This window comes from Bicyclus anynana, chromosome 25 (assembly GCF_947172395.1).
Source record: "Bicyclus anynana chromosome 25, ilBicAnyn1.1, whole genome shotgun sequence".
In the NCBI taxonomy this organism is placed as follows: Eukaryota; Metazoa; Arthropoda; class Insecta; order Lepidoptera; family Nymphalidae; genus Bicyclus; species Bicyclus anynana.
Window position 1 is genome coordinate 500,413 of NC_069107.1, and position 144,179 is coordinate 644,591.

Here is a 144,179-nt window from a genome sequence, read left to right on the forward strand (position 1 = left end):
TTAATGTGTGCGACCGACGTTCAGCGCCGGCCCGAAGTACATTTTAAAATGGAGCGAGATCCAATTATGGCGCCTCTCCTGTTTGCTCCTAATAATATGCAGATACCTACACCAAATGTAAGAATGGAACGCGAAGATTTTGATCATACTCTGGGGTGACCAATTGACTATCATCTGGCGCCTGGGCCGACTGCTCCGTTCGTATGGACGGGCCAGCCCTGCCGACGTTTTACTAGTTTAGGAGCTAAAGCTTTATCCATCTGTATGATTAATAAGCAGTGGCGAACGCTAGTGTCGCGAGTGCACTAAATTCTTGATTTGGTGGTTTTCGGATGTTGTTTTTATGGCTAAGGTAAAACGGATAGGTAACGAACCTACCCACGGATATGAAACAGATATTATAGCGTCAGTTTAGCGTTTTCTATGTTCTGTGTGCCATAGTAACAGGAACCATGAAGTCTGTCTTGGTGGAGCCCAGAATCAAAATATACGAGCGGTAAATCCCGAAAAATCTTTTTGGATCACGTCATGATTCTCAGCCCAGAGTAGCAAAGTTAGTGGTTCTACATCCTGGTGCCTCGGAGAGCAAGTTAAGTCGGTCCCGGTTAATATCATACATCATGATTCTCAACCCATATTCGGCTCACTGCTGAGCTCGAGTCTCCTCTCAGAAAAAGGGGTTAGGCCAATAGTTCAGCAAGCTGACCCAATGCGGATTGGCAGACTTCACACACGAAGAGAATTAATACAATACTCAGGTTTCTTCACAATGTTTTTCTTCACCGTTTGAGACACGTGATATTTAATTTCTTAAAATGCGCACAACTGAAAAGCTGGAGATGCATGCCGCGGACCGGATTTGAACCCACACCCTCCGGAATCGGAGGCAGAGGTCCACTTGGTCATTACGATTCGTTCAATATAGGCTGATAATGATGCAGAGTCGAATTTTCACTCGTGGCCCAGTTACAAATGAAAGTCAGTCAATTTAGCCCAATGACCAAAGGCTTATATAAATCAAAAGGGATATGACGTAATGCAATAATTCGACGACACATTTCCATAATTATTACTTTCAGGCCATTACATTTAATATGAGCATCCAGAATATTCCAAGCACTGGGCCTCTATAAACGAGTATTATGCTAATTTTCCCTCAATCCTCACGCCAAACCAAAATGCACTCTATCCCATACACTTACAGACCAAATTGCGAGTGCGTTGAACAATATAAACAGATCTTAAGGCTCCAAGGGACTTGGTAAGGATTGCCCTTTCGCGTTTTGTCACTCATTTTAATAAATATATTTTGATGGGCGCATTATTTAGCTAAATGGGAATAGATACATCATGCCATTATACATAACTAGCGGACGCCCGAGACTTCGTCCGCGTGGAATTTAGTTTTTCACAAATCCCTTGGGAACCATGGATTTTTCCGGGTTAAAAAGTAGCCTATGTGTTAATCTATGCTATAATATATATGTCAATTCCAAATTTCAGCTAATTCGGTTCAGTAGCCGAGGCGTGAAAGAGTAACAAACATCCATACAAACTTTCGCGTTTATAATATTAGTAGGATATAATAACTTTACCCAATGATAATTTTAACTATAGATCGGTTACGTCTCCACAAAATCACCGCAAAAAGTGATCCGAAGGCTACCGAGCGCATACATGCACAATTTTGTCCCTAATTCCATTATTTATTCATGTATAAATAGTTTTTACACTTCCTGAATACACAACTCGACATTGTAGACGATATTTAGGTATATTTGTTTTTAAATAACGTTCGTGGTTGACCACAACTAACATTGAGTCGACTATAAATTTCCTCTTTTGAGTGCCTCATTTTTCATGCGCTACTGACATATCTAACAGTATTTAATATCATTGTAGGTACCTACCTACTCATCTATACCTACAGTTCGTTTCATGTAGGGCAGTGCGGATGACAGTTCGTTTCACCCTTGAAAGTTTGCCGCGAATCACGATAATAGTACGTATTGTGAACGTCATACAGACGACTGTCACCTTACACATGCTATCTGAAAATCACTTTAGGTACATCTCATCTTACTAATTATATAATAGGTAGATATATAGGTAAATGCGGAAGGTCATCACGAAATCTCGTAAATCGCTTGGCGTACTAATATGAAATTTGGCAGGGAGGTAATTTATAGTAAGAAGATATCCGCTAAGATTAATAAGATTTGACGATAGGGTCAGGATAAAGGAGGTCGAAACTATGTATGAAAGTCTTTCATTTGTTTCTGCTACAAACTTGAAATTTGGCAGGGAGGTAGTTTGTAGGTAATGGTCACTGCGCTAAACCGACGGACAGATGCACGGACGGACGTGCGTGCTGGTGTTTTATCAATTTATGACGTCAAAAAGAGGAGGCAATAAAACTATTTAAGTAGTTACTTAGAAATATTTAATATCACATTAATAAAAAATATGACATCTAGTCGTACTTGGATATACATATTTCTTTTTATTTTTCAGTTTTTAAGTAATTTCCAAAATAAGCGTAGTAATACGAATAACAATTTTGACAAATAACACAAAACATAGTTAATTACATACATAGTATAACAAAACATTGTAACAGCTTATATACTAAAGTCGCTGCTAAAACAACAGCGTCCAATTAAAGCGAACGCCACACTGCGTTGTACACTGGTGGGTACGTACACTGATGGGTACGTACACTGGTGGGTACGTACACTGGTGGGTACGTACACTGATGGGTACGTACACTGATGGGTGCGTACACTGACGGGTACAGAACGCAAACATAGGCAAAGGAGGTAAATACCCCGGGGGGCACACGAAAAGGGGCCGCGACATTCTGTTTATTTAAGTAATTCACAACTCATACAAAAATATGCCTTTCTTCAAAGCCTTCAGTAATCTAATAATAATGACGGGCTCACTTATGTCCAACTAGCGGACGCCCGCGACTTTATTCGCCCTTAGACCTCCTTAGTCCGGCCCTATCGCAAAATCCGTTGTTAGCGTATATTTACTAAGTATAAACTACCTCCCTGCCACATTTCATCTTTGTATATGTTGCGGTTTTCGAGATTTCGTGACCTTTCGCATTTATATATTGAGTGGAGATGTATGGCAGGGAGGTAGTTTACAGCGTCCGAAAATATAATAATGCCCAATAGTGTACGTATCCATATGTGTACAGTTGATACGTTAGTGTGACGTTCGCTTGATTTTCATAAAATCAATAGAATCCATTTAAAATGATGAGTGTAAAGTTCTAAGAAGTTATTATTTTTTTGCCATGTTTTTTAAATATGACCAATATTCCCAACCCTCTAACTAGTCGGAAAAAACTGTATTAGGAGTGGGTACGACAATAGACCAACGGGGCGGGGATGAATCCCACCCCTTTACCGTCGAGCTATGGAGGCTTATAATTTTCACTGAGAATGATGATATAAGATGTCAAATAGACAGATTCAAGGCTAAAGTAACAGTTTTGCTAAATTCAAGACAGTTTTTCAAAATTCAAAATTTTTGTTTGGTGTATATTTCGCTGCATATTCACTGTGGGTATTATTTGGGTTATGACTAAAAGTCATATTCGAATTTCTACACATTTCACTTAACATTTTAAACGTAAACACATAAATATCCTTAAAATAATTTACAGTCTATTACAAGAATTAATTACAATCACAGATTTTTTCCAAAGTCCTAAACACAAATTTAAACAAAGTCTCACAAGGAAATTCAAAATGGCGGTTGGAAACGTGTAGGATGGTCAATCTATTCCGAGAAGTCCGTTTTAGCTTTGGATGTAGTGGTAGCACTCGGGGATAGTGTAGCTTCCCAACAGTGAAATCGTCAAATCGGTTCAGTACTTTCGGAGCCGGATTATATATCGGATATTGAATAGGCTGCAAACAAACAAACAATCAAATTTTTCATCTTCATAATATTAGTTTAGACAAATGTAGTGTGCGCACAACATTACAAGTAATCAGTTAACTTAAAAAGATAATAAATATTTCTGAAAATATGGATCAGTGTGGAATACTGTGCTGTCAAATAACGTCAAAAATACTTTTTGTCTGACAACGGCACGTATCAGGTCTATTACTTTCTATGTCTACGTTACATGCAAACGCACACACACACTTGTCTGTACATTGTTTAGCTTTGAATGTAGTGTTCCCCGAATAGATTGACTATAAAACAAATTCGAGAAATATGAAAATATGGTTTATCCGCCTACACATATAGTCATATTCGTGTATAATAATTAATATTTTTGTAGTATTCCATCCTTACATACTATTTATTTGATATTTCTTAATCTTATTATGATATCATTTTAAGTGGTCTAAGGCCCGTATTAGCGTCCCTCAATAATTGTTCTGGCAACTTGAGATCATGATATTGTGATGTTTATATATATAAGAGTACGTGCTCTCTAGATAAGTAACGTCTATTAATACGGACCTAAGATTAGTGTAAGTTATCGAGTAAAAATATAAGATATTTTTTTAATTTTCACGAATATAATGCGTTTTACTCGCATACGAAGTCTTACTTAAAAACTTACACTTATGATCAAATCTGTTGTAAACAAACAATATTTTCTTCGTTGAAGTGAAATTAAATGTTACGTATATTATATTATTCACGTATCCGTATACGTACGATAACCAACAGCTATTACAATTTCACATGTTAAAGATTTACATTGAGATATGATGAACGTAAGATCCCGAAACCATAGACCTCTTAGAATAAAAGGACGCGCAATCACATCGAAAATTTCACTTAAAACTGGCCACTTTTGCTTTGACAGTTTTAGAATTATTGGTAAAGAAATTTATACTTATAGGCCTTTAAACATAGACCAATATTCGATAAAATCCCAAATTCAGAGCAAATTGAACCTTAAGGATTAATTTTAAGGTTGAATTTGCAAATGCGACTACTTGAATCGAGTGCCAAGAAGTTGTGTTTGGCACTCATTGAGTGGGGATGTTTTTTGGTAGCTGATTGTGCAACCACTTTTTAATATGAGATCGATGCCCGAAACAAAACATTATTATTTTAACTCTTTTAATATCTGACATATTTTATTTCATTTACATTTAAGTGTGCTTTGCCAACGTGTACTGTGACGTCACAAATGTCAAAAGACCCTTTTCTTTTCGTTGCCTGAACTTGTAAACGTAAAAAATTTCGTCACATTTCAAACGGAACAATATTGTTTAATTTCAAATTTTGTTTACAACAGATTTAATAATAATTACTATCGGTAATAAGGCACTATTGATATTGTTAAATAACTAATGCCGGAAACACATTTGCACACACCACGCGGCGCCAAAACATGTCGTTGAGTCAAATCCGGTATTCGTTTTTGTTATAACTATCCTTGTCACTTCGATTAATATTTTTCATAAATTTTCTTTATTTTAATGAAAATTTACCATTGACTGCAACTCACCTGATGTTAAGTGACGATGCTAAGATGTCATAGGTCTTACTTGAAGGTACAAGTGTTAAAAGTTCCTCGATTATAGGTGGTATTAACATTCATTATTTATGATATTGTATCAGTATGGTATAAATAAGAGGGTATTCGATGATTTAAACTCAGCTTTTCTCTAAGCTCAGCTAGGCAGCGTAGACACCGTCACGCTGCCAGTCGAGTTAGTGATTTTGTGCAATAACGGTTTGTGTTGTAATTATTGTTTATCATAAATTGTTTAGTGTGGGGATGGAGAAGATATCGGGCAGGGAAGGTGAGTGTTGATGCATTTTAAAGGGATCCCTTAAACCTACTCTCAAGGTCAATCACTGTCACTGCTACCCGTCGATTCACAGTAGTGACTAGTTACTAACTAGGCCTATGCCTAGCACTAGACAAATCATAAAAATACGTTTTGTCCTCTCCACAAAAATAATCGGACTATACCCGACTAGTTCTGAAAGTTAAATACAAAGATTTAATTTGACTCAACGCGCAAGACGGTGCGTGAGGTGTTAAAAGTGTGTCGGCGTCATTATATGTATTCGATATAGTAAGTTCTGTATTTATACAACCTCTTGCCTCAGTACAGACCTTACCATTGCTTAATATGGTACAGTATGAATCATAAGTTGACACTATACCATAATATAGGCCACGGCAAGTAATGTGAACCGAATTGACAGTAATCTGTGAGTAACGCGTGATTGAAAATTATGTACGCGATTGTAATGGCGTCAACGCGTTGCTATGGTTACTTGTGTCACCTCTTACCGAATTTTGCTAACACACTATAATGTTACTGTACATAGTTCAACTTACACGCCGCTTACTATAGCTTGGCAACTTCGTTCGTATCACTCCCAATGGGTCACGTGTGGGGGGGGGGGGGGGGGTAGTGATGAATGAAAAACCGCACACATCCCCACATGCACTATTTCACCCGCGCAGTCTTTCCCCCCATCGCCCGCATATCATGGGAGTGTCATTAACGATCTTGCCAGACTATATACCGGCTTGTACCGAGCATGTTAGTATTATTAACTTTCCAAAGTAATATATACCATATAAATGATAAAAGATGACTTACAACTATTTTCAGCCTTATGTCGAAAGTAATAACGTTTATTTTTGCTTGGGATATTATTATGTATTAATAAAAAGGTCATAAGAGCATAATGTTATTTAAAATCATTGTTTATTAAACCAATATTTATAGCTCTGTAGGCCTGTGATGACGAGATAGACAAATGTCGACCAATAGCAATAGGTATTTCATCTCCACCGCAATTAATCAGCAATGAGCCTTTTTCTCACACAACGAGTTATCTCGAGACGTAAACTCTCGACTCGTCGCTATTGGTCCTATAGACCTATATATTTTTATTAAAAAGGTATTTATTTATTTTTTTAAAAACTCCAATCACACTTGATAGGTCTACAAAAAGTCACTAACTTGAAAAATACATGACAGTTTAACAAAACCACACGCTTTATTTATATAGAAAGTTACGCTTCGTACCGATAGTGGCGTGCATAAGGTTTTCAAGTAGGGTGAGCATTATACGTAGGTACAAATCGCACGGAATGGAAAATTCCTTCTCCAACACTTGTCCTGATGAGTCCTAAGGATAGGCAGTGTATGTTTGCATCCACTTGCGCCACTGCGTACCGGTACGCTTGGTTGCTTAACGGAACGATGGGTTTAAACAATCCAACAATCATTAGCAAGTAACGAAATAGTGCAATAAGCCAAAAACATTGTTGCTAGAAATAAACTTGTAAATTCTGTATTCACTAGTATTTTACTGTAAATTAAATTGAACTTTAAGATAATATCAATTACAGTCATTTTACTCTGACATTACAATATCTCGATACTTCAAAACTGTATAAAATGGTGTTCTAGGGGTCGCCAAAATAGGTTCACACAACTGAAATAAAAAATGGCTAAAACTGGAATATGTGGGAATAAACCCGACGCGTTTTGACCCTATACGAGGTTTTTAATCATAAGCTTATTGCTAGTAGGCATGTACGATCTCAAAAAGTATTCATTATAGACAAATTAACAAGATTCAACTTCACTTATTGGTGCACCACAGGGTTAAATTTTGGCTCCTTTTCTATTTCTACTTTATATTAATGATTTACCACAATTTTGTAATTTAAAAATTGATATAAAAACAACTTTGACCATATCACGTGTCGCACTAGTATAAAAACCAAATGTTTAGAACTTTTATTACTTAATGTAAAGAAAATAAAAGTTAATAATAATGTGGTTAACATATACAGTATAGGTTCGAAATCAGTTGGACACTATCCGACAACATCCGACTTTAGCCATTTTTCCATTTCAGTATCTACAGACACTCACAAAAGTTCAAATTCTAAAATACTTTCACACAATTTTCAGCCTTATTTCAGTATTACTAACACAAATTATCCCTTGCATCTTTATGAAGGCCAGTCATATCCAAACTGTCATCCGAGTTGTACCGGCCGAGGTTGGGGCCACAGCTGATCGGACCCTGGTCTTCCTTCTGAGCCTTCTGGAGAATTACTTCTAGTTGGTGCTGGATATCTCCCAACAGAGCCCTCTGGGAGGGTTCCGAGGCCCAGCAGGATTCCATGATCTCCCAGCATTCGTCGCTGAAGTGTGGCAGCCTCTCTGGACGAAGACCTGAAATGTATCTATTTAAAGTATTTTGACTTGGGTAACTCTTTAGTAACTGTAATTTTTTCTGCATCCAATCAAGTATCAATAAAGTATAAAACATAATGTTTTTCAAGAATTTTGAAATATTCATTCCTATGGGGTTAAATAAGTGTTGTTTTTTCAAGGTATCATTTATTCACGATAATTGATACATCAATGCCATCATTAAATGTAAACGGTACAAACCCATTACAAAGGGAATAAAGATTGCAGTGATTTTTTGGAAAGTTGCTACTCGATAATAAAAAATGGATGCTAATTAAACAGGCTTCTAAACTTTATTATAATTATTCGCCCCTAAAATCAACATCACCCTCTAAATAACTGAGTCAGTCAGTATCGATGCACATCTGAAAAATACTATTCCATTTTTTAAATACAAATGATTTATTATTTTCGTTATGAGCTACAAAAATGTAACTCCGGTTGGTTGTTTTTTTAACATCTACATTTGTGACTAATATTCAGGAATGTCATTTTTAAACTTCGGTTACGCCTTTAGCACCCTTCATTCAGCTTCACCTACGCGGCCTCCGTTTAGCGAGTTTCTCCATAATTAGTTAAGAAAGTACCTCTTTTTACTTTACTCCAAAGCTGTTCCTTATTCTGGAATGTCTCGAAGGCCGCTGGCAGTTTGATATTGCCTGCACAAAGGTACCTGAAAAAGAGAGAATACACAAAGATTACAATGAAGTGAGTTTGCATAAGAGAGCCGTGATAGCCCAGTGGATACGACTTTCCAATTTCGAAGGGTGTGGGTTCGAATCCGGTCCGGGGCATGCACCTTCATCTTTTCAGTTGTGTGCATTTTAAGAAATTAAATATCACGTGTCTCAAACGGTGAAGGAAAAACATCGTGAGAAAACCTGTATACCAGAGAATTTTCTTAATTCTCTGCGTGGGTGAAGTCTGCCAATCCGCATTGCGCCAGCGTAGCAGACTATTGGCCTAACCTCTCTCATTCTGGGAGGAGACTCGAGCTTAGCAGTGAGCCGAATGTGGGTTGATAATGATGAAGAGCCGAATATTAAAAGAAGCCGAATATGGGTTGAATGAGTTTGCACAAGGATCGGACTGTACCAGGTCGTACGTAACTGGACGTGATAGCTCTCAGGTTTACTGAGTCGAGCGCTTGAGATAGGTCGAGTCACTTTAGTAGTGAGTGAATGAATTGAGTGAATGATTTAACATCCGGCCATTGCATTGTTAGTTACTTGGCTGGGAGGCAACACGAGCGGAGGAGAAGAGCGTTAAGTAGTTTTAAAGGGATCCCTTAACCCTACTACCATCTATCGCATGTCTGGGATTCCGCTTCTGGTTGACTCCCTGCCGTATGATACTCACCAGAACAATATCCCGAAGGCGTAGACGTCGACGGCGGCGTGGTAATGACCGGCGAGCAGCTCGGGCGCCATGTGCACGGGCGTGCCCACCACGGAGCCCGACATGAGCGCCTCGGCGGCGCAGAAGCCCAGGTCCGACAGCGCCGCGCGGCTGTGCTCATCCAGGAGCACATTCTTCAGCTTCACATCCCGATGCACCAGTCCCAGCGAGTGCAGGTAGCGGATACCTGCGACCGATGTGGTGTTCAGCGTTATCGGCATGTTTAATTTGCTCCCTTTACAGCCATGCCTGTCTCCTTATGGGAGATGGGATTTTGTCTCAGACCAATTATGGTATAGACCTGCCTCGCTAGACGTTACCTTTTTGTCAAAGTATATGATCAACGATCTAATGCGATTATAAAAACTGTCTCTATAGAATCGATGTTAAATAGTTCAATCGTGTTCGTCGGTTAAAGAGCTCCGTAAAAATATCTTTTTGTGTAATTGAATTGTGTAAAAAACGTGCAAAAACTTCTAGTTTAGAATAAGATATATGCAAAATCTAAGCTCGTTTTCCTCAGAAAATGACAGACAATTTTGTTCGTGACTATGAGTGCGATACAGGTCCTTCTATAATTTGATCTGAGGATTTTGTACTTAAGACTCACAAAGCTGCTTCAATGCTGGTGATAATATTTGATTTTGTAACTTTTACTATCAGATGTTATTGATAATTACTGGTAACCATTATCGCATCCTTTTACATTTTGAGCGCTTCCCAGAAATGTGCGTGGGACGTATCTGAATGACGTTTCCATATGAGATAGTCCGTAGGCAGCTAAGAGAAGGATTCTGCACCGGTAGGTTTCTCGGATACAGCAGTCCTTGGCTTTAAGAATATTTGCCATAGTATCCGTGCTTAGCTTGATAGTGATTGATGCTTCGAGACAATTCTAAATAATTAAATTTTTTAGCAACCTTCTAAACCTTGGGAATTTAAAGTGAGGGTATAGCGAACTCACACTGATAAGGGCAGTGGTAGACTCCAGCGGGGACCAGCACCGAAGGGACCTACGTACAACGGCCAAACCTTAGTGGCCAAGTGCGGATAAGGCCCAGGAAAAGAAGAAGAAGGGCAGTGGTAATCCATTCCCACTAGGTGGAGCGATGATATCAAGTGGATAACAACAGTCAGCACAAGATCGTGGCGTTTGGAACTCCTTACAAGTCTACGTTCAGTATTGGATGGCCATCAGCTGAGAACGAGGGCAATGACGAAGTGGTAGCAGCTGACCTTCGACGATGTCGCAGGCGATGCGCACGCGCGCGCTGTGGCCGAGGCCGGCGCGCACGGCGGCGTGCAGGTCGCGGCTGTAGCGCTGCGACACGAGCAGCACGCCGGGCGCCGCGCCACCGCCGCCGCGCTGCACCAGCGAGCCCAGCAGCCGCACTATCCGCGGGTGCTCCGGGATACTCCTGGGAAACGTCAGATATGCTGACTTCACACGCTTACCGAAACTTGGCAAAACGTTCATACACCCCAAGTTCTGTGAGCGCTTTAGTGTGATATTCATCATCATTATCTTCATCTAGTAATTTTGCCCAAGTTTTGAATGGGTAGATAGATATTGAGAGGCTATTTTGTCACTTCGAACCGGCGGCGCCTCTTTGGCAAAATTGCGTTTAATGAGCAATTTTTTGACGATATGTCCTTTCCAAGTAATTTTAAGACAAAAATATGTATATAAACTAGAAAACACTTCCTACAATAATTCATGTCATGAATTTTTTCCGTAGAATTAATATTTCAGCGTACGAGCACCGCGAATGGTCATTTAGCAAGTGTTTTCGCTAAACAACTTATTATTAACGCACCAGAACTGCTTTTGCTCGAAAGCAATATTTTTCACAATCAAGTTATTTGTATAACATAATTAACAGAAAACTGAATATATATCCATTGAATTTATATACTTGCAAAAAAATATTAAAAGAATACTTATTAACACAAAATTATGAAGAAGTTGAATCTCTACTGAAGCCAATTACATAATACGAGTACAAGATTAACCTAACACACACACACACACACACATACACACATACACACATACACACACACACATACACACACACACACATACACATGTTTTTATTAGTTTTATTTTTACCCACTATGATTAATTTAAAAATTGTATTACTGCTTGTTATGGAAGAGCGGAGTCTTCTGTCACAGGAGTTTACAACTCTTAAAAGAAGACTCTAGCCTTTTATTTTTTGTTACTGATTAATGTTACTGAAATAAACTATTTTTTTTTTTTTTTTTATTTGGGCCGAATGATTGGGCTACTCTTGCCAGACCAAAAAATATAACCACGATTTTGCTTTATGTCTTCGATTCCGTGGATAGGAAATCGAAACTATGTTAAAGACACTGTAGTGATTTAGAATGAACTAAAAGTATATCCAAGTATTTAAGTATTTGTGCAGGATTAGATTACGAGGCCAACCCAAATTCATATTAACCTAAATATCTGTAAGCGCAACAGGGAGATATGACCTCCCCGAAACTATTTACTGTCGCATAAGTCCTGCGTTGTCGATCCTGTGACTTTTCAAAGTTAACTCAAGGCCACTCATCATCAGGTGTGATTACAGCCAAGGGATAACTTGTCATTGCATAAAAAAAACAACCATGAAGCCCTCAAATCGTTTCCTGAATCGGGTTACATAAATATTAAACTTTTCTGTTCGTAGAAATTATCAGTAGAAGCCCAGTTGGGCAATTAGTGGTTTTGCACTCCTGTTTCTTGGAGATGAGGTAAAGCTATTCACAAAGATAGATAGACCAGGACCCTTAAGCTCATACCTTAAGGGCGAATTAGCCTATTGAGCTTATTACATGATTGTTACGAAGGTACAGCTATTTTTTGACCTCATCGAGCATGTCACTCACCTGATTTGTACCACATAATCAGGTAACATTAATAACGTTCTTAAATAAGATGGAGAGATATCATGATGGTTTTGAATAAGGTTTCCTGGTACTAATAATGGTCCTTTAAAAATAGGCAGATTAAGATAATTAATGAAGTGTGATGCGTTACCTGGTGTAGAAGAACTCCATGGCCAGCTCCCGGTAGTGCCGGTCATCAGCCGGGTACACGGACTTGACGCACGCGGGACTGTGTCCGGCCCACGCGCCCCGGACCGCGTACACCACTCCGTACTGACCGCGCCCTGACCGCAGGAAGGTCATTTAGAGCACGCGTCAGGCAATACTACTGATACAGCCGGGTACACGGACTTGACGCACGCAGGACTGTGTCCGACCCATGCGCCCAGACCTTTAATAGCATCTGCGCTAAGCCGTGAACAGACGAACGGAAAGACAGACGGACATGGCGAAACTATAAGGGTTCCTTGTGGACTACGAACCCCTACACCAGACTACCCTAAAATTTAACACTAACTATCCTAAAAATTTTAGAATTTAAACTATCGTGAGTGTTATTCATATTAATTGATTATGAAACACGGCTAAAATTCACGTGATATTAGGTCACGTGATATTAAGTTTTAATCGGGATCATGGATGGTTGCTGCCCACAGCGTGGAAACCGCTATTTCTTTCATTGTCACATACAACAAACTTGGAACAAGATAGCGTTAGTTCGGTTTGCTTACAAGAAGACGAGTCTAATGAAGATGACATTAATGAACCGTCGGAGAGTGTAACGGCACCTTTACTCCCCACCACTCAACCCCTCTCCGCGCGCGCAATGCGTGCAGCAGCGCGTCGCGCAGCCGCTTCGCAGTTTGGATCGTGCCGCGATGCAAGAACCAGCTCATGACTAAGGGCCCCGTATGGGTTCGAAACTAGTCGGGCATACTCCGACCTAATATCACGTGAGTTTTAGCCGTGTTTCATAATCAATTAATACCCTAAAAATTTAGGTTATGTGGTGTGCACTATAGGATTTTCTAAATTATTTTTTATTTAGTACTCACCGATCTCCCGGCCCAGCTCCGGAGTGCCATACATGAGCAGGTCACACATCGACGTGCTCTCCAGGCACAGCTGGGCGAAGGACGGCGCGTACCTACAGGGATGTCCAATACATTCATCATCATCATAACCAGCCGATGGACGTCCACAGCTGGACATATGCCTCTTGCAAGGACTTCCAAACAACGGCCGCGAGCCGCCAACATCCAGCGGCTCCCTGCTTGATGTCCTCAGTCCACCTAGAGAGGGGTCGACCAACACTGAGCTTTAAGGTGCGAGGTTGCCTAAATGAAATAAACGAATTTTGATTTTGTTGGGATCCCCTATCGGAAAGCGCAGTCGACCATTGGTCGACCTCCTAGTGCTGCTCAATTTGGAAGTGTTTATAAGAGGCACATGTGTAGCAATAGACATATTCTATGGGTTGATTATGGTGATATGGTGATAGTCATGATGATAAGTGATAATGATGATGATAGACATCACAGTAGCAGTAATATAGTCCAACTCACTTCTTCCTGATAGCCAGCTTGATGTCCTCGGTATGGTGCAGCCGGTTGGCCAGCGCCGCCTCCAGCGCCGTGAGGGCCGACTGATACCTCTCGTGAGCCTCTCCCAGCCTCTCCAGAATCTGTACACGAGATGAAAATCATACATTATTAAGAATTGTGTGTAAGTATTTTTAGATAAAATTTTAAGACTACGTTAATCACGTACACATGGACTTTTTATCCTGGAGAAATTTATGGTTTCATTTACTTAAAATACCTTGTCTAACAGGGGTTCCTGTAACATGCTTGAGGTCCTCGGTACTCAGTTCACTTAGTGAGGGGTAGAACACTTCATATTATCTGATGAAATTGTGCTTTTCGGTACGGGGTAGCCATCCCAGCACTTTGGGAACGCAAACGTTTAGTCATATTTATCGTTATTTCGGGTGCCCTGACCGTGTCGACGCGAGTGACAGATAGTACGAAGTGTTTCGTGAGTTAGGTGGAGAGTACAGGCTATATAAACGACTAGCTAATTCTTGTCGTGGTGTTCGATTCACTCACACCTTCTGTCGGATAATCTTACATGGATTATTTTGGGATAGGCGGGGAGAATGATTTCAATGGAGAAGGGGAGTGTTAACTAGTTCAAAAAGACATTTAACCCTACATCCATCGGTTACAAGTCCGGGACTTCGCCCAATAATATTCTCTGCTATTCGAGGGTCTATTGGTAACATTCTTGGTGGGAATTGTTAGACCTGATAGGTTTAATTAAATAATAGTGTTTTGCTCTTTAAATCCGGTTTTGATGTCAACCCATTTTCGACAAGCGCATACCCAGTGGGCTCTAACCGCGTACTGTCTGGGCTCGGAGCCTGTGTCTCGTTGGCCCGTATCTCACCTGCAGAGAGATGAGACGCGCCAGGCGCTGCGGCGTGAGCTCTTGTGCGGCGTGCAAGGCGGCCGAACGGCGCCACGCGGGGCTCAGCACGCAGCACGCGGCCTGCGCCTCGCCGCCCGACAGTCGCAGCCTGCCACACAACACAGTATTATGAGAAGAATAGTGAGACTACGTCATCATGTCAATGAATTATGGCGCTAGAGGCCAGCAAGTTTACATAAACCGCATGCATTCGAGGAGGTTTTTGGTGTAGCGACAATAAGTGTGAAACTTAATCTCTGCCCATTTGGTAGTCAATCTGCCTAGGTATTTTTGTTATCGAGATAGTGTTACCTATTCTTTTAATATGTTAGAATCCTTTTGTTTTTGATTTTGTTTAAAGTTTATTACAAAGTACATGTGTGTGTAAACAATTGATTTGTAATTCATAATTTTTATTTCATTTCCCTTCTGGTTTCTAAAAGTATTTTAATTTATGTGACCAATATAAATAAATAACAAATATATATTTTTGAGCCACCTCAAAAAAAAAGTGGCTCAGTATCGTGATGTTTGGAAGTCCCTACAAAAGGCCTATGTCCTGCAGTGGACGTCCATCGGCTGACATGATGGTGATGATGATGATATATTTTTGGTTGTGTTGTAGGCTTTAGAATGGGTCCGCAGCAGCGTCACCTTGTGTCTCGCTTCTGAGACTCGAACCTTGCCTTAGAGGGTCGTTCCGGAAGTACTTTTAGGTTTGAGTGTATTAGTCCGCCCCCCTGATCGTGGATAAAAAATCCCACGTCCGGTTGACGTCAGATATCGAGGACCACATATCCGTTGCCTGGATAGCATTGTCGGTCGTTATATCGTCTTAAAGGACATTTTTGGGACCCCGTTGCTTAAAGTAGACATTACTACTCCGATAGTATAGTAGATAGTAATTGCAAGTTTCAACCACAAGTTGGTTGGGAAGGCATAGCTTTATTGATGTAGCTTCTACACAGGACACTAGTGTAGGTCATGTTTGGACGGATCATAACTTTGTAAAGCGTTGGGACAATATAAGGAAAACTTTATTAACTTCGTCAACAGTATCCTGGCATTTATGTAAATGTCAGTCTGGTCTCACGTCCAACTCCTGCCTGTTTGCCTGTACGCCACTCACCTGTGGAACAGCCTCCTGAGGGAGTCCATCATTCCTCGCAGCAGGGAGAAGGAGGCGCACGGCGTGAGGTCCACCTGCCGGGCCACGGACAGCAGCTGGCGCATCGCCTCGCTGGCTGGTCTGCCACCCAACTCCTGCCTGCAGGAGGACTCCAGGGACTCGAGGCATCTGAAGATAAGAAGCACCATCATCATTACCAGCCCATTTTATTTTCCCTCTAATCCTGTCCTAGAGGAGAAGGTATTTGGTGCTTAGATCTACTACACTGTTCCAATTGCAAGAGGATTCCAAAGACTGTAAAAAATAATAATCATAAATACCAGCCCATTTCGTTGGCCTATTACCAAAGGGAAGGCCTCCTATCTTCTGGAATGTATAATGAGGATCATAAAACAGAGAATGTGAGATAAAAAAGAAGGCTCAAAGAGAGAACGTGAGCAGAAAGAGACCAGGAACTGTACGGGAAGCTAATTTAGTTAAAATAAATACCTTTGTAGTGTTCCGAAGTAGGAGTCTTTGAGGCAATCCACGAATTTGACCATCTTCAAACTGATTTTTCGACTCAACTTCGATAAAACTGAAACAAAAGGGAATGTGTTTACTAACTGACTACTAATAAGAATGTTTTAATTAACAAATTGAACTTTGTTGAGGCGTTGAGACTTATTAATTTTAAAAAATGTATTTATGAAATCTCACCCGTCCTCTGCACGTCGAGCGAGGCCTGCTTGCTGGAGACGTTGGCGCTGGTGCACACGCTGCTGTGAGTGGTCACCGACGCGCTGCGCCACGCGGCGGACAGGCTGTACAGCTCCATCTCGTTCTCTATGGGGATGGGCGTGGCGAGCGACGCCGGCGACGACGGCTTGGACTGCTTGTAACGACATGAATTTATTAATATTTAATACGAACTGCCTCACTGGCTCAGACTAATTAGATAAAGACCTGCCTCGCGAGACATTATTTTTCTGTCAAAGTATATGATCAACGATCTTATGCGATTATATACACTGTCTCTATAGAATCGATGTTTCATAGTTTACAATCGTGTCCGGTTAAAAACCTCCGTAAAAAAACCTTTTTGTGTAGTTAAATGGTGTAAAAAACGAACAAAAACTGCTAGTTTAGTATAGATATGTATGAAATCTAAGCTCGTTTTCCTTAGAAAATGGCAGAAAATTTTGTTCGTGAATTTGGGTGCGATACTAGTCCTTATGTATTTAGTCTAAGCTCACTGGTCTCTTGGTTAGCTGTCTCAGCTACGGACAATGTAGTCTGTAAAATCCCGGGTCAGACCAACAAAATACGTATGAAAAATCTTGCAGCCTGTGGAGTTGGGGTAGTTGTCGGTGTTAGTACACACCCCTACCTCAGAGAATACGTAAAGCCGTCGGTCCTGCGTTTGATTTTTCACCGGTCGTGTCGATCTGCCGTCCTATTAGACTATGAGAGCGAGGGAAAAGAGAGAGCGTGAGAGATGCGTACATGGTTAATCCCACCACGAGATTGGTCGCCGCGAAAACTACAATCATCAATATACTTGGACCTTGTTCACGAGATTACCGCCATGTGAAATGTTGCGTCAACTGTTAATATTCCGATAGTTGTTTCAGTCAATGGTCTTATAGCGAAAAGCTTCGACCAACACCTTAAGAAGCTTTCGCTTAACTGTTGGATCAAGAGTCGGATACAGAAGGCAGTGATACTTGAGACGGCGCGTATTATGAGAAGGTTCCTCACTCTGCAGTTTATTTATGAATAGAAATTTTATTTTGAATTTAATTGACATTATTAAATGATAAAACAAAGCATAAACAGTCTTTTGTCTAGAGTTTGGCTAATGAAAGTAGAGACTGAAATCGCCTGCCAAATTTCAAAAAAATCGGAATAAATTCTTAAAATTATAGTGTAATTATTGGAATAACTGAGTTTTATATATACATTTTAAGTGGTAATGTATTCAGAAACAAAAAAATAATTTAAACAAATCATAAAACGCATGTTTATTGAATGATTTTATAAATTTGGCGGGCGAATTCAGTCTCTACTTTCATTAGCCAAACTCTAGTAATTTTACTGTTTTGTCTAGTAAGCTACTACTCAATTCTTATACCGTCAACAAAAAAAAAAAGTAACATTCAATAAAACTCACTCTCATTCTCCCATAAACGTCGCTCATACACAAACTCTCGTCATTAGAGTGTATGACTTCGAAGTCGTCAAAGTTAAAGCTCTCGTACGACACGGCTTCCTCCACGTCCGACAATCCGTCCGACTCCTCGTCCAGTTCGGGGCTGTCGCGTTCCGTTCCGTTCGTCCCGTCCGTTCCGTCCGTCCGTCCATTGAGCTGGAGGGATATGGACGGACTGCTTCTGGTTGAGTAGAATATTGAGTTGGATATCGCGTAGCGTTTGTCTTGATGGCACGGGAGATCTGAGGATGTTCGAAAATTTTGAAAAATTCATCATCAGCCTATCCATTGCAATGAGAATCTTCTCTCTTTGGAATAGAAGACATGAAGACCTTAGACTGAACATACTGCTTTTGTGTGGGTTGATGGGTATAAGTTAAGATAACAGATATTTATAAATGTGATTGGGACCGACAGATTTTTGGATCACCCAATTCAATCAGACCCTAATAATAATGGAAAGGAGTACTACTCCAAATATGCCAGAAAAGTCAAAGCCAATAAGTAAGTTTTATAATCTGGAAAATGCGTTGATAATACTCCCATGATCTGCGGGCGACAGGGGGAAAGACTTCGCGGATGAAATCGTGCGTGCGTTATTATGGTGATAAGTAAAGGTGAAAATTTTAAATTGAAGTGACGAGGATTATAATAGCGCCTGGGTCCCAAAAGAGCCCACATCAAACTCACATAGGCTTATTAGATTGTAGAGCGAGATCTCTTTGAAAGAGAGGTTATGAGGACTTTTGACCCATCATACTATTTCAAATTGCTTTTTTTCTGATTGTGAAAGTGGCATAGGCTCCTTAATGGGACCTCAGCGGCGTCACTGAAGGGTTTGGGCGAGCGCAGAAGCATCGTCTGATGAGACCCGAAGACAAGCAGATTAGATGTGCGGAACGACTCTCTAAGGGCGTCTCCTTTGAGAATCGGACCTCGGCTCAGAGGGCCGTTCGGACCTTTGGCCTGAGTGTCTAAAAGCCCACGTCTGGGTGACGTCAGATATCGGAGACCTCGTGTTCGCCGGCGAAGACGCCGTGAAGCTTGTGTTTGTTGCCTGGGAAGCATTGTCAGTCGTTAAGTTATTGTCAGGGTCGTTAAGGACGAATCGGCGTTGGAATTGGGTTGTGGGCTGATGGGTGTGAGTTAGGGTGAATATGTTTGAATTTGTAACGATCACTGTCAGCTGTTTATGACTCTAACTAGAACGACGGCTTTGAGGCTCTCCAACTCCTTCCTCTACTTACCTAAGAGAAGGTAGTTTTAAAATTCATTTAAATTTTAGATAAAGGCATTACCTCCAAGGCATTACTCCCAAGATCAAATCAGTTAGTCAAAAACCGCAGAACTCCACGCTTAGAAATTCCTAGTCTATTGACTAATATATACTTTTTTTAACTACTTACCATCAACACTCCAATCCATGTTATTGATCTCCGACCTCATTTCTTGTAACACTTCTTGCATTATTTGCAATAACTCTTGCTTTTTGTCGCCTTCCGAGAATTTCTCATTTATTGTCTGCGAAACAAAAGCAATTTTACGTTTTTATTTATCTATACTAATATTATAAAGAGATAAGATTTGATTGTTTGTTTATTTGCATTGAGTAGACTCCGAAACTAGAACAGATTTGAAAAATTCTTTCACTGTAGGGAAGCTACACTATCCTTGAATGCAATAAGGAAATATTTTATCTCCGTATTCCTACGGGAACGGAAACTATACGGGTGAAACCACGTGGCGTCTGTTAGTTTTTAATAGAGCTTAAATAGAAGAAAATTAATATTATAGTAGTGTGGTGGGTCTAAGTTCTAAGGAGAGCATATATGGCTCGGACTTTTATAGGGAGGGAAGCGTGGACGCTGCAGGTTCTCACTCTACCGTGAATATCCTTAGACAATTAAAAATGGGACCTGGAAAAAACTGGACCTGACCTGCTACACGTTAATCCTCTTTCATAGTATAAGATCAAAGATCTAACGTGTTTATAAAAACTGTTTATAGAATATACTGTTAGTAACAAATCGATTTTCATTGTTGTGATCGTTTGTGTCGTGTAAAGAGCTCCTTAAAAATGCTGGTTGCGTAAACTGTGTTGTTATGAGCGTAAATGTGTTTGTTAAAGTTGTCGTAGTGTGTGTATTAAAATGCGATTTAAATGTATAATTGTGTGTACTGTACGGACACAAAATATTGGTGAAAATGTTTTCGATGTGCGAGTTAAAACACCAACCCAAAAAAAAAACCACAAACAATTTTTTTATAAAATTCGTGTGCAATACAACTCCAAGCGAATTACTCTATGTGTATAACCCACCCACCTCGTACAGTTGCTGCTCCTGCGTGGCCACGTACTGTATCTTGGTGGGCACCACCTGCAGCTCGCGCGCCATGTCGAACGACGCCAGGATGAACTGCTGGAGGAGCTTCACGTGAATCTGGAATCAATATACGAAAGATACAATGGCTGGATGGTTGCACCCGCTTAATTTCGTTGGTGTCATCATCATCATATCAGCCGATGAAGTCCACTGCAGGACATAGGCCTTTTGTAGGGACTTCCGAACATCACGGTACTGAGCCGCCTGCATCCAGCGAATCCCTGCGACTCGCTTGATCTTGTTAGACCACCTGGTGGGGGTCGACCAACACTGCGTTTTGTAGTTGTTGCTCTTCGACCTACGTGCCCCGCCCATTACCACTTCAGCTTCGCGACTTCGGTACTTCTGCCAATCCCCACATTCGTTCACGCAGAGATACTACGAGAATAATGTTTGAGCGAGTACGAGAGCTACCTACATATTTGTAGTCATTTCTAAAAAAAACATTAAAGCGCGCTGTAGAAATTACTGGCACCTATGGTTTATTGGCGTGGCTGACAACGGTCATCAATCACATGGCAGAGTGCTCGATATGACCATATAAGGGCTCAAAACGAATTCGCGTGGCGACCGAAGCGACGCGTCATTTGAAGACAATCGTGTAGTAGTATATACCGAAATTCGCGGGATTCGAAGACAGACGTTCGTGTAGCTAGCTAGCTAGTAACAAACGCACTTCTTGAAGGTAACGCCTTGTATTTAACGCTTGTGAAAATTCTATTATTCTTTTTTAACTACTATCGCAGTATTGTGATACTCACTCAACGCTGAACTGATATTTTTTGGTGGAATCCTATAGTGAGATCATATAGTGCTAAACTTCATTCAGAAGCCAGCCACGACGCCTGCAGAAAGCCGAAAAGCAAGGTAAGCCTTAGACTAGTTATCTGTTCTACTCGTGTATCGTTTTGCAGAAATGACAACTAGATAGGTTGCCGCAGCTTATTATAGCTTGTCAACTTTGTTCGTAGCACTCCCGATGGTCCACGCGGGCCGGAGGACGTGTAACGATGAATATAAAACGCACGACTGATGCACGTCACATCCCGGCACGCACGATTTTCCCCCCATCGCCCGCATATCATGGGAGTGTCATCAACAAATTTGCCAGACTAAACAAGTTTCAAACGCAGAAAATCCCCCTCCCACCAAAAGTGGGTCACTATTTACAAGTGTCCCAACAAATAGCTCGCTCCATCACCCGCTGTGTGACTCTCAGCCTTCTTACTACAAGAAGGTGAGTAACAGCTCACCTCACTCAATCTCTTGCTCTGTTCCAGCAGGTAAGTCTGCGAGTACTCCGCCGCGAACTTCAGCACGTTGTTGAGCAGACTGCCGCGCGTCCTCTGAGTCCTGTCACTCTCTAACTCCTTTTTTCTCTTCCCGTGCTCCGCTTCACTCTTGTCCGCGTTCTTCAATATCTCCACGTCGTCGACGATCGACCATTGGCTTTTGACGTGGTGTTTTTGGGGTGGATTCGCTGGAATTCAAATTAACGTAATTTTTAATCTGTAAAAAAACAATGTTCATCTGCTCGGAAAGATTTCTTTGTTAGAATAAGCGAGAAATTGTCTATTTTATATAGTATAAAAAAAAACTGAGAAAAAAAAAACTTTATAAAAGTAATGATTTCATTGTTAAAGTACAATTATCAAGATTTTTTTAGATTCAAGTAAATCACCGGGTGGTTAGGGTAGGCCTGGGCATTCTCTTTTCAATTACTTAAGGTCTTTAATGTACCGGATCACTACGGAGCACGTCTAACACTTTTGTTGGCTATGTAGTTAGTCTGTACGCCGTAGAAGTAGGTGCGAGAGGATTACCAGCAAAATCTCTAGAATCTCTAGAAGCGCAGCTAGTTCTATATAAGAACGAGTATCCAAAGCTGCTCTAACAAATTTGGCTAGGTAGGGAGAACAACACGAGCAGAGAACGGGTAGTGTTGATCGATCGTCAAGGAATTCCTTAACCCTACATCCTGTAGTTACAAGTTCGGGACTCTGCTCGGAGTTTTTTTCTCACTGCCACGCGATGGACCCGGCACCCGCACGGTGAATCCATGGAATGCTAAGATATTCGGCTTATATTCATCATCATTTTGGTCTTGGTTAGTTGCCGGGGTGTATACTTACATATAAGCTCCCACTGGTCGAGCAGCTCGTTCATGAACGCGATCTGTTCCTCCTGCAGTCTTCTGTTGGCTTTGCTCTGTTGTGGAGATTGCTCCCTGTGTCTGGAAATATATATATTCACTAGCTAACGCCGCGCGATTTCACTCGCGTGGTTCCCGTTCCCGTAGGAATACGGGGATAATACAGTCTACAGCCTTCCTCGATAAATGGGCTATCTAACACTCAAAGAATTTTTCAAATCGGACCAGTAGTTCCTGATATTAGCGTGTTCAAGCAAACAAACAAACTCTTCACCTATATAATATTAGTATAGATAATCAAACATTTTCATACAAACTGCGTCTATAGAATCGATGTTTCATTATGTTCAAATTACACGTGAGTATTACGATTTTAAAATACTTGTGTGTAGTGTAATCACTCAGGATATATATTAATTGGAGTTAAATGCTTTCGATGTGTGAGTTTACCTCGTCCCCCTCAAAAATACAGACGATTTTGTTGGTGAATTTGAGTGTGATATAGACTATAGAAGGTAGTTGGTCTGAGCTACCTCAAAAATTCAAAATTCATTTATTTCAAGTAGGCTTAGTTTACAAGAACAGATCAGACCTTATAAATACATCTTTAGGACGGGAATTCTTTGCATACCTGTACACTTCATCCTTGAATATGCCCTGGTCAGATTCCGGCAACTCCTCGGTGTTGTACAGCGCTGACTCCGTGGACTCCGTGGCCTCGCTCAGAGGGTTCCTTCTCTTCTCTTCTGCTCTGCTGTTCGAGAAGAGACAGAAGAACACCTGAGCGTTCGAGTCTAGCTCTTTGATTTGATGGAGATCGAGGAAGTTCTGTAAAATGAAAGTTTTCAATCATTTATTTCAATAATCGATTATACCATACCTACTAACATTATCTATACATGCAAATGCAAGTTTGTTTGTTACCTTTTCACGGATTATACTAAACCGATTTGAATGATATTTGGTGTTGAGATAAATTGGATCTTGAAGTAGAACATAGGCTACTTTTTATCCCGAAAAAGTTTTTGGGTTTCAATTTTCATATATTTAAACCTTCCACACGTATCACTTAAATTGGTCAATATTGCGTGAAAATTATTTCAGTAGTCTTTGAGTTTATCACGAACAGGCAGACAGACGCGGAGAAAGACTTTGTTGACGATATCATCTATACATTATGTATAGAATAGATATGAAAATGAGTTTGCTTGTTTGTTCCGCTTTTACGCCTAACCTAAACCACTAAACCGATTGGAAAAATCTTTCACCGATTCAAAGCTACATAATTAAACATTACTATTATAAGAGCCGCGATAGCCTAGTGGATATGACCTCTGACTCCGATTCCGGAGGGTCTGGGTCCGAGGCATGCATCTCCAACTTTTCAGTTGTATGCATTTTAAGAAATTAAATATCACGTGTCTCAAACGTTGAAGGAAAAACATTGTGAAGAAACCTGAAAATTTGAACTTAATTCTCTGCGTGTGTGAAATCTGCCGATCCGCATTGGGCCAGCGTGGTGACCTATTGGCCTGACCCCTCACATTCTGAGAGGAGACTCGAGCTCAGCAGTGAGCCGGATATGGGTCGATGATGATGATGATTCCCACGGAACCGGGAACTATGCGGGTGAAACTGTAAAGCGGACGCTAGTATATAGAACAAATTGCTATTACCTCAACACTGAATACCGAATTACTGTCCTTCCAATCCTCAATAACATCCCTAGACCTTTCATCTTTCTTCTTATCCTTAGAATTGAAGGTCGACCAGAAATCCCCCCCTCTGGAAACACTCATTTTAGACACATTTTCATTGAAAATATTCCTCCCGAATCTGTCCAAAGCGTATAAATAAATAGGTGCATAGTTTTTCAAAATGGTCTCCCTTTTATGGTACAAGTCCTTGTGGAGTTGCTTCAGACTGGTGTAGCTGGTGTGTCCAGGGTCCGAACCGATGTCTGGTGGTACGATTATACGGAGACCATCCTTTAGGAGCGAAGAGTTCAGTTCTAACTCAAGAGTTGTTCCCAAGTCTGTGTGGGGTTGACGTAGAATATCCTGTAAGGCAACGATTTTTTGATAGAGATATGGAGATTATATACTAGCGTGTCAAAACTGAGGCGAACAAAAGCTGCCAATTGACCGCATTTCATTGAGTCGCATAGTAAACAACTTAAGTTATTGAAATAAATAATATCTAAATGTCGAGTTGTATATTCAGGAAGTATAAAACATTATATATAAATATATATTTAATTAAACGCAAATTTGTGCATGTGTGCGCTCAGTGGAGTAGCTAAAATGTCGTTGTTCTAAGGGCCTACAAATTGTTTTAAGAGAGACGAATATCTTAGAATTTAGAGTCCATCGCGTGGCAGAGAGTACTTCGAGCAGAACCTTGGACTTGTGACCAATGGGTGTAGGGTTAAGGGATTCCTTGATAATCGATTAACCCTCCCTTTCTTAGCTCGTGTTGTTCTCCCTGCCTAGCCAAATTTGGTAAGATCCCACTAGAGCAGCTTTGGATACCCATTCCAATATATAACTTGCTGCAGTTCTCGAGAGGCCAAGGTTTTTAAACAAGTTACAGAGAGATTTTGCTGATTATCCTCCGCACCTACTTCTACGGCGTACAGACAACTACATTGTCTTTTTTAGTTACTTAATTTGTTAGTTGATAATACTTATTCACTTGTACAGTGTGATACTATATTCTACTGCTGGTACGCCGTAGAATTTAATCCCTCCAATCTAGATGATTCAGTGTACAGAATCGTCTTTTCGCCGTGGGAAATGATAAGTATTATACCCTGAACGTATGAGCCTTTATTTACAAAGGTTGGGCTACAAAATACTGACATTTCATTATAACATTTTTTTTTATTTTTTTTTTTTTATTCTTTTTAAGTTAGCCCTTGACTACAATCTCACCTGAAGGTAAGTGATGATGCAGTCTAAGATGGTAGCGGGCTAACTTGTTAGGAGGAGGATGAAAATCCACGCCCCTTTCGGTTTCTACACGGCATCGTACCGAAACGCTAAATCGCTTGGCGGTACGTCTTTGCCGGTAGGGTGGTAACTAGCCACGGCCGAAGCCTCCCACCAGCCAGACCTGGACAAATTAAGAAAATCTCAATCTGCCCAGCCGGGGATCAAACCCAGGACCTCCGTCTTGTAAATCCACCGCGCATACCACTGCGCCACGGAGGCCGTCAAAATTAATGCTTCTCACTTTAAAACCTGAATAGTTATCAGAAACTGATAGCTATTAGACAGAAAAAAGTTGATTAGCAGTGAAAGTTTAGGAACTTACGTGTAGAGGCAAGGTGTCCCAAGGCTTCTGATTACATTCCAGCTCTTCGAGCAGCTCGAACTCCGAGTTGCCAACCGATAGGTGCACTTGCGTGGACGCGCCATATTGGATCCGAAGCTGAAATAAAAAGAAAATTGCTATAACTTAATTAAATAAGATTTTCAGTTCAGCATTTTGAGTTTAACTAAGAAAAATAAGCTCATTAAATTAGCTACTTACGTAATTTGCAAATTAGTACTTAATACGGGTGCAGCATACGTAAAATAGATGTCGTATACTTAAATGGTGCAGCTTACTGTGCCATTTAGAAGCAAAACCATGTTACACATAGAGCTTGTATACAACATGGTGCCGGCTACAATGGTAATAGTGGTTAAGTGTCCATATTTAAAATACGTAGGACGTTTGACTTGGGCAGAAAGTTGGTGAAAAGTGTAATCGGACGAGCCTTTTAAGATGTCTGCTTCCATCTACAGGCGTAGTCAGTGTTTATTATTTAAATCTTTGGTATTTACCGGCAAAGACGTACCGCCAAGCAATTTAGCGTTCCGGTACGATGTCATGTAGAAACCAAAATGGGTGAGGATTTTCATCCTACGCCTAACGAGTTAGCCCGCTTCTATCTTAGATTGCATCATCAGTTGAGATTGTAGTCAAAGGATAACTTGTAAAGAATAAAAAAAACTACCAATAGATGGCGTTGTTAAAGAACTTTGAAACAATCCCTTTTGAAACTGCATGCAGTTATGCCTAAGGCTCATAGATGGTGCTTTGTTTTTTTTTTTTAGAAAAGTTTTACTTCAGTTGTATGGTCTAAAGTACACTCATGCTTTAGTTTTTTCTCAGTATTGGAATGAATACGTTTAGGAACGTTACCCATTTGGATCCTCTAGGCAAGGTCTCCGGCAAGAGTTTCCTCCCCAGCAGACAGTTGAGCAGGCGCGCGCGGGCTGCCGGCGACGAGCCGAGGACGACCAGCGCAGTGGGCCGCGCGCACTCGGCGCTGATCTCCTGCACCACCGACTGCACCTCGGGGTCTGGGAACGACACATTTCAAACATCACGTGATTTTATTATCTTCAACTTACTCCGAGGTGTTTTTACGTGTTTTGACAGTTTGACACTGTTATGACAGTTTATTTTTACATTTTGATCAGACTTTGCAGTTCTGGATTCTAGCCATTTTGATGCTAAAGTGAATTTGTGATTAAAATGAAATAAAAACGTTTTAGATGGCTCGAATCCAAGGTCGAAATAAGGTTTTTAAAAAATAAGTAAACAATGTCTGCTACGAGGAAATAACGTAATGGATTTAATTATTTTTTTGCCAGATTTTTATTCCGGAGTTTAATAGCAAAAATGGTTTATTAAAAACAATTATTTAAAAATTGGATATTTTTAGTACATTTATATGTTCCGCAAAATTCTGAGTTAAGACTGGGTCAGGATCTGGCATTCTCCTCCATTCCTCCTAAAAATTATTGTGCAATGACATAAGTTACAAACGTTTTGCGTCAACGTTTCTAATTAGAACGACTAAGATGTGGAATGCCCTTCCGGCGTCTGTGTTTCCTGACACCTACAATTTGTGCATCTTCAAGGCAAGAGTGAATAGGCAAGCGCGCTACATCTCAGACCTCATCATTGCTTTCCATCAGGCATGATTGTAGTCAAGCGCAAGTCTATCCAAGATTAAAAAAATAAAATTGAACACTACCAAACGGCAGGATGTCCTGCACGTCCTGCAGCGCGCGCGCCGTGTCGCGCAGCAGTGCGCGAAGCGTCCGCGCGCGGTGCGCCCCGCGCCGCCATGCGCCGCCCGCCATGCGCGCCCATGCGATACCTGCCGATACAATAAACTACAATCGTCATTAACAACCCATAACAATGTTTGGCATCCCGCGATGTATCAGCAATAAGTACATGTACCACGAAAATGAGTTTGCTTGTTTGTTCCGTTTTTACGCCTAACCTAAACCACTAAACCGATTGGAAAAATTCTTTCACTGATTCAAAGCTACATAATTAAGCATTATTATTATAAGAGCCGCGATAGCCTAGTGGATATGACCTCTGACTCCAATTCCTTAGGGTCTGGGTTCGAATCTCGTCCGGGGCATGCATCTCCAACTTTTCAGTTGAAATATGAAATGAAAAGAAATGAAAAGAAATTAAATATCACGTGTCTCAAACTTTGAAGGAAAAACATTGTGAGGGAACCTGAAAATTTTAACTTAATTCTCTGCGTGTGTGAAATCTATCACTATCTGAAGCAATAAGTACATGTACCACGACATTGACACAAAAACTGTACGTGAAGAAATATCCCAGTGCAGCCTGAGGTATCAGGAGAGACTGACAGTTCACACAAATGAGCTTGCGCGACTCTGAGTCGCGAGGGTGGACTCCGTTTTGCTCGGCTACAAAGACACAGCATTCCCGACCTGTGGAACAGATTTCCATAACAAGCCAAAGGGGGAGCTGCTGACAGGGAATCTGCAGCAAAATAGCTCTCGAAGAAATCCTTGAATGATATGATGATATCAGATACATGAATGGCTTATTGCCTATGAGCATGTCGCAGAAATTACATATAAAAAAAAAGAAAAAAATTAACAACCCATAATAAACACTTCACTGTTGAGCACGTGTCTCCACTCACAATGAGAGGGGTTAGGCTACACTGAGAAAAAAATCCTGGTGCGCCATACTTATATTACGTAGCAAACCTTACACTATTACCTTTATAGCCGGCACTATGTTGAATACAAGCTCCATAAGTAACATGGTGTTGCTTCTAAATAGCACAGTAAGCTGGATCATTACTAAGTTTAAGACATCTATTGTACGTATGCTGCACCTGTAGTAAGTAGTAATGTGCAAGCTTCATACGTAAGTAGATCGTTTAAGTAGCTTATTTTTCTTAGTGTAAAATTCCACCACGTTGGCCTACTGCGGATTAGCAGACTTCACACACGTAGACAATTAAGAAAATTCTCAATTTTCCCCACGATGGCATGTCCTTATAACCGGATCCATGGACATGCGACTTTATTAACTATGGATAACTAGCAGCACGGATTACCTAAGGTAATCCGGATTACCTTAGGTAATCCGTGACTGGCAGACACCAAGCAATTTCTCCTACGTAATTCCCGTAGGAAAAGCGGGAATAAAATGTAGCGCCACTCACTAATAACGTGGCTTCCGGTTTATCATACAAGTACCTCACACGTCCGTATAGCTCAGCTGTTTGTATACCTCACGACAAGCAAATGTAAACCGTCATCTGAACATAGAATATCTATGTATTACGAATATATCAAACGTGATACCTTGCCAAATATATATCACATACATTCGGCAAGATATCATAGACATCATCATTTTATATGCTCGGTAGCTTTCAATAGATAACGTTGATGTCATCTCAGAGCCGAGTGAATAATGCCCCTGCGACAATACAATACATTGCGCAATAGGGAAATACCTACCAACCTACCGCACTGTACTATTTGTCAGCCAACTCACAGAACGTATGAACCAGAAACTGGACTATACATGCCTTAGTTATCCTACTAAGGCAGGTATAGTCCAGTTTCTGGTTTCAGTACTAATATTGTAAACGCCAAAGTTTAAATATCTTTGTTTGGGTGTTTGTTATTCTTTAACTTTTACTTAAGCGATTTTGCTAGATTTATTGATTTTGCACATAGGCTACTTTTTATCCCGAAAAAGTCCATGAATTTGTGTATTGATGATTTTGATGGCATGAATGTTTGTTACTCTTTCACGCCTCGGCTGCTGAACCGAATCACCTGAAATTTATAGTAGAGACGAAGACGCGGACGCAGTCGCGGGCGTCCGCTAGTATGCATATATGCATAGGTATTTAAGATAGGGCAGCGTTTGGGAAACTCCGCGACATCTTTGCGTCCAACATTCCTCAGTGTCTGAAGACGAAAGCCTCCGAACAGTGTGTGTTGCCAGTGATGATCTACGGATCCGAGACTTGGTCGATAACTATGGGCCTTATTAGAAGGCTCAAAGTCACTCAGCGGGCGATGGAGCGAGCTATGCTAGATGATCAGATCAGAAATGAGGAGATCCGCAGACGAACCAAAGTCACTGACACAGCTCAACGAGTCGCGAAAGCTTCATGTGTTTTGTTGGTCGAAGCTTTTCGCTATAAGAACATTGACTGAAACGAAACTCGGAACAATAACGACTGACTCAAATTCTCCGTATTCCGCAGGAGATTTCTTACTTAAAAAGACAAAATCGTTTTACCCGTGAAAAGTTTTCCATTTTTCCCAAAGAATTCCCATTACCCCAGACTCAAAGATCGTAGATGGACAAAAACAGTGACATCATGGAAAGGTCCAGCGTGCAATCGCTACAGAGGTAGACCGTACTCTAGATGGGACGATGATATTAAAAAAAATACAGGCCCACAATGGCTACAAATTGCTAAAGACCGGGAAAAATAGAATTCTTCGGAGGAGGATCTTTTACCTGAGAGGGGTTCCAGCATAAATATAGATTTTTTAATTAAATATTCCCTATAATAGTTACATACTAATTTGTTACAGGTAATTTCGCAGAATTAAATTTAAAATGGAAATAAAAGGCCTTTCTTTTTTTTAATGTCCCTCAATGGATGCTAAATGGCTGATGATGATGGTGATGATGGCCTAGGTATATCTGGACGTAGCAAGCTCTCGCTTTAGATAGTTATATGAGTATCGAAACTGCATATAAGTAGCACGCACGGTGAAGGCCTGTAGACGGAGCATTGCAACAACGTTGGCCGGTGATAACCCCAGGACAATCTCGACGATAATTGTTTATATTTACGACCTTGTTTACTATCCTTGCTGTGGTCAGTGGTCACCGCATTTCCGAAAGGCGATATCTTTAGTTTCATGTTACTTTACAATGTACAAATGAAACTAGTAGACGCCGCGCGGTTTTACCCGCGTAGTTCCCGTTATCGTGCTAATATGGATAAAAAATATACTCGATGTTTCTCTCTGATAATGTAGCTTTCTATTGGTGAAAGATATTTCGAAATTAGTTTACTAGCTTCGGAGCCTATTTGTACAAAACGTTATTTGAATAATATTAGTTTAATAATTTGAATAATGATAGATAGAGAAATAAAATCGAGAGTAAAAGGGGATTGTTATAGTAACTAACTAGCTAGGGATTTAATCCTCAAATTTCTTCATAGTAAAGTGAACTTTAACAGTCCACTTTAAAGAAAATTGAGGTTCAAATCTCAATCCATGTTTAAAGCCCATTAACGCCCGAAATTAATAATCAATCCTAATCCGTTTTTTCCTGTCTAAGATCGATATTTCAATCCATTTCTTATATAAAGCATACCAATAAGCGATCCTCGAATCGAGTTTGAAATCTTAAAAATCAATCTATCATTGGGAGGACGGATCACAGATTAGAGATGGCCTCTGTATGAAAATGTAAATTTTTGCGTGTCAATAACCTATCCGACCATTTTGACATATCCATAGATCGGTGTAAACAAAACGAACTTCTGTACTCAAACTACAAAAACGTCAGTTCAAGTTGTCAAAAATGTTCCGTTCCATTTTCGGTAGTGCGTTCTTCGTGTAGTGTGTATTTGATAATAAAATGAATTTTTTACGTGTTTTGAAATGTAAAGTCATATTTAGCTTAAAACATATTTCAAGTAGGTATTCCGTTTTTAATTTAAAGATTTGTTACATTTATAAAACGTTGAATAAAAAGTATTATTGAATTAAGCACTGTGCTAAGAACGGAACGACAAGGAGGGAAAAGATCGCTTGCGATCCGTCAGAAAAACATATTTAGATTGCAGAGTTTTAATATTGGCACGAAGATTAGAGATCAATCGGGCGATTGGCAACAATCTAAGATTTATTTGAATCTTAGATTGGAGATAAATTATTAATTTCGGGCGTATATAGCTTTGTGTTATGGTTTGACGTTTTAGATAGAGAAGATTTACGAAACGGGAGTATAAAAAAATCTTAACACTTGACTCATCTCATGTATGTGTAAGTGAAGTCTTTGTTATATTTGCACTGTTTGTTTGTGCAACTAAATATAGCACTGCACTTTATCACTATGTGAATACTGGACTCGAAAGTTAAGAGACATTTTAATTGAATAATTATCTTTATAATGAGGGACATTGTTTTTCACACATCTATGTACCCATACGTATAGTATTAACTAGTAGTCCCCGCGCGGTTTCACTTGCGTAGTTCTCATTTTCAGTGGGAATACGGGGGTAAAATATAGACCATGTTATTCGCTGATAACTGTCTCTATAGAATCGATGTTTTGTAGTTGTAATCGTATTCGCCGGTTAAAGAGCTCCGTAAAAATTTTTTTTTTTGTGTAGTTGTGTAGTTGATGTAAAAAACGGGCAAAAACGTCTAGTTTAGTATTAAGATAATACCAAATCTAAGCTCATTTTCTTCAGAACATGATAGATAATTTTGTTGGGTTGGGTGCAATATGTACTTATAAACTTAATTAGTCTGGGGAAAAAAATAGATCATTGAATATACTTACATAATACATAAATAAATATGTTCATTATTGACAAAAATGCAGATCAAACACGATGGTAGAAAATTACAAATATAATTGAGCCTATACATTTTACCATAACTGGCATATGAACTTACATAGATAGATAGATATTACACATTACATAAATAGATCTAGCTAACATACATCCTGTATAGTAACATACGTCCTGTGCCAATTCCACCCACTTTCACACAGGACATGCATTTATTATCTGCGGAACTATCACTAACATCATACATACCTTTAACTACTATATGGCGTCTACAATACAAATGGATATTCTATATTCAGAAGACAGGCTTTGTGCAAGCTAAAGGACTGACAGTGCAATAGAAAGGAAAAAATGTAAATTAGTTCAATACAAGTAGGCTTAGTTATCAGCAGCAAAGGATGGAATTTTGACGAAGGTAAGCCGTCCCAAAGAAAAGGAAATTCATACCGCTTGATACAAACTCCGGTTTCTCATATCATCATCATCATCATCATATCAGCCGATGGACGTCCAGTGCAGGACATAGGCCTTTTGTAGGGACTTTCAATATTTAGTTTTTTCTGCTGTATATTTAGTTTTTTCTTTTAATCTAGCTATGCAGAGAGAGTGATAAGGACAAAGAAGGTTAGTTAACATGTAATGAAGCCTAGAACTTACACCCGGGTCACATATGCCAACTAGGAGTTTTCAATCCAGAAGTTTTACTTATCAACTTTTCTGTCACCACATTCAGACTTCACAATTCATAATAAATCATCTTCTATAAATAAAATTTTGTTTGAGGTTCTGCAGACTAATTCACTAACTTTGACTCAGTTAGTTGACATAATATGAAACAGAGATTCTGTGGAACAAATGTCATTTGGTGCCTATTGACAACCTTTTGTGGATGTCATACAGTATTTGATGTTTATTCTAATAGATTGTTAATAAAAAAACAAATTAGTGAATAGGCAAACTGGTTATTTTAGTGTAGAATTTGCTGTCTTAAAGTCTTAAAGGGAACCATTTACCCGCTGAGTGTCAAATTATCAAACATATAGAGTTTAAATACGACATTCAGCCTCCTCCAGATCCCCTAAGGGCGCCCCCAATATATGAATTCCACTGTTACATACAGACAGACCAAAAAATTGTGATACTTATAACACCATTCGCGTGTTGGGGGTTAATAAGATTAACCCTAATTGGCTTATGTCAGCCACTAACTAATTAAAACTACTTTGTAAGTAAGTGCTAAATTTAATTAGTTAATTATGGCAAGTAAAGTTTACTGTGTAATAAAATATGAAACGTAAACAGTTCCTTGAACCTTATAATAACTGCTGCAGTTATCACTGTTTAATGCTATTTCCACTTGAATGTAATTTGTTTCAAAGTGATCCATACCAATATTACCTAGCGGATGCCCGCAAGTTTGTCCGTGTGACAGTCGATGTTAACTTTCAACTACCCTACCCTAACCCTACCTATTAAGGCTGCACACAAGACGGAAGCTTAAAAATAGAGTTACTTCTCCAGTTTTCCCTACATTTCCTTTCACTGTTCTGCTTCTATTGGTCATACTGTGATGAAAACGATTGTCATGGAAAACCTTATCTCTACATCCAGTAGTCACAAGTCCAGGACTCGGCTCAGAGTTTTTCTCTCTATCACGCGATGGACCCGGCACCTGCACAGTGAATCCATGGAATGCCAAGATATTTGTCTCTAGCCACGGCCTCCTACAATACAATGGTTAATCCTCCCACCCGCCAAAAATTGTCAGTCAACAATATATTCTATTTCGATGTGCTTTTCACATCATAACACACTACCCTGACAACTTGTCAGACAACCTCAAGTAATACAAAAATGACATTGCATATCAATTGTCCTGTTTCATTATCATAGTCCATGTATAGTTTGCCCACTTTTTTGTTAGAGAATGCATCTTTGATTCTAGTTGACAGATTGACAAATTGATGACTGTTAAACAGGTAGACAAACACAAAGGCAAATAAATAATTGATAAGAGCAATGATATTTATACTATAGATATGTTATGCATACAAAATCACTGCAAAAAGTGATCCAAATTTAGCTACTCCACTGAGTGCCCACATGCAGTATTTTGTGTTTACTTACATGTTATATATATTGTAATAATTGATGGTATTAATGATCATTATTGGACGACTAGCTATACCGGTTAATAAGATGCTTGCTTGTATTGTTGATCGCTAAAGAAACTAAATTGGTTATCGAGCACAACTAATTTAGTTTCTATAACAGATACATTACTTAATATTAATAGATAAAGTAATATTTTGTAACAGGAAAACTATACGTACTTGCAATTCTATTTTAAATTACAATACAAACTTTTAACAAACAGTAACAAAATCGAAACTATAGAAATCGCTAACTAAAGAAATTACAATAAAAATATGTACATTTCTGCAACATCGACGGTATGTAAACAAAAAAAATTACGAAACAAGGACACGGCCTGATACCCACGAAAACGATGTTTCACGAACGAATTAATTACAGGAACACCTTGATTACGACTCCGTACACTCAAGAGCAATATAAAACTGTGTAAACAGTAAATAATTGTATTACTTACTTGACTTTTAGATCTTAAATCGCATCCGTGTCTCGGAAACTGCAGATATTTTCACTTTTAACCGGTTCTTACTTCTGTAACACTTATTTCTTTAAGGTTTACGCGACACAGTTACTGGATTTTGCTAATTAAAAATACAAGAGCTTATTATTTTCATCGTTTTTACGAATACAAAAATAATTAACCCCACACAACTACACCAACTATTTGCATTTTGCATTTGTGTTGACTTAAACTTTATTACAAAACGTAAACGTCAAAGAAAAGATGACATTTTGAACCAAACTTCATTGTAGACGTTGACAAATATAAAAGTTGCTAGTGTAAAAAACTTAAATTTCCCTTTCAACTTTAAAAATAAGCAATGTAACATTATTCTGTTACATTGCTTATTTTTAAACCAACTCTGCCAACTCTTATAAAATTGTAATTCTGCACATTTAACGAAACTTTACATTAATAGAAAGTCGTAAAGTCAGCTTTTTATTTTATTGCTCATAGAAATTTGATTCTTAAGAGCAATAAATAGAAACAGTTCAGTTACTCTTTGTTTAAATAATAATCATGATAGTATCATTTTTGCTTGTAGGTATATTCAGTTACTCTTCATAAATTGTTATATTTTACTTTAGGTAATAAATCGTAATAGCTTATTGAAATGAAACAATTAATATATTTTTATAGGTAAATCAAATAATCATTGTTTTTTTCTTGGTGGTATCTTAATTCCTTATAAATAATATTGCAATATTTAGGGGTAATACACGAGACTGGCAATTATATTAATAAAAAGTCGTAAGCACAGATTCACAATTATTGTGAATCTGTGCTTACGACTTAACTTAACATGCAATAATTAAACGCTTTATACTTAACTGTTTAGCGATTAATTATTGCATGTTGCATAGATAACACAAACTCTGCAAGTTTTCCGGACTCACTGTTAACTTAATATATTTAATGATTTCCGATTTGATTTTCAATTATTATTGACAAAGATTATTTAGAAATGATTATTTAAAAATATTTATGAAGAAAACAAAACACTGAATGTAATTTATAAAAAGTAGGTATTTTTACCGACCTATTTATTCTTATTTGATATAGGAAGGTACCTATCAAATTCTCTAATTCTCCAGCCTGGAGCTGGAAAGTTGGTGGTGGTAAATACCCCTGCCTTTGAGAACACGAGTAACGATTATTATTGTCCGTTATTAGTGACTTTATGACGTAAGTTAGTATAAGTGTTCATTCTTTGGGTTACTGTTAACGGATCAAGGCGCCTTTGGAACCATCGTGACTTTAATTTTAAGTTTTTCAATTAAATTATTACCATTATCAATTCAATTTTGAAAATATATGTCTTTCGACTTATTGGAGGTATCAAATTTATAGGCTTGTACAGAGAATCTCTCTACAAAGTGCCTATATTTGAGAAACTTGTTTTCATAGCAGAAAAGGTAATTCAGGACTCGAACCCCAGACTCAATAGGACTCACTACATCTACGATTGCACAATATAGATTATGTACCTGTAAAGCCTCATTTTTCCAGTGGTTACGTTCATTGGTTGGTGGCCCTTGTAACATGGTAAATGATGTCCTGGGTAGGAAAAAATACTGAGTGCCAATGATATTAAATACTGTTAGATGTGTTACTGAGAACATATGATGTGGTCAACAACGAAACTATAAGTTTATCGTCTACAATGTCGAGTTGTGTGTTCAGGAAGTGTAAAAACCGTAATAAATTCATAAACATACCTACGTAATGGAAATTAAAACAAAATTTTGTAACCTAATATTCGGATCACTTTTTTTTGGTGATTTTGTAGGGACGTAACCGATCTATAGTATAAAATTATCATTATACGGGAACGGGAACTACGCGAGTGACTCCGCGGGGTCTGCTAGTAGGAAAACAGTCTGAGCTCTGTTGTAGACTGTTTAAAATAAACTGATGATGGTGAAGATTGATGATGAAGACTTAAGTATATTGATCAAACCCAATCCTATTGCACCTTGCGTCTTTGTTATTAAAGTTTTATAGGGTTTATAAAGGATTATATCATCCTACTTATATTATAATCGCGAAAGTTTGTATGTTTGGACGTTTGTATGTTTAGATTTTACTCTGGATTAACACATACTTTTTATACCGAAAAATCCATGGATTTCCGAGAAATGCGAAATCCTGATGATTTTGATGGTAAAAATGTTTATTACTCTTTCACGCCTCGGCTACATAACCGAATCATGTGAAATTTGAAGTAGAGATAGATTGTAGTCTGGATTAACACATAGGCTACTTTTTATCCCGGAAAAATCCATGGTTCCCAAGGGATTTGTTAAAAACTAAATTCCACGCGGACGAAGTTACTTTATATACGGAAAACACGCGTGTGAAGCTGCGAAGCGTGAGCTCGTACGATTATATTAAATAGCTAGATGAGAACTATCAACCATAATACACATTAACAATATTGAACGATTTCGGATGATTTTATTACTCATTATTTTGTTCAGTATCCATTTATATAAATTATGGAAGGTAGTTAAACAAAGATAACACATTTCGAAGGTCCGCACACACTTTCCGCGCCTACCGCCATCTGTAATCAACAAAACAAACATAAGACCGCGTTTAGATAAGAACCCGCCGACGAAATGAGATTGATGACCTAGTTACCTCGCCTATTAAAAATAGCGTTCTACAATAGCTCAATCACTATTTTTAGTGCGTATCAGTGAAGATCCGAGTGTACAACCTTATCTCAACCAAACGAAGGTGCCATGAGCTGAAGGACTCAGTGTAACAGAAGCTACCGACGGCGCAACCGCCAGTCACAAAATCGATATTCGGAAACAGTGCACGCTGGTATCTCGCGAGGATTAGTGCTTTCGGTTGTCTATTGTTACATTTTTAGTATAGTAAACAAGGGATCATGTTATAAGTTAAAGTTATTGTTAAATTATTCAATAATTATGGAGGTGAAACGTTACATACGGAACGATTCGGCGAGCTGCGCCCATATGGTCGAAGAAAGCACCGCGAACAATAGAAAGATATCTGACCCCCACGAGAAACTCAAGGCTTTGTTGAACTCTCCTGAGGATGATACAGATGACACCCTGCCTCCGTCTGATGCTCCGAAGTTCGGGACAGTCATCCACAACAGAATCTTCGTCGGTGGCTTTTCGTTGACGACAACTGATGAGGATTTGTGGAAGTTCTTCTCCGGGTTCGCAACAGTGACAGCTGCTAGAGTGATCTACGACAGAGCTGGTGTCTCCAAGTGCTATGGGTTCGTCACCTTCGCCAGTCCCCGGGTCGCCAGATTGATAGTGAAACAGGTCAGAAATCGTAATTTTTGGTTAAAATTATATCCTTTGTTCGCGGTTTTAACTTTTTGCTATAGATTTTTAACAATTTTAAGCATAAATAAATTAGTTTTTGTGAGAAAATGTTACCAGAACATGCATAGCGATCCTTTGTCTTTCATATTTTTGACTATTGACGGAAAACGTGGGGACAAAGGATGTTTTTGACGCTCAATGCATTAAGCCTATATGAATACCTAAGTTTACTAAAATTGTTAGATATTAAATAAGTAAATAAGGTCATTGAAAACTAAAAGACATAATATTATGTAGATAGTTCGTTAAATACCTAATTAGTGGATATATAAGATGCCAATGCCCCACGTCCCGTTAGTTTAGTTAGATTAGTTCCCGTTCACGAGAGAATATGGCGATAAAATATAGCCTATAGTACTCACAAATAACGTGGCTTTCTAGTGGTAAAAGAATTATCAAAATCGGTCCAGCAGATCCAGAGATTACCCCTACAATACCACAATCGATTGCCAAACGATGTTAAATTCGTTATACCATCAAATATCATGAAATGATAAAATGTACAATATTATTTATTGCTAGCGATTTCACGCGCGTAGTTTCCGTTCCTGTGGGAATACGGAGATAAAATATAAACTCGCTGATAATGTAGCATTCCAGTGGTAAAAAAATATATTAAAAACAAACAAACTCACTTTAAAATTAACGCAAAGTCGGAAACGACATTATTTAACAAGCCTAGGTATCACATTCATCATTATCAACCCATATTCGGCTCTCTGCTGAGCTCGAGTCTCCTCTCAGATTGAGAGGGGTTAGGCCAATAGTCCACCACGCTGGCCCAATTGGCAGACTTCACACACGCAGAGAATTAAGAAAATTCTCTGGTGTGCAGGTTTCCTCACGATGTTTTCCTTCACCGTTTAAGACACGTGATATTTAATTTCTTAAAAGGCACACAACTGAAAAGTTGGAGGTGCACGCCCCGGGCCGGATTCGAACCCACACCCTCCGGAATCGGAGGCAGAGGTATTATCCACTGGGCTATCACACTGTGTCTTAAAATGAATATTTTCGGAGTGAATAATATTTTTTTTTGTAAATAGATTTAAAATGTGTCCTTTAAACGCATCTTTATATTATTGACGTATGTATATTTTAAAATGCAACGTTGTCACTTTGTTACCTTAAGGCGTGTGTAACATGGATAGTCGGTATTATTTGAATTACTTTGTACGAAAGCATATTTTTTGTAGTAGTAGTTTAATAAAATATTATTTAGTTATGCGGCTCGGTACCTATAATACTTTATAGTTATAATGGTCTCGTTAATACTTTATAGTTATGGGAAATAATCCCGAGTATCCGGTATATTTATGTATAAGTTATAAGTAATTTTTACATTTATTGAACACACAACTCGAGCTATATGTAGGTACTAGTAGACGCCGCCGGGTTTCACCCGCGTGGTTCTCGCCTTCCTCGATAAATGGGCTATCTAACACTGAAAGAAATTTTCAAATCCAGTGATTTTTGAAATTAGCGCGTTCAAACAAACAAACTCTTCAGCTTTATAATATTAGTATAGATTATTTGTTTAAATAACTTCCATTATTTATCATCATCATCATCATTATTAACCCATATTCGGCTCATTGCTGAGCACAAGTCTCCTCTCGGAATGAGAGGAGTAAGGCCAAATAGTCCATTACGCTGGCACAATGTTAGCGCATTATAAACAACGACTTCGATGTCTGTCGTTGTATATAATGCGTCTAAATCAAATTAAGACAATTAGCTACTTTATCCGCCTCAGTTTCGACGCGCTAGTGACATATCAATAGTGTAGGAAATAGTAGTCTAAGACGGATATGACGTCGCTCGATCTCGTCTTGGCTCGTGCCGACGCTAGGTGACGCGAATTCTTTCCGTAAAGATTAGGGAGTTAGAGAGGGGTAGCGATTGGTTTGCGGGAACGACTTGCGATAAAAGGTGCTTATCGTACGGTCGGCTTTAGTGTGCTCGTGGCATTTGAGCCGTCCACATGTCTGGGAGACTGACTTGAATGGAAAAGGGGAGTGTTTGTTAACAGTCAAAGGCGCCCTACGTAGGCCTAACCCTACACACAACGTTCACAAGTGCGAGACTCCACTCAATGTCATTTGCCATTCTAGGATCTTATTTTGGTAACAGTTCGATTTGTTAATTAAGTAGTCCTGACAAATATTGTGAATCAGAAACTAGTTCTACATTGGTTTTCTTATTTTTTTAATCCACTTATGAAGCCTTCTGCTAAAAATAGTATAAAATTATTCGAATTATATTAATAATATAATATAAAAAAATTCGATATAATATATAATTATAGTATAAAAATATTCGAAACTGTATTGTATTGTAACCTTGCAAGAATTATAATGAATACCTACTGTAATCTCTGTTGCCTTAGGTATCTATACTAATATTATAAAGCTGAAGAGTTTGTTTGTTTGAACGCGCTAATCTCAGGAACTATTGGTACGATTTGAGAAATTCTTTCAGTGTTAGATAGTCATTTATGGAGGAAGGCTATAAGCTATATATTAACCTTTTTCCTACGTGAACGAGAACCACGCGGGTGAAAAAACCGCGCGGCGACAGCTAGTAAGTTTATATGTATACTGTTGATTACAAATAAATAAATAAAAAAATAATAAAAAAATCTTTACTGTAATGTACAAATTGTGGCTGGCATTGAACTTAAACACAACTCGTCTACTTCTCTCAACGGCGCATATCTAATCATTGTCGTTATCAGATAACTTCGCTTCTGTGACAAGATTGTAGCATGCGTTGACATGCTATCACATTACTATCTCGATTTATGATGTAGAAACTAGCAGATACCCCACGGATTTACCCGCAATTGCCGTTCCAGTAGGACGAAGTAACGGCGAATACTTCATCATACCCATATTCGGCTCACTACTGAGCTCGTCACCTCTGAGAATGACAGGGGTTAGACCAATAGTCCACCACGTTGGCCCAATGTGGATTGGCAGACTTCATACACGCAGAGAATTAAGAAAATTCTCTGGCACGCAGGTTTCCTTACGATTTTTTTTTCGTTCACCGTTTGAGACACGTGATATTTAATTTCTTAACTAGCAGCTACTAGCAGACGCCCCGTGGTTGCACCCGCGTAGTTCCTGTTCCCATGGGATCCCAGGGATAAAATATGACACTTACAAATAACATGGCTTTTTGTAGCGACAGGTGGAAACAGCGTGTCATAGCTTGACTTTAATTTAATCTTTTAATCCAATTAAAAACAAGTTTATAGTAATATCATTATTTTTAACGACTATAAGTTTGCTCTGATAAAATAAATGCCTTAATATCTCCATGGTAAACGGACTTTACACCGCGTAAATGGCTGGTGGGAGGCTTCGGCCGTGGCTAGTTACCACCCTACCGACAAAGACGTACCGCCAAGCGTTTTAGCATTTCGGTATAATATCATGTAGAAACCGAAAGGGGTGTGGATTTTCATCCTCCTCCTAACAAGTTAGCTCGCTTCCATCTTAGATTGCATCATCACTTACCATCAGATGAGATTGTAGTCAAGGGCTAACTTGTAAAGAATAAAAAAAATGAATGGATGAAAAATGGTAGAAAAAATAAATATCACAAAAATAAACTTTTAGTGGTAGTTTTGTAGTTAGGGGCTAAAGTAATTTTGTTTTTTAATTCTTGTCTGTTACGAGTACTAGCCAAGTACTAGGCTACTATACTACGGCTACTATAAAACGAAGGAGGTTTTATTCGAAAATAGAATCATTATATAAATAAATAAAAAAACTTTAAATTGGAATGAAATGCAGCGTTCTTGTCTTTGGAATGCGTTCATTTTTTTATTTAATTTTTATTGAGTTGCGAATAGAGCGAGATTTTAAGACATGGGACATCCTTTACGGTGTAATTAATACCTATGCCTTTTTCTCATGTGAAAAAAAAAATTTAAAAAGCGAGAATTTAAAAAATAATTGGCGTGAATAATACACACTTGATTTTTTTCAGAAAATAATTGTAAATTTGTAACCGTAACTTACATATTTTTCAACAATAATTGTTATTGTTGTCTTCATCTAGTGAGAATGGTGATCCTAATTTGGAGATTTTTTGAAATTTTCAATCTGTTACCACCAAAGTCCAGAAGCATTTATTTAAATACTTACCTACGAAAAAATTAATTAGTGAAGTTAACAACAACGAATGGATTCACTTACGAAAGGATTTTTTAAACTATTATCTCCCACGATTACCTCACATACTCATTATTCATCTTCACAGTAGTCGGAAATTATGTTACCGGGTAAAAGAATCTCCCTTAATATCCAAAATTGTAGACTTTGTACATTTAATTTTCAATTAAAATAAATCATTTAATATTGAACTAAACTATTTTATTTCCTCGCAATCGTAGTGAAAAGCAGAGTGTAACACGTGGGGCTAAACCCATTATAAACTCGGTTTCTATTTAGGCGGCCTAAAAATACCTCGTATATGGGTCTTTTTAGCCCCTTGTATAACAATCTACTATATTTTTAGGTAGTGCCACATATAATAATATTAAATTCTAAATATATAGCTTATAGCTAGAGCGATAAAAGAAGAACGCCCTGCAATATGTGGCATAACCTAGAAAAAGGCCCTAACTCAGCATTTTGCTACATACTTCCTGTACAAAAAAAGTATGCAGCACTGATTTTCAGTTAGGACCCAGTTCAGGTGCCGCCACGTATAAAATATTGTTGCATAAAACTATTACAAATTTAAATTAAAACAATAAAAAAACTAAAATTAATAATAGACATAAACATAGCCCTCCTTTTAAGTCGGTTAAAAAGGTAGAGGGTATTTTCACGTTAAAAATGAAATACGCTCAAAATAAGTGGAGTGGTCTTCAGGGCGGGCGGTGCTCAGGGCGGCGCGTCCCAGAAAACATCTTTTTCACGACAATTTCAGCGTTTTGAATTTCCTTCAATGCTCGTAACTAGTGGCATTTACATTTTTTTTTAAAAGAAAAGAAACTGAATATTTCTTTTCTTGAATAATGTTTTCTACTTCATGACTTTTAAGAGTTGCTAATCTAAATCTGCCTTTTTGGGCCAGTGGTTAAACTGTGGCTCCGAATCGAAGTCCTGGGTTAAATATTCATTTTTCTTTTTTTCTAAGGAATTTCAAGTAGAAATTCTCAGTTAGGAAGTTAGTGGCTACATTTACAACCCGGAAGTGGCTATTTACACGTAAACCGTACGATTTCAATAATTATCCGTAATTCGTACGGTTTTCCTACGACTAGTCTCTTCCTTACAACACAACCCGTGCCTCGGAAAGCATGTAAGCCGTATAATTTTCCATGTAGGTACCTAATCATGAATAATAACTATACTGATATTATAAAGCTGAAGTGTTTGTTTGTTTGTTTGTTTGAACGCGCTAATTTCAGGAACTACTGGTTCGATTTAAAAAATTCTTTCAGTGTTAGTTAGTCCATTTAACGAGGAAGGCTATTGGCTATGTATTATTGCATTATTTCTACGGGAACGGGAACCACGCAGTTGAAGCCGCGCGGCTTCTACTAGTATAAAATATCGAGGGCATCAGATACCTTGATATTTGTTCAGATTCTTTACTGTGTTACCTTACTTTGCCAGCAAGGTTTCCTACGTTTCTAACTTGATATCTTCTAAAGTCACTAAGGTCTTTTATTGCTGTATACCTTACTTACTCTATAGTAAGAGCATGGACTGACAAACTTTCGACTATTATAAATTCGCGAAGGTCTGAACTATACAGGCTTTTTTTTTAAATATTTACTTAGTCTGTGATGAAGCTGGGCTTTTATAAAAAACTTACTAAACCGTTCAGGTTATTCAATATCAGGAATTTTAATTGAATGAAGAATTTCATAAAAAAATCTAAAAGCAAGACGGAGTAGTAAATTTTAAAATTTCTCCGATAATTACATAATCTGCACGGTAAAAATTAGAAAATACCTGGAAAATCGTTGCGATGAAAACCAGCGCAGTGCGATATCCGTCGCTTTTCATCCGTGAAAATGTATTTCACGTGAAAATCAACTTTTTCTCCTATATACGGTAGTTTCATGCGATAACGCTCCAAACAAAAATATAAAAAATACAGGTATAATTTATGTCGTTACACCCAATTTAAATAGAATTTGCTTATTGAATACATTGACTAATAATATATAGATGTAAAGTGTGTGCTAGTGTTGGGACTAGACTTGATAGCCTAATGGATATGACCTGAGCCTTCGATTCAGAGGGCGTTGGTTCGAACCCGGTCCGGGGCATCACCTCCAACTTTTCAGTTATGTGCATTCCAAGAAATTAAATATCACGTGTCTCAAATGGTGAAGGAAAACATCGTGAGGAAATCTGTATACCTGAGAATTTTATTAATTCTCTGCGTGTGTAAAGTCTGCCAATCCGCATTGGGCCAGCGTGGTGGATTAAGGTCTAACCCCTCTCATTCTGAGAGGAGACTTGTGCTCAACAGTGACCCGATTATGGGATGTGAATGATAAAAAGTGTGGTGTTGGATCTACGTACCTAATCGATTTTGAAAATTCTTTTATATTTCAAACTCCATAACCCTCTTTGTCGTAATTGCTACATACATGGTAATAGCATAACCTCTCCACTGTGTAGTCGGATTTCTAAGTGCAGCCCACTGTGGAGCCATCTTTAAAAGTCGAGCGTTCCAAGGTCACGCGTGTTTAAAACGCCCGATTACATTAAAATGTACTATAGGAGCTATTTAAATATATTTTTTTGTTGGAATTGTTATTAATCAAGCTAATTTTAATTAATAAATGTAATAATGCAGTAAAAACAAGTAATTTTCAATAAAATTTTGAAATCCGAACGCGCGATAGTTGCCCGACTGTCGCACAAAACCCGCTATAATTTAAATTTTTACCTTTATTTCTAGATTGTCTTTGGTTTTTTACTTTTTCTATACATTATTTTACTCTACCAAAGAATAAAACACTCCTAATGTACAAAGATTAAAAAAAAATATGATTTTGAAATCCTCGTCTGTAGACCGCGCTCCTAGAGCGCGGTTTTAAAAACTGTCAGTACTAATCACAGACGTGTTTTGTACAGGTTATGAGTGATTATATGCCATCCTTGTTCTTTTTACTACATGTGAAATAAGTTAGAGTGTGACAAGAATAGGTTAAAACAACAAAAAAAAGGTCAAAATGATATGAGTATGAAATCAATCTTTAGAAGCTTGATCCACACACAGGTTGTTCAAAATCAATCGAATTTCAAAATAGAAAACGTCATTTCATTACTTTTTCATTTTAAATAATGTATTGTTGTTTTATAAAATATTATTCTAAATGTATTAACTTTATCGTATTATTTTAAGCTTAATAATCAAATTTATTTTCATTACTATAAGAACAAGTTGATTATAATTATTATTAGTTGTGAAATGATTAGCGATTTATACCCTCATTCTCAATTTTTTTGTTGGTAAACAGTACTCCACGAGTATGGCTTTAGTATAGGCCTTAGAGACTGATTGAATGATAGCCTGCGATAGTCGGACAAAGACATATTACATATTATGAAAGCTGACTCGGACTACTTTAGTATTTTAGTCGAGTACGAACGATTTTTGGGCGGTAAATCCAAAAATTGTTCGTACTCGACTAAAATACTAAAGTAGTCCGAATTAGGACTAACAACGTAAAAGAAAAAGTGAGGAAAAATAAATACTGTACATAATGACCGATTTGATGTTAATATTCTAGTTGAAGAGCAGTTGACCGATTTGTCGGAATCGGTTTTGGCGTACAGTCAAACCGGTTTATCGATTCAACGCTTGTACTTCTCAAGTCATCCTATATTTAGATCAATCCCTGTTTTATTCGGAGCTTATATTATCTACCTACCTACATCTTTTTTATCCCCGAAGCTTAAGGGTCGGTTTTACTAATCTATACTAATATTATAAAACTGAAGAGTTTGTTTGTTTAAACGAAATTATCTCAGGAACTACTGGTCCGATTTGAAAAAATATTTCAGTGTTAGATAGCCCATTTACCGAAGTAGGTTATAAGCTATATATTATTCCCGTATTCCTACGTGAACGGGAACCACGCGGGTGAAACCGCGCGGCGTCAGCTAGTTTCGTATAAATGTCGGATAGACTAACCGTAAATGTTGTTGAGCCGTGATAGTCAGTGGATATTATTTTTGCCTTCGATGCAGATGGTGTAGATGCGAATCCGACCAGGTTCTGAACGTCCTACTTATCAGTAACTAGTTGACGCCGCGCGGTTTCACCCGCGTGGCATCCGTTTCCGTTGGAATATGGGGATAATATATAGCCTATAGCCTTCCTCGATAAATGGGCTATGTAACACTTAAAGAATTTTTCAAATCGGACCAGTAGTTCCCGAGATTAGCGCGTTCAAACAAACAAACTCTTCAGCTTTATAATATTAGTATAGATGCGCATTTTAAGAAACTAAATATCACGTGTCTAAAACGGTGAGGTAACCTGCATACCTGAGAATTTTCTTAATTCGCTACTTATGTGGAGTCTGTCAATCTGCATTGGGCCAGCGTGGTGGACTTATAGAGGAGACCACCACGCTATAGAGGGGTTAAGCTAATGATTATCCCCTCTCATTCTGAGAAGACACTCGTGCTCAAGAGTGAGCCGAATATGGTTTGTTAATGATGATGATAACTACTTAAAAACTTTGGTATATGGATTTCTAAACAAATATAACTATTTTCTGAGCAAATTTTTCGATTTTCATCCGCAGAAAACCGCACATCCAGCAATGCAATTTTGAAATTCACTTTTGGCAGGAAAATTCGTATATTTCAGTTGTACCGTGATACCAAATGTGCTCTAGTGTCAAACTTCTGTGTTCAACTTTGGCAGTCTGTGCTAAGTGGTGACAGAGTTAGAACACCACTTTTACGACGGACTATTATTTTTAGAATTGGTACAGTAACAGACGATGAGTCGTGATAGCCCAGTGGATATGACCTCCGATATCCGACCTCATATCGACGAGATATTGCAACTGTCACTCCGCACTTCGAAAGTAAGCTACTTCATGATATTTATCAATGAATAAGTATAGCTAGGTCATAATATAAGGATGCGATATAATATGGGATGATATTTAATATCTATTTACAAAAGAAATATTTTTTAATCTGAAAATATTCATTTCCCGAGCATCCTGTATATGTTAGACTCGTGTGGGGGAAATGAAAATCATTCTCCGAATTCCGATGAATCTCATACCACCACAAGCTGCTATCTTCTTGGGGTCGCAAGGGTCCATTAAGTATTTAGCCATAGTAGGAAGCATGACTAATTTTCATAATCATTATCAGGCAGATGGGTGTCTACAGCTGGAATCTCTTTCCACTTGTAAGGCCTTTTAAACCTCTCGGTCCTGAGCCGCATGGCGTCTCTCTGCTCAATGTCATCAGTCCACTTAGTAGAGGTCAACAATCAACACTGCGCTTTCTGGTGCGGGGTCGCCATTCCAGCACCTTAGGACTTGATAATTGTGGAGATCCGCAAAAGAACCAAACCGATAAAGCTCAACGAAGTTTAAGTGACAATGAACGACGAACATAATTCGAAGAGCCAATGAATAGAATAAACTTTCATCATTTTAAAATCTCAACGTTTTTGTCACTACTTTTAACAGGCCTGCCAGACACTCGACGAGTGGCATGCGAAGTGGCAAGGGAAGGAGACAGAGACGTAGGGTGGCCACGTTATTCGTTCTGCTGCATTTCACGCTCTTCGTCCAGACCACCGCTCACTATTTTGTTGGTTTTAAGCGTTAGCCATACGAGGCGGGCGACAGGTCAAAAGTGTGGCTACGGCATAAGACCAATGAAAATAAAAAAAACCACGCAAACGAAACTGATCCCTAAGAGATAGTATTACAATAATTTTCCAGACGGAAAAACCGACAAATGAAAATACCGTTATCATAGCCTTTGTTGCGGCGAATGATGGCTTTGCGTCAAGCCGTCATAGCAACGTTAATTATTCCTTTTGTATGCTCTGTATGGGATTTACCTTCTTTCATGTTTATTGCAGCTGTCAACTTTACAAATCCCATTTTTAATTTTCAAGTCGTCTTTTGAATGATTAATTTGATTGCCGCCATTGGGGATTTAATGTTTGTTATACGGGTTTAATTGTAGATTAGATTAGGAGGAGAAAAATAGAGATATCTTTTTTAAGAAAGATGTTGTAGTCTTCGGAAGGAGAAGGTCTTCTTGTTTATCTTACTCTGTTTTCTTTTTCTCTTTTTAATAAGTATGTTTTTTATTTGTGTTATTCAAGTTATCTATTATTTGTTTTTCCTATGTACTTATTGCATGCTGTGTTTATTTGTGAATAATCACTACACTTACTGGGCTATCACGGCTCCGAATCCGGAGAGTGTAGTTTCGAATCCGGTTCGGGGCATGCACCTCCAACTTTTCAGTTATACAGTTTTCAGTACATAAGAAATTACTTGTCTCAAACGGTGACGGAAAAACATCAGGAAACCTGCACACCTGAGAATTTTCTTAATTCTCTGCGTGTGTGAAGTCCAATCTGCATTGGATCAGCGTGGTGGACAATTTGGCCTAATCCCTCGCATTCTGAGAGGAGACTCGGCAGCAGTGAGCCAAATATGGGTTGTGAATGAAGACTACACTAACATAGATTTATAATTTAGTTATATATTATTGTTTTATTAGTGTAAGTAATTGTAAATAAAGCGAATAAATAAATAGCGATGGCCGGTTACTATGGGTTAGGAGATCCGCAGACGACCAAAGTCACTCACATAGCTCAGCGAGTCGCGAAGTTGAAGTGGCAATGGGCAGGCCAAATAGTTTGAAGAGTCGATGGACGTTGGGGTTCCAAGGTGTTGGAAGCGCAGTGTTGGTCGACCCCCCACTAGGTGGACGTCCGACGGCTGATAATGATGAAGCAAGAAATAAGCTCTAAAATATGTATATGTCAAATGAATTTACATATAATCAACTGATGACGGTATATAGATAACATTACTTACTGTTTAAATCTGGCAACCCCACAGTTGCAATGTGCAAGCAACCTATAATTTTTCAATTCTTTTCTTATTCTATTAACTAGTGTAGTTTTTTAATTAACCAATGAGGGTAGGAGATTAAATAAATTGAAAAACAGAATTATTATTTTATACTATTTGGCCGTAACTTAATTAGGCATCCTATGATATACATAATGAGGATATATTGTAACAATAGTTAGTAAGTAGTAAGTTCCTCGATTACAGGTGGTATTAATTATTTATGTTATTGTAGAGGGGAGGTATCAGTGTTGGTATAAATAGGAGGGTATTTGATTATCAGTTGTTTGTTAGGCGGCGTAGATACCGTCACGCTGCCAGTCGCGTTAGTGATTTTGTGCAATAATGTTTTGTGTTGTAATTATTGTGTATCATAAATCGTTTAGTGTGGGCATGTAGAACATGTTGGGCAGGGAAGGTGAGTGTTTTTGCAATCAGAAAGGATTCTTTAAACCTACTCCCAATGTCACAAGTCCTGGGACCTGCTCGAGGTGTTTCCTCTACCACTAAATAATGGTACAATCACTGTCGCTGCTCTCTTCACGTCACAATATATTCCTTATGCCGGGTCTCGTCTCGTCTCGTCTATTTGATTGAATATGAAAGGTTACCAAGAGGTCGAAAGTCGAACCTACTCGTCATACATACGACGGCACACGACATTCCTTCCCTGAAACATTACACGCGCGCTCATCGCGAGAGACAAAGGAATTTCGTTATGAAAAAAATGCTTTCAAATTAAATTTCTCGTACATTCGCAATGTTGTTACATATTGTACAAGTGAATGCGTTAGTATAATCGGAGTTTTTAAATTTGTTGCATTTTTATACTAGAGTAGCGGATGCCCGCGACTTCGTCCGCCTTTTGACCTCGTTAATCCGGCCCAATCGCAAAATCCGTTCTTAGCGGATACCTACTATACTATAAACTACCTCCATACCAAATTTGATCCCTGTCGGTTAGTTTCGAGATTTCGTGATAAAATATGTCCTTTTGCATGTACTACTAGATAAGTATTCAATTTTAATGAGAATAATTCAAACTCACTACTCAGTGAATAAATCAACCTTTATTGTATAAGAAGCTCTCGTAATGATTTTATTCTGTTTTAAAGGATTCCGTAGTTCACAAGAAACCCTTATTTTTTTTTATTCTTTACAAGTTAGCCCTTGACTACAATCTCACCTGATGGTAAGTGATTATGCAGTCTAAGGTGGAAGCGGACTAACTTGTCATGAGGAAGATGAAAATCCACACCCCTTTTCGGTTTCTACACGACATCGTACCGAAACGCTAAATCGCTTGGCGGTACGTCTTTGTCGGTAGGGTGGTAACTAGCCACGGCCGAAGCCTCCCACCAGCCAATTATAGTTTCGCCATGTCCGTCTGTCCGTCCGTCCGTCTGTCCGCGAACTCGAAAATTGAATACTAGATCCGTTGTTAATTAAATAGATAAAGTACAAGTAGTTATAGCTCAGTTTGGTAAAACTAGAAAGCTAAAACTTGGCATGCAATCTATTGTCTTTAAAATGGCGTCATAAGATTTTAAACAATCATGTCTATAGAATAGTAATAATTCGAAAAAAAAAACTTTTTTGGGATTCTGTCCCTACATGTAAAGTGAAGAGATTTTTCTCTTTTCTCATATATCCCATAGTGTGTATCACTCACTATTGGTATTTTTGCAATAAAAGGGTATGAAGTGCTCATTTAATCTACGGCACACTACATTGTGGCGTGGCGCGACGCGCGCATGACTGGTTTTTTAGTATTTTATTATTATAAAGGCTATAAAAATACATTATCTGTGAAAATTCTTACTAATACTGTGCATGAGATACCGACTGGTGACAGACAGACGTATGAATAGTGATATGGTCCCGTTTTACATAAGGACGGAACCCTAAAAAGATCCAAAATATGAACGAGAAAAACGAGTTATAATTATTATATTCTACAAACAACAAAACGTAAGAAAACTTGCAGTATCATAAAGACTCATTAAAAAGAAAAGTACATACAAGTCTTCGCTCCACTAGTATTTGTGTAAGCAAATTAAGCTGGAAAAAACTCTTATTGTACTTAATAACAATGGTAGTTAATTCACAAAGAAATATTCGCTAGCTCGGAGCCTTTGATTAAGGCCAAACTTTGACCTTCAACCTTTTGCGAACGGTTACATTTGCGTTGTAATTCTGACTCAGATAGCTGGCTTTTAGGTATATTCATAATAACGTTTTTTAAAAGCCTTATTGATAACTGGGAATGGTAACTAGTTTCAGTCAATGGTCATACAGAGAAAAGCTTCAACCAATATCTTAAGAAGCTTTCACTTAACTGTTGGATCAAGGATCGGATACAGAAGGCAGTGATTCTTGAGACGCCGCGTATTGTGAGGAGGTTCCTCACTCTATAGTCCTGACTAACGGTTGCTTGGGCATTCAAACGTCCCGCAGCGGGAGGGTTAATTTTTATTTTTTACTAACGGGCGCCTGTGTCTTCGTCTGCGTGGAATCCAGTTTTTCACAAATCTCGCGGGAACCCTAAACTTTGTCGGGATGCAAAGTAGCCTATGTGTTAGTCCAGAGTAAAATCTATTTCCATTTAAAATTTCAGCCAAATCGCTCCAGTAGCCGCAGCGCAAAGGTAAAGGAACAAACATACACACCTACACACAAACTTTCACATTTAAAATAGTGTGATTAGTTTTTTGTATTATTAACATTGTTAAAAATTAAAAAAAAGAACAAATATATAAATGAGAGCAACAAACAAACATTTGGCTGGTGGGAGGCTTCGGCCGTGGCTAGCTACCACCCTACCGGCAAAGACGTACCGCCAAGCAATTTAGCGTTCCGGTACGATGTCGTGTAGAAACCGAAAGGAGTGTGGATTTTCATCCTGCTCCTAATAAGTTAGTCCGCTTCCTTCTTAGATTGCATCATCACTTACCATCAGGTGAGATACAAGGGCTAACTTGTAAAAAATAATAAAAAATACACCTATACACACAAACTTTCACTTTTAAAATATTAGTGTGATTAGTGTTTCGTATTATTAACATTGTTAAAAATTAAAAAAAACGACAAATATATAAATGAGAGCAACAAACAAACGAAAAAACATTACTTCTATACTCGTACTATTATAAAGAGGTGAAGTTTGTGGTAATAATTAAATTTCTGGATCTATAAAACAAAATTTGAAAATTCATTCACCACTAGAAAGCCACGTTATTTGTGAGTATTATATCTTCGCATTCGCACGGGAATGGGAACTAAGCGAGCGAAACCGCGGGACGTTGGCTTGTAGTTTGTGTCCACGGTGGCCCATGCGATTCGGCAGACTTCACACACGTGGAATGGGGATGATGACTAGGTTTGAATATATTGATTTTTATGATAAATTCGGGTAAATAAGGTCAATGTTAACTAATTTATACCTAAAAAGCAAAGATTGTCTGGATATTTGCAAAATAAATGAGATTTTAAAATTTCAAAATCTATTAAATTTTTTCTATCGTAATTAGATGAAAATTCATACAGTTTTAGCTTCCTTACATTAAATGTGACACTTTTCAATAGATTAACTATAAACATAAACGTACAAATAACAAAGATATTAGAAATTTTGTTTGAATGCCCATACAAATCTGACGATTTGTATGCCAAGCGAGCCAAAGATCACTATTTCGTGCTATTTTGTATGGAGCGTTTCTCATGGATCTGCGGCACCGCCGCAAATCTGACCCTTTAAATCCCTGTAGCTCCGAAAGTAATGATCGCAGATATCCTGTTAGGTACTTTTACAGAATTGCTTTACTATTAGCATACTCTTAATTTATATACAATTTAAAAAACTGTTATCATCCCTGTTTCCTCACGATGATTTTCCTTCACTGTTTGTGACACGTATATCGTATAATTAATTATTTAAAATGCACCTGAAAAGTTGCATGCCTTGGACCGGATTCGAACCTGCGCCCTCCGAATCAAAGGCAGATGTCATATCCACTGGGCTATCGCGGTTTCATTAAGCAGGTGCTTATTCGTAATATCAAATATTCTGGCGCACGGAACAATTATGATAATCTCTTACGTGGATAAATTGTTGCGGTTCCAGGCATCACCCGCGCTCGAGAATGTAATCTTGTAAATTAATCTGAGAAGTCATTCTTGCGGTAATCATAATTAATTACATAAGTGCCATCATTATTATCTACTAGCTGACGCCGCGACGATTCCGTAGGGATACGGGATAATATAGCCTTTAACCTTCTTCGATAAATGGGCTACCTAACACTGAAAGAATTTTTCAAATCGAACCAGTAGTTTCAAAGAAACAAACAAACAATTTAATTTAAAAAAAATATTGTAAAAAAAAGTACTGTGACGCGTATGTCTATTTATTCGCGATAAACTCGAATTACTATATGTAACGGATTTTCATGCTGTTTCCGCTACATATCGAGTGATTTATACGGAGGATTTTGGTATGAATGATATCTATATTTTGTGTAAATTGATTGAAATATTATGTCGATAGTTGTTAAAGTTAGAAAAAGTCAACCTGCTTTTATTGAAAACATTGCCTGGTCCCTGGGAAATATAATAAAAAACATGTGTTGCTGGAGTATTCCTGTTATCTTGAAAAAAAAAATCGTGATAGCTTAAACCTTACCTAACCTCACCTTACCCTATCAGCCGATAAACGTCCATCGCCAATCTCCAAGCACAACGTTTTTAAGATATTTCAAAACACAAGACGCCATTTTTCTTGAATAATATTAAAGTGACTGATGCGACGCTTCCTGTCGTATTGACGCGAGAATGTATTCGTTTTTGAATTTTGTATTAGGAACGGCTACGACACCGTCGTGTTCCGTGCTATCTGCCTATTATTCTTAATCTGTGTTACAAGCATATTTAAATTATATTTGAAAGGTTAAAACGTGAATGCGGTAGGCACTTCCTACTACAGAGAGTCTGCGCCATAACGCCCACGTGGCACTGAAAACTGAAAATCGACTGAAAACGGCTTTTAAATGCTTTTTTATATCGCAAAGGTCAATTATAGCAGTTATAGCTTTTATACCGATTTAGAGGTCAGCAATATTTAGGGTATTTCAGGTAGGAAGGCTTTTATTTGACCTTTTTGATTTGATTAAAACATAATATGCTAGGAGATTTGTACCTATATATATTCTTTACTTTAGTTAGCCCTTGACTACAACCTCACCTGATGGTAAGTGATGATGCAATCTAAGATGGAAGCGGGCTAACTTGTCAGGAGGAGGATGAAAATGCACACCTCTTTCGGTTTCTACATGACATCCTACCGGAACGCTAATCGCTTGGCGGTACGTCTTTGTCGGTAGGGTGGTAACTAGCCACTCCCGAAGCCTCCCACCAGCCAGACCTGGACCGTTTAAAATAAATCGGCCCAGCCGGGGATCGAACCCAGGACCTCCGTCATATAAATCCACCGCGCATATCGCTGCGCCACGGAGGCCGTCACAATTGTGTATCAGTTCAAAGCCTTGTGCACACCACTGAGTGTAACGTAATCTCAAGTCAACAATCTCATCTCATCTGACACTTAAGAAACATAAACCTTGCTTTATGTAAGTTTTACACTGAGCTATCATTAAACTGGTGTGTGGTTATCATTAAACATTAAAGTTATTATTATATTTTTTGAACCCCGCTCAGGTCTCAAAGCTGGTTATAATACTACCGTGGCATGGCGCAGTGGATAGTTTCCTGCATCCGCGGCCGTGGGTTCGATTACCACTAATTGAAAATATTTGTGTATGGAACATGAGTGTTTTCCAAAGTCTGGGTGTAATTTTAAGAAATGTTAGTGAATTTAATGGTTTTTGAAGTTTTTTGTTTGCTAACATACGTAAGATGAATATAAAAAAGAACAGAAATGCCGTACCGTTTGTGGAGAGACATAGACAAGCCTCTCATAAGGAATTACAAAATATTTTAAGTCGCCTGTATTCAAAGGGATCCTTCGTCATTATAAACCCAGATTCGGCTCACTGTTGAGCAAGAGTCTCAGAATGAGAAGGTTTAAGCTAATAGCCCACCACGTTGGCCCAATGCGGATTTGTGAGAAACATTTTCTTTTACAAGTCTACTAGTAAATAAATAAAAAATCCAAGAAATAATCTTCAAATGTAACACTATACACAATATATTATACCTACTAAATCTAGTCAGATAACAATCTCATCGGATGACTGCGAAGGCTGTTAGTGACAGACGCTGAGTCAGCACGTGCTATACTTTATTGTGTTTATCCATTCCGTTACTACATTACACTACAAGGACATTCGCGTCTGAATCTCTAGTATTTAGGACATCAATCATTTATAGCAAACAGTTTCCTATTACCCAAAACCACTGTTCTATTATATATTCTATACTAAATATTATTATATTGTTGGAAATAGTAGTCTGGGATGGATATGACGTCGCTTGATCTCGTGTTGGCTTGTGCCGACGCTAGGTGGCGTAACTTGTTTCGTAAAGAGTAGGGATTTAGAAAGGGGTAGCGATCAGTTGGCGGAACGACTTGCGATATAAGGCAGTCGTCGGCCGGTCGGCTTCAGTGTGCTCGTCGCGTTCGAGCCGTCCACATTACTCGTTGTGTAATTCTTTAATTGGGATAGGCGGAGAGAGTGACTTGAGTGGAAAAGGGGAGTGTTAGTTAACGCTTCGAAAACTAATAAAATGTATGAAATGATAACAAATGTCATTCCCATACATTTTATAATTTCCGAAGCGTTTGCGATTGTAGAAAGAGAATCGACGTCCCACAGGGCTACAGGCCCAGGTCTCGAACCAAATGCCACATAGCCTAAATCTAAACAGTTTAACTACTAAGCCGCAGAGACAGTAGCAGATAATACTCGAAGGATTTGTTAAACAGGCGATTTCGAGCTTTATCAGCAATGAAAAATACAAAGAGTTGGTAAAATTTTTCCATTTCCATCACGCCGGTCCCTTCCCCTCGTTTGTGTCGACGGAAATCGTTAGCGAAGGCCCTTTAAACTTTTATCAAGTACCCGCAAAGTGTTGTCTGCTTAGTGCGAAAATATAGATTTTCTCCCTTTATCTATAGATATCTATTTAATGCCGAATCTTTGTGATGTGACGGGTAGCAGCGACAGTGTACCGTTAGTTTGTGGTAGAGGAAACACCTCGCGCAGGTCATAGGACTTGTGACGTTGGGAGTAGGTTTAAATCATCCCTTTATAATGTATAAACACTCAACTTCCCTGCCCGACATTATCTCCATGCCCACACTAAACAATGATGACCAATAATTACAACACACAACATAATTAATAATTACGAAAAAACATTATTGCACAAAATCACTAACGTGGCTGGCAGCGTGACGGTGTCCACGCGGCCTAACAAACAACTGAGCTGAAATCTAATTTATACCAACACTGTTAGTTCCCCTCCAAACATAAATAATTAATGTTAATACCACCCACAATTGAGGAACTTGTAACATCTCAGTAAAACCTGCTTTCCGAACCGCTAGTAGTAAGTAACCAGTGTAAGTGGTCGAGTCCCCGAGCCCCTGAAACAGTTCCACCGATTTGAATTGTTTGTTGTATATTTGGTAGGTACGAAACGGATTTTATCTATACTAATATTATAAAGCTGAAGAGTTTGTTTGTTCGATTGAACGCGCTAATCTCAGGAACTACTGGTGCGATTTGAAAAAATCTTTCAGTGTTAGATAGCCCATTTATCGAGGAAGGCTATAGGCTATATATTATCCCCGTATTCTTACGGGAACGGGAACCACGTGGCGAAACCGCGCGGTGTCAGCTAGTTTACTGCTACTTTGAACAAGGTTCTTAGGATATGAAAAATTAATGGAAATAGCGCAGAAAATTGGAAAATTTCAGAAAATTTGTTATCTTATCTTTTTTTACATACTTAGCATAAATTTAATTGTTACAATGAAATATATTTTAATCTTATTAAATTTTTGTATAAATAAAAACCAACTGCTTATTACAATCTTTCAGAACAGCTGGTATATGAAGGATTACCAAACATACAAATTTTCGTTTTCATAATATACGCAGAGGCACAATAATTCGCCCACATTAATATACTATATTAAAGTGGGCGGATAATAATTGTAGTATATTAGTGTTAGTGAAACTGATAAAAAATTAACCAATACTTCATAGTGTAATCCTGGAATCGAATCTAAGACTCGAATTAAGGGCAAACAAGTTAACCATTTGACCAACACGGTGTCTTAATGTGATACACAATAAATATTAGATTTCTGTAACAATAAGGCCCAGAATCGTTTCCACCTGAAAGCTTTCGCGTGTACAATACAATAACATTAAGTGGTTTTCCCAGTACGGCAAATTCACCCTTAACGCACCGATTGTACTGATGGCATACAACTAAATAAATTGATTCAATTAAATTTCTTTGTGTTCAGTCCTTCTGCAGAATGTATTTTAAGGTTTCTTTTTTTCTATTTGTACAGCATTGATCTCTTCATATACTTTGAGGTACTGTCTTACATTATCGAAGCCTTTATGTTGAGTTGATTTACAATTAGAAGGTTTCAGATTCGATGTCCAGCTTTGGTAATACCAGGGCTTTTACTGCTTATCTCTTTATTGTTCCTCTAGTCTAGGCTGCCGGTCAATTCACTAACTTTAACGTAGGTGTGTGGACTTATCTATACTAATATTATAAAGCTGAAGAGTTTGTTTGTTTGTTTGATTGAACGCGCTAATCTCAGGAACTACTGGTCCGATTTAAAAAAATTAAAAAAAGAAAAATTATTTCAGTGTTAGATAGCCCATTCATCGAGGAAGGCTATAGGCTATATATTGTCCCCATATTTCTACGGGAACGGGAACCACGCGGGTGAAACCGCGCGGTGTCAGCTAGTACGAAATATTTAACAAATAGCGATTGTTATTCTTAAGTCTATCTTCGTGTCAACTATTTATATGTATTTATATTAATTGTAGGCTTCGTATCAACTATTTATATTAATTGTTTATGAAACACGGCTAAAAATCACGTGATATTAGGCCCGACTAGTTGTTTGGATCGTGCCGCGTTGCAAGAACCAGCTCATGACTAAGGGCCCCGCATGGGTTCGCGACTAGTCGGGCATACTCCAACCTAATATCAAGGTCATAAAATCTAAAATTGTCATCCGACTAAGCCGCCGACTCGTTCTAGAGCAACGAGCTGGGTCTAAGCATACTCTCTCCTATAATTCAGTAGCAGTTCATTAAAATAAGTAATAGTGATGAAAGTGAACCAGGAACGAAAGTTACCACAAAATGAAATCTTAAGACGTATCTAATAAAGAAGTAAAGTCTAAAAGGTGGTAGGTGGTAACCTCTCAACAAAAAGCCCCGTTATTTGTAAGTATCATATTATGCTAATTATTTAACCCTGTATTTCCACATGAATAGGAAGTACGCGGATGAAACCGCGGGGCACCTGCTAGTGGTTCATAAAGAACAGTAAACTAGTAACAGTAAGAGTAACAAGTAAGAACAGTAAACAGTAAAACAAGCACAAAACGTAGAAAAAGTGTTGGGAGTAGTGAAGATTAGTGAAACAATGGACGATCTCAAAGGCGTGAAAAGGAACGCGACGTACAAAGGAGGCCGAGAGCCACTTACGCGGCTTTCGCGCTTTGTTGTGTGGAGTGGAGCGGAGTGGAGTGGAGCGGAGTAGAGTGGAGTGGAGTGGAGTAGAGTGGAGTGGAGTGGAGCGTAGTAGAGTACGACTGAACACGAATGCCGTGTACAGGCGATTCATTGATGCGTTATTGGTGATAACTTAAATTTTATGTTTGAGACTTAAAATGTTAAAAACGTTTCACTCCAAGACATTGGGGTTAACAGATGGGCTATTCATAGACGATTTTATAATCTGCCCTAAACACAACTAGCAGATGTCTTTCGGTTTCACCCGTGTAGTTCCCGTTTCCCGTTCAATTATAAAATCTACACTTCTGAACTGAAGGGGTTAAGAAACATAATTTTACGGGAACAGAGTCGCGAGTATAATATTTGTACTACTGTCTTCTTTAAATGATGTCAACTTCATGGTTTCGTCTCTTAACAATTATCTTAAAAAACTTTTCGATGTTCACGCGCCTAAAAAAACAAGGTTAACAAAGGATCGTCATGATCCTTGGATTACAAGCACTGTGAAACACATGATGAAGTTGAGGGATGATGCTCACATCAAATGGCGAAACGCGAAAACTGAACAGAACAAAGTAAATTATTTACAGTATAAAGCGCTAGTAACCGAGGCTATAGATAGTGAAAAACGTGCGTATTTTTCGCACGATATAAATAATAAAATTAAGTATCCAAAAGTTTTGTGGGTAACTTTAAGAGTACTGTCCTTCCTAGGAAAGATACAAATTTGCCTGTTCATTTGTGTAACCCAAATGAAATTAGTAACCACTTTATGGATGTACCAGGTGACAATAATGTAGCTATTTCTCAGCTTACATTTTATGAATTTAGCAGGGTAACATCTAGCACATTTTCGCTTCGTGCTACTTCTGAAAATGAGATTTACAAAATTATTAAGAATCTACATTCAAATGCAGAAGGGACCGATGAGATTACATTGGATATGTTGCTTATGACACTTCCACAGAGTCTTGGAGTTATCTCATCAATCATTAATGCCTCAATTGATAATTCGATCTTTCCAGATGCTTGGAAAGTAGCAGTGGTGCGTCCAATTCCCAAATCTATTAATCCTGCTACTGTTAAAGACTTGCGCCCGATTAGTATATTGCCCTGTGCATCCAAAATATTAGAAAAAGTCATATACCTACAACTCTCGGAATATCTTGAAAGTAACAACTTATTACCGGAATTGCAATCAGGTTTCAGAGCTGGTAGGAGCACAGTATCTGCGCTTTTGGATGTTACGGACAACATACTGACAGCCCAAGACAAAAGAAAGTGTACAATGCTGGTATTGTTAGATTTTTCTCGGGCATTTGATTGTATAAATATACCACTGTTACTTTCCAAACTATCGTATTACGGGTTTGATATCAATACAGTAAATTGGTTCGATAGTTATTTAACGAATAGAACTCAGTTTATTGAGATAACGCAGGACAATGGCAAGAAGTGCGTATCTTCCATCACTAAAGTTGACAGAGGTGTTCCACAGGGGTCAATTTTAGGTCCCCTTTTATTCATTTTGTACATAGCAGATATCACCAATAACATTAAAAATTGTCAATTTCACCTATATGCTGATGATTTGCAGGTATACTGTTCTTTCGAACCACATGAGTATCAACTAGCAGTTGAAAGAGTTAATAGCGACCTTCAGAGAATAGCGGATTGGACACAAAAAAACTCGTTGGTACTTAATCCCTGCAAGTCTAAGCTTATAGTATTTGGTTCACCAGCTAAATTACAAAAGATTAATTTTGAATCTGCTAACGTCATTTTAAAGGGAACGAAATTAGAACGGGTATTTGAAGCGCGAAATTTTGGTTTACTGATGGACTCCGAGCTGAGGTTCGAGAAGCATGTAGCTGTGGTGGTGCGTAACTGCTTTTATAGGCTAAAGGTGTTATATAAAATACGACAGTATCTTAGTCAGGAAGTTCGTAGTCATTTAGTTGAAAGCCTCGTACTGTCAAAGTTAAATTACGCTGACGTGGTTTATGGGCCTCGGTTATTAGTCCGAACGAGCAAGCTCATTCAGCGGGTACAAAATGCGTTTGCACGTTACTGTTTTTCAATTCCCCCTAGAACACATGTTTCTCCATTTTTAAACCAACATGGTTCGCTAAAGATGTGTTCCAGGAGAAAGCTACATCTTGCTTCCTTATTATTTGGTCTTTTCAAGGATTGTAGGCCATCATATCTTTTTGAGAAGCTAGTGAGGTATGCGATTGTAAAGAACAGTATAGGTGCGCAAGAAAGCCTCTTATGTTCCCGCGACATTGTTCTGCGGCTTTTAGGGGCAGTTTTAAATATGCCGCCACTCGATGGTGGAACAACATTCCGCCACCTATTCGCGAGTCTCAATCCAAATTTAGCTTCTCTCAGAAGTTGAAGAAGTTCATGTTATATAGGCAAAAAGAGTTAGAGGATTATGCAGTGGAGGCATCAATTATTTAGTGGGACCTTTAGATGCAAATAACATATTTAAGTACAGTCTATTAATTGGTATAAGTATTCATATTTCTATTTATATATATTATATGTATATATATGTCATATTAATAATTGTATGTTGGCATTTATCTTTATGTTATTATCATTTTATTTATACGCTCTTATCAAGGTTTTTTGTTTTTGGTTTTTTATTTTGTGTCTTATTATATGAATTTTTATTTTGAATGTATTTAAAGTATTTTGATTAGATGTTTAGTTTATAATAATAACTGACTGTGACGTCACCCGGGTCTCAGCTGAAAATCAGCGCTGCGCATTGCTTTCCAGCGATGAACGGCTAATGCTGAGCTGTAAACCCTTTCTGTTTGGTGTCACAGACAGTCATGTAATATCTAAGATAGGATGTACTGTTTGTGACACTAAAAAGTGAATAAACTTATTTTCTTTCTTTCTTTCTTTCTTTCTTTCTTCTTTCTTACTACCTAAAAATAATTAATGATTAAACGAACTTACCTGTAAGTGAAGTTCTATCATAATTATGTGAGTCGCTTCATTCGAAGATATAATTTTACCAAGTAGTTTCCCTTAACTTACAACCAACAACGCACGTTACAGAGATTTATTTTCTTTGAGCCGGATGTCAATAAACAAAATATTCACCCATGCTATATCCCCACTATGCGATCCCCACTATGCCACCTGTTTACGTGTTCTTGCAAAACCCATTTTGGGATGGGTGGGAAGGGTGTTATATCTTTGTACTACCTAAAATAACATGCCGTACCTAGCCGCTTCGCCTAAATTAAAATGAATCTTAAAATATAAATGCGAAAGGTCATTCATCACAAAATTTCGAAAACCGCTTTATGGACAAAGCTGAAATTTGGCAGGGAGGTAGTATAAAGTTAGAAGGTATCCGCTAAGAAGGGATCTTGCAATAGGGCCGAATTGCCTTTATCATTCATGCGAAAGTCTCAAGTAGAGTAAAATAAGGTCCGATACATCATAATAATTAAATAATAGTAAAGGGGAATGTCCATTCCCGGCCCAGACCTTTCGTCCCCGCCCCCCATTTTACATAAAACTAAAAAATACTTGATAATTTTTGTTTAATAATTAATAAATTACTTTATCCATAGCGGTTTGCTATAACTTTCCCCAAAAAATAAGTTTCACAACGATATTTGACAATATTATAGTTGTTGTATGACATTTTTGAAGACACGAACATGAACAGTGTTGCCAGCTAAGTGATTTATTTGGTTTAATCAATATTTTAACCGAATAATAATAATCGATCTTTTTCTACAACAAAATCACCTGGAAAAGCAAAAGTTGTAATAGATTATAATGTTTTTGATTATAATATCTGCCTCACTCTTTAAAAACCATTGCATAGTCGACATTATAAAACGTTTCTTGATATCAAAGTACCTATTATATTTTTCGCAATAACCAACCACTAAGAACTCAACTGATTTTTTTAGTTTAATCGATATTTAAATGGATAATAATAATAATCGAGCATAACATTAAGAACATAGGATCACTGCGTCGAAACATTACCAACTACGCCATTTAAATACTATCTATACTAATATTATGAAGCTGGAGAGTTTGTTTGTTTGTTTTTGATTGAAGGCGCTAATCTCAGGCACTACTGGTCCGATTTGAAAAATTCTTTCAGTGTTAGATAACCCATTTATCGAGGAAGGCTATAAGCTATATATTATCTCCGCATACCTACGGGAACGGGAACCACGCGGGTAAACCGCGCGGCGTCAGCTAGTATAATATATAATATGAGTAGTAGCGCAAGCCCGTAACTTCGGCGCGTGCAATGCGGTTTTTTTATACAATTTTTCCATACTCTATATAAGCTAGCTACACGATCGGCCAACGCGCAAGCTACAGCTATACTAAGCTGATATAAATAAGTGGTCAAAGTGGTCTTAATAGTTGATATTCAATCCCTTTCTTCCGATAACTTTTTCCTTTCATCCGATCTAACTAAATCAAATTCTATATATTTCTATGTATGTATAAATAGTATACATATTGTAGATAATATATTATGTTTACATCCGCAATTTTGTCCGGGTGAAAACGCAATATCATGACAAACTACTTGTATAAACCTTCTTCTTGAATCACTTTATTTATTATTGAAAACCAATAAAAACCATTGCGTCGTGTAAAAGATGGTGAAAACAATGACGTGTTATTCTAGTAATAAAATTATTCAATTAGAAATCGATACGAAGTTATTCGATTTTTCGTGTTTCGTATGGCAACATCGATTTGACTTTTGGACAGATAATCTGTTGATGTCAATAATTGTCAATGTCATTCTCATTTTATTAATTAGATAATGTCATTGAATTAATTTACTGATTTTGTCTGTTTTCTGTTTACCTTCAGTATTTTTTGAACCGAATTATAATTTTTCAAACCACAGCTATAATATAAATAAAACTTGCACGAAGTTAAATGCGAAATTCGAATAATGTTGACCCTGAACCGGAAAAATTGCAAGTTTATTTCAGCTCTCAGATGTAAATACAAGAGGACATTTACGCTGCATTAATCAATGTTAATATCAATATTAAAATTATTATAGTTGGCATCAATTGTCAATAAAATGTCACGAAAATACGAATACATTCTGTTTGAATTTTGAAACATGCTCGTAAACAAGTACACAGCAGGTGCAGGCAGCATAAATAATGTTTGATCCATTTTTAATGTGAAAAACGATTATTATTCATAAGAAATAATATGTATAACTTTAATAATTTTTGTCATGTTATTGTGTCAAGTCACAACAGAGTGTAGTTTCCCATATAAGTGTTGAAGTGTCGCTCAGTGTATTTTTATGACTAACCAATATTGCTGTATTAAAAAGTACATTTACTGTGTAATTACTGGCGTAGAAGGCATAACATCTAGTGAGATGTAGGACAGCACATAGGTTTTCTTGCATTGTTGATGGTTTGTTCAAGCAATATTTAGTGCATAGAAGTATTATAGTATATTTATCCTACTTTCCTGATTAATATTAAATGTGAACTGTGAGTTTGTATGTCAGTTTGCTACATTTTCACACCCTAAACCAATTTTAAAACAGTAATAATATGTGCATACTAGAGAATTATCTTAATTCTCTGCGTGTGTGAAGTCTGCCAATCCGCTTTAGGCCAGTGTGGTGGACTATTGGCCTAACCCCTATCATTCTGAGAGGAGACTCGAGCTCAGTAGTGAGCCGAATATGGGTTGATGATGACGACGAATAAATTGTGGAATAATATAACATTATTAAATCCACTAAGTAAACCAATTTTAAAACTCTGATTAAATTATTTGCTGGATTTTCATATTTTATTACTATTTCAGTTATCCAGAGTCATCCCAAGTTTGTCAAAATTGCTGGAAAACGACTGATAAAGCAGCATCTTGCTCAACTGAAGAACGGAAAATAATTATGTAATAGCGACAAACACTCCAAATCAATGTTGTTTTCCTCGCTGTAATACATTTGTAAATTCATTTATTTACAGTGCTTGTAGACTAAGCCTTGGTTTTGCAAACAAGCACTTTTTAAATAATAAGGTTGACTATTTGTCCATCTCCAGACAGACAGACAGACCTCATCACCAGATAGGAAGACAAGTTGTGCTGAGGAGAGTCAGCAAGAAACTCAACAGTCACTCTTTTTTAGAAAAGTAATACAATATTATAATTTACAATTGTTAACATCATTACAATAATTTCTTCTAGTAGAAGCTGATCCAATGGCCTCCAAGTAGTGGTGGGTGTGCACTTCATACATGCATTAAAGTACTGCATATGCTAAGAGTTGTCTTCATTAGTAAATACAGATTTTTCCACTTTGCTTAATTTTATTACTAGTGCATACCCTGATCGACAACCATATGCACGCCACTGCCTGGTTGGTTGGTTGTTTCATTTATTGATTTATTTGTTAAGCTTGTTGGTTACATAAAACAATAAATCTATTCATGTACAGCTTTAATGTTACTTCATCTCCGGTGTACTTTTGAGCAGTGAGAGTGATAAAATAAAATATTTTTTTTTTATGTCTAGCAAACTTTTATTAAAAAAATTATTTAACCAAATCCTTATTTATACATCATATTATCATCTCCATATACTTTTATGGGGGGGCGTAACTGGGTTTCTTGGGCCAACGTTGTATGGGCTGGTGGACATTCCCCTTTGTTGTTTTCAGAGTGGAGGCGTGATGTTTTCGCCGCTCGGTCGCTTGCGGGTGGCTCAGGCTGTCAGGAAACAGGTGAGCGTTTTTTGGGTAATATAGGTTTGCTTGAATAGGCTACTTGCCTCTTTTGTAAACAGTGTTTAAACTGAATTATGGAAGTATTATAAGCTATATTTTATTTTGTCCCGTCAATAATAACCAGCAAAAAATTTAAAATAAATAAAAAATTATCTATGTAAAATTTTTGCCGCCGAAATAGTACATTAGCAAGTGACGTCATTAATAGAGATAACAGCGTGATTGGCGTTTACAGTGATGTGATTATATCACGTCACCGCAAGCGCCAATCACAAAACGATGCCTTGTAGCGAATGACGTTACAGTTTATGATTGGCGTTTGCGGTGACGTGATAAAAATACAATTTTGTTTTATAAAATACTAGCTGACTCCGCGCGGTTTCACCCGCGTGGTTCTCGTTTTCGTAGGAATACGGGGATAATATATAGCTTAAAGCCTTCCTCGACAAATGGGCTATCCAACACTGAAAGAATATTTCAAATCGGACCAGAAGTTCCTGAGATTAGCGCGTTCAATCAAACAAACAAAACAAACTAACTCTTCAGCTTTATAATATTAGTATAGATTACAATTACTGGATTATTTTCTCAAATAAAAATGTGATTAGAGTTTCTAGGAATCTAAACTGCCTCTATGCAAAAAATCTTCTCAGTTTTGTACAGCAGACGAGTAGCCTATTATACAGGGAATATAGTGCGACAGTATCAAATATTAGGAGGAAACGGCAGCCTGTTTTGTAGACTGAAACGTAACAGTGTTCGAAATCTAGCCAAGAAAGATAGCTAGAATACAGTATAGCAAAAGATTCTTAATGGTTCTCCTTCTGGTGACACATAAAAAGAGACGAACATGACAGATTTTAGATGACAGTCTATGAGAAAGGAGAGAAAAAAATAGGCTTGTGCTTTTTTCTTTCAATAGAGAACTTAAGCTAACTTACCCTAATCTATAATAATATTATAAAGCTGAAGAGTTTGTTTGTTTACGGGCTAATCTCAAAAATTCTTTCAGTGTTAGATAGCCCATTTATCGAGGAAGACTCGACTTATAGGCTATATATTTACGAGTATTATCACCGTATTATAAGGGAATAGCAACCACGCGGGTAAAACCGCGCGGCGTCAGCTAGTAACTATATAAATCAGGCCCACGTGGAATGGTGGCAAGAATACTGGCTGCATTTCCGCGCTGGAGAGCCAGGCTGATCCTTTGCGCGAAAAATGAGCCTACCTTTGTCACCAGTCGAGGCTTACACTTGCTTGTCAGGCAATCATGCCTGATGGAAAGCTATGATGAGGTCTAGAATGGAACACGCTTGCCTAGAAAGTGCCTATTCAGTCTTGCCTTGAAGTTGCTTTGATTGTAGGTGGCAGGAAACACAGTGAGTGCAGGGTTCTTAGGATGGACTTGCTTGTTCCCTGGTCCCTGCATTCTCTTGGGAGGGAGGGGGTGTTGCAGTAAAATATTCCTACCTATTGCCTAATTGAGATGTTTACTAAGTTTAGGAATTGATTTTATTTCATTCAACAGACGCCCCGAATCAAGGAATCTAGACAAACATACAGATGGACAATATAATGATTTTTGACGGCCTCTGTGGTGCAGTGGTATGCGCGGTGGATTTAGAAGTGGGTCCTGGGTTCGATCCCCAGCTGGACCGATTGAGGGTTTCATAATTGGTCGAGGTCTGTGTGACCACCAAAGACGAAGACGACAAAGACGTACCGCCAAGCGATTTAGCGTTCCCGGTGCGATGTTGTGTAGAAACCTAAAGGGGTGTGGATTTTCATTCTCCTTCTACCAAGTTAGCCCGATGTTATCTTAGTTTGCAACATCACTTACCATCAGGTGAGATTGTAGTCAAGGGCTAACTTGTAAAGAATAAAAAAAAATCATATAAAGATTCCGTTTTTAATGAATTTTCTGTTTGTAGATAAGCCAAATCCCGATGCTGGCGTCGGAGGCAGCTCCCTTGCAGGCGCCGCTCTGCTACCAGCTGATCTGCCCCCCTCTGGCGCCACCCCTCACCTGCACCCCTTGCGAGCTACCGCCGCCACCGTACGCCGTCTACCCTCTACCTTTTGACAGTGAGTATCATGGGTATAATACTCTGTTACTTGGCAATGTACCCACAATACGCTAGCGCTATTTTCTCTCTGGATGGTAACTCCCCTTTCACATGGCTGTACAGTTTTGCAGGACTGGATTTTTACTGTATCCTGCAAAACTGAACACTGTTTTCACATAGCAGTTCAGAGTAGGATCCAATAAAAAAGCTAAAAGATTAATTATTCCTACGCCTAAAAAACAGTGTCCAATAAAAAAAACCGCACGCAGGAAGCCATTGAAATATATGTGTGATTATACGGGATCCCGCTTTTTACTGGATCACGATCATTTTCTAGTGACAAAACCGAATGGCACAATTCGATCGGATCGGTTTTTTGTAGGTTCCCGCATGCGAGATGCTCGTGTAGCATATAAACACATTCGCCATCAAACGGGATCCTGCTGCAAAAAAATTAACTACCGTGTGAATGGGGCGTGACTGTGAGGCTTATTATTTGGGCCAAATTAGCGCCAGCTTTTGAGTCACCTGACCATTACAAAGGTCACAAGCTCTTGCTTTAGAATCGTCGATTTTTCATGAATAATACCAAAATAAATCAATTATTCATTACCAAGTAGACCAGACAGGTTCATTACATGTAAGTTACATTTTCATATAATTGTATTGACGTGTTTCAAAGTTACTTACCTGTTCGCAACTCGCGTCGCGCAACTGGGGCGCTAGTTTTGAACATTGTCTCATCTCATTGTCACTGAGTACGTCGAGTTACATGTGTTTATACTTGTGATAGTTCTACACAATGTATCAAATGCATGGTTGCTTAGTAGTTTTTATACAACGATTTCTTTCCTCCGGGAATTCTCTGCCGAGCAACAATAAATATACCAACTTGGTGTTATTAACAAAATTTCAAGTAGGCTCAGTTTACAAGCACTTTTGGCACGTCAATTGACTATTTGTAAAGATTCTACCACCGGTTCGGAAGGCAGGTTCTGCTGAGAAGAAACCGGCAAGAAACTCAACAGTTGCTCTTTTTAAAAAAAACATACAATAATATAATTTACAATTGATGACAACATTACAATTTCTTATAGCTTTACTACCTGTGTGAAGGCGGAAGCTGATCCAATGGCCTCCAAAATGTTACAAATGTTTCAAAAGTGTGTGTTTCTAGGCACTGACTACCTCGTTGATGCTGGACCCAATTGTTTAACCTGTGTTGTTTGGAATAGACTATGACCTCGAGATTATCTAATAAAACTATAAATAATATTTTCGTATAAGTAATAAGATATTTTTTTCTCAAGGGAATATTCTTAAAAATACAAATTATAAACTAATACACTCACAGATGATTTACCTCTCTCTCTCTCTCTAGTCCGTCCCTCATGACTGAGGATCGTGACCACCTGGACGAGTCATCTTTTGGTATATAATGCTCCTCCATCGAGTACGGTCGCTGGCCATTTAGACACTGGCACTGTAAAAGGTGCGGGCTCCTGTTTCCTTGAGAAGATCCGATCATCGGGTTGGAGATCTACCTCGTGGCCGTTTGCCTTCCACATTTCCCACCACAATAATTTTTTCCAAGTTGTCGTTACCACGGCGTGTGATATATCTAAAATAACTGCGGATGCGCTGTAGACAGATGTTTGAGAGACGTGTTTTAATTTGAAGCTGTGAAAGAATTGATACATTTGTACGTTTTGGCAGTCCACGGTACACGTAACATTCGGCTCCAACACCACATCTCGAGCGCATCAATTCTTTGTCTTTCTCTGGCGTGAATAGTCCACGTATCTACATCAAGGAAAATCGTAAAAATATGTGCCTGGACCAGGCGTGTTTTGGTTCTGTTGGTGACGCTTCGGTTCTTCCAGATGTTTGTTAATTTCGTCATCGCATCCCTACATAATTTACCTATCTCCTACTAATTTAAAAATAATTTTTGTAATAGGTTCAGTAGATGAAGAATTACCCCCTTCAATCTCAAACATAATATACTTAACACACAAACTTTACCTCTATAAAATATTTAATTCAATTCAATTTATTATATTATAAGTACACTTAACTTAAATTATACATAATGTTTAACAACAGTAACAATATTAAGTTTATTTTTATTATACTATATATATTAGTAGTTTAGTATGTTAGCGTATTGGTTAAACGAGTATGTTTTAGTAAGTTAGTGTTAGTCTTATTTCTATGTATAGGTCTCCTCCAGCCGATACCACTCGCTTCTATTCTTAGCGTCTGTGAGCCAGTTTCTTGATGCTAATTGGACGATATCATCGCACCAGCGGGTCTTTCGTCTGCCTACTTTTCTTTTTCCCGCAGGTCCATGCCACGCGGTAGTTCTTAATATATATATATATATATAAAGTATAGATATTTATATATAATCTAATGATTTCTCATTGATATTACAGCAACGCCTGCAATATACGCTCCACCGACGCAATACGCGCTGCTGCCCGCTCCATACAGCGCCGCATGCTGCGAGCCGGCATGCTGCGCACCCCTCGACAAGCAGCCCCGCGTGCCAGCGCCGCCCCTCCACCCCGCATTCATCTACTAGCCCAGTAACACGGGTCAGTTACTAGCCCAATACCCAGTGATACACTACGCCAGTTACTAGTGTTACAGCGGACCAGATGCTAATGTTACAACGAGCAAGTTACTAGCTGAGTAATAAGTGTTACATTGGGACAGTTGCTAGGTAATGAACATGCAGTTTTACTAGCTGAGTAATAAATATCACATTGGCACAGTCACTATGTAATGGACTAGTGTTATGTAAGGCCAGATACTGGTTAAGTAATTAGTGTTACATTGGAACAGTCACTATCTAACTAACAAATGTTGTCAGTAACTAGCTGAGTAATAAATGTTACATTGACACAGTCACTATTTAATAGACTAGCGTTATGTTTTGCCAGATACTATCTGAGTAATAAGTGTTACATTAGGACAGTCGCTATCTTAATATCAAGCGTTACATCCCGCATTACTAGCTGAATAATGTGTAACATTGAGACAGTCATTAGCTAATCAATAAGTGATAAAGTGCCATAAACGTATCTAAAACGTAGCCAAAACTGAAACTTACGTAACGGTTGCAATTTTGCAAGACATTATACTAAAAGCGCGACAACAGAGAAACCATTTCTAGATAAGTTTAAGGCACTATACGTTCAGCTAGTTACTAACTGAGTTATAAGTGTTACAATAAGATAGTCACTGGCTAATAAACATCAGACCAGTTATTATCTGAGTAATAAGTGTTGCATTGGCACAGACACTAAATTAGCCAGTATTACATTCGGCGAGTTACGAGCTGAATAATAAGTGTTACTTATAGTCACTAGCTAATTAACAAGTGTTACGTTCGGCCAGTTACTAGCTGAGTAATAAGTATTAGATGAGACCAGTTACTAGCAATGTAACCAGTTACTAGCACAGTAATTAATGTCAGGCCAGGTTCAGCTACAGTACTACTTTAACATTGGCTAGTGTGTTCTTTGGAGTTATTAACTGACTCAATATAAATTTAAAACTTACTTTAACTTCAGTTAGACTAAGATACTTTGGTCACAAAAATATTATGTGATTTGTATTTCGTAATTAATTTAAGATTTTTAATTTAAGATAATAATCAACGAATGCGTCGTTAGATAAATTGAGTAAAGAATTTTGTTTGGATAAAATCATTGTCATTCATAATTTATTAATAAAAGAAATGTATTTCTAAAAACTACAGCGATTTCGAAATTGCGAAGTTATTCATTTAATGTTTAATAATTATGATTTGTGTAATTGCATTGAGTGCTGCTTTTTCGACCTTTTAAAGAATATTTGCCATATATTTCCAATATGATTACAAACTGTGTTAGGAGTGGGTACAACAGTACTCCAGCGGGCGGGGATCGAACCCATGACCTCTCGACATGAGTCCGGTCCCCTTACCGTTGAGCTATAAAGCCATTGGAGATATATTTTTAGATTTTTCAGCGAAACCATTCCTTTTGCTCGTGTCTTCCAATCTTTATTGTGCTCAAACACCTTTTTTTTGGTATTTAAATATCACTATTTCTGTAAATATATACCTTATTTATATAAAGAAAGTTTCTGTTCTCGAAAAAATTACAATTAAAAATTATTAAAAAAACCTAATCTTAAGTAAAATTTTGTAAAAATTTATTTTTTTATAAATGGAAAAAATATATATTTTTTGTTAGTTATGGTATTTTTTGTTGTATATTTTATGTGCAATGAAATAATACGAAGGAAATAAATAAAAAAAATATTCTAATAAACCGATTGCAACGTGAGCTACCAAATTAAATTTTGTGATTTCCATGATTTATTTAATTTTCTAAAAGTCATTGATTTGAGTGCAAACAAAAACTCTCTTTATATAAATGAAGTCTTTAATTTTCGTGTATGTGGGACATTCGGCGGTTGATGTGATGGTCGTGGTTCGTATAGTGATGCAAAGAAGTGTTCAAGTGTTAGACTCTTTGGGTGTGTTTTTGACAATTTTGTCTATATCTGGTTGTATCTATATCTTAGATGAGTAAAGATAATTATTATTATAATGGTATACAATAAATTAGCTTCACAGTACATAATCATAAGGAGAATAGATTATGAATTTGCGTGCTATCATTGTTTTAAGTGTATTGGATCTATCGGGATGTGTTGTATTTTTGAGCGATTGATCTATTGAATAGATGTAGGTTTTATTTTGGGAAAGTACATTATTATTTTGCCATTGCAAAATAAATCATTGCTATGGTTTTTTTGTATCTCCTGACAAATGTACTACTTTTTGTCACTACACACAAAAATACACTGAGCATCTTATTCATCAATGGATTTTAATCGAAAAAATATAACACGCCTTGATTAAATTTAACAATTCTTGTATAAAATATATGGAATAAATGGGAATGAGCTATGTATGTCCAACGAAATATATCACAAGATAAATATGTTGCTAGTTATTTAGATTTTAACCCAGTTCACATGTATATAGTATTCCAGTCCAGCGGTTCAAATTTGACTGTTAAATTTTTAGTTTTTGTCTTTTTGCGTCACGGTTGATTTAGGTAGGTATATTTTATTTTCATGTAATTTAATAAAACTCCTTGTTTGAGTTTTTTAAGGTAGGTACTAAAGCGGCACCATGAAAACGATTGGCAGAATTTATGAATACTTGTATAATAATTATATTCTTGATATTTGAAATAGAAACAAGGGATACTTAGAAAAATTCCGTTATGAAAATGAAAAATGATAATTTGTAATTATAATTAAAGACATGGTAGAGTTAATAACTGGGGATGATTTTGTAACAAAGTTAGTAAAGTTTTTTTCGGATCGTAATGTCGTAAAAAACAAGTCAACTCATTGCTTTTTACTATTTTCCACAAAAATATTTCATTATTTATCGTAAAGTTTACAATTATTGCTAGTGGATAGCTGGACTGGAGCAATGTGAACCGGGCATTATTATAATTGATACCTCAAAAAAGACATTAGTGAATATAACTTGTTATCCTTGTAAAGGAGTACTATAACTGTTCATCAACAGTGGTATGGTTATATACACCAAACTTACAGAAACTAGAAGAATTGGTACTTTTACTTAATTTAAACCTTTATTTGGTTCAAACATTTTCAAATATCTCTGAAATATTTCGCCATTATTGAGATCTTTCTTCCCAGTTGTTGAAAATTATTATTTTCAGTTGTTACAATGTAGGAGCTATTATTCCCAATTGTTACAATTTGTGAGCTATTATTACCAGTTGTGACAATTTGAGGACTATTATTCTCAGTTGTGACAATTAAAAAGTTATGCCCTAATTGTCAAAGACCCCAAACATGTAGCAAATTCAATTAATTATTTAACTTATTCCTAAGATGCAGGACCTAAAGATATATTTATTAACCCAACGATTTTGTAGAATCTATATGATTTTGTAGAACAATACAACTGAGAAATGATTTTATTACGATGAAGATAAGATATATAAAATGTTGTCAAGAATGTGATACGGCATGATTGTTAACTCATTTCTCTTCTAGATTATAGATATAAGCTTATCGCACATTGCATTTTGAGGCGCAAGCTAAACGCACATAAATAATTATGAGAACTGTTATAACTGATATCGTTAATATTTATTATTATTTAAAAATTCATTTAAAGTGAAACTTCTTACTGGCGATTTGATAATAACAATTGAATGAGAATCAAGAGTGGAGTGATTTCAAGTGTGAGTCACGTTTAAGTAATTTTTGTTATATGAAAGAACTTTTGAAGAAAATTAATGATTTTTACAGTTAAATTCACTGGTAAAGATTTTTAATAAACTTACAAATACCTTTGTATTTTATTAATTTTAACATAAAGTAGAATATAATAATAATAATTATTATAAACAAGATGAATAGAAGTTTCATTTCTATCACAATGTACGTTGCAGCATGCGCAATTTTTTATTATTAGTTACATCAAATTCTACGATGTATCAAATAATAGTTAATAATCTACATGGAAAACAGCTATGTTTACGATTCAAGACTTTTAACGCCTGCAACTTGAAAACCGCAGGCGACTAGTTTTTATATGTGCGATTAGCATTATTATATTTTATTTTATTCTTATTAAAAAATAAATGTTCGGCACAATTGAAAAAGAGTCATTAAACAATAAAATAGGACCAATAAGCAACGCGATTTACATAGGTTGCCCTGTTCAACAATTTTTAAAATATTTTTGTTAAATATAAAACTCGTTAATCATTTAGAAATCATTAACTTAGAACATAATAATTATAGCAGTATATTTTATATCAGTTTTTGCATAAGATAATATAGTAATATTATTATTATCCTAAATATAATAATTATTAATGTTGTTGTAACTCTTCTGTGTGCTATCAAAGTCTAGCCTGCTAAATATGTATTTAGATATACTAGATTAGCTGCGGGCAAAGTCCACAGGATAGGCAAAGTGTACATTGCCCGGACCTACCCAGATGCACGGAGACTATGAACAAAAAAATAACCATTTTGAAACAATGATTTTCCCTTAATACTTGAAAATAATTGAAACCCACTCTTAAAGTTTAAAATCATGAGTGCAACAACTTTTAACAACAGCTTTGACTAGCTTTTAAATGGCTGTAATGCCAATGAAGTTTCGAATTTAAACAAAATTGTTTGGTTGTATATGGTTATTTGTACGATGTTGGCGGAAACTTAGCGGACTTTGTCTGTAGATATAGTCTATATAAAGCTCTAAACTTTAAAAGACTAAATATTTCCCTATTTCATTAATAAAAAATATAAAATGTAGGTAAAACATAACAAAGTAGTATTTAAAGAATATTATATAAATTTTATCAAATTCCCGTATACCTATTATATTATAAGAGATGTTATTGATTACAAAATAAATAATTTAATCAATACATTAGAAGATAATAACTCTTAATTATATTTAACGTCCTTTCGAGAAATTGATAATAATAATTGTTATAGAATAACTTTTTATTCTAAAACCAATTTATAAATATATTTACTAATTAATGACATTAATTGTGGATTAAATTATATTAAAAAATTGAACATAACACCAGAATGGAGAGAGCTACGGTGAGAAACGATTAGAAAGAGCTAAGATAATACGATAGTTAAAAAAGAAAGTTCAAAACATAGCATATTAAATATTTGATAAATAATAATTTTAAATTCATTTTGTTCACAAATGCCTAACATTTGAATAAAAAAACGCAATAAAACATTGTATTTTATCATCAACGGTGGTTTTTATAATAACGAAAAATTTTATAATAATGATACTCAAAAATATATCCATAAAACTAAAAATGTTTTTATCATCACGTTGATATATATATTTGCAAAATCACTGGAATAAATTCATAAATAATGTCATTAATTATCACTGTTGTGTAATCTGTATTGGTGTCGCAAATTTGTATAGACTTGCTAACTTCGGTGTGATCTATAACAATAATCGTTGTGTAAATTTTCAAATACTATTCTGAATGTGTAAGCTTGATCTCTGTTACTGTATCGTCTGCAGCAGTTGTTTTGTTTGTTTACTGTCTTCTTTTATCGTGTGTCACATTATTTATGACAGAGAGAGAGAGAACAATAAATAGGTCTTTATATAACCTGTATTGTTAAGTTTGAGATGTCCAAGACTTTTACGCACATGCATCGAAAAAAATCGAAAATGCACGGTTTGGTTTTATCTATACGATACACAATATCTAAACCAAAAAAATATATTATATTGCTCCAAAGCTTTATATTTCTCAAGATTTACGAATATAAAAATGAATTTTATTCTGATCATTCAAAACACCTGCTGTAAATAAATATATACAGTGACATGTAACATAACTGATAACGCTGTCAATTTTTTAACTCAGACTTGTAAAACTAATCGTGTTAGATAATAATTTAAGTGCGAATCGCGTATTTTGCTTATTTGCTCAATAAATTACTTTGGAATTCCTAATTAGTTTAAAGTTAAGCTAAATTTACGTTCCTCTTGCGTCAAGTACTTAGTTTAGTTAGTTATGCCAAATACTTAATTAATATTGAAAAAAAATACCTCAAGGGTATACGTCTTTTGAAACTAAATATGGATGATAATTTTAAGTTGCTTTTTATTGATACAAGCAACATTTGTATAAGCTCTAGGTTTAGAAGTTTTAGATTGAATTAATAAGAATTGTATCACTGCTTAAATAAAAATCATTTTAAATTGCTTTATGTTACAAATTTTTTAACTTCTTTTAAATGAATTACAATGTTCATTCTACTTTGGATATTTCTTTTTATATTTATGTTAGATTGTATATTTAATATTTATTTATTTTACATATTCTGATTTTCTATATTTATTTATTCAAGTACTATAAATTTTACAGTTACTAAAAAAAGTTATGGCAAAGAAATATTATCATTATTCTGTGGCCTAGAAACTTTACTGCCTGACATATCGGATAAAATAACAATCACTACGCTAGCTATTTTTCGTAATATGTATCACGCTAGGCATATTTGAAAATAAGTGACGTAATATAGACAATATTACGTTAAACGAATTAGAGAGTAAAATTAAGGACTTAACGTAAAAGATACTATATTATAAAAATGTAATGTGCTTAGCGAATAATGTTATTTTGATTTTAATACACTAAACTTCTTACAGTAATTTTAACTAGAGCCTCCATATTTGAATACTGATATTTTAAACATTATTCTTGAAGTCTGCAACGATTTTTAAATTTCACAATCTCAATTTATTTTAACTTTTATTTCTTTCTTGAGATTTCTATTTCTTATTTCTAAGAAGTAAAAGACAAAAGGTATGAGAATGTAGAAAGTACGAATAAAATAGAAATGATAAGCGAATTAAAGGAATTAGATTGGATAGTAGCCGTCCTTTTCTTTGGAAAAATCAATGAATCTTCAAAGGGTTCTAAGATACGACGCCAGAAATCCGTCGAAATCTGATAACATAATGTACAGGGACTAAGACAATATCGTCGAGTTAGTGAAAATCTTTAGGTTGTTGAAAATAACTGGGCTATGAGAACTTTAATTATTTTCATTGATTTAATAAGTTTTGATGTTATTGCAAACGATTGTAATATAGGGAATGAAACACATTGGTGATTGAATATGTGGATATTACTGAATGGCTGACGAACTATTGGCTGACCAAAAGGTTTGCAATTTCTTTTATTAGCGAAACAATTGTTTAATCCCATTTTGATTTACGATTATTGCAAAACAGAAACCTTTAGAATTTTGCAAGCTTTATCAAAAACTGTCATAATCTGAATATACAATTACCATATAATTTTAAAAATAGATTAAAAATTATCATGACTTTTAACTAATTCTTAACGTGTGAGTGAGTTACCAAAAAAAGACATTTTAAAGGCTTGTTAGATAACCTTCTTTCCAGTAAGTTAGTGACATTTTTGATAACTTTACAAATTTATATTCCGAAACCATCATCTTTATCCTTTTAGAGATTGTATTTGTATCGCGAGTTATTCCGTTGTTGTAGTTGTATCCCCTTTACTCCTAAATGTTGACTACTTTTAAGAAAATCTTGAAGCTCCTAAACTTCTGGTTGTAAGCCCAGATCGAGTGTGAGTGATTGTTGTGAATCAGGATGATGCAGCGTTAGGGTAAATTCTTCTTTATTCTTTAATATGGTACACAGACTTAATTATTACCCAAATTATTGTATCGATTAAGTAAATCTGGTTATTTTACTTGAGTTTTAAACCAATTTTTTATTTCAAGCAACAGTTTTATAGTAAATGTGGAATTCAAAATTTCATTATCGTTGTTGTCTCTGCTATATATGAGAAATATCAGTTATGCTTTTGTAATAAATAATTTGTTATAAAAAAGTATTTCAAGATGCGAAATTTCTGAGATTCTTAAGAACTTGAAAACCCCAAATATATATAATCACATATGTTTTCCTGAATTTTGTTCCTAAAATTTCATTATGAATTTAGCTTGTATTTCATACTTGTAGGAAAATGTTGAAATTTCACATTAGCTAATTGTTGCTTCTTTTTTAATTATTTTCAACTAAGAGCTAACTCCTAGTTAACTAAATTAATTGATAAACTTAATCAATTATCTAAGTTACATACAAATAAATGATCACGTTAATCAATTGACTTAATCAATTTACAAGGGTTTTATGTGGATCAATAAATAACTTTTGATATCTATACGAAAAGTGGTTTGTTGAAGATTAAATATTTTTAGTGGTTTAGTTAAATTATGATCAACAATCAATTGTAAAGATTTATTTTATATACGAAAAACAGTTGTTGTTTAAAATTGACTTAAATCAATACAGTTAAATTGGAACCAATGCCACACGCTTTTCGAATAATTTAATTTTTGTATGAAATTATACCTACGTATTCATAGATCTGCTTAATACAGCACTTTAATAAATAAAAAAAGTAAAAAAACTTAAGCATATAATACATACGTATCTATTTCTACGTTTAAAGTTAAATATATACGTAACGTTTTTCTCCTATTCGTCAGAACTATATGTGTTTTAGATAGATGCTATTAAATACCTATTAAGAAAATATATTCCAAAAGTATTGTCTGTGTGTGAAATATAGTAACTGTAACTACATAATGTCTTTATTTATTGTAATTTAGAATGTAGTATTTTAGTATATGTGGCCTAAGAAGAATACCATATTTATAAAATGGGTCGATTAAAATACGAAATTTCAGAGTTTGAAATTTCAAATAAATTACAGAGAAAAATGTTATATGTCTTAAGAAAACAATAAAAAATAATAATAAAAAGATATCTTTTTCAATTCAAATATATCACAAAATTAGGATCAAAACCACTTGTAAGCTACTAATATAGGTTAAGCTTTCTAAGGAAAGGACGAAACATATAAACGTGTTTTCTTAGCAAGGGACAAAATGTACTCGTAAATTTTCCGTCGCTCATATCATGTATTAATGTTATAGCGATGGTAATTAAGGGAGATAAAAAGTTTACTAGAGGATTAAAGTTATCATGTAGTACTCAAGAAATCAAAAATAATTCATTTGTAATAACTGCATATTACAGTCAAGCTACTAAAATGTAGCATGTTAGTTTTGAAACTTAATCTATATTATCTGTCTATAAATATCCTTTATCCTTTCATTTATTATAAATCTTATATATTTGTTAACAAGCTATAAAATAAATGTATTTATAAATTCATTTTCATTATTACTTTTTTATATTTATGAGTGAATTTATGTTGATCATAATATATCTTGAACAAATTAATTGAGAGTGTCCTAGGTCCTTTTATATATTTTATAATATCTTACTAACACATTATCTTTAAATTATTATTTTTGTATCTAATACTTCTAAGATTTTTATTTCAAAATAAAAAATCATTTATTCATAATAATATAGCCTCTACTAAGTCATTTAAAGTTAATTTTGCTTTTGAGTTAATCTGACTATACCTGTGCTGTTAAATTTCATTTTCTATTTTTTAAAATGTGCCATTTTTTAATTTCAACAGCAGTATCCGTAGTTGATACAATCATGTATTCTTAATGTATTAAATAAAGCCTTGGTTTTATAATTGTATCTTTACTTTAACGTATCTTCTAGCAACACCATGATCATATTCACTGCGCACATTATTAGATATAAATACGAATTAAGCTAATAGATAAAACTTAATTAGTTATTAATAAGCTGGCGTATCATCGAATGTACGTAGATGATTGTTGTCTGTTATTGTACCATATTAATATAATAATTATTGTCTAGTTATATATGTGATATTGTTATTGGAGTCATAGATATTTTAAACGCTAATCTATAGCCTTTTTCAATTAGTAAGTAGCTTTTGACATATTCGTCATGCTTGTATGTATGTGCATTATAAGTAATTTTATTCTTGCAGATTATTTTATTGTTACTGCAATCTGAAATTATTTTTTTTATTTTATCAAAGAATTGTCAATACTTCGTTTATATTATAACTTACTCGTATTTTGATAAACTTTAGCGTTTTCAAAATTACAATTTAACAAATTGAAAAATTATATTCTCTGTTATAATGTTTTTTCTTTTAAATTATGCAATTCTGTGTTCCTTTATCTCTTATTAGATTTGTTGAAATTTTAATCAATTTATTAATATCTATATAAATCTAAATATATTGGTTCCTACATACTTATATTTGTCATGACAAGTTTGTCAAAAGTAACTGATTACTGTTGACTTTTGTGTAATAATGTAATTTTTCTTAAGTGTAAGCGTAAAAGGGAGATTTTAAAGATGTTATGGATATATTGCTGGATGTGGGATATGTATTAGTTGTATGTGTGATAATGGGTATATTACGGCAAACATTTTAGTAATTTTTAAATAAAATTGTGAATTTTTTTTATGTGAATCATTTACGGGTCAGAAAAATGAAGGATATAACTTGAATACAATTAGTTATTAGGTAATTATTAAGTATAGAAGCAGGTATTTATTATGTTGCTAGTCTTCATTTCTTATCTCAAGTTATTTCTTTACTTTTCGTCTCCTCTCAAATTTGCTACAATGGCGGACTTTTTGGGGAAAAGAAGTGAAAATTAAACGAAGACCCCAGTTCCCATTCAAACTCGGGCCCAAAAATTAATCATAAGATACAAAGCTGAAAATTGGTCAGAAATTCGAACATACGAGTAAAAGGAGATTTCATGAGGCCAAAAAGATCAATTTTAGTCAGGGATCCGTAAAATATTTTTTACAACTAATTACTAACAAGTTAGCTCGATGAGAAGATCGACTTATTTATTTACGAAAATTTTTGATTTTGGTATCTGAGTTACCAGGAAATGAAAATTTCTGAGCGTTGGAACGAGATAATGTACCACGCAATTTGTAGGACACCGTGGCTGTTAAATTGTATAACTATTGATTACTCACGAAGAATTAACTTGTTAGTACCTAATAAATTGTAAAAAATGTTCTACGGATCCCTGACTATTTGATCAAATTAGCTAAATTACTTGTTATTCATTCATTTCATTCATGCATTCACGCAACTTGATCAGATCTGTTTGACATCAAATTAATTGCATCTATGTCAAACTGGTAGTTTTTCTAGGGATCAAGCATTATTTTTTGTCAAATTATCAAATCTCTAGTCAAACTATGTTTCAAGAAGAAATTAGTTATTTATATTTGTGCATCATGGCCTTGTTTTTTGTTATTCTGGTCAAACTATAAGTTCAATAATGTAAAACATACTTCCATAAAAATGTTTGCAATCTTATACTCTTATCAATACTCCAATATTATGTGTAGTAATATATTTATGTAGATTACATAAATATATGTCTATCACTTTGTATCGTAGTTAAATAAATTAGAAAACTATTGAATAAAAGCAGAATTTTTAAGTAAGATAATAATTTGTATTAAGCAATAAAAATGAATCAGAAGGCCGGAAAGATTTTTAATCCTATCTACGATACAAAATATAGATGACCTACACAAATGTTTTAATAGTATTTAAATCTATTTATACATAATTATGTAATGAACAGTTTATAGTTAAACGCAACAAAGCAATGTAGTTAGAAATAAACCTTCAAAGCTTTATGTGATCTATAATCAATTGTTTGACAAACTAATTAACAAAATTATTTAAAAACAGTATTTTAATTAGTTTGTCAAACAGTTACTAAAACTTCTGTTTCTTTTGAGCTATTTTTATAGATATTTTTCTGTAATACATCTACAATTTTTATTACATGCAAAAATGAGAAAAAGTGACTTACGCAAGTTTGACATTAAAACTGTTTTCTCTATTCGGATAATTTTATATTTTTAAAACTACAGTTAAACTTTTCAAAATACAAGTTTTATTTTGTTTTTTGAAAAATATTTTTTCACAAAGCGTTTTGTGAGTGACCATAATATTATAAAGTAGAGAATGGCATAGTCACCATTTCTTATTTTAACCGTAAAACTATTTTAATCTATATACTTCCGGTATATCAAAATATCTCACCTAATTATAGAAATAAGTACAATAATTATTGAAGCAATAACGAATAATTTAATTATAAATAAGACGTCTAGTAAATAATAAAAATATAATGTAATAATTATGAGTTGTTTTTTTATTATCATCTGTAACCATTAATCTTTTTTTTAATTCTTTACAAGTTAGCCCTTGACTACAATCTCACCTGATGGTAAGTGATGATGCAATCTAAGATGGAAGCGGGCTAACTTGTTAGGAGGAGGATGAAAAAACCTTTCGGTTTCATCAATCCATCAAGGTAGCGGTTAGTCCAAGCAGCATTACTCTGAATACAAGTCTTGGATTGAGTTATATCTAGTTTTTAAACGTAGTAAGAATAAGGTCCACTTGATGGTAAATGAGATGGTAAACAGAACAATGTAGGCCATGCAAAGAACTACAGCAAGGCTTGTTAGAGAAGCTGAAAATCGCCGTGATGACTCTCGAGATTTTATACATGATTCAATATCTTTCTTTCTTTATTTTAGTTATCTATATTTTTAATATAGATAACTATATTTTTTATTCTTTACAAGTTAGCCCTTGACTACAATCACACCTGATGGTAAGTGATGATGGAGTCTAAGAGGGAAGCGGGCTAACTTGTTAGGAGGAGGATGAAAATCCACACCCCTTTCGGTTTCTACACAACATCGTACTGGAACGCTAAATCGCTTGGCGCTACGTATTTGTCGTTAGGGTGGTAACTAGCCACGGCCGAAGCCAGACCTGGACCAATTAAGAAAACCTCAATCAGCCCAGCCGGGGATCGAAACCAGGACCTCCGTCTTCTAAATCCACCGCGCATACCACTGCGCCACGGAGGCCGTCAAATATATACAACAAGGTAAGGTTAGAGGACTAGGTAGTGCAGATTCTGGTCCATCCACATAAATTTCTGAAAAAATAAATATTGTGGTAATATATATATATCGTCCAAAATTCCTCAGTGCCTGAAGACGAAAGTCTTCGAACAGTGCGTGTTGCCAGTGATGACTTACGGATCTGAAACCTGGTCGCAAACTGTGGCCCTCATAAAAAGGCTTAAAGTCACTCAGCGTGCGATGGAGCGAGCTATGCTTGGGGTTTCTCTGCGTGATCGAATCAAAAATGAGGAGATCCGTAGAAGAACCAAAGTCACTGATATAGCTCAGCGAGTCGCGAAGCTGAAGTGGCAAAGGGCAGGCCACATAGTTCCAAGACCGATGGACGTTGGGGTCACAAGGTGCTGGAATGGCGACCTGAAAGCGTAGTGTCGGTTGACCCCCCACTAGGTGGATTGAGGTCATTAAGCGGGTTGCAGGGAGCCGCTGGATCCTCGCGGCTCGAGACTGTTTTGTTTGGAAATCCATGCAAGAGGCCTATGTCCTGCAGTGGACGTCCATCGGTTGACGATGATGATGATGATGGTCATATTTGCGTAGGTAGGATATAAATCGAACTGCTAGATTTTGAAGTCACTTATTTTATTAAGTTAGTTAAAATTGGATAGCTTGCTATTGCTATTCTGAGTATTTATTCTTACCTAGCGGGCGCCCGCGACTTCGTCCACCCTTAGACCTCTTTAATTCAGCCCTTACAGTAGTATTGCTGTAAAAATGGAGGAAATTCTCCCGTTTTCCCAACAATTTTCTTCACTGCATTGCTTTTATTAATCGTAGCTTGATGAAAAGTATACTATAACCTGCCCAGGAGTATGAAAAACAATTGTACTCAGTTTTGTTAAAATCCGTCAAGTAGTTTTTGTTTCTATAACGAACAGACAGACAGACATGACAGACGGAGAGCATTCATGTCAAAAAGTATCAAATGATGAAATCGGTCTTAAATCGTTCCAAAATAGAAGATAATGATCTTAACGTTAACCTTAGTCACTCTTAAAATTACATCCACTTGCATGTATGTTTAATCATGAAATAGCCAGTATTTCATATAATTAGCATACGTGCATGCAACATAATTGGATGCCACTTATCAGGTGCGAACAGTTGCTTTTACACGCAAACGATTTTCTTAATTAAATTAAACATGCATGTAAATAAACGTTGTTCAACACGACACAAGATTATAATCTTTTAAATAGAAAAGGGTTTGACTGAATTTGGTATGTGTATTTGTCTAAATTTTATTTTTTATTCTTTACAAGTTAGCCCTTGACTACAATCTCACCTGATGGTAAGTGATGATGCAATCTAAGATGGAAGGCTGATTTGTTAAGAGGAGGATGAAAATCCACACCCCTTTTCGGTTTATATACGACATCATACCGGAATGCTAAATCGCTTGGCGGTACGTCTTTGTCGGTAGGGTGGATTCTTTCGTAAAATGGACTCTACCATGGCGTTATAATATCGACCCCGTACTAGAAAACGCAGTGTTGGTTGACCCATCACCAGGTGGACTAACGACATCATCAGCGAGTCGCAGGCATTCGCTAATAAACTACATTTTATTTCCGTATTCCACAAAATGGGAATGAGTGAAACCATGTGGCGTCCTCTAGTAATCAATACAGGTATATAAAATTAAAGTGTTTTGATTTCAAAATAGCTGTGTTATCTTAAGTGCATAAAGCTATCAAGCTTATTTAAGAATTTTCGTCTGTCTGCCTATCTTTCTGTTTGTGTTTATCTGCGTTAATATTTGGAACGGCTGAACTGATTTTAGTAGAACTTTCACAGGAAGATAGAGGAGGTTATGGAGCAAAATAAAGTGTGCTTTTTATTCCAAAAAAATTACAAGGTTCCCGGGATTTGTGGAAAACAAAATTTCACGCGTACAAAGTTGCAGGCATCCATTAATCTATACTAATATTACATACGTACATACATTATCAACCCATATACGGCTCACTACTGAGCTCGAGTCTCCTCTCAGAATGAAAGATGTTAGGCCAATAGTCCACCACGCTGGCCCAATGCGGATTGGCAGACTTCACACATGCAGAGAATTAAGAAATTCTCTGGTGTGCAGGTTTCCTCACGATGTTTTCCTTCACCGTTTGAGACAAGTGATATTTAATTTCTTAAATACTAATATTATAAAGAGGAAATCTTTGTTTGTTTGTTTGTAATGAATAGACTCAAAAACTACTTAACCGATTTTAAAAATTCTTTCACTATTCGAAACTACATTATCCACAAGTAACATACCTAGGTTAAATTTTATTTTGGAAAAGAGTAGGGTTCCGTTAGATATTTGGGGTTTTCGGACACAAGGTGTAAAAATCAACCAGAAAAGTTACCTATTTTGCGTATTCTGCGTATAAATCTGCATATACTATAAAAGATAGAACCATCTATCTTTTATAGTATATGCAGATCTTATAAATATCTACAAACAAGTTCTCGATACACTATACGGTCTATTTATGTCGAGTGAGGCACGACAACCATTTTATTTATATAATCTTGAATTTTTTTGGACATAAGTAGGGGTAGTGTAAAGTTTACATCGACTTTGACGCGGACGAAGTCTCGGGCGTCTGCTAGTGATAAATAAAACTACATGACAACCGAACCAATAGGTGCGAAACTGCTGCAGTATAAAGGCATAAATCACACTGTAGCGAAATACATTACTTTCCGCACTCGGGCGATAAAGTAAAAAGAACGTCAGTTAATGTCATAATAACTGTGCAGAGAAAAAATAATAAAGTTCACAACATGTAGTTTATTGTAGTAATAATGTCGCCATACTTCATCCGGTTAGAGCATCGGAGTTAATTAACTGAGCCGGGCGCTAATGCGTCATGTGCGGGCGATGCATCATAGGCCGAGAGCCCGCGGAGACATTTGCTTAGACATCTATACAAGTTATTTTTCTATATGTATACTAATATTATAAAGAGGAAAAGTTTGTGGTTTTAAAGGGGGTAATCCCTGGATTTACAACACCGATTTTTCCCTTTTCGTTATCAACTCATATTCGGCTTACTGCTGAGCTCGAGTCTCCTCTCAGAATGAGAGGGGTTTTTGCGACAGGGCCGGATTAAGGATATCTAAGAGCGGATAAAGTCACGGATGTCCGTGTTAGTCGAGGTGACTACACCATTGATGAGCATATTGATAAAGATGCTTGGAGGCCGTTGGATCAGTTTCCACCTTCACACAGGTAGTAAAACTATAAGAAATTGTAATGTTGTCAACAATTGTAAATTATAATACTGTTGCCAGTTTTTTCTCAGCAGAACCTGCCTTCCGAACCGGTGGTAGAATCTTTACAAATAGTCAACTGAGCCTACTTGATATAAATGAATTTTGAATTTATGAATTAGTACCTAACCATATAAGAGTCATCAGCAAAAACCTTGCATGAATAGATCATTTTTGTATTAGTAATTTTCCCGTAAAGCTGATTCATAAATATGTAGATTTTTTTAAAAAAGCGCCTGCTCTGGGGAGAAATATATTTTTTTATTACATTCATACTTACAGACGTTATGTTAGCTGTAGAAGAATAAAGCCTACCGTCACAGGCCCAAAAAAAGGTCTCAACAATGCTATTTATACAAACTTATATGTTTAGTCAATAGTCCATATAAAACTGTCAAAGTCGGCACTGTCTCTTGCACCATAAAACGAGCAAAGTAGGTAAACATTATTATTTTCAATTTAAGTCACCGATCTATGCTGAAAATCTAAAGAATCTCATGGTGACAAATATTTGATAGTGTTTTTTTCAATTAGCCAAAATTTAATGAGTAAGAGGTACCAGTGGCGAAGGATGGAATTTAGATACATAGAAAGAAAATATATTTATTACTACACTAGCGGACGCCCGCGACTTCGCGTGGAATTTAGTTTTTCACAAATCCCTCGGGAACCATGGATTTTTCCGGCATAAAAAGTAGCCATTGTGTTAATCAATGCTATATATCTCAATACCAAATTTCAGCTTAAAAATTCGGTTAATTTAATTTAAATTATAGTCGAAGCGTGAAAGAGTAACAAACATTCATATCATCAAAATCATCAGTTTTCGCAAATCTCGGGAAACCATAGATTTTTTCGGGATAGAAGAAGACTATGTTAATCCAGAGTAAAATCTATTTCCATTCAAATTTCAGCCAAATCCCTTCAATGGACGCAGCGTAAAGGAGGAACAAACACACACACACACAAACTTTCGCCTTTGTACGAGTAATATTAGTGTGATTGTTGGTATAATTGCATATTTATTTAGTTGAAGTTAAGTAATGAACAATGCATATAAATAATTTGAATTTGAAAAAACTACATAGAGTTCACAGGTCAATGCCCTCGACTGGCCAACACAACCCTAATTATACCTACATCGCAAAATATATCTCCACGTCACACATATTTCATTCGAAATGGTCATTTCATTTTGCGAACATATAAAATTCCCGTTTAACCACTGAATGTGGAATGGCCCTAAAAAGTTAAATGTGCTTCGCCCTAAGCTAAGTCCGGCTTTTCTTTTAAACACCGAGCGACATCTAGCGGCGGGCACTACCCCCCGCCTCTTCACCCCGCTCGCCCCTCTATCAATCAGTAGTGTAGCGCAAATGTGAAAAATAAAAAAAGGTTCGAGAATAGACTAGAGCTGAACCCGCGGGTCGAGTGTTCCGTATCCTACTTATATTAATTTCCACGTAACAATTAATACAAAATAAATAATTAAACATAAAAAATCGTAACAATATTTAAAAAGAATGTCTGATGTCTATGAGATATTGTAATTTATTTTCGTGATTTTTAGTAATGTACTATTACCTTGTGCAGTACTGCCTCCTGGGTTTTTTTTAAAACCCATACTAAAATTATTGCGGTTATTGCAAATGGGTATTTTTGACCTCGTAGTTTTTGATCTTTAATTTTATTTTTTTCATTGCTTTTCTAGATTCTACAATAAGTCACTGATGTTTCCATGTATTTCAGTCAATGGTTTCAAGTAGTCGTTAAGTCATAATTAACCAAATATTGCATGAAATCCTTATAAATAAAATTCAAGAGTCTGTCTGTGATATCTTCTTTAAGATTTTTGTCTGTCTGTCTGACTATTTGTTCGGACTAATCACTAGAACGCCAAACCGATTTCAAAAGGACTTTCACTGGAAAGTAAAGGTAACATTTTTGCTACGTTTTATCCCGAAAATATCCATGATTCCTGCGGGATTTGTGAAAAACTGAATGAAACGAAGTCACGACCGTCCGCTTGTATATTCTAAGATTGAAACACGAACTTTTTTTAAGCAACACTAATATTAACGGTTTTCAACACTCTCCGAGGATCTCCAAGAGGCTCGCGATAGCGGCGCAGACTGGTCAGAGAGGGACGGAACATTAACTTACCGAAGGAGTGAGAGAGTAATAAGACGATCGTCTAAATTATTGTATTATACATTATAATATTTGGGAAGAATTTTGATAAATGCAAAATGTTTAGATTAATTATTTTCCAATTTCCGCAAAAATCTAACAAATCGTAGTAAAATAACTACCTCATTTTTTACATTTTGACAAAATCTTCTTTACAACCTTCGTATTAGATGGACAATTGTCAAAAATTTTCTTTAAAAAAAAACATCAATTGTATTTCAATTTAAGTTGGTGTAACAATCCTAGGTAGCTTTTCCACGCAATGTGACGGCCAAGTAAATTGTCCTGTCTAGGCATAACCAAACCTATTAAAATAAAGAAGATAAAGTAAAAAGATACCTCAATATCTCAGCAAATATTTTGATAAGAAAACTGATATTTAATCAACAAAACCACTTCTGCAAATTTTCCACATACTACCCTACTATAATCGTATTGTCTCCATTTTCTTAGAGGACGTTCCGACCGAGCCCGCCACACACCCCTCAGACTGCTGCATCTCTATTCCAAAACCAACCTTATCCTCAAGGAGTAGAGTCCAAACCACCGTAAAACAGTCCAGTACTTACGTCTTATCACAATAGAGTCGTCCGAGACCCGACGGCGCGGGTAGTGGAAGAAATCCCACTTAATTTGAGGCTGATATAATTCACCCGGTTTCTTGCTCATTCAAGGTCAAACCGCGACCAGATGACGACGTCTTGACAGCTCCTGCTCGTTTTAGTTTATATCGTTGGATATGATTTGGAGGAATTGAGTCATTAATTGGTTTTCATTTCTCAGACTAAAAGGGTTTAGTCATTTTGAGTGCAAAACAGTGGAACTACATTATGAGTTCATTTTTGAGAATCCATTATCATAAGCATAATAAGCTTAAGTCCACCACGCTGATCCAATGCTGGTAGGCATGCTCAGAGTGATAGAAGTTTAATGTCTATTAAATTAAACATTACATATACATTATTGATATCACACTAATATTATAAAGGCGAAAGTTTGTGTGTAAGTGTGAAAGTGTGTAAGTATATATTGTTCCTCTTTTACGCTGTGGCTACCTACTGAAGCGATTTGGCTGAAATTTGGAATGGAAATAGATTTTACTCTGGATTAACATATAGGCTACTTTTCATCCCGGAAAAAATCATGGTTTCCGCGGGATTTGTGAAAAACTGAAACGCGGACAAAGTCGCGGGCGTCCGCAAGTTACAAATAATTTATTGATGAACTTTCAAGTTTTTGTTATATAAAACGAATTTGAAATTGATGAAAATCGATAGTGTTTCATAATTTTTTACTGACTTCAAAAAAGGAGGAGTTCCTCACTTCGTACTTTTATGATCGTCGATCAGTTTTTAATTCGTTTTGACAGAGATTTTTTTTCATGACGATACTCTCATATTGATTCCATGTAAGATGAAGTGTAAGTATTAATGTCACCTCCAATATTTTACTTAGTAAATTTAATTATATTAATATTTGTACATTTTTAAATCATTCATTATGAAACCAAACTAAATAAGGTTACAATTCATATGGAAACGGGACCGGAGTGCATACTAACACATAACAAAACTCACATCTACTTCTGTGAGCCATGTATAAGTGTATACAAGTCATTATATTCTTCTTATTATTGTTCGTATAACGTAATTTGAGTCGGTTCCAAAAAGTAAATGCATTTTTTTAAATGGCACTTCAATAAACATTGCTTGTTAACTCTAATCCGCCATTTTTATTGCCCTGACACAGTTCAGTTGCACAGTGAAGTATTACCCAGTTGTAGACCCTGTTACGCAATGCAATATTTTGTTTTTTTTTATAACTTCTAGATTTGTCTATGACTGCGGTTTGGCTCGGACATCTAGGTCTGTTGGTGTACGATTCAAAATATTTTTTTTATACTTTACAAGTTAGCCCTTGACTACAATCTCACCTGATGGTAAGTGATGATGCAATCTAAGATGGAACGTGCTAACTTGTTAGGAGGAGGATGAATTCCGGACCTCTTTCGGCTTCTACACGACATTGTACCAGAACGCTAAATCGCTTGGCGGTACATTTTTGTCGGTAGAGTGGTAAGTAGCCACGACCAAAGCCAGCCAGACTTGGACCAATTAATAACATGAATTTTTCCAGCCGGGGATCGAACCCAGGACCTCCGTCTTGTAAGTCCACTGCCACGGAGGCCGTCAAAAGTTTTTATTGTACTTACTTTTAGTGATCATTTAACATATTTTTCTACTCCCATTTCGTAATTTACTCTCGTATTTACGAGGGTTCCATCGTATCATCAACCTGTATCCGTCCACAGCTCTTATACGATCCTCATCCTTTCATCCGATCCTTCTCATCCAACCACTTCCTACCTCCTTAAGGTCTTTCGAGCTAGAAAGCATCCTACACTACGCTGGTATGTTCGACCCCTTAACCGTGCTGTTAGAGTCACTAAAGAAGGTTAGACGGAGCAAACACACAGACAAACGAACACACAGCCGGCCAAGCGGCCGCTCTGCGTCTTGTAGTACAACGTATTAGTTGCTCTCGGGCGCATTCTCCGGAACTTCGCTTGGATTATGCTACAACTATACGTAACGTCATCGACACAATTGTATTTGAAGATTTTCTACTTTTGGTGGTTTTATGGCTGACTAGGGGACGGACTTTAACCGCGTGGAATTCAGTTTTTCACAAATCCCGCGCGAACCATGATGTTTTCCGAGATGAAAAGTAGCCTATGTGTTAGTTCAGAGTAAAATCTAATTCCATTCTAAATTACAGCCAAATCGCTTCAGCAGTAGCGGCGTTGAAGAGTAACAAACATCCAAACAAACATCAATACTCGTACAAGCTTTCGCGTTTATATTATTTGTAGGATTTGGATGTACAAAATTTTTTTTAATAACACTATGTTTTATATTTGTCTTTAGAATTATGCACTAATTTTCATAACGGTAAGTTGAATAAATTGAAGATTTACCGAAACTTATTTACATTACATTTCGGCAACAAAAGTAGCCTTTAATATAATATTATGAAGTCCAATCGTCCAAGTTATCTCTATAATTTTTATGCTATGATTTATCAAAGTTGGTTTATCAATTTAGTTATGGGTAACAGACGGATAAATAGAAAATTAATAGGGATAATACAATCACAGGCAAAGGAAGAACTAATAATAATGCGCCGAAAAAAAACAATTCACAGAAAGCTTGTGTACACGACAGTACGTGTTGGGTCACCAGCAGAGTGAATGCACAAAATATAATGTAACGACTCCCTTCAAATGAATTATGTTTTTCAACCGACATTGCAGGACAAATTCGACTCTGTTTCAATTGAATAAAGTTATATTTTGTATTAAACGTAGCTAAAATTATACAAAGAATGCAGAAAAATTATAGAAGAAATAAATAAATTACGCTACTTGATATTGCAAACTATTTGACGTTTTGCTAGTTTAAATATGCATTAAATAATTATATCATTTAAATATTCGTTTTATAAACAACAATTTATAAACTTCTTTCATTTGATAAAAAAAAACTTATAACTAAACCTCATCATAACTAGATGGGCCTTAGTTGGAAATAGAATCCTGAACTTCTCGATTATAAGACATCCCAAAATGTGCCAATCCCTGAAAAACGAATTTATCGTGTTGTTTGGATATTTTTTTTTATTCCACATTTTGCAAATTTTTCATGTAAAATATTGACACATATCATATCACATTCATCGATATCAGTTTAAGTTAATAGTTTAAGTTGAACAAAATTATATAAGTACAAAGTATATAAGATTAAACATACCTACTCGTACTCGAGCTACGTACGTTTTTGAGTTTCTGGCATAGTGGGATAAAAAGAAATATCTAGTAAATACCAATAAAATAAATACCAACGATTAATTTTGATAATATAGTTCATTCAAAGATTCGTCTATCATTATTACACATGCCGCGAATGTAAGATAAAATCGGATGAAATATTTATACCAGAAATGCAGAAGAAATTACTTGTACTCTAGTATATGTGCCGCAATCATTTTTTATTGATAACTAGAACAGTTGTCCGGCCGTTGTCTGAAGTTTGACTTCATTTAGAGGTCAGTTTTTCTACAAGTCACTCATTGTATTTGCATCACGAGTAGAGGGCTATCTTATATATATCATAGAATAAGATATATCTATGCTATATATAAAAAAACTCAACACTTGGCCACGGGATAATCCACGTGGCGAATTTTCATGTTATTTCTTTACATTAAGGATCACATGAATAAAGTGACATTGATTTTTAGCTACTTATAGTATATAATTATATACATTATGATATAAGTACTTTAAGTTGAAAATGACTGCCGAGGCGATATTGAAAAGCAGAATATGAAGCAGAGGCTTTATTTATCAAAGCGCACGTATGTCATACGACGTTTTAGAACACATTTGAACACACTTTCTGAAAATGAATTTGCATCTTTACCTGTTTTCTATATTATGATGACATTTTGATACGCTTGTCTTTTTTGCGCAGATAGCGAAGTGCGCACACCAGCGGTTTTTTTTAGGCAAATAGACCAAAAACAGCCAGTATTACTCATAAAGTAAAATTAATATTTTTGTGTTTCTGTAAATTTATTATTGTCAAAATTCTAAGTTAATTTTATTCATAAAATGTTGAGCACTTTTCTGACATAAAAATTTGCTGCTAAAAAGTACTTTTTTAAACGGATGATAAAGGTTGTAAAATAAACATCTCGGCACATGTGCGTAATGTGATACATTACGATATTGAAATTGGTGAAATAAAAGATACTTTACGAGCAAATGTGTTATAAAAGTAGGCATAAACATTATAAAACCATCATAAGCTCTCAATAGAGCTTATGATGGTTTTATAAAGTTAAAGAAATAATAATATAATCAGTTAACGGCTACGTCGTAGACCAAGCTACGCAAGCGTAGATACATGGTATTTACATAGATTGCTATGTAATTACCACCTATCTACGCTTTTCGTAGCTTGGTCTACGACGTAGCCGTTAACTGACTATATTATTATTTCTAGCTGTTATTAACATTACTAGCTGTTGTAATTTACGTTTATCATCATTATTAACCCATATTCGGCTCACTGCTGAGAACTCCTCTTAGAATGAGAAGGGTTAGGCCAATAGTCCACTTCGGATTGGCAGACTTCACATACGTAAAGAATTAAGAAGATTCTTAAGTATGCAGGTTTTCTCACGATGTTTTTCTGTCACCGTTTGAGACACGTGATATTTAATTTCTTAAAATGTACACAACTGAAAAGTTGGAGGTGCATGCCCCGGACCGAATTCGAACCCACACCCACCGGAATCGGAGGCAGAGGCTTATAAGATTGAACGAGCTAATCTCAGGACCAACTATTGGTCCGATTTGAAAAATTCTTTAAGTGTTAGATAGCCCATTTATCAAGGAAGGCTATAAACTATCCTTAACTATATTATCCCCGTACTATAACGGAAAAGGGAACCACGCGGGTGAAAACGCGCGGCGTCAGCTAGTTCAATATAAAAAAAAACGATTTTAAAAATATTTATCCAACGGAAAGCTACATTACCAGCGATAAACATACGCAACATTTCATCTCCGTATTTCCAATGGAACAAGAATTGCGGGTGAAACCGGGAGGCTACCGCTAGTACTAAATACAGTCGATTTCTTGGGTGATATAAAATTCATATGATACTGATAATGATGTATCAATAAATATAACAAAAACAGTTACAGTATCAGACGTATAAGCGTTATTCTCTATGTAATGTGTTCTAACAACCAGACGAGAGATAGTAGGGGAGCCCATGAGTCTAAACGTGGATGCACTCGAGCGTCGCAGGGACCTATTAGATTAATTGGCCATGATACCCGAATCAAACAATATTCATTTATTTCAAATAGTAATAATGGATATAACCTCTGCCTTCGATTCGGAGGGCGTAGGTTAGAGTTAGAGTTAGCGTAGGTAGGAGCATGCACCTTCAACATTTCAGTCAAAAGTTTAAAAAATTAAATATCACGTGTCTCAAATGATAAAGGAAAAAGAAATCTACACACCTCGGAATTTTCTTAATTCTCTACGTGTGTCTGCCAATCCGCATTGGGCCAGCGTGGTGGACTATTTGCCTGAGAGGCTTATATTACTTTTATTCTGAGAGGAAACTCGTGCTCAACAATAAGCCGAATATGGGTTGTTAATGTTAATGATTATGAAGTTAATTAATGATAGGAAGAATTAATGAATATATACTATTTCCACTTTAACGGTGGTGATAAAACACTTAACAACACGTAAAGTTCCTCTATGTTTATATCTTGTCGAGTGAATCCAAAAATCCCCTCATCGTCTCTTGTACTATGAAGACACCAACGTCTCGACGAACCAACATAATTTACTTCCTAACTAAACATCTATATTCATAGCTTTGCGACTCCTAAAAAATACAACGTCAAACAGAAAGGCCTACATGAGTTCTTTTGGTTGGTCGAGGTCAAGTTGATAAGCATTTTATACAATTGAAGAAATTGCCCGCCTAACCGCACTGTAGCAGAGTGGTGGGCTTAAACTTCAATAATAGTCGATAGAAGTCTGTGTACCAACGATACACGAATATCGAATTAGAAATGAGGAGATCCGCAGAAAAACCAAAGTCACCGACTTATCTAAACGAGTTGTGAAGCTGAAGTGGCAATGGGCGGGGTACATAGTTCGAAGAGCCGATGGACGTTGGCGTTCCATAGTGCTGAAGTGAAATTTCTCTTCATTCTCATAGGTAACCCGTCCATGTGTTTTTTTAGTCGGAATGTGTTTTTGACCGAGTACGTTAAATTATGTACGTTCGTAAATCTCGTGGATTTTTAAAGGTAACCCGATTGGAATCGGGTTGTTAGGAACCATCGCCCCTGATACATAAATATAATATAATGTAAGCAAACACAAAATTGTTTGTGTGCGCCCAGTAGAATATCTGAGTTCTGAACACTTTTAACTAGTAACTTGCACAGTAACTTATTGGGTGTTGATCCGTAAACTTAGTTATACGTTGATGCCATTACAATAGCGTGCGAACTTTTAAATTCGGCATCCTATTTGTCTAAATGTTATTTAATTTATATTTCAAGAAAATCAAACCACCACAACCAACTTAGCAAGCAAGAAGAATAATGTTTTATGTTTACAATTATTTTTTGAAAAACAATAATATAACTATTTATTTCAATAAAACATAGGAAGCTACAAACAAGTCTCAAGCAACATTTGACAACAGTAAATATAATAGTAAAAGAAAGTAAATGTATTGAAGAGCTGATTCTCTAGTTCTAGGGCCTTTTCACTAATATCTCGGATACATAAATACAAGCAACTAATTAGTATACCTAGCAGATGCCACGTGGTCTCATTCGCGCAGTTCCCGTTCCTGTAGGAATACAGGGATAAAATATAGCTAATGACACTCACAAACAACGTGGCTTTCTAGTGGTAAAATAATTTACAAAATTGGTTAGTTAGATCCAGAAATTACCCATTACAACCTCACCATCTTTACATCTCTTTAATATTAGTTTATTTAGGCATGGGCACTTTTTTATTATTTACATATTCGGCTCACTGTTGAGTACGAGTCTCCTCTCAGAGTTTGAGGAGCTTAGCCCAATGCGGATTGGCAGACTTCACACAACAAGAGAATTAAGAAAATTCTCAGGTATGCAGGTTTTCTCGCAATGTTTTTTCTTCACCGTTTGAAATGTAACATTAAATCATTCATGCTTATTAAATAAGTGAATGGAAACTTAATGAAGATGTCCGTTATTGAAAAAAAGGCAACCGATTAAAGTGTATGCCTCCACAACGTTTATAGCCCAAACTTCGGGGACATTGTATGTCGGGTTCAAGGAACTAGCCAATGAGCAGTCACGCAATTACCGCCTGAATCATGGCCAAAAAAGACTATGCGGCGTCCCGAATGCAGCCCTGTGTTGTATATTCTCCCGATTATCAGGGAGCGCTTTGGATGCAGAAGGGGTGGGGAAAACGGCGCACCCAGTCTGCTCCCGACCGCCGCGCGACTCAGTCATGCCGTGAGCGCACACAAATGACACGCTCGCGACTAAAACACACAGTTCCATTAACCCCGAGTTATTGAGTGCTAATTCTGCAAGGACTCAAGGATTGTTCCCGTTTTTTTGTGTTCAATGTGAGTTGACAACCGCCTGAGACACGTGCCCTACATTCGGGCCGCATCGACTACGGGCATTTTTACACGTCCCAGTATTTCACGATTTGTATCCACAGCTTGTAGACTATTTTTGTAGATTTTCAGCACCTTTTTAGCATTAGCAATACATATTTGTCACTACACGAAACACGCTTGTGGCTGCATGCGATTTGGCAAACGAATTCTGTATGTCCTTAACCATGTGTGTTACAATAATCAATCATTAGATGTAATACTTGTATCAATATATCACTATTGACATTTGAGGTTATTATATGGATACCTAACCTTAAAATCTATAAAGGTTTTAATTCAACGGTATAGAGTCTAAATTCGCGTGCACAGCACATTTATTTTCACTGTGCATGCATTTTTGGACTCTATTTTTAAAACGCGAGGGTCGCTTTTCAAAAGACCGCACGCAAGTAACATTAAACCCGAATGTCTGTAAATTTACTATCTTATTTCTTCATTTTAGTTAGCTCCTCTGCAATGCTTCGCTAGTAGCAATGTTCTATATTTTATATAGATTTACTTTTGGGTCTAGACTTTTCTGAGCTATAACTAGTCTATTCCGACCAGAGATGTACAGTTGGTGCCAATATGTTTTATGTGATGCATGTTCTTTTTTATATCTAAAATTCTTTTAGAAAGCATACCGTCTATTTTGTGTAAATACTACTTGTATTCTATAGTTTTACCCGCGTAGATCCTGAAGGAATGCATAAAGTAGGTAGCGCTATTCCAGACTCTGTCTATGTGATAAATTTCATTGAAATCTGTGCAGTTATTCTTGAGTTACAACACAACATATTGGTGTAACTTCAACAGTAATCGTTGTATCTATTAAGTGTAGATTTGAAGTACCTACCTTTTTCATAAACAATTATCAAAAACACACGACAAACACACGTAAGAAAAATTCTTCTATACCTACGTGTGTTCCTCAACAAATTTCACCTCAATGGCAGAACTAATTTGCATGACACTGTGTGTGTGAACTACTCACTGGATTAATTGTAATATAAATTAAACCCGATAGATGGCGTTGTGACGCGTTGTCATGACATAAAACGGATTTTTGAAAGCTACGATAATAAAACATCTGTAGGGTTCGTTGGTAGTGACACAAAAACCAGAATTATTCCTGTATTAGAATGTATTTTATTTAGAAAGTAGATATTCAAAATTCAAGTATTTTATGTAAAACTAGCTAACGCCGCGCGGTTTCACCCCCATGGTTCCCGTTCCCGTAGGAACATGGGGATAATATATAGCCTATAGCCTTCTTCGATAAATAGGCTATCTAACACTGAAAGAATTTTTCAAATCGGACCAGTAGTTCCTGAGATTAGCGCGTTAAATCAAACAAACAAACTCTTCAGTTCTATAATATAAGTATAGATTAGTTTAGATAATGAGAAAAGAAGCCTATCTGGCGGAAGGTCATGCCTTAACATACCGTACCATAACATGAAATACGAATATAGATACCCAGAGATTTAGTCTTTTAGTACTACATTACATACCGCGTTATATTAGTAATTTCTGACTTTGAGATATATCGCACGAGTCAGAAATTGCTGATTGATCGCACTCTCATATCAAACTTTGTAATTTCACTTAACATTAGAAGAAAAAGTACACTAATTTGCGTTAAAACAAACCCACAACAAGACATACATTCAATTTATGTCCTCGGTCACGTAGACCCAGCTCACCGCATAAAAAAAGATTTAAAAAGCAATTCGTTACCAACCCATATTCTGCTCACTGCTAAGCTCGAGTCTCCTCTCAGAATATGAGGGGTTAGGTCAATAGTCCATTGGCCCAATGCAGATTCTCAGACTTCACACACGACGAGAATTAAGAAAATTCTCTGTTATACAGGTTTCCTCACGATGTTATTCCTTCACCGTTTGAGAAAAGTGATATTGAATTTCTTAAAATGCACACAACTGGAAAGTATTTTCAAAATTCTTAGCTATGTAGCTTGACTACTTAAATAACGATTTTGAAATTAAACAGCAAAGTTGTGTTATAATTATTAGCACTGGCACTTTTGAAACGTTTTACTACCAACAACTGGGACTATTTGTAGAGAACCTATCACCGGTTTAAGCCTTAATAGCTCCACGGTGGGAATTGAACCAAGAAATGTAGAGTTGGATTATGACCCTTCAGTACTGCTATCAACTCCTACAACAAACTTCATTTACGAGTAAGTGGTAAAGAAAAGTTAATTGCTTAAGTTAAAACATGTCTGATATTTATTTTCTGCTGAACCTATTTGAATGGAATTGTTACTGGAAAACAGAGGGAGATTACTAAGTAGCATATAGCAATTTTACATCTTTAAAAAATCCATGATTCCCGCGGATTTGTGAAAACTAAATTTCACGCGAACGAAGTCGTCATTTTGGAATTTTCGTGTAATACGTTCCTTTAAAAAAAGTGCCCAAAGTTCTTTTAAAGTTTTTTCTAAAAAATATAATGCAACGGAAGGGCGGAAACCACGTGGTTCACCTTAAGGTAAATAATAATTGCCGCCACGTGGCTGCGGCTCAAATTAACCTCCCCTATAGGGGTGAGTTTCCTGCCGACTAAACCCCTTACATCTGCTATGAGTTATTACATTTCCAGTTACTTCATATTGAGTTACGGGTTGTAGATTAACTAATTTAATTTTAATTGGGGTTATTTACTTATTTTTTTGCTTTTTTGAAAGTTTTTTTTATTTTACAAACTAGTATTTATTTACAATAACTGTAATAAAAATTAAAAAGAATAAACAAATCTAAGTTTTAAATAAATTAATTAGTTATAACAAATACAAGCCATTTATTTACTTGTACGCATGAAATGCTGTTTTTCACTAATCCCGCGGGAACCATGTATTTTTTGGGATAAAAACTAAAGTAAACGTTACTCCAGAATATCCTCTAAAATCCACTGAAAGTGCCATTAAAATCGGTTCAGCCGTTCTAGAGATTATCCCGGTCAAACAGAAAGACAGATATAATTTTATTTTTGAAATCACAGACGGAAACTTTATTTTTATTTATATGTATTGATATTTTTTTTGTTCATGTACATTTATTTTTTTAATTTTGAATAGTCACGATACTCTTATTAACGCAATACGATGTTGTTAAAAGTTCACATGGTCTCTACTACTTCTATTTCAACCATTATGCCGCAGTCACACAAAGCTCGTTGCTCAGCTGCTCGTGCTGCCGCGATATTGCCTTGTCTGTCCACAAACTGTTCTACTTTATCAAATAATCGCGACGCTCTTACTATTTCTTTGAATCGCGTTCAGAACCGACATATTAGCGGTGAGCAGGGGGAGCGGCATAAAATGCGCCAGGAACATTATACGAGTGCCTATTTTTTTGCTACTTCCCACGCCACTAGAGCAGTGTGTGGCGTGCTTGATGAAAGTTGAGCGCATCTCTCAAAGATATCCCTTGAAGGAGGGCCGCCAATCACAATTTTTTTAATAGTCCTAAATAGTTTATTAGCGTTCTACTTGATTGAAAAAAAAACAAAATTTTTAATTTTTAAATGTTTTTGACACAACGCCTGTCGGCCATGATGGTCTATATTTTAACTGTTTCATGACGTCACTTTAACAAATCCCTTACAAACGGAGCGTTTGACAAAATTATTAGTTAACAATTACTTTGAAGTTAAATACATAGTCACATTGACGACAGCGTTTTTGACGTTTGGAAAATTAAAAAAATACATGATTAAATTAAGTTTTTTAAGAAATCCTTAACTTTTATATTAATTACCTAATATCGATATATTATTTCGGACCTATATTCCATGTAGGTACTATGCGAAATTAATTTGATATGAGCCCTATTGAGAACCTCCTCCGATTTCAGAATTTAATCTACATATACTAATATTATAAAGCTGAAGAATTTGTTTGTTTGATTGAATATGCTAATCTCAGGAACTACTGGTCCGATGAGAAAAAATATTTCAGTGTTAGATAACCCATTTATCGAGGAAGGCTTTTGGCTATATATTATCCCCATATTCCTACGGAAACAGGAACCACGCGGGTAAAACCGCGCGGCTTCAGCTAGTTTCAAATATACCAAAAGATGGCGCTTTTAAATATTTTTTATTTCATAACTGACACTTGTTGTACTCTTACCTGTGAGATCCATCAGTCTTCGACATGTCAATCGTCACTTTAACGATCGACCCGCATGCCTGCAGCGCTGCCGGCATGAGGTCCTATAAAACTCATCGTGTGGTCGCGATTTGCATGATGGCTCGACTTGAAGCGAAAAATGCGACTAAACCGAAAAGTTTTACTAGATGTCATGCTAGCAGCGCTGCAGGCATGTGAGTATATCGGAACGTGGGTGGCTAGCACAAGATAGGGAATGTATATTATAACATTAATAACTCACACCACAAAAAGCCTTGTAGCGCCTCGGTAAGGGCCGGGCTATAACATCGAAAGGTCCTGTGTTTGATGACTGCACGTTATTATTTTGGTTTTACTTATCGTAGCCACTTTTAACACAGTTTTTCGACTAATTGGAGGGAAACGGTATAAAAAAAATAATTAGCATACATAAAATTTTATTCATAAAAAAAAGAAAAATTAAAATCATCATTATTTTGATGTTTATCGAGATTTTTCTTAATTTAGTTTTGGTTTTTCTTAATTATTTTTCTTGAGAATTTCTATTGATATAACAAAACAAAAACAAAACAATTAAGTTACATCTCATATCCTAACTATATATAATATTGTTATCTAGTGGACGCGCACTGTTCGTTGGAATTCAATTTTTCAAATCCCGCGGGAACGTTTTCCAAGATAAAAAGATCTTAAGATCCCGGTAAAATCTAATATCACGGGTTTTTGTGAAAATTGAATTTCAGACTTACGAAGTCCATACCATAATACAATAGACGATTTAAAGTCTAATTTTATTAAAGTAACGTTATTTTATATTAAGAAATGATTTTATAGAAACACCAGCTTATTTCTGAATCACAGAATGTTCCGTAAATATTGTATGACTAAGAAACTCGTACGGCTTAGAAACTAATGTGTTTTTCAGATAGCATGAGCACGGTGACAGTCGCCTGTATGACGTTCACAATACGTACTATTATCGTGATTCGCGGCAAACTTTCAAGAGTGAAACGATCTGTCAACCGCACCATCCTACATGAAACGAACTGTATAGTCAGTGACATTACGGCTGTAAACACGTATTGTTTTTATTTTGTACCGCTTTTATTTATGGCAACAACCATGCGGGTCACTTGATGTAAAGTGATTGTCGCCTATGTACGAAAAACATCAGCTGATTGCCTTTGAAGAATTGATTTATCCGCACCTTAAATAATCCCTTATTTAATAAATATATTTTTATGATTAGTAGTATTAGTATATCCTATATTATTATTTAATAAATAATAATATAGGATATACCGTAGCGGTTTTTTTACGGTTATTGAAATCCCGCTACGGTATATCCTATTAGGTCTATAAATAAATGAGAGACCTAATAGGATATACCGTAGCGGGATTTCAATAATATGAGAAACGCTCTCGGAAGTTTTTAGTTTTGAGATTATTCAAATATCTGATATTCGTTGTTCAAATGGCACCCTACAGGCTCTATGGAAGAATAGCGCGATGTCCTATTGGACAATGACATGCACAAGGTTTTTAAGTAATGGTAGGCATTATAGATACGTTCAAGTTGTACAAAATGGGACAAGTGCAATTTGAACTCGCGTGAAGAGGGTTCCAAACGATGGCGATGTTAATCGTATTGAAATCTGACCTAATTTTGTAATTCAAAATATTTGGGCAAAGTTTGTTAGAATAATATTTATCTACAAAACTAAACATTGGTTTTGTTGAATAGATGTATAACAATATGTACGCACAACATTCAGTGATTTACCATGTCATTTAAAGATAATATAGTTTTTCCTGTAATTTAATGCAATTGTCATCTATTTAAATTAACAACTTGTAAACTATTCATTTTAAAATCATAAAAATATGTTTGATATCCTCTCAAATAGCTCTTGCAGTTGATATGTTAGATGCAGTTATAAATGCAGAAAACAATTCTGCTCCAAAAGTGCTATATTCAGAATTAGTCTATTTACATCACATCTCAGCATTTGAGTCATAGAATTGATATTTGCTTCCTAATTTCAACATAATCAGTCAGTAGATTCGGGGAAAATTTATTATGACAGTTGAACACTCGAGTACCTACCTACCTAATAGCCATAAAGGTTTCGTTTTTATACCCGAACATTCGGAACCCTAAAAATGGAAAATACGCTGTTTCAATGCATATTCGTAATTAATTGAGTCGAGAGAGTAATCATTATGGATTTTTTTCTGTTAAATTTTTGATGTGAAACATCTATAGTAAGCACGATTTCTGGCGTGGCGACGCTATATTTAGTTCCAATCACAATCTATTCTGCACAATCAAATGAAGGTAGACACGGCATGCACACTTCCGTAATATTAAAATAAATTAACGAATACATAAAATCCGTTTACATAAGAAAAAAAAAACATTTTACAGTAACAAGAAAAAGAAACATTTTACAACTACTATTTGAGTATACTATATAATACAAAAAATAAAATGGAATTGGTAAAAACAAAAAGAAAAATTAGTTTAGCAAATCAAGTAAAACTAACTTGCGATATGTCCTTGGTGACTCTATGTGTTTGTGTGTTTTTTTTAGATTGTATTTGTGTAAATGCTGCAACAGTCACTGGTGGACCAATTAAATAAATAAATTCTTTTCTGCATATTACTTTTACAAAATAATTACTGTAATTGTAATCGGCTTTTATTTTTTTTTGTTCCCTTTTATCTTTTCAAATTTCTAGCTCTATCTACTAATGTACAGTTAAACATGTACTAAAAACATCAGCTGCTTGTCTTTGGGGAATAGCTTTATTCGCCCCTTTAAATAGTCCCATATTTAAATCATACCATAGGAAATATCGTAGCGGGATTTTGGTATTATGGGAAACGCTCTCGGAAGGTTTTCATTTAAAGAACATTGAAATATCCGATATTTGTTGTTATCGGCTTAAATTAATTGTAATCTGCTTTTATTTTTTTTTGTTCCCTTTTATCTTTTAAAATGTCTAGCTCTATCTACTGATGTACAGTTAAACAGATCGACAAGCCACAGTTCAGATACGATGACTGTCAAGTTTGGACTCGCCAGACTTAATATTCCGACTAGATCATTTGGCAGTTCACATTAGGAGGGCGATGTGTGCGTGAGGCGCGGGGGTCCGGGGGTCCGGGGGGTCGATCGATGCCGCCGCCCGCCGGTCGCCTTATCATTTGCGTGCGGCGCCCCCTGCCGCCGGAGCTGACACTCGGAGACTTGTTTGAAGGCGTGCTAGTCACATGGCGTTACGTAATGCGCCCGCTTTTTGGGTTATGTCGGTGTGATGAGGGCTTTGATTGTCACTGTGGTTGATGTTGGATTGTACTGACGGCAATTGTTGTGAGCTGACGGCAATTGTTGTAAGCTGACAGCAATTTTTGTGAGCTGACGGCAATTGTGAGCTGGGGAAAATTGTGAAGCTTTTAAGTTCTTTTTACTACTCTTGCTCTACAAGTTTATTATGCTATGTGCGCTGTGCGGGTGACAGTCGCCTGTATGACGTTCAACTTTCAAGAGTAAAATGAACTGTCACCCGCACCATGCTATACCGCACGAACTTTAATATAGCTTATTAGAACGAGCCTATGATAGCTAGACATATCTCATTAAAAAAAAAATATTTACCGTATCTTTTAATTATGACCGATATTCCCAATCCTCTGCAACTAGTCGGGAAAGACTGTAATAGAAGTGGGTACGATAATAGTCCAGAGAGCGGGGATTGAACCACGACCCATCGGTGATAAGTCCGACCGCTCTTATCATTGATATAGGCTCTATATAGGTTTGTTTCTCAGCCCATGGTCCTATCATAGGTTAGTACGGTAGCCAATTATGGCGTTTAAACCATGGTGGTTTCAAAGATCCCTAAGTGTTAGATAGCGCATTTACCGATGAAGGCTATAGGCTATATATTATCTCCGTATTCCTACAGAAACAGGAACCATGCGTGTGACACCGCGCGGCGTCAGCTAGTGAGGAATAATTTAAAAAATTATTTTTTGTCACATTTTATTCGAATTTTAGTCTAAGAAAATGGAATTTCACCGATACAAATAAACTTAAAAAGCGAAACCTTATCTAAATACAAAATCTTATCGAACTCATCCGACCCATTTCCGTGATGTGCGTTGTATAGACTGTACGAGTATATTATACTGATAATCTTTTTTCATAGAAACTACCTCTATTTATAGAAAAACAGAAAAAAACATTCTAAAATTGTGCCACAGACCACAATGATTAAGCACTATTGTAGTAACCGATGCCTCAACCACCTAAGCAAGGCAAGACTAAAACTCAAGTACTAGAAGCGTAAAAACGTACCAACTCAGAACAAATTAAAAAAAATAATCAAATCTAAATATAAGCAGGCGTGATAGCCCAGTGGATATGACCTCTGCCTCCAATTCCAGAGGGTGTGGGTTCGAATCCAGTCCAGGGCATGCACCTCCAACCTTTCAGTTGTGTGCATTTTAAGAAATTAAATATCACGTGTCTAAAACGGTGAAGGAAAAACATCGTGAGGAAACCTGCATACCTGAGAATTTTCTGAATTCTCTGCGTGTGTGAAGTCAGTGGTTTGTGGAAATATGTGGGCCAACGTGGTTAACTATTGGCCTAAACCCTCTCATTCGGAGCGGACACTCGTGCTCAACAGTGAGCCGAATATGGGTTGATAATGATGATGAAATATAAGCATGCAAGGGCGGTTTTATTGCTATAAGAAATCCTCGCATCCAGCAACCCTTGCATTACATTTGAATTTGAACAACTTGTTAAATTATATCAAAGATCAAGTAGTAAAAAAGTGTGCCAATTTCCCTCCCTTTTCACCCCTTCGTAACACCTCCACCTTATTACCTTTAATGATGCCGTGTTTCCGGAGTGAGGCAATTTGGGGGGAAAATCGGAAGTTATTACGATTTCCGCTATTTTGGGAAGAGAGATATAAATGTTTGTTTCGTACTCATTTGTTTAGCTGTAAATGGCAACGTCTTAGAAGCTTTAAATAGTCAATTAAGCTGATGGCTTTAGCTCATCAAAATGATGATTTGAATAGCGGTTTTCGTTGATGCAATATATCTATTGAAAGTGTATTAATTATTTGTTACGCTTCAACTTTAAGCAGGCTCATTCGCTATCTTTGACGTATGCTAGTTGGCATATACGAAATTGAGATTCAATGTAACAAGTGTTAACGGTGCTTTCTAGAGGATATCTTCTAGGTAGATGACATTTTTTCAATTGATTTGTTTTTTATTTTAATCTATACTAATATTATAAAGCTGAAGAGTTTGTTTGTTTGAATGTCCTAATCTCAGGAACTAGTGGTCCGATTTGAAAAAATCTTTAAGTACTAGACAGCCCATTTATCGAGAAAGGCTATAGGCTATATATTATCCCCATATTCCTACGGGAATGGAAACCACGCGGGTGAAACCGTGCGGCGTTTAAAGACCAAAAATGTAAATATGCTAGCACAGCGTTACTCAAACTTTACCATCTCCTAATCCTTATTTAAAGCATTGCCTCCAGAATGCTGCGACCCGGTATTTTTTGTTTTGGCGACGCGGTGCCGAGTCGCAGCCCACCTGATGGGAAACGCTGGGCTAGCAGGTCTATTTCAACATCTAGACCATCTGTTAAAATACAGTATCACATCACAATAATTGTAAAGGCGAAAGTTTGTGTGCGAAACTAAAGTGATTTGGCTGAAATTTTGAATGGAAATAGATTTTACTCTGGATTAACACATAGGCTACTTTTCATCCCGAAAAATTCCATGGTTCCAGTGGGATTTGTGTAAAACTGAATTCCAACTGGACGAAGTCGCGGGCGTCCGCTAGTTCACAATAATCCTGCAACACAACATGCGTATATCCCGCTCCGAACGTAAAGATTTATCCGCCTCCGCAAACGTAAATTACACCGCATTGCAAAAATGGGTGAATTGCATGCACTTGCGGAGCGTCTGCATATTTTTCACCGCTGGATATAATTTAGGAGATCCAATAGCGGGCGAGCTAAGTCCGGCTAAATTGGGCTTTTAGGTAAATTGCACTTGGCGTTTTAAGGGTGAATAACTAAGTTTAATATGAACAATGGTTTAATAATGGTTTTGATAGCGAGTTTTGGCTGAGTTTGTTGTGGGCTCTTCTCGGACCAAGGCGCGTTTGGGACCCTCGTAATTTTAATTTTAAGTCTTCGATTATTATTTCCACCATTAGATTAAATTAAATTATGACTTAATCCTGACCTTTCAAAAGTAATTGTAAACTAAGCCTAATTGAAATAAATGAAATTTGAATTTAATTTAAAGAATTTTATAGTACTTTTAAAGGAACTATTCCATTACATTAGAGGTAGCCCAGTGGCTATCACCTCTGTCTTCGATTCGAAGAATGTATCTCAACATACGCATTTCGTTCACATGCATTCGTTAACTATCCGTCCCTTTCACCGCCCAACATTTCATCCATTCCGCATTCAGTCTACTTTTCACGTCTCGGTCCACATTGCCAACATTTTGAAAAAGCGACCCGAGGTACCGAAAATCGAAGCTAGCTGGTAGGGTTACACCAAGGCAATTTTGGAAGATTGAGATGTGCCGCCAATCAATTAAAATTATAAAAGGTATTAAAATTGTGCCCGATACACACACAATTTTTTTTTGTAAAAGATGTAGGTGTGGTACACACAGGCTCTTAAACCACAATAGTAATCGCATTACTGTCATAGTTTCAGCGTATGCAGACGCGTCATATCTGTCATAAAACCATCGCGTGGAAGTTACGAGTGTAGTAGATGGGCAGAGACAGTTTTACGACACTTTTTGAGTTGACGTGGAAAATTATGTTGAAAAACTTGTTTATTGTGCAGTGCTTACCCTCATAATCGCAATGCACACCAACTGTTATCATATTATGTAAATTATTTACCCAACTACGGCGAGGCAAAGAGTTATGAATTCCGTCATCATTAACAAGCAACTATCGGCTCACTGTTGAACACTTTTCTCCTCTAAGAATGAGAGGATAGCCTCTGTATTGTGTGTGTATGTGTGTGTGTGTGTGTGTGTATGAAATAAACAATTTTTCTTTCTTTTATTTTCATTTATCTCTATCTAATAACGGCTGTAAATAGGTAAATAAATATGTAGTCACGTCTCAGTGCACGCCATACGTTCGCGGCGTGATAAGATTACGCGTTCGTGATTTATTCATAGGGTTGATTTTATGAGTTACGTACCGTTAACGGGCCACGACCTAGATGCATTAGCGACAGCGGTTACAAGGTCGTGGCCTGCTCTCTGCGCATTGTGCATTTTAAACGAGAAGTGATGGACATTGAACTATGATTTTATTTAATCAAACAAGCTCCCCATTCCTCCCTTCGTGAGTCGTACTCCTCAATCCTCATGGGTGAGGGTCGTGACCATCTCCATCTCTGATCTTTTCGTTCCTTAAAACGTTTTGCCTTCTTTTTTATATCCGCCTGTTACGAGAGCATCATAGACAGTAGACTCGAGTGTACTGCGCCTCATCGGGCTGCCCCCTGTGTTCTTTTTCCTTTCATCACCATCATAATTAACAACTCATAATCACTGTTGGGCACAAGTCTCCACCTCAGAATGAGAGGAGTTAGTCTTAGTCCACCACGCTGCCCAATTACGAATTGCAGACTTCACACACGTACAGAATGAAGAAAATTTTCTAGTATACAGGTTTGCTCACGATGTTTTCCCTTTATCGTTTGTGATACGTGATATTTAATTTCTTAACATGCACATAACTTAAAAGTTGGGGTCAACATGTCAGCATGTCCCGGACTGGATTCGAACACTCCGGAATCACAGGTAGAGGTCATATACACTGTCATTAATAAATTCATCAATTGTTAAATAAACTTGGTCAAACATTGCTTAAACTTATGCACTGGTAGGTCCATAACTATCTCTAGTTTGAAGAAACTGGCTCAAAAGTCTTAAGTCTTCTAATTTATTTAAGGCCAAGGTCTCTCCGGTCTGAGTCTTGCCAAAGACATTGACATGTGACCTTGAGAATTGATGCGCACAACCATGTCCAGACTACCAACTGCTTCTGGTAAATTTGCCAAAACCGATTCTACATGCCAATGAACGAAATGCCAACCAGTCTAAAACCATACGATTTTAATGGCAAAGTCAATGTCAAATGAGTTATTACTATCAAGGTTGTTAGAGCAATTTGCCACATATTGACGATAAAATATCTACTTTTGCTACAGATTTTAATAGATAAAGTCACGAACGAAGTCGCGGATTCCGCTAGCTAATATTTATACTAATATTATAAAGCTGAAGAGTTTGTTTGTTTGTTTGAACGCGCTAATCTCAGGAACAACTGGTCTGATTTAAAAAATTCTTTCAGCGTTAGATAGCCCATTTATCGAGGAAGGCTATAGGCTATACTATTACGCTAAAACCAATAGAAGCGGAGCACCAATGAATAATGTGTCAAAATCGGGAGATTTTTTCCTATTGCGCTGCGTAAACGGTTAAACCGGATTCGAACCTACACCCTTCGGAATCGGAGGCAAAGGTCATATCCACTAGGCTATCACGGATCACGGTTATACAAATGTCGTTACAGAATTAGGTTAATGAAAAATTAAAAATTAGGGCAAGTCATACTCGAACCTAACCTAAGAGCCGTGAAGTCCAGTGGATAAGACCTCTGCCTCCGATTCCGGAGGGTGTGGGTTCGAATACGGTCCGGGGCATGCACCTCCAACTTTTCAGTTGTGTGCATTTTAAGAAATTAAATATCACGTGTCTCAATCGGTGAAGGAAAACATCGTGAGGAAACCTGCATACCAGAGAATTATCTTAATTTTCTGCGTGTGTGAAGTCTGCCAATCCGCATTTGGCCAGCGTGGTGGACTATTGGCCTAACCCCTCTCATTCTGAGAGGAGACTCGAGCTCAGCAGTGAGCCGAATATGGGTTGATGACGACGATACTCGAACCTAAAACTCAGTTATAAAACAACATCAAAAAGGTCGTCAAAACTTTTGCAATCATAAAATTAAAATAATAATCAAACACAAAACTGTATAACTTTATGACATTTTAAAACTGTAATGAAATATACAACTGAATAGAGAACAGATATTTCCAAAACTACTTTATTACTGACATTGAGGAACGGTTAAAATTGTGCTTATTGTGAAGCTAGACTAGTTTATAATAATTACGGGGTTCTTAATCATGACTTGATCGCTAACTATGGGCATCATAAGAAGGGTCACACAGCGAGCGGTGGAACGAGCTATGTTAGGAGTACCTCTGCGTGATCGAATCAGAAATGAGAAATGAAAATGTCGACATTAGGTGTACTTTACGTGTTTGATAAAAGATCGCATCACTTCCAAACAAGTAAAAGATCCGTATGTAGATCCGGACTTTATATTTTAGGGCGGTTAAAGTCCGTCTCCTTACTTATAAGAGAGGGGATATTGAGCTGAAACCCACCTCGCTTCTCCAACTATATTATAATTATATAATCCAGTATAAAATAACTAATCTATACTTAATATTATAAAAAATATTTTTGAGACTGTGGGTAACCTTTGGATCTACTAAACTATTGGAAAGCCACGTTATTTATGAGTATCTGCTATATTTCCCGCGGAAACAGAAACTACAGTTCGTTTCATGTAGTATGGTGCGGTTGACAATTCGTTTTACTCTTGAAAGTTAGCCGTGATTCACGAAAATAGTATGTATTATGAACGTCATACAGGCGAATGTCACCGTACCCATGCTATCTGAAAAGCACTTAACGTGGGTGAAACCACGGGGCATTGACTAGTTCTTAGTTATATCCGTGCGTACAGGTATGAAGCGATCTTACAGTGGAATTTATAGACGACCCGCTGAGTGTCAAATTCTCAAACAAATAGATGGTAAAGTCGACACTCAGCGGCTGAATGATCCGCTGGGGGTGCCCCTAGAACGTCTGAATTCCACTGTTAGTAACACCCAGTAAGACGACACATACCCCTGACCGGCGGGTCACCTCGTTGACATTGGTTTTTTGCCTCCAACTCGATACCAGTTTTACGAGAGACTTAGCAAAAAGCAATCTTCTATATTTTGTACTGAACATACGAATTGTTTAGAGAAAAACAGTTTTTATCGCTTCATATGCAATATCTATTTGTAGTTTATTGCTCTGCCTAACTAGTTTCGACAACTATTGCTATAATATGTTTAACTTTTTCTTTAAGAGCCGTGATGGCCCAGTGGATATGACCTCTGCCTTCAATTCGCAGGCTGTAGGTTCGTATGCGGTCTGGAGAATGCATCTCCAAATTTTCAAAAAAAACCTGCGTTTCTGTGTATTTTTTGTGTGTGAAGTCTGCCAATTCGTATTAGACGAGCGTGTTGGACTAATCCCTCTCATTCTGAGAGGAGACTCGCGCTTAACAGTGAGCTAAATATGGGTTGTTAATGATATTGTTCTGTCCGCAACTTTATCTACGAGTAAACCATTGATTACATATAAAAATAATAATTTTAAGAGATAGATATATCGTATCGTCCCAATATCAGATGACTTTGCGGTCAATAATTCATCATTGTGTAGAAAAAATGTATAAATTAAGACTTAAACTAACATTACTCCTCTTTTCGTCAGAGGTTATCAAAGTCTGCCAGTGATATGCTCTACTTTCTATCTGCAAGTAGAGCACTATTATTATATCACCCACTTGCAATAACTTGTGAAAGTGACAATTTAAAGTGGCTTTAAATTTAATTAATGTGACCTTATTGTCGTATGAAGTAATTATAAGTTAAAATGCGGTAGTTAAAAGTGTTGTAGTAATTTTTTTGTTGTAGAAAATTCAATGTACCTAACTAGTTAACATAATTATCTAACCGGTGGTAGAGTCGTTACAAATAGTCAACTTTGACGTTTCAAAATTGCTAGTAAACTAAGCGTAAATGATTTTTGATATTTGATTTTGATATATGTTTGACGAGACAAGGCCAATTAATTTACCACGGTAGTCCAATTCGCATTGGCAGACTCACATACGTAGAGAATTATGAAAATTTTCAGGTATGCAGGTTTTCTCACGATGTTTTTTTTACCTTCACCGTTTGAGACACGTGATATTTAATTTCTTAAAAAGCATACACAAGCAACTGTAAAGTTGAAAATGCATGCTCCGGACTGATTCGAATCTACGCTCTCCGAATCGAAGTCAGAGGTCACATCCACTGAGCTATCACGGCTCGGAATATTAATTATTACATTTTAAAGAAAATATGATTGTAAATTATGTGTGTATTGTCCAAAAACATTACTCCAACCATCCATTATTACCATCATTAATAACCCATATTCGGTCCACTGTTGAGCACGAGTCTCCTCTCTGGATATGAGAAGTTAGGCCTTAGTCCACCACGCTGGCCAAATGCGGATAAGCAGACTTCACACTCCTAGAGAATTAAGAAAATTCTCAGGTTTGCAGGTTTCCTCACGATGTTTTCCTTCAACGTTTGAGACACGTGATATTTAATTTCTTAAAAGGCACACAACTGAAAAGTTGGAGGTGCATGCCCCGGATCAGATTCAAACCTACGCCCTCCGAATCTAAGACAGAGGTCATATCCACTGGGCTATCACGTCTCTTCAATAAATTAATATTTCCTAATAATTTCGTCGAAAATAAAATTAAGGATAAATAAAAAAAACACTTAAAATAGAGCCTACATTTTATTTTAGGATACATTTTAGGAAGTCAGTTAAAAGTATCGAGTATAACTTACTTAGACAACGTGTCGCTATTAAACTTGTAAAGGCTAAAGCAGTCTACGACGAAGCTACGAATCACAATAGCGAATGTTCTTCGTAGCGGCGTAGAGGCGTAGCAGCGCCGTAGCCGATTTGTTGGGCGGCCATTAAAGTCACAATAACACTGCACAGTGCACAATTGCATGGCTCGGCTAAACGTGTCTCGTGCTATAGGGCTGGCAATAACGCAAACATTATACATATCTACATTTTTGTAAGTAAATAGAAACTCCTATCTATACAATTAAAACGATAGAAGCATGCGCCGGAAAAATAAAATGATATACCCTAACTATAAACCTAAAATGTCGAACAGTGGACCATTATACCGATCGATACAAATTTATAAAAAAATCCCGAAATATATCACAGAGGAAAATAATGATAAGACATTTAAGCAGAAACTTAAGAAATGGCTTATAAATAACTGTTTCTACGAAATAGATGAGTTTTTACAATTTAAAACCTGACTATATTTATCCAAGACCTCAAGAGCACGACAGCCTACAAATTTTGAAACTATCAATTTATAAATAACTAAAAATTTATTGACATTTTTTATTTTAAAATTTGGACATTGCTTATTTATCCAATTATTTTGACAATTGTAATTGAGTGGATATGTTTATTTAATTTTATTAGCGTTATTTAATCTACTATTATGACATTACTATATCTGACATTTATATTATTTAAAATTTTGAATATTCTAATTTAATTCTATAAATGTTCCTCTCAAGTTTCTACTTTATTTTTATCTTATTTTAATTTTGTCTAATGAAATGTAATATATTTTATCTCTTATTATTGCATGGAACATTATTATTTTTAGCAATGCCCTGACAGGGCTCCATGTATCATGCATGCTAAGCTCATGTATTAGTTTGTAAGTGCATGGATGCAAAGTAAAAATAAAATAAAAGAAAAAAAAAAAAAAAACTAATATTATAAAGTGGTAAGATTTTATTTTTTGTTTGTTTGTTTATTTGGTACTAGCCGATGCCGAGCGGTTTTACCCGCGTGGTTCCCGTTTCCGTAGGAATACGGGGCTAATATACAGCCTATAGCATTCCTCGATAAATGGGCTATGTAACACTAAAAGAATTTTCAAATCGGACCAGTACGTAGTTCCTGAGTTAGCGCGTTCAATCAAACAAACAAACAAACTCTTCAGCTTTATATATTAGTATAGCTCAAAAGCTACTTAATCAATTTTAATTTATTTTTCACCATTTGATAGCTACATTTTTATCAAGTGACGTAGGCTATACTTTATTTACGTAGAACCGTAGAAACTATACTGTTTTGTAAGATAAGTAAATCTAAACTGATATCATAAAGTGGTTAGATTTTATTTTTTGTTTGCTTGTGTGTTTGTTATAAGCTACTCAACCGATTTTAAATGTTTTTTCATCATTTGACAGCTACATTATCACCAAGTGACGTAGACTATATTTTATCCCCGTGTACTTATAATAACAGGTAATATGCGGATGAAATCGCGGGGCGTCTGCTAGTTTGTGTAACAATACGATGCGATAGTGAGTTTGATTGTTTATTTGTAACGCTTTCACGCCAAAATAAAAAAAACCACCTACATTGTATGCAAGTATCAAAGGCTATATTTTATTCCAGTTTTCTTACGGGAACTGTAACTATGCGAGTGAAACTATTAATAACTGACTTCTAATTAACGTTATTCCCCTTTCCCGCCAATTAAGGTCCGTTTATATCTACAGACACAGTGCGTCACAGACCAGTAGCGTGGCAGACACCCACCGACTCCGTCTATTCACACTGCCCAGCAAGTGACACCTTTTCATGTAGTCCTTTTTATGAAAGAAGTCCCCCAGACGCTAAATCAGTGCTAAATGATTGTTTCTAACTGAAAAGTTTAACCTAATCATTTGTTTTTAAGCTTAAAAAAATATCAACTTTAAGAAGTCTAGGGTTCGATCGACATTGCTAATATTTTTTTTTGTAGCAAAATATTACAATTCAAAGTGAATGTTATTTTTTCTCTGCTTTTAATTTTGGTTTTTCTTTTGCTTACAGAAAAACTTCAACGCAAAGATTTTCTGCTGCTCCATTAGGTAAGAGTAGTTTTTAGTTCAGTTAAATTGGGTAAGGGTAATTTTTAGTTAACCTAAGTTTTTTAGTTAAGTCAAGTTTCTCGCTGGCTCTACTTAGCAGAATGTGCCTGCTTCTAAGCTAAGCTAACTTGAATTAAACGAATTTAAGGTATCAAATTACAGTGATCGATTAAGCCAACTAAAATACGTTATAGATTTTTTTTAATTCAATAAAAAATAATAACAGTCTGAATTTGGAAAGTTATTTTTTTTTTCGTATTGAGTAAGTGCCGATGGCTCCATGTGGGATCACTACGGCGTCACCAGGGGGCTTGGGCGAGCGCAGAAGCATCGCCTGATGAGACCCGAAGGCTGAAATAAAGATAGAGGACGGAACGTCTCTCTAAGGGCGTCTCCTATGAGACTCGGACCTCGGCTTAGAGGGCCATCCGGGAGAGGGTAACCGTGACCTGAGTGAATCAGTCCGGACGCCCCTAAGATCGTAAGTTAGAAAACCCACGTCCGGGTGACGTTAGATATCGGGGACCTCGTCTTTGCCGGCGAAGACGATTGGAAAGTTAGTCGAAAGCCCGTGCTTCGTAGAGCACGTAATTAGTAATTTCTGGGCCTGAGTTCTTTCCGGTTATGTAGATCTGTTATCCTATTTAAGAATGGTGGTTTCTAAGGTCTACGTGAGTAAATATAAACGACGAAGTAAGTACGACTAGTTTCAAATAACACTCATCACCATTATGAACCCATATTCCGCTCACTGCTGAGCATGAGTCTCCTCTCAGAATGAGAGGGGTTAGGCCAAAAGTCCACCAGTCCCAATGCGGATTGGCAGACGCAGAGTATCAAAAAAAATTTCATGTATGCAGGTTTCCTCACCATTTGAGACACGTGATATTTAATTTCTTAATATAACTGAAAAGTTGGAAGTGCATGCCCCGGACCGGATTCGTACCCATAACCTTCGGAATCGGAGACAGAGGTCATATCCACTGGGTTATTTTTGGGTAGTGGGAGGCTTCGGCCGTGGCTAGTTACCACCCTAAGGCATAGACGTACCGCCAAGAGATTTAGCGTTCCGGTACGATGTCGTGTTGAAACCGAAAAGGGGTGTGGATTTTCATCCTCCTCCTAACAAGTTAGCCCGCTTCCATCTTAGACTGCATTATCACTTACCATCAGGTGAGACTGTAGTCAAGGGCTTACTTGTAAAGAGTAAAAAAAGGGTTATCACGAAACACTCACAATGGTTTAAATACTAAAATTCATTTGTTTATTTATATTTATTACTAGCTGACGCCCCGCGGTTTAACCCGCGTGGTTTCCGTTTCCGTAGGAATATGGGGATAATATATAGCCTATAGCCTTCCTCAATAAATGGGCTATCTAACACTGAAAGAATTTTTCAAATCGGATCAGTAGTTCCTAGAATAACGCGTTCAATCAAACAAACAAACTCTTCAGCTTTACAATATTAGTATAGGTTACTATTAAAAACTGTAGGAGATGGTCAAAAGTCGGAAGAGTAATTACGATACAATTTTGACATAAACTTTAAGAATAAACCTGACGCTCCGGCGCTGATATAGTAAGTCAATTTGCATTTTTATACCGTTTCGTTCCATTCCAAATAAACTGTACTTACGCTTGTTATTTATGATTGCAGCATCCAAAATCTGATGCCAAAATGGCTTAGTGGCGATAAATAAGTTAAATGGAACCCCGCGATAGATGTTAATTTGAGAAAAATCTAAATTGTTACGAGATAATTGCATTTCTAAGACGTTCAGCAGCTTCAGAACTACTGTTTTACTAAGAACGATAACATAGCTTCTTTATCTTTTTTAATAACTAGTTTTTTAATAATTAGTTGTCCTTCATTCCATGGGAAAATCTTTATACATTTGGATGTATAAAGATGATACATGGGGAAGCTTGCAGGTTATATCGGATTCCTACCGACTAAAACTCCAAGGTTTAGCAACCCGTCATTGGCAACATCTGAACATATTTATTATGAATTTGGGAAAATGCATATTTTACGATTTCTCGATTATTACGCCATCTAGCGAATAAAATTGCAAAACTTATATGTGCATCGGTTTTTTTTGTGTGTAATTTATGAAAAATAAATGAATTTTTGTTTCACAAATTCCATATTATTTTAATAGTAATAATTGTCAGACTAAGCAAGTATCTCTAGGTCTAGATTGGTAAACCACCACCTCTAAACAAAGCATCACTTCGCAGCAGCCTCCGTGGCGCAGTGGTATGCGCGGTGGATTTACAAAACGGAGGTCCCGGGTTCGATCCCCGGCTGGGCAGATTGAGATTTTCTTAATTTGTCCAGGTCTGGCTGGTGGGAGGCTTCGGCCGTGGCTAGTTACCACCCTACCGGCAAAGACGTACCGCCAAGCGATTTAGCGTTCCGGTACGATGCCGTGTAGAAACCGAAAGGGGTGTGGATTTTCATCCTCCTCCTAACAAGTTAGCCCGCTTCCATCTTAGACTGCATCATCACTTACCATCAGGTGAGATTGTAGTCAAGGGCAAACTTGTAAAGAATTAAAAAAAAAAAACTTGTCGTGCCTTGTGAGACGCCGGTACACATTTCACTCACGAAACTGGGAAATAACCGTATCTGTCTAAATACGGACCGCACTAGACGTATTCTACTCCTGCTACTAAAACTATTAAAAAAATAAGAAAAGAAACTATTACTGTTTCGTTCCGCGGTGACGGTGTAAAGTGCAAATATAAATGACTAGCTGACGCCGTGCGGTTTTACTCGCGTGGTTCTCGTTCGTGCGGGAATAAGGAGATAATATATAGCTTATAGTCTTTCTCGTTAAATGGGCTATCTAGCACTGAAAGAATTTTTCAAATCGGACCAGTAGTTCCTGAGATTAGCACGTTTAATCAAACAAACAAACTCTTCAGCTTTATAATATTAGTATAGATGTCAAGACCACGTCGCGACACCGCACCGTTCCACGTTGACGTCGTGGCGTGGTGATGGGGAAAAGCCCTAAAACCATAACACAGCAATGCTGAAAAAGCATGGCGATACAACTTATCCTGGCAAACGGTATTACAAAAATAAAAATAATACAATAGCTACACTTAACAACGATATTATTCAAGTTGAATTGAACATTAAAACGAATTTGTTCGCAGTTAAAAATGTAACAAAAAAGACAATACAGCTTGTTACATAGCTAAAAAAATGTAACAAAAAGGGAACTAAGAAAACGGAGCGAAAATGTCACATTGTATGCGTTTCACAATTATATTGGCCTTGTAAGACTGTTATTACATTTGGTGATTATCCAAATAGCATTTGTACGAACTCCAATCTTCTTTAGATAGTGTTACAACGGAGTTAAGTTTTACATCTCATGATATTACATGACATTACATGATATTTAACTTGACCTTCTGAGAGGTCAGTTCTTCATTTCTTAACCAATTTTGTAAACTCTTTTTTGTTTGAAAGAGAATACTTCCAGATTAGCCCAATTTAATTTTCATGAAAATTGGTTCATTAATTTGGCGCTTTCGTTCACTATACTGTGGCGCTATCGTAGTTTATCCCCGTATTCTTACGGGAACGGGAACCACGTGGATGAAACCGCGCGGCGTCAGCTAGTCAATCTATACTTATTGATATTTTATCTGCGAAAGTAAGTCTGTCTGTCTGTCTGTTACCTTTCGCGGCTAAACGGCTGAACCGATCAAGATGAATTTTGGTATAATGGTAAATGAGACCTTGAAGCAAAACATATGGTACTTTTGAAACTAAATTAAAAATATTTAAATAAAATAAAATAATAATATACTAAATAAAGGAAATAGGGGTTGAGAGTTTGTATGGAAAGTGCATTTATAGAGTTACAATTTTAAAATTTTTTTCATAATACATAAAAAAAAATAATGTTATTCAAGAATTTTAAAAGTCGTGAAATAAGTGGGGTTCCAAGTTTACTTTGATTTCTACGCGAAAGAAGTCGCAGACGTCCAATAGTACCCAAATAACCATGCAAAATCTAACAACCATACTTATAAACATGGATTAAAATTTAAGCATCGATTTACTTACAAAGTAAAGTGGATCTTATCATTTCTGTTTATAGTTGACTTTACTTAGGAGTAAATAGATACCTAAATAATGCAATCCATGTTTTTAAATATGACTGATGTAGAAACATTCAAGTAGCTGTCCCAACTTAGAAACGTCACTCAAAAAGTAGAGTGCAGTGTTTAGAGACTCAATTTCTCATCGTATAAATAAACATCACAGTCATGTACCTACTCCAGTTGCTTGATCAAGTTTGGTATTCAGGAACATCTATTAATATTGACCTTAGAAGGTAGAATCACTTAGCATCAGGTGTTACTGTAAAGATATAGGTGATAAAAAAGTCGATCGAAAAGAAAATCGGGCAAAACCTCAAAGCTTAACTCTCGTTGTTAAATTATTGATGTTTTAGTCTTAAAATGACAAAATCTAAGACTCATGCCTATTATACCTTTCCCATCTTGGAACGTATCATTCGAGATCAGGTGTTACTCGTACACCCAAGTTACCGATGAACAAAATCGGTCATAATCTCAAACCTATAGTTTGTTGTTGAGTCGTTGATATTTTAGTGTAGTACCTTACCCATCTTGGAATGCATCACTCAACATCAGGTGTTACACTCACGTTACCGATGAATAAAATCGGTCATAATCTCAAACCTATAGTTTGTTGTTTATTTTAATTTAAATATTGTATTTAGTTTTAAAGTTGATTACAATAAATATTTATGCGTTTACATAAACTGTAACCAAAAATTTTATGTCTTTTATACCTACGCTAGACATGACTAGGCTAGACTCTAGGTACCAACCTCTGTCCAAAAGAAAATTAACTCTGTCGAAATGACAGTTAACTTGTCAAATTTTTGTCACAAAATAGCACCTATAAATTATGATTTTTAATTCAAATAATTGTTTATTGTTGAGTCGTTGATATTTTAGTGTAGTGCCTTTCCTAATTTGGGATGCATCACTCAACATCAGGTGTTACACTCAAGTTACCGATGAATAAAATTGGTCATAATCTCAAATCTATAGTTTGTTGTTGAGTCGTTGATGTTTCAGTGTAGTACCTTTCCTATCTTGGAATGCATCACTCAACATCAGGTATTACACTCAAATTGTCTATACTAATATTATAAAGCTGAAGAGTTTGTTTGTTCGTTTGTTTGAACGCGCTAATCTCAGGAACTACTGGTCTGATTGGAAAAATTATTTCTGTGTTAGATAGCCCATTTATCGAGGAAGGCTATATATCTCCGTATTCCTACGGGAACGGGAACCACGCGGGTAAAACCGCGTGGAGTCAGCTAGTCGATGAATAAAATTGGTCATAATCTCAAACCTATAGTTTGCTGTTGAGTCGTTGATATTTTAGTGTAGTACCTTTCCCATCTTGGGATGCATCACTCAACATCAGGTGTTACACTCAAGTTATCGATGAATAAAAAAAAACACAAAGCTATACAGCCGCAATATAAAATGCGTACAATAATAAATCCAGCGCCACTCAGCGCTGAACATTATGCCAAATCGGTCAGCGCGCTTAAAGTTTTTGGTAAAAATAAACGAACCAGCCCCCGCGGTATGCGCTGAGTCCTTGCCAAGTGGGGGGAGGGGGGTGCCATTGAATGCACCCACACAAACGCACCAGCGCCAGGGTTGTTGCGATGCTATTTTTTTTACCTATCTATCTGTACTTAAAATAAAACCAAAAAGTCCAATTCTGTACATTGAAGATATTTTGAAAATTTCTGTTGGAGTGCTATATTGAAGCCTTAAATATTTATTTTTATTTTTTGTCTGTCTGTCCTTCGTTTGTTGACCGGGCGTCACGCTGAAACAAATGAATGAATTCAAATGAAACTTAGCACGATTTGAGACTATAATATGTAAAAGTGTGTAAGATACTTTCAGTCGCGAAAATAAAATCATAAGGGATCCCATACCTATTTTCACACAAAAGAAGTTGCGAGCATCCGCTAGTACAATCATCATCATCATCATCATCATCATCAGACGATAGGAGGAACATAGGCCTCTTGTAGGGACTTCCAAACATCACGATACTGAGTCACCTGCATCCAGCGAATCCCTGCGACTCGCTTGATGTCGTCAGTCCACCTGGTGGGGGGTCGGCCAACACTGCGCTTACTAGTGCGGGCTCGCCATTCCAGCACTTAGGGAATTATTGTAACAATCACAATAGGTGTATGACAAGTTAGCCTTTAGCTGCAATTTCTCCTAATAATAATGGGTGACGATGGAGTCTATATGACGGGCTTACTTACATAAATACAAATATAGTCATCATCATTAAAAACTTATTTTCGGCTCACTATTGAGCACGAGTCTTTACGATACACGCTACGCTACGCTAGTTAGTACTACGCCACGCTAGCCCAATTAGGATTGGCAGACTTCACACGCGCAGAGAATTAAGAAAATTCTTATGTATGCTGCAGGTTTCCTCAAGATGTTATTCCTTCACCGTTTGAGACACGTGATATTTAATTTCTTAAAATGCACACAACTGAAAAGTTGGAGGTGCATGCCCTCCAGTATTCGGTACAAGTATATTCCAGCCATACTTTTGACGGTTCTACGCGGCATCATTCCGGAACGCTTGGCGGTACGTCTTTGCCAGTAAATTGGTAACTAGCTTTGGCTAATGCCTAACAACAGACCAGACCTGCAGGGTTATTATGTAACTCAGTGTACCATTCAAATAATCAGTCACTACATCGTTTTTCATCGTATTTTCGTTTTTGCTATCATCAATAATCGTCATTTTTCGTAAAGTAACGTTAGTCTAGCAGTTGTAGTAGCAGATAGTAACGTTATTTTAACGAAAAACTGATATTTACGTTATTTTGTTGAAATATTCATGTTAGACGATTGTTAAAACAAAACATCATTGAAATAACTTTATTAGATGATCACAAAAACGATAATCGATGTAAAGACTTATTGTCTGAATGGTACACTGAGATACATAATAAGGCCGCTGAGCTGACTTACAATACACTAGCCACCCCGTGGTTTCACCCGCGTCGTTCCAGTTTCTGTGAGAAAACGTGAATAAAATATAGCCTATAACACTCACAAATAACGTAGATTTCTAGTGGTAAAATAATTTTCAAAATCGGTTCAGGAGATTCAGAAATTACCACAAACTTAGTAGATTTCACTGACCAACAGAATTAAGATAATCTTGAGATATGCAGGTTTCCTCAAACTTTACATTTTTGTCTTAAGACGGTAATCGAACCCAGGACACCTCTGTTGAGTTCTGTTACATTCCTCGAGTATACCTACACTATAATGCATCTCTAGATTGAATGCACCGCAATGACGGTTTATGTCTCTAGATGCATTACATATCAAAGTAGATATTGCTATTTTGCATAATTCAGGCATATAGTTCCTCGCCATCTCAATATCAAGTCAATTTTTGTAATACTTTTCAAAACCGCGGAGTGAGTAAATGTCACAGGTAATTAAGTAGTAGGGCCTTGTCAAGCGAAATAAAAATATATAAATAGTTACTACTACTCGAGTTTGGTGTTTAATAAAAGAACCCAGACGAAGTTTTGAAATTTCTTTTATCACTTGAAAGTCACGTTATTTGTGACTATCATAGGCTATATTTTATCCCCCTTTTCTTACGGGAACGAGAACTACACGGTTGAAACCGCAGGCGTCTGCTAGTGTAACATAAAAGAAGCCAACAACAAACTAAGCCAAGTATTTTTGTGCTTAGTGTAAAAAGTCATCAAATCTAGCGTAAAAACCCATCAAAACAGTCACGCAAAGGATACATAGGTAGGCTGTACACTAAGCTGATAGGCTTTTCTTCTAATGCATGAGTGGCTAGATTGATTGGGGGTCTGATCCATATATTTACGGCTTCAGAGTAACATGACCCCCTACGGAAAGTTAACTTGAACGAGTTTACTTTTACGAGTAACTACAGAAGTGATAGAAGTGTTTGTCTGTCCGACTGTCTGTTCCGATTGACTGATTTGGAAATAATAAATTTTGTATTGTGATACTTGTAAGTATTATAAATTAATTATTTGACATTGTAGTTAATCGTTTTATTATTTAACATAATTAATTGACATAATTAAAAATTTCACTTTATGTTCGTGTCTTGTTAATAAAACAATACTTTTATACACGAACTTTAACTTTAATTTAAACTTAATTATTTGTTATTAAACTTTCCTATTTTTATTTTATAGGTAAAATGTTGTACGACAGAAATAGCCATACATGTGTTAATCTGTGTTATTAGCAAATAAATAAATATTATTCGAAGCCCGGCAAACCACATTGGAGTAACATGGTGAGTCCAAACTCCATATATCTAGAAAGAGGGAGGCCTGACCCCTAAATAGAGGATGATGATAAAAAAGAGGAAAATGATGACGAACAATTAGTTCCATATAGTTATTCAGGTCAATTTATTCCAATAAACAGTCGTTTGGGAATGAAATTTTAAAGTTTCTTAACAAAAATTTGCATTTCATTTGTATGTTTGAGTTTTTATTGTTTTATACAACACAAACAGAAATGTAGGTCACAGCGGGTTGCTTGTTTAACTGCGAAGACAATAACTATATCATTTTAACCCGATAGTTAAACGGTTCTGAGTATGGGCTTTAAATTGAGAGATCTTTAGTTCAATTTTTAATTAAGTAATTAATTCAAACGAACGGTATAATAACAATGACCCACAGAACAGACATGACTTAAATTAAAACCCACCCGATATTTTAGAATGCGATAGTACAAATTAGTGAGTAGTAGGTACTAGGTCTTTAACACTTCTTTGGTAATTTCTAAACGATCTGAGCATACTAAAATGCGTGCCATTTGCTAAAGTTATCCTAGAATGCGAATCAGTTAACGTATTAGGTACTAATTAGATCGAATAATCTTTTTAACGACCTCAGTGGTATGCGCGATAGATTTACAAGACGGAGGTCCTGGGTTCGATTACCGGCTGGGCTGATTGAGTTTTCTTAATTGGTCCAGGTTTGACTGGTGGGAGGCATCGGCCGTAGCTAGTTGACACCCTACCGACAAAGACGTATAGCCAAGCGTTCCGGTATGATGGTGTGTAGAAACCGAAAAGGGTGTGGATTTCCTCTTAACAAGTTAGCTCCCTTCAATCTTAGATTCCATAATCATTTACTATCAGCTGAGATCAAGGGTAGTCAAGGGCTAACTTGTAAAGAAAAAAATATAAAATAAAAAAATCTTCTTTGGTAATTTCTAAACGGCCAGTGCATACTAAAATGCGCGCCATTTGCTAAAGTTATTCTACAATGAGATGGTACAAATTAGTTAACGTATTAGGTACCTACTAGATCGAATACTTCTTTGGTAATTTCTAAACGGTCAGTGCATACTACAATGCGTACCATTTGCCATATACACCGATGCAACGGACGTGGATAATGACGCGTGGCGACGATGCAGGTTTTTGGGACGACGTTGGAGCGAGTGATGTAACTATTGTATCACTACAACTGACCCAATCTGTTAAAATATTTAAGTGCATTTTGAGAATAGGCCGTGATAACCCAGTGACCTCTGCCTCCGATTCCGGAGGGTGTGAGTTCGAATCAGGTCCGGGGCATGCACCTCCAACTTTGCATTTGTGTGCATTTTAAGAAATGAAATATCACGTGTCTCAAACGGTGAAGGAAAACATCGTGAGGAAAACCTGCATACCAGAGAATTTTCTTGATTCTCTGCGTGTGTGAAGTCTGCCAATTCGCATTGGGCCTCGGCACTCGAGCACATCAATGAGCCGAATATGGGTTGATAATGATGATGATGATTTTGAGATATTAAATATCACGTGTCTCAAACGGTGAAGGAATAACATCGTGAGGAAACCTGCTGCATACCTGAATTCTTTTTTATTCTCTACGTGTGTGAAGTCTGCCAATCCACTGTGGTGGACTATTGCTTAACCTCTCTCATTCTGTGAGGTGACTCGTGCTCAATTATGGGTTGTAACTAAACAAAATATATAATTGTATAAACATTAATTACTAAAATAGTTATTTCATTTATTGTTTTAAATTTTACAAGGACCATTAATATTTTAGACATTTGGCTATTTCGAAAATGAGGCAACTATCCCATACTGAAAAGTTGGGGGTTCATGTTCTGGACCAGGATGAAAACAAAGATCATATTCACTGGGCTGTCAAGGGTCATTGACCCTATAACAATGGCTTTTAATAGGCTGATCATGGTGATGGTTTTTGTCATCATCTATCTAGAAAAATATTGTTACCTTTTAAGACGTGAGCAAAACCGCGAACAGAAACTAGTAGTTATTAAAGACTACACATCAAAGTTTGCTCTCTAAACCCATACCAACCCCCTACCCCGTGAGTCTGTATCGATAAATAATAAACACACCCCGAATATAACTGGGGTTTCATCCCGTTTACGGCCCCGACCGTATTTACGACGATTTTACGATATTTTTATTTTTATTTATCGGCACCGTAACTGGCGATGTAATGATGGTATCAACGGATCATCATTAAACGTGCCTGCGGTGGTCAGATCTTCGCTATTTTATAAATTATGAAATTATCTTAGCCTTGCTCCGAGCGTATGTAAGCACGGTAAACAACTATGGGATCAGGGAATTAATAAATATATAGAAATCGCTCCTATTCTTTTAGTTTTGAAAATTCTGTACCAGGGGGCATATCCTAAACAAATACACATGCTGGTCTATTCACTATTTTAGTCTTTATTATCAACCTTTTAAAATAAACATCAAATCAATTGAGAAATGTCATCTACCAACTGTATGATATCCAACAGTAGGTACCGGATGACATTTGTTACATAGAATCTCAATTACAGCCTCAATAGCTCAACGGTTAGAGCGGTCGGACTCATCACCGAGGGGTGGTGGTTCGATCCCCGCCCCGTTGGTCTATTGTCGTACCCACTCCTAGGACAGTCTTTCCCGACTAGTTGGAGGAGAATGGGAATATTGCTCATATTATATATATCAATAATCAATATGGCAAATATTCTCATTATAAAAAAACAGAAGCATACGTCAAAAATAGTGTAGTAGTCTGCAGTAGTATTTATTCTTCACAACTAAGTACATACTTATTATTTTTATTGACACGGATATAAAACAAAAATCTTTCCAAAAAGTTCTATTTGTGCGTGTCGATGTTTTGTTTTATCAAGAAAATCAAATTTATAGTAAAAGAAAATAGACTCTACTAGAGGTCTTAAAGTAAATTAATTTTTACGTTATGTTTTATTTTTCTGTGTTTTTTATAAGGGTTCCGAACGTACGTAGTGCAGAACCGAGCCCTTGTAGTATCACTCGTTCGCATTTTAATCAATGTACTTATCTACCTAATTAGTTTTAATTTGGTTCTTATTTTTAACATTGGATGTTGAGCTGTGAACGTGGCGGCACCTGAACTGGGTCCTAACTGAAAATCAGTGCTGCATACTTCTTTTTTGTGATTTGTGAAGTAAGTAAGTGGCCAAATACTGAGTTAGGGCCTTTTTCTAGGTTATGCCACATATTGCAAAGCATTCTTCTTTTATTGCTCCACTTATGGAATAATTTAGAATTTAATAATGTAATATGTGGCATTACTTAAAAATAAAGATCTTTCTTTCTTTCTTTTCTTTTTTAAATACTTAGACAGTACCTTGCTCGTCTAGTCCTAGTGCACAGGAACAGTACCTACTAACTGTGTTTTTTGCCTTGTGGGATGTCGTGTAGAAACCAAAAGGGGTGTGTAACAAGTTAGCCCGCTTCAATCTCAGATTGCATCATCACTTACCATCAGGTGAGATTGTAGTCAAGGACTTTTACTTGTAAATAACAAAAAAAATTAAGGCTAGTATGTTAGTTAGTGTTCTTCAAAAATAATAAATGACCTAACTATGATCTATCTAATAAAAGCAGAACATTACGCAAGCTCAACCACATTATAAACATTAGCTGGCAAAGCTAATAGGTCCGCGGGTGATTCATTACCGGCCAGACAGAACATTAACTAGGGCAACCGTCTCGCCGCGAACGCTACAAAAGATGCCTAATTCAGCCAATATGCCCTACTTCAGGGATACTCAACCTTTGGAGATCTATACGTGTTAGTAAAAACCCTCGCCACGTCTATCTGTCCGCGATAAACTCTAGAACAGTGGCGTAGCGTGCCTTGAATGGGCCCTGTATTAAAACTAGTTGAAGGGCCCAATCGGCAAATCCTGAAAATCTCTAGCAGTTTTAAGTTTTTTCTCTGAGAAGCACCAGATTAAGAGAGATTGTGGATTAAATTTTACTAATTTTTGTTTTCACACTTAAGGGACCCCTGTAGTCCGGGGGCCCGTTGATACGGCTGATACGGCGGTAGCTTTGCCCCTGCTCGAGAAATACCTAAGAGATATTCATGCGGTTTTCAACGTTAAATATGTTTTCTGTGACGTTACATAGAGTCATTTATTATTAAGCAAGGTTAAAGTTCCTATAATGTGAAGGTTTGTCTGTAAACTGATTGAAATATGACGATAACTGTTAGAAGTGTTTGAAACAATTGAAGATATAAGAGTCAGAGGTTTTCATGTGGCTTAAATCGCGAGCGTATGCTAGTATTTTCATAAAATAATCATAACGTACAAAAGTTCTGAATTTATACAATCAATTGTATGTATTTGTAATCTGTATTTTATGTATTCTACAAAATTTAACAATATCTATGATCATCTGAAACGAATATCTTAACATTCCATGGATTCACCATGCGGGTGCCGGGTCCATCGCGTGGTAGAGAGAAGAACTCCGAGCAAAGTCCTGAACTCCTGTTCAGGACTTTGCTTTGTAGGGTCAAAGAATTACTTGACGATCGATTAATACTCCCCGTTCTCTGCTCGTGTTTTCTCCCTGCCTAGACACATTTGGTAAGATCCCATTAGAGCAGCTTTGGATACTAATATAGAACTAGCTGCACTTCTAGAAGGGCCAAGGTCTTTAAGCAAGTTATAGAGAAGTAAACGTTTATAATGACGTAGTTTTATGTAATTTTCGATATTAGTATCTACTGGTATATTAAGACGTTTTATGCGATACCGGGTCTAAGTCGCCCGTACGTATCTTGCAGTGCGGGTAAGGAAAACAGATAGAAGTATAAAACGAAGATAAATATATTATTATAATCAAATGGGCACAACGGCCTCGTATTAAATAATCAAATAAAAATTAAATTGTATAAAATAAATAATCTAATAAAAGGAGTTTATTAACACGCGCCAACGGTTTGCCGCCCCTGGCTCAGATATGGGTCAGCCATATTGTTTGGCTGAAACGAGCTGCTTTAAAAATTATTTTGTGCGTCGAAAACGTTTACTTATCAAAAGGAATCCTTTGTAAATTGCCGACAGACAAGTAAGCAATTTGTTCGTAGGAAAAAACCATTCATTTTCTAGTATGTTATAACTCTTTAAATCCTTGCCAATTTTGCGCAAAAAAAGAAAATGGGAACGAATATATTTTTTTCTTTTTGTTAAACAAATCTTATTTATATGTTTTATAGTGTCACTGTATGGTATAGAATATTTAAATACAACTAACAGACCCCGCGGATTTGCTCGCGTAGTTTCCGTTTCCGTAAGAATACAGGAATAAAATGTAGCCTCTTTTACTCGCTGGTAATGTAGCTTTCTATTAGTGAAAGTGTTTTTTAAATCGGTCCATTGTTTTCGGAGGTATTAACAAACAAACGAAATATCGAATCTTACCTCTATATAATTTTAGTAGTATTCATTATTTAAATATTAATAAACATTAAAAATCAACACGTTTTCCTCTGGTAAATTAATAAAAAAATAAAATAAATAAATAAAATAGCCTTTATTAATGAAGATTTTGTACAATTAAATGATGTCCCTAATCTCATTGTGCCTCATAGCAAAGGCCTCCTCCAGCTCCCGCCAGTGCTTACTGTCCAGAGCTACTCTTCTCCAGAATGGGCCAGCTGTAAGCTTCAGCTCGTCTTCCAACCGTCTACCCTCCGTCTTTCCTCTGTTACCCTGTTATATCTTTCACGCTTTTGCGTTACATTACGATTTTTGCCAGTACACTCTAAGAACTACGTTCCCAATCGTCAGCATCATTAACGACTTATTCAGCTCACTGTTGAGCGCGAGTCTCCTCTCGGAATAAGAGGGGTTAGGTTAATAGTCCACCACGCTGACCCAATGCGGATTGGCAGACTTCACACACGTAGAGAATTAAAAAAATCTCTGGTTTCCTCACGATGTTTTTCCTACACCGTTTGAGGCACGAGATATTTAATTTCTTATAATGCAAATAACTGAAAAGTTGCAGAAAGCCCCGGACCGGATGCAAAACGCCTTCCAAATCAAAGGTAGAGGTCAAATTCATCACCTAATCACGGTTTTAAACGAACAATACCTATCATAATAGGGATGATGACATTTTTTTAAATTGTATATAAATTAAGAGTATGCTAATAGTAAAGAAATTTTGTAAAAGTAACAGGGTATCTGCGATCATTACTTTCGGAACTACAGGGATTTAAAAGGTCACATTTGCGGAACTGCCACGGATGCCTGAAAAACGCCCCATACAAAATGGTACAAATTAATGACGTCGTAGATACATAATGATCGTTAGATTTGTATTGGCATTCAAACAAAATTACTAATTCTTTGTTATCTGTGCGTTTATGTTTATAGTTATTTTTTTTAAAAATGTCACATTTAATGCAAGGAAGTTAAAACTGTATGAATTTCCATCTAATTACGATAAAAGATTTTAGTAGATTTTGAAATTTTATAGTTTTATTTATTTTGCAAATACCTCTTCAATCTTTGCTTTTTATGTATAAATTAGTTAACATTGACCTTATTTACCCGAATGTATCATAAAAATCAATATATTCAAACCTAGTCATCCCCATTCCAGGTAAAATTATATCTAATTAATGTTATCAAGTAAAAGTGTCGTCAAGACAAAGTACTGGAAGTTCCACACTCCAAGTTAGTCCTAGATATTATCTCAACGAGACTTGAACACTATTAGCTACCTACTTACTTGTTCTTATTACAATGTGCTTTGTTAACAACTTTTAAAAGTTTTCTCTATTATATCTTTTTTTCTTTTATCTATACTAATATTATAAAGAGGTAAAGTTTCTTAACCGACTTCAGAAAAAAGGTTCTCAATTCAACGCGTATGTTTTTTTTTTGTTTGTTACCGCATAACTTAGTCATTTCTAAACCAATTTCTAAAATTCTTCTTTTGTTTGCAAGAGTATACTTCCTGATTGGTCCCATTTAATTTTCATGAAAATCGGTTCAGTAATTTTATGTTAAAATGAAAATAACGAAATGGTCCGTACTGTGGCTGTTGGCAGCGATTTCTATAAAAATTAAATGCTACGACACACTAAAAACAGAAAAATAAAATCTTTTTAACAAAAAAATTGAACTGACTTTAAAATCACAAAAATAAATCAAAAAGCGAAAAATGACATCGTCTATGCTACCATCTAATCACTTTGAAGGCGGTGCTAACACAGTGATGCATTAACTAAAGCCAATTAAATCATTAACTTTTAGGATTTAAAGACAGTTCTATCCCGTGGTTCTTTAAAAAACGGCTTTAATAAATACGTCACTGGCACGTAATTTTTCGCTTTTTAGTTTATTTTTGTGATTTTGAAATCGGTTTAATTTTTTTGGTAAATAAATCTTATGATATGTGTGATTGTGGAGTAATGTCGGGATTTACTGCACTGATTATGAAAAATCATTTACCAATAGAAAGGCAAGTTATTTGAGAGTGTCATAGGATATATTTTATTCCGGTCCAGGTCTGTCGGGTTACTCTACCGACAAAGAACGTCCGTCAAGCAATTTAGCGTTCCAGTACAATGTCGTGTAGAAACTGAAAGGGGTGTGGATTTCAACCTACTCCTAACAAGTTAGCCCGCTTCCATCTTAGATTGCATCATCAATTACCATCAGGTGAGATTGTAGTCAAGGGTTAACTTGTAGAGAATAAATTCAAATTCAAAATTAATTTATTTCAAGTAGGCTCAGTTTACAAGCACTTTTGATACGTCAGTTGACTAATTGTAAAGATTCTACCACCGGTTCGGAAGGCAGGTTCTGTTGAGGAGATACCGGCAAGAGTCAACAGTTGCACTTTTAAAAAAACATACTATAATATAATTTACAATTTCTTATAGTTTTACTTCCTGTGTGAAGGTGGAAGCTGATCCAATGGCCTCCAAGCATCTTTATCATTGAGAAACTCATAAATGGTGTAGTAACCTCGACTAAGTAAATGTTTTTTGAGACATTGCTTAAAACTATACATTGGCAGGTCCATCACAGTCTTAGCATCTTGTTATAGAAGAGTACACCCAAACCTACAAAAGATCTTTAATATATATTTAAGTACCTATACCTATATTTATCTTTTTAGTCTTTGGAGACGATATGCAGAAATAACTAACTTATGCCCGTGTCTAGTAAGACGTGGGTTTAAAACTCCTTTTCGTTTGTAAAAAAACTCTACTACTAAAGACGTTACACGCGTAAAGGGCTAAAGATAAAAAGAGTCCAGTCCTTAACCCCGGGTGCTAGACAGCCTTGAAGGGCGCCTGGCTGTCTGGGGTGGGGGGTGTTTGGGTTACACGGACGCGTGATGTATTGGACGATAATCCTGTTTGTGGGGCAGTGACAATCGCCTGACGGTATCGGGTTCGATACCCGGTTAGATTTTATCATCATTACTACTATATTACTATAATGAAGCCGTGATAGCCCAGTGAATATGACCTCTGCCTCCGATTCCGGAGGGTGTGGGTTCGAATCCGGTCCGGGGATGCACCTCTAATTTTTCAGTTGTGTGCATTTTAAGAAATTAAATATCACGTGTCTCAATTGGTGAAGGAAATCATAGTGAGAAAACCTGCATACCAGAGAATTTTCTTAATTCTCTGCGTGTGTGAAGTCTGCCGATCCGCATTGGGCCAGCGTGGTGGACTATTGGCCTAACCCCTCTCATTGTGAGAGGAGACTCGAGCTCAGCAGTGAGCCGAATATGGGTTGATAATGAATGAATGAATGAATACTACTTTAATGTTTTTTAGATAGCATGGGTACGGTGACGTGTTTTTGTATAAAACTCTATTTTACAGAATTCCATAAAATTATGGATATTAACGGGAAAAGTCTTAACCTACATGGTTAGTTCGGGGTATATTTTTAGCCAAATCGGTTCATTAGTTGCGGCGTAAAGGAGTAACAAACATACATACACAACACACACATTTACATACAAAATATCGCCTTTCTACAGTCTATTTCTAGTGACTCGGTACATGATCACTCTCCATCTTGAGAGAAAAGAAAAATTGGAGTTTAGACCCATCACGCTATTCCTGTGTAGGACATTGCGAAGAATTTGCGAAACAGAATAGTAGAATTAGAGATTAGGATTACCCTACCGACAAAGACGTACTAAGCGATTTAGCGTTCCGGTACGATGTCGTGTAGAAATTGAAAGGAGTGTAGATTTTCGTCCACCTCCTAACAAGTTAGCCCGCCTCCATTTAAGATTGCATCATTACTTACCATCAGGTGAGATTGTAGTCAAGGGCTAACTTGTAGAGAATAAAAAAAAGGATTAATACAAAACTGCCTTCCGTAAGCGAAACCTACTTGAAATAAACTTTTGATTTTGATTTTTTTTTAATATTTCCATTCCCCTCCAGTTAGTCTCAAAGATTGTGTTAGGCGTGGGTACAGTTTTGTTCAGCGGGCGGGATTCAAACCCAGGAACTCTAGATATTGGAACCAACCCCTTACCGTGTGTTTTTACCAATCATTGTTGATGATTGTAATGACGCCAGTGGTATGCGGGGTTGATTTACAAAACGGAGGCTCTGGGTTCGATTCCCGGCTGGGCCGATGGAGATTTTCTTAATTAGTGGGAGGCTTCGTCTGTGGCTAGCTTAAATCTTGTATATTTTACGAAATTACTCCAATATAGAATCTTAGCCGAAATAATATTCGCCAACGGAAAACAAGCTGATTTCATTATTTCCATTATATTAAACTATCTTTTACGATTACCTTCGAAGAAAAATCGTCTACTTTTCCACTGAGGTCTGTTATCTATATATAAAACGAGTATCGATTTGATTGTCTATTCGTAATGAGCTAACAAGCATGCGTGCCCTGTTGTAGATATTTTGTTATCGGTTTCAGATTTGAAAACTAAATACTCGTATAATGGTGCTCGAATTGAAGGTAAACATCGTGAGGAAACCTGCAGACCAGAAAATTTTCTTAATTCTTTGTGTGTGTGAAGTCTGCCAATCCGCATTGGGTCAGCGTGGTGAACTAGTGGCCTAACCCCTCTTATTCTGAGAGTAGACTCGAGCTCAGCAGTGAGCGGAATATGTGTTGATAATGATGATGATGATGATACTAATGCCAACTGTTTGACTCCTATTTAGATATAACCTAGATAATCAGTCTTCCGCAGTTGCTTCAGTTAAGACGCGGAGGGTAGCTCTTGGTTGTAGTGAGAATGGGGATGATGACTAGGTTTGAATATATCGATTTTAATGAGATATTCGGGTAAAAAAAAGGCCAATATTAACTAATTAATGTGCAAAAAACAAAGATTGACTGGATTAAATAAATATTAAGATTATAAAGTTTCAAAATCTACTAAAATTCTTTTATCGTATTAGATGCAATTCATGACATTTTTCAATATAAAAAATTAAGTGATCTATAAACATACACGCAAATAACAAAGATATATGTTATTTTGTTTGAACGCCTCATATAAAATCCTTAACTAACTAACTAATAGTTTGTATGGAGCGTTTTTCAGGGAACCGTGACAGCGCCGCAAATCTGACCCTTTAAATCCCTGTAGGTCTGAAGGTAATGATCGCAGATAGCCTGTTACTTTTCCTTAAACGTTTGAGACACGTGATATTTAATTTCTTAAAATGCACACAACTGAAAAGTTGGAGGTGCATGCCCCGGACCGGATTCGCCCCACACCCTCCGGAATCGGAGGCAGAGGTCATATTCACTGGGCTATATCGGCTCTAAACGGTGGTCGATGAAGGAAAAACATCGTGAGGAAACCTGTATACCACAGAATTTTCTTGATTCTCTGCGTGTGTGAAGTCTGCCAATCCGCATTGGATCAGCGTGGTGGACTATTAACCTAACCCCTCTCATTATGAGAGGAGACTTAAGCTCAGCAGTGAGCCGAATATGGGTTGATAATGATGATGATGATCCTGTTACTTTACAAAATTGTGTTATTATTAGCGTCTCCTAATTTATATACAATTTATAAAGCTGTCATCATCCCTATTTTGGTACTCTATCCGGTGAGTCCCACGTAACCTACAGAGGGTGCCGTCCTTCCAGAGAAAGGAGGTGGATGGAGGGATGCGTTAATGCATTCCCCAGAGAAAAAAAAAGACGATCAGTCTAAGCAGGCCCTTATAAAATTTTAAGCAATTTAAATTGAACGAGAAATAATTTCGTTATTTAAACCCCTTAGTTCTGTTCGGGCAAAATTTATTAGAGGCCATTCAGACTGTCTAGACTTGCGAATGAGTTAAAACGTTCCTACTTCTTAAACATTTATTGCTTGCGTTTTAATATCTAACTGACGGATGGTGCAGTGGGCAGTGACCTCAGTGGCATCGACGGTCGTGGGTTCGATTTCCTTTAATGGAAAATGTTTGTGTTTCCCAGTGTCTATGTGTATCTATACTAATAGTATAAGTTTGTGAGGTTTTATTTAAAAAAAAAACATTTGCCATGTCATCTTTGATTAAATACTAGCTGACGCCACGTGGTTCCCGATCCTGTAGAAATACGAAGATAATATATATATAACATATGCTATTTTTTATCCCGGAAAAATTCATGGTTCCCGAGGGATTTGTGAAAAACTAAATAGTATGTAATAAAAGGTTTTGTCTAATTTATACAAAACCAATATAAAAGATAAACAATGTCTGCTAACTTTCAGTTTTAATGGCGGCGGAATCTGTATCGCATTACGGGGAAAATGAGGGAAACTGTGGGAAATTGCAAAGTTTCCTCGCGACTACACTCCAATGTGTTAATTATTTATGGCATTCGTGCTAGAAGTTACTTGCTTCACGAGTTTTCTAATGATAACGCTGATTGGAGCCTTTCACCTACGTACAAAACAACAAGTGAAAACATACAAATTTTTGAAACCTGTGACACTAAACCTACAAAACAAAAATTCTTTTTATTTCCGAAAAACACTGATTTTAATTTATATATTTATATACTTATAGTTCCGTCATGTCCATCTGTCCGTCTGTCCGCGATTTAGCGCAAATACTACTATAGATATTACTACTAGAAATTTGTAAATTTGTATGAATATGTACATTAAAAATGTAAACATAGTTGTAAAATAAAATCCTGAAAAAAATATTTTTTTAGGGTAAATCCCCTACATGTAAATTGGGGATGATTTTTTTTTACTTGGTTATTTCATAGAGTAGGATATCGTTGGATAGGTTTTTAAAAGATATGAAGGGTTCAAAGTTCCGACTTAAAAGTATATTGTTACAAATAGTACCTGCTTCCCGCCTATTTCGTAAAGATAAGTGTCGCCGCCTAGCGTATAGTAGCGTCATTTCATTTCATACTTATATGACTTCCGGTTATTATAGTTAAATTTAATTAAGTAGCAATGATTGTCAATCCGAACAGTGTAGAGGTTATTATTAATTATTAATTTTACATGATATAAATTCATCATTGGTTATTTTCCTCTTAACAATTGTGACGTCACGTTATGATTTATATTGTATTTAATTTCTCAACTTTGTGTTTCGATATTTTAATATTATTTTACGATCGTTATAAATATCCTCTAATTAATTAATGTGTTTTAGATAGAATTATAACGTTTGATTTGTATAATAATACTCCGGAACTATTATTAAAACGTACTTGTATTGTTAACATATTCGTGCTACCAACAGCAGACACTAACTTTGCAAATATTATAAAATAGAGGGTTGTTTAGCAGATTCATTGATATACTACCATCAGCGTGTAATATTAACATTATAGCGGAAGCTATGCTGAAATTGTTATCGAATAAATTTGTGTACAGTGAAACTATTATTTCACTTCTCCCACCTTCTGTTACAATATGTATTTTTTTGGATCCTTGACAATTTGTACCAAAATTCCATGGACGATTGATCAAATCGTTAAAGTTAGTTAAGCCAAGCGTAACAAATACGTGTCCATATTTATAACATTAGATAGTTTCATGATATGTGATTCGATTGTGATACATTATTGTTATTGGATTGGACGACATTATATTATTGGATTAATAGCTGACCCAGTGAACTTCGTGTCGTCAAACGAATGACATTTATTAAATGTAATACTTCTTTACCCGACTGTGGGACTAGCGAGTGTTATGTATGCTTATCGCGAGACCCAATTTCTTATTATTATGTCAATCGATTATTTGCGTGAGTGCCTTCTTCTTTGTCGCTACACTCTTGACAGAGTGGTCGTGGTCATCATTTGTGTGTGGTGGCAAGCTTCACTATCCGTCGCCATTCCTCCCGTAGTGTGGGTCTCTTAGCACATCCGTGGAGAGAGCCATGGAGAGCGGTTTTTACTTGGTCAGTCCAGCGCATTGGTGACCTGCCACGTGCTCTTGTGCCCTCCACCTTTCCTTGCATCACAAGTCTCTCTATGGACGTGTCATCTCTTCGTGTGATATGATCAAAGAAAGTCAGCATGCGACATTGGACTATGGAAGAAAGACGCTGTTTGATGCCCATTTCTTGGAGGATTGAAATGTTGGATTGGAACTGAGTCAAGGCACAAGAGCGTCTATCTTTTGTTTCTCGCTTTCTCTCAGACTCCAAGTCTCAGCACCATAATGAAATATGTGAAACACCAATGTTCGGACTAATCGCATTTTAGTGGTTTTTGTGATGTTCCTGTTTCTTCGTATCCTTTTGAGTCGATCCATGGCAGATCGTGTAATAGGCATCCGTCGTTTTATTTCATCGGCGCATCTACCACTGTTTGATACTAACTGACACCGCGTGGTTCCCGTTCCCGTAGGAATACGGAGATTATGTATAGCCCATAGCCTTCCTTGATAAATGAGCTATTTAACACTAAAAGAATTTTTCAAATCGGACCAATAGTTCCTGAGATTAGCGCGTTCAATCAAACAAATAAACAAACTCATCAGCTTTATAATATTAGTATAGATTAGTGAGTGCGTGAGTGTGGATCATGTAATTTATTCGTATACGTTTCGTGCCATTTAGTATGAGGCGTTTAAAGCGATCTATGAGAGCGCCGTAAAATTTACCCTTAAAATCCCTGTAGCTCTGAAAGCAATTTCAGATACCCTGTTACTTCTACAAAATTACCTTACTCTTCATTTATATACAACTAGCGGACGCCTGTGACTTCGTCCGCGTGGAATTTAGTTTTTCACAAATCTCTCGGGAACCATGGATTTTTCCGGGATAAAAAGTAACCTATGTGTTAATCCAGACTATAATATATCTTAATACCAAATTTCAGCTATTTCGGTTCAGTAGTCGAGGCGTGAAAGAGTAACAAACATTCATATCATAAAAAACCTTCAGTTTTCGCAAATCTCGGGAATCCATGGATTTTCCATCCATTTCCATTCCAAATTTTAGCCAAATCGCTTCAGTAGTAGCGGCGTTAACGAGTAACAAACATCCAAACATCCATACAAACTTTCGCGTTAATAATATTAGTAGGAGTAGGAAGTAGGATTATATTACCCAGTTACTTCTACAAAATTACCTTACTCTTAATTTATATACAATTTAAAAAACTATTAACATCCCTAAATAAATTATTCTAATAAACCGTGGCGTGTTTCGAATGTGCGCAGGTTCTAACATTTGTAACTTTTACGTATCGGGAGGAATCTAAATGAAAATTGTAAAAGTTAAACTGCTTCCACTTTCCGGAGTTACAAACATTACACCGCAAACAAACATGACGTCACCGCTCGTGGTTTTAGGGTTCCGTACCTTAAAGGGAAAAAAGTAACCCTTATAGGATCACTTTGTTGTCCGTCTGTTTATCTGTCAAGATCTCAGAAATACGTAGAGTTCATTAAAATCACATGAGTACTCATGTCTACTGTCCCTTGAAGCTGTGAAAAAATTCTTCTGAATTAACGTAGAAATACGGCTGTTTCAGTCACAAAAAAACGTTTATTTCGATATTATCAAAGGAATCAAAATTTACAAGCTACTTTTAGTTGATCTAAAAGTATGAAATTCGACAAATAATACGGTCCTTTATCTATACTAATATTATAAAGCTGAAGAGTTTGTTTGTTTGTTTGAACGCGGTAATCTCAGGAACTACTGGTCCGATTTGAAAAATTCTTTCATTGTTAAATAGCCCATTTATCGAGGTAGGCTATAGTCTATATATTACCTCCGTATTCCTACGAGAACGGGAACTACGCGGGTGAAACCGCGCGGCGTCAGTTAGTTAAAAGTATATGGCAAATATTTTGAATACTATGCATTTTTTATTAAATCAATTCATAAACATGGCTTGAGGTTTAAACCTAAATTTTCTTTAAATTGGATCTTATCACTATTGTTTAAAGTTCACTTTACATTGATGAAACTTAATGAAAGCCTTTAATGAAAGAACAAAAGACATTTTTTACAGAACCCACGGTGGGCAAGTCCGAGTCGCGCTTGTCCGTTTTTTTTAGTTTATAATAGAATAGCCAAGTAATAAAAGTAATGCCTGTCCAGTTTGTACCATTAACTTCATAGTTAATTTGTGAAATGGTTGTAGTCAAGTTACGAGTACTATACCAATGTATGTTTTACATGAAATTCTTTAAATGGTTCTAAAATTAAATTCTGCGACGCCCAAGTTTTGACATATAATTTCATATTTTCCTTATTTATTTTTATAATATATAGTTTACATTATGTAAACTATATATACTAACTACTTCGGCTAACATATATTGCGTTATTTTAGTAGGCCTTGGTGTCAGCTATCATCCTATAGAGTACGTCGTATTATTTACGGGACACCCTGTATTGGGAATTTGTCTAAAACTGAACTTCACGTGGACGAAGCCGCGGGCTCTACCTAGCTATTACTATAAAAGTTGAATCATCATCATCATCTTTATCAATCCATATTCAGCTCACTGCTGAGCTCGAGTCTCCTCTCAGAATGGGAGGGGTTAAGCCAATAGTCCACCACGCTGGCCCAATGCCGATTGGCACCCGCACGGTGAAACCATGGAATGCAGATAATCGTCTCTGACTTCCTGTATCAACCTCAAAGCTTAGCTTCTCCCTCGAAAAAATATTTTTAGAAATTCAATAGTCTTAAAAATCATTTCAAATGAATTGTCAAGAAATTGTATGATCAAAGGTCAGGTCTTTTTATAAAAACAAAAACTAGAGTCATTGCCTTCTGCTGGCATTTTCGAAATTATTATCCCAAATTAATATCTCCTCTTACAGTCTGTCATGATTTAATTTGATCTTTATACAGGAACCGGAGGCATTGCTCTGATGAAAGCGCGTGGGTGGTTTATCCTTAAAGGTTAGGTTAAGGCTGGTTTTCCACTGGTTAATATACTGTAGGAAATAGTAGTATTCGCTCGTATTGGCTCGTGCCGACGCTAGGTGGCGCGAATTGTTTCCGTATAGAGTAGGGAGTTAGAGAGGGGTAGCGATCGGTTGGCGGGAACGACTTGCGATATATTTGACTTGCGATTGGGATAGGCGGGGAGAGTAACTTGAGTTGAAAAGAGGAGTGTTAGTTAACTGTTAAACTGTCTTATTTTTTTAAAACCACTTTTGAAGCTTCTGCTAAAAATACCTTATCAGTTCAGTGATTGAATAAAATACGAAATGTGAGCAAACTGGTCCTACCGGCAGAGACGTAAAAAAAAAGATCTTTGGTCACTAGTCGAAGCAACTAGCCATGGTATAACAATTCAGAGAAACTTTTTAGCACTGCGATCCATGGTCTAAGGGTTTCCACTACCAAAGAAATAAACATCTAACAAGTGGTCGGATAACAATCTCTGTTTTACTTTGAAGGTTAATAAGAATAAAAAATCGGACAAGTGCTGGTCGGACTCACTCATCGCGGGTTCCGTACCATTAATTCTTCATTATAAATCAAATCATGATATAATTATTAAAAATCTGTTTAATCTTGCCCATATTGTTGTTTGTATAAAAGTCCTTATTTTATTTTATTACATACAAATGTATAGTTTTTAGATTTTTCCTATGTTTGTAGATATATCTAAGATATTGCTTTATATAAATATTCTACATTAATGGTTAGTTTTTACCCTATGAATTTTGATTTCCTTGTCTGTGTGTGAAGTGCTGTATATTTTTTAAATAAACTTCAAAAATATTTTTCGCAAGAGTCTTGAGTATGTCGTTTCAAATTTCATATTCCTCTTTTCCCTTCAACTAGTCGGTAAAGACTGTGTTAGGAGTGAGTACGACTAAACCGGGGATCGAACCCCGACCTCTCGGTGATGTATCCGACTTTACCGTTGAGCTATTGAGGCTTCTTCATAACCTTTGGCCTTAGCACTCGACTTACTCCCACACAGCCTTACAATAGGAGTCTAGGACAAAGGATAAGCCTTATTTAATATAGGCTCTAAGAAAAAATATGTTTTACTTAATTAAATTGTTCCGTTGGTCTAGTGGTAAGGCTATGTGGCTTTAGATCGCGGGGTCCTGAGTTCAAGTCTTGGGTTGAGTTATTAAATTAAGTTAATTAATTAAATTAAGATTTGCATTCCCAAGGAACCCTAATAATTCTTAGCCCGGTGTTTGTTGTAAGTTGGTGAGTGACACATTCACGTATCTCGGAGATCACGTTAAGTTGTCGGTCTCTGTCATTTTTCTGTCATCTATTTATTTGTTATTTTTTAAATGTTTAATAATCTATACTAATATTATAAAGCTAAAGAGTTTGTTTATTTGTTTGTTTGATTAAACGCGCTAATCTCAGGAACTACTGGACCGATTTGAAAATTTTTTTTCTGTTTTAGATAGCCCATTTATCGAGGAAGGCTATAGGCTATATTAGACTATACTATCCCCGTATTCTTACGGGAACGGAAACAATGCGGGTAAAACCGCGCGGCGCCAGCTAGTTATTAATATAATATAATACAAAACACTTATAAAAAGTAAGTTATGTTAGCAAATTCTCTCCTACTCTCTGTTCTCGATTATGCGGACGCAAGCTATCCCAGTTTGACTGAGGACTCTTAATAAACTTGAGCGACTTCAAAATGTTGCAATTCGGTTTATATTTAGCCTTCGCAAATATGACCATATATCTGAATTTCGTCAGAAACTCAAGTGGCTTCCTATTCGCCGTCGCCGGGATCTGCATGTACTTTCTCTTCTGTACTGTGTGCTCTTTAATCCAAAATATCCTCCTTATCTTAAGGAGAAATTCACATTTCTGGGAGTGCAATCAGAGCTAAGAACATGTCGTGCTCTTACTCTGTGTATGCCTTTCCATAGGAGTAAATTTTATAAGTGTTCATTTGTTGTTCGTGCTATTAAGCTATGGAATGCACTCCCAGTCGACATTCGGAAATCCAAATCCCTTGATATGTTTAAAAAATCCGTTAAGACATATTATCTTAGTCACTAGTTACATATTTTATTTTATTAGAATATTTATCATACGACATAATGATATATTTATATATTAGTTTATTTTTTTGATATTTATAATTATTATATAATTTGTGTATTATGGTTTATGTATTAGTGTGTAGTTATTTGTATGTATGTATATGTACAATATTATTACGTACACACCACCTACAGTTGTCCTAATAAGTTCCTAAGCCTAAGGTTGCCTGGAAGAGATCGCTACTAAGCGATAAGGCCGCCTTTTGTATTCTACTTTTTCTTGTGTTTCTGTTTTGCTTGTTTTCTTTTATTTTTGTGGTGTACAAATAAAGTGTATTAAATAAAAATAAATAAATAAATAAAAAAAAACATCAACCCTCCCGCTACGGAATATATGAGTGCTCCAGAATGAGGAACTTCCTCACAATACGCGCGCTCTCAAGAATAACTAACGCCTTCTGTAAGTATTCAAACCTTCGTGCAGTTTTTGACTCCGTGGCGCAGTGGTATGCGCGGTAGATTTACAAAACGGAGGTCCTGGGTTCGATCCCCGGCTGGGCAGATTTAAATTTTCTTAATTGGTCCAGGTTTCGCTGGTGGGAGGCTTCGGCCGTGGCTAGTACCACCACCCTACCGGTAAAGACGTACCGCCAAACGATTTAGCATTCCGGTACGATGCCGTGAAGTAACCAAAAGGGGTGTGGATTTTCTCGCTCGCTTCCATCTTACATTGCAACGTGACTTACCATCAGGTGAGATTGTAGTCAAGGGCTAACTTGTAAAGGATAAAAAAATCTTTCTAACTCCGATCGGCTACTAATAGTTTCTGAAAAGGAAAATTTCAACACATTCATATTGTAAAGGCGAAAGTTTTGTGTGGATTTACATATAGGCTACTTTTCATCCCGGAAAAATCCATGATTCCCGCAGGATATATGAAAAACTGTATTCCACGCGTAATAGTAAACAATAAAGATAGTTCAGGAACTTAACTCAGAAAAACTTCCTGAAAATTTCATGTTAATAATACAATAGCTACAAAAAAGCTAAAAAAAAAACTGTCACGTACGCAATATATTTCAATTTACAATGCAATACATTTTGACCGTTGAAAGTTGTGTCATTATTCACAGAGTGGCAAGTTTGTTCACAACTGGGGCAATGGAGCTCTAGCTAAGAGACAAAAACAAATTAAACAGAAAAAAACACTACTTTTGTATTGTTTATTTATTGTTTTGTGTGACTATAAACGTTATAATATCAATTTGACTATAAACGTTATAATATACATACATTTTCGGTTCACTATTGAGCACGAGTCTCCTGTCAGAATCAGAGGCTTTAGCCCATTGCGGATAAGAA

The 144,179-nt window shown here is 36.6% G+C and overlaps 2 protein-coding genes across 4 annotated transcripts; one reads left to right on the top strand and one right to left on the bottom strand.

The window, feature by feature from the left end:
- Window positions 1–2,426: 2,426 nt before the first annotated feature.
- On the bottom strand, window positions 2,427–35,617 carry LOC112056864 (dual serine/threonine and tyrosine protein kinase). 3 transcript variants are annotated; one of them, XM_052889165.1, is made up of 22 exons: window positions 35,371–35,617; window positions 27,879–28,004; window positions 27,038–27,198; window positions 26,162–26,278; window positions 24,523–24,906; window positions 23,478–23,674; window positions 22,827–22,927; window positions 21,948–22,174; window positions 20,635–20,751; window positions 19,717–19,831; window positions 18,272–18,552; window positions 16,819–16,990; window positions 16,609–16,696; window positions 16,120–16,287; window positions 14,970–15,099; window positions 14,087–14,205; window positions 13,577–13,668; window positions 12,673–12,805; window positions 10,860–11,041; window positions 9,585–9,810; window positions 8,813–8,898; window positions 2,427–8,204 (listed from the first exon to the last, which is right to left on the bottom strand). In XM_052889165.1, exons 2-22 carry the CDS (start codon window positions 27,985–27,987, stop codon window positions 7,954–7,956), a joined length of 3,456 nt encoding a protein of 1,151 aa, XP_052745125.1. In that variant the 5' UTR covers window positions 27,988–28,004; window positions 35,371–35,617; the 3' UTR covers window positions 2,427–7,953. The 3 variants fall into 3 exon arrangements, with proteins under 3 accessions (XP_052745125.1, XP_052745123.1, XP_052745124.1); XM_052889163.1 differs by having other exon boundaries at window positions 16,819–16,993; XM_052889164.1 differs by having other exon boundaries at window positions 16,819–16,993; window positions 27,879–28,020.
- A 2,358-nt stretch (window positions 35,618–37,975) lies between these two features.
- LOC128199470 (protein boule) lies at window positions 37,976–83,240 on the top strand. Its single transcript, XM_052889167.1, has 4 exons — window positions 37,976–38,723; window positions 66,352–66,414; window positions 68,352–68,505; window positions 70,925–83,240. The coding sequence occupies exons 1-4, from the start codon at window positions 38,355–38,357 to the stop codon at window positions 71,071–71,073; spliced, it is 735 nt and encodes a 244-aa protein (XP_052745127.1). The 5' UTR covers window positions 37,976–38,354; the 3' UTR covers window positions 71,074–83,240.
- The last annotated feature ends 60,939 nt before the right edge of the window (window positions 83,241–144,179 follow it).

Excerpts from the sequence above, each read along its gene's own strand:
- LOC112056864 (XM_052889163.1), bottom strand. The coding sequence starts at position 27,987 with ATGGCGGGCGGCGCATGGCGGCGCGGGGCGCACCGCGCGCGGACGCTT. Across the intron at positions 12,806-13,576 it reads GGAGCTGGGCCGGGAGATCG|GGCGCGGTCAGTACGGAGTG; the intron begins GTGAGTACTAAA and ends TCCTGCGGTCAG. Across the intron at positions 9,811-10,859 it reads CGCCTGCGACATCGTCGAAG|GTATCCGCTACCTGCACTCG; the intron begins GTCAGCTGCTAC and ends CATCGGTCGCAG.
- LOC128199470 (XM_052889167.1), top strand. The coding sequence starts at position 38,355 with ATGGAGGTGAAACGTTACATACGGAACGATTCGGCGAGCTGCGCCCAT. Across the intron at positions 38,724-66,351 it reads CCAGATTGATAGTGAAACAG|AGTGGAGGCGTGATGTTTTC; the intron begins GTCAGAAATCGT and ends TGTTGTTTTCAG. Across the intron at positions 68,506-70,924 it reads CTACCCTCTACCTTTTGACA|CAACGCCTGCAATATACGCT; the intron begins GTGAGTATCATG and ends TTGATATTACAG.